This window comes from Dasypus novemcinctus, chromosome 10 (genome assembly GCF_030445035.2).
Source record: "Dasypus novemcinctus isolate mDasNov1 chromosome 10, mDasNov1.1.hap2, whole genome shotgun sequence".
Lineage (NCBI taxonomy): Eukaryota > Metazoa > Chordata > Mammalia > Cingulata > Dasypodidae > Dasypus > Dasypus novemcinctus.
Genome location: NC_080682.1, coordinates 1033916 through 1169519, shown reverse-complemented (window position 1 = coordinate 1169519; position 135604 = coordinate 1033916). Strand labels below are relative to the sequence as shown.

General features: G+C 62.1%; 3 protein-coding genes and 1 long non-coding RNA gene across 5 annotated transcripts in view; 1 reads left to right on the top strand and 3 right to left on the bottom strand.

Moving 5' to 3' along the window:
- The window catches only part of LOC101430858 (uncharacterized), a 15763-nt gene extending 743 nt beyond the window's left edge, over positions 1-15020 (bottom strand). Inside the window, exons 1-4 of the long non-coding RNA XR_001117966.3 lie at positions 13969-15020; positions 13157-13346; positions 3294-3364; positions 1-1575 (exon numbers count right to left, since the gene is read on the bottom strand). The exon at positions 1-1575 is cut by the window's left edge and continues 743 nt beyond it. This is a non-coding gene — a long non-coding RNA (uncharacterized lncRNA). The remainder of the gene's footprint in view (positions 1576-3293; positions 3365-13156; positions 13347-13968) is intronic.
- On the top strand, positions 14538-45440 carry TOLLIP (toll interacting protein). Its single transcript, XM_004482985.5, has 6 exons — positions 14538-15266; positions 26300-26449; positions 30629-30811; positions 31661-31813; positions 34265-34355; positions 41995-45440. The coding sequence occupies exons 1-6, from the start codon at positions 14820-14822 to the stop codon at positions 42207-42209; spliced, it is 1239 nt and encodes a 412-aa protein (XP_004483042.2). The 5' UTR covers positions 14538-14819; the 3' UTR covers positions 42210-45440.
- Positions 45441-60056: 14616 nt separating this feature from the next.
- Positions 60057-90243, bottom strand: MUC5B (mucin 5B, oligomeric mucus/gel-forming). 2 transcript variants are annotated; one of them, XM_071217893.1, is made up of 50 exons: positions 90177-90243; positions 88470-88541; positions 88099-88170; positions 87637-87898; positions 87317-87431; positions 87071-87161; positions 86755-86861; positions 85944-86145; positions 85672-85797; positions 85115-85232; positions 84894-85032; positions 84608-84715; positions 84289-84358; positions 83881-84018; positions 83560-83724; positions 83237-83331; positions 82600-82726; positions 82186-82441; positions 81407-81462; positions 80928-81028; positions 80481-80632; positions 80066-80204; positions 79883-79990; positions 79590-79769; positions 79039-79278; positions 77687-77843; positions 76761-76889; positions 76334-76478; positions 76165-76208; positions 75894-76091; positions 72207-75644; positions 69534-72152; positions 69057-69253; positions 68548-68719; positions 66852-67105; positions 65788-65974; positions 65253-65478; positions 64988-65166; positions 64829-64898; positions 64426-64526; positions 64107-64138; positions 63733-63910; positions 63311-63415; positions 63140-63177; positions 62487-62612; positions 61945-62031; positions 61736-61858; positions 61527-61572; positions 61234-61342; positions 60057-60673 (listed from the first exon to the last, which is right to left on the bottom strand). In XM_071217893.1, exons 1-50 carry the CDS (start codon positions 90241-90243, stop codon positions 60472-60474), a joined length of 12468 nt encoding a protein of 4155 aa, XP_071073994.1. In that variant the 3' UTR covers positions 60057-60471. The 2 variants fall into 2 exon arrangements, with proteins under 2 accessions (XP_071073994.1, XP_058160904.1); XM_058304921.2 differs by having other exon boundaries at positions 69534-75644.
- A 9227-nt stretch (positions 90244-99470) lies between these two features.
- Positions 99471-133397, bottom strand: MUC5AC (mucin 5AC, oligomeric mucus/gel-forming). The gene is made up of 51 exons (XM_071217856.1): positions 133325-133397; positions 131751-131825; positions 131207-131266; positions 130697-130958; positions 130315-130429; positions 129993-130083; positions 129112-129221; positions 128748-128961; positions 128531-128656; positions 128288-128405; positions 128020-128158; positions 127811-127921; positions 127411-127480; positions 126895-127032; positions 126657-126821; positions 125811-125905; positions 125273-125399; positions 124799-125054; positions 124655-124707; positions 124034-124134; positions 123596-123747; positions 123196-123334; positions 122991-123104; positions 122714-122893; positions 121797-122036; positions 121171-121327; positions 120051-120179; positions 119619-119781; positions 118831-118874; positions 118548-118736; positions 117020-118051; positions 114413-115588; positions 113130-113668; positions 112441-112502; positions 107876-112377; positions 107313-107524; positions 106731-106905; positions 105869-106119; positions 105551-105734; positions 104913-105105; positions 104113-104291; positions 103919-104006; positions 103329-103432; positions 102098-102202; positions 101840-101877; positions 101223-101345; positions 101033-101131; positions 100638-100751; positions 100458-100527; positions 100250-100361; positions 99471-99998 (listed from the first exon to the last, which is right to left on the bottom strand). The coding sequence occupies exons 1-51, from the start codon at positions 133395-133397 to the stop codon at positions 99752-99754; spliced, it is 13611 nt and encodes a 4536-aa protein (XP_071073957.1). The 3' UTR covers positions 99471-99751.
- Positions 133398-135604: the final 2207 nt, after the last annotated feature.

Sequence of the window (135604 nt, the reverse complement as noted above, 5' to 3'; positions counted from 1 at the left end):
GTGACAGAAGAGGCACGTGTAGGAAGGTCACATCTGAGTCCAACTCCATACGCCTCCTTTCTTTTTAAGAACATTTCTCAAAATTTTTGTGAAATGAAGATGAAGGGAATAAAGTGCTTGCTTGGAAGGGAGTGGACGGGGTCAGTGAATGGCAAGTGGCCTGGAAGGCAGGACCCGGTGGTCTCCAGCTGCAGGTCCTCGCAGCACCCGGGCGTCCCAGGGCTTGGGGAGACGTAGCGGCTCGTGGCGCTGTGTCCTCGGCTGAGACCGGCATGAGTCGCTTCCTGCACGGCCTCCCCGCTCCGTTTTAAATCTCTCAGTCATAGTAACTATATTTTGTTTTGTTTCTTTTCACAGTTGGAACTAATGGCATGCTGGTAAGTGTTTAAGAATAGCTTTTCTTATTTTTAAAAGGGCAGGCACTGTATGTTTTAATGTCACAGATATAAAGGATGCATAGTGCACAATTTACAAATAATCATAAAAGATGGAGGCCTCCTTATTGTAAATCCCTTGCACTAACTGATTCTCGCAGGATGCTTTCATGCATTCCTGCTGAACTTCTGTGAACTGGGTTCTCCCCCACCTCGGCAGCGACTGTGGAGTGTGGGTCCAGGGCTCGTGCCCGCTGATATCTCGCTTGACGTGTGTATGAGTCAGGGCTCTCTAAGGAAACAGAATCAACTAAGGATATCGGTCGATAGTAAGAGACTTATCAGAGTCCCTCACGCAGCCAAGGGGATGCACAAGTCCAGGTTCTGCAGGCAGGAGCAACCAGGGGCTCCGGTGAAAGTCCAGTGAAGGTTCTTGATGAGTTCTGGGAGACGGTGGCTGTCCAAAGACCAGCTGGAAAGTCTCAATGCTGGAATCACTTCTCCTTTTAAGGCATTCAGCTGATTGGATAAAGCCTCACTCATTGCTGATGGCGATCTCCCTGATTGGTGTGACTACAAGCAGCTATCTAGGACTTACCACGGCAGTAAAGTCAATGGTGATGAAGTCCATAAATGCCCTTGTATTACAGTTAGCCCAGTGCTTGCTTGACCAAACACCTGGGCACAGTTACCTGGCCAAGTTGTCACAGCAGCCTGACCATCACAGCGTGTGTGGGAAAGACGAACGTGAAATCCCCGGGCAGGCTCCACTCTCCATTCTTAGCTGGACTGGACGACAGTTTGCAGAAACGGGGAGCACAATTCCCACCACAGCGTCCCAGGACGCAGCCAAGGTTAAGTTAACTGTTACCACATCTGCTCCGTCACTCTCTTAAGTCTTGACAATCCACAGTCAGCCCACCAAGGCCCGGGCTGAGCCTCCTCCCCCAGACCTGATCCCGGCTGCCAGCCTGCTGTCACCCAGCGCAGCGTTTGAGTGGCCCCCTGCGCATATGCCACAGCTCACAGATGAGAGCAGACCGTGGCCACGGGGTTCTGAGTGGCGGGGTTTGAGCGCGCGTGGCCTGTGCCTCCAGGTCACGTCTTTCATCGCAGGCTTCTGCCAGCTGCTTCCGGCTGGTGTGGAGCACGGGTGGCAGCGGGGCCCTGTGAGCCCTGCTTCTCACAAGGACGTCACCCTCTAGAAGAGCATAAAAAAAATCCGTAAGTACAAATAAAAGGAAAGAGGGTGCAAGATGCTGCTGACACTTCGGGGAAACGGCCGAGGTAGAAGCAGAAACGCCACGGAAGGTTCCTAAAACAGGACAGGGGACAGCGGAGGGCACCGGGTTTACTGAGGCCCATCCCACGGGGGGTCAGCAGGAGGAACACCCCTCCAGGCCCGGGACACCCCTCCAGGCCCGGGGCTTCCGAGCGGAGGGGCGTGGACTTGGGGACTGGGCAGGGAGCCGGGCCTCGCCAGCCCCCTATGCTGGGCACAGAGGTGGCTCCCAGGAAGTGCCAACTGCAACCAACGTGGGGCCCCCACGGCCTCTCATGGGGACCTCGGCCTCCCCCTCCCCCCCCCAGGATCACCCACAGGCCCCCCATTGCCCTGGGACCCCCACCTACCCTGCTCCTCTCCCAAGTCCCTGCTCCCTGGGGCCTCCCCCTTCCCCGCCCCTCCCTCCGTCTCCCCTGCACCCCGGTCTCTCCGGTCTCTCCAGGGCAGTTCGCGCTGGCAGCTCCCCTCAGTCAGGCTGTCCCACGTTCCTCCCTGCCAGCCGGTTCCCCGCAGCCCCCTCCCACACCGCCGCCTCGCCCCCTTCTCACCCCTCGGCCCCTCCTCCCTGTCCGCTCCTGCGAGGGTCCCTTGCCGCCCCCGTGGGCCTCAGCCCCCCCCACGCAGCGGTGGGGCCCTGGTCTTCCTGAGCACAGTCCTCCGGGACCCCGGGGTGGGGCCAAGCCCCCTTCCCGTCTGCCCTGGGCCTGGAGCCCCTCACTCCCTGGTTCAAGGATCTGTGAGGCCGTCTATCCCCCACCACCCACCCGTGGCGCTCCCTGCACACACGGCTTCCTGTGCCCCTGGAAAAGGGTGTGGGATCCTAGAGGGGGGTGCAGTCTTCTGGCGGGTGCAGGGTTCTGGGGGGGCAGGGTCCCGAGGGGTGCGGCGGGAGGTGTGGGGGGGGACAGCTTGGACAGGGTTTGAGGGAATTGGGAGTGAGGTGCTCTGCAGCAGGGGTCCTGGGGGTCAGGGGAGCTCCCGGTTCTTGGAGGGGCCTCTCGGGGGCTCCCCGTCCCCCTCCGAAAGGAGCACCTTGGACACAGGCTCCGGGACTGGCCCCACCCCACCGCCACCTCAGGTCGCGCCCAGGGCCAGGTCGTGCCCAGGGCTGGGAAAGGGCAGGTACCGGCTGTACCGGCGCCCTCCCCGCTGCGCCTCGGAGCCTGGGGTAGATTGGCTGTTTAAACTGAACTTCATTTTCCCTTTAACCTTCAGTACAACGTCCGAGACGTCTTACTTGTATTTCTGAATTATTTTCTTCAGCAGGGGCTCCTGGAGCACGAGGTGGCCGCAGGAGGAGCTGTGTGGTTGCCTTTCCGGAACACGCTTTCACGTGCTTGGACAGCAGAGAAAGAATAACGACGCGGCAAAAGGCGGTGTGGCCAGTGCCCGCTAAGGAGGGCCCCGCTCCAGGATAGCTTAAACGCCCCCTGTGATCGGAGCCAGGCCTGGGAGCAAGGGGAGGGGGAGCAGTGGGCGGGGGCGGGGGGGGGGGGGCGAATGCCCTGAGCCAGGCGGAAGACAGAGGGTCGGGAGAATTGGAGGTGCAGGGAGGGCTGGGAAAGGGCTGGGGGAGGAGACCCGCCCCCTGCAGAGCTCACCTGACCCGACCTCACCTGGGCCCATCTGCTCACCTCAAGCAGCTCTGGACACTGAATTTGCAGAAAAGGCAGATGGTTCAGCTCTATCTTGAACATATTTGAACCTATATTAAAAAACAAAGACCAGGACTTCATTAAGAATGCAGTTTGGTTTCCCAGGGCTTGTGCTGTTTTTAACTGTTTGCCCTGCAAACATCTCTGACTTAACACTTGGAAAACTAACCCCCAGTGACTGGCAAGAGTGGCGGCTTGAAGGAATTCTGCTTGGCACACCCTCGTACGAACACTCACCTGGCCCTCTGGAGTAGCGGTTCATCAGCTGCCATCCCCTGGCTGGATGTCTAACTTTTTCTACTTCTCTGGGCACCCCTATAACTTGCTGATGGGCTCCAAGGGAGCACTGGGGGCTCCTCTTTAATCTCCTCGCACAGAATGGATCCCTCCTTTACAAGTTCGCTCATTCACTCATCCGTTCATCACTCACCACTGGTGTGGCCTTGGGCAAGTTGCCCAGCTTCCCTGAGCCTCAGTTTCCTCATTTGTAACGTGGGTCTACACGTTACAGAAGGGACAGCCACGAGAAATGTGGCTGAACGATCAGCACTCACTCAGCCACGTCCCCTGGGTCCACCTAGGGGCCTGACTCCCAGTTCCGTGACATTGAGATGACCAAGGACAGTGCTGAGCCATGGTCAGGGCACTGGAGCAACCACGCCTGCCCAGGAGTGTGGACAGAGCCTTAGCCTGGGAGGTGGATGGGGCTGGACCTCGATGTATGAGTGGGAGTTTGGAATCAGGAACCACCCAGGGGACAGGCAGGAGAGCTGTGGCCACTGAGAATGGACCATATGACGAAAAGTAACTCAAAGCAGATCAAAGACCTAACTTAAGAGCAAAAATGATAAAACTCTTAGAAGAACACATCAGAGTAAATCTTTGTCACCGTGGATTAGACCATGGTTTCTTAGATATAACACCAAAAGCAGAGCAACAAAAGAAAAAATAGATATTTGGGGCTTCATCAAAATTAAAAGCTTTATTATTATTGAAATAATGAAAATGCTCTTATAATGATTGAAGTGATGAACGCACAACTATGTGATTATACCAAATACCACTGATTATACACTTTGGATGAATTGTCTGCTTTATTAATATGTATCAATAAAATTGATTTGTTTAAAAAAAAACACTTTTGTGCTTCGATGGACACCATTAAGAAAGTGAAAAGATAGCCCTCAGAATTGGAGGATTTTTGTTTTTGCAAATCACATATCTAAAAAAAAAAAAGAAAAAAAGAATAAAATCATATATCTGGTCAAAGTCTAGTATACATAATATACAAAGGGAGAAAGAACATGTAAACAACTATTACAACTCAACAATGAAAAGATAACCCAATTTAAAAAAGGGTACAGCAAAAGTAGTACTTAGAGGGAAATTCATAGCTATGAATATTTATATTAAAAGGGAAGGGAGATATCAAATTAATAATTTAAATTTACATCTTGCGGAACCAGAAAAAGTAGAGCAAAGTAACCCCCAAGTTAGTGGAAGACAGGAAATAAGATTAGAGCATAGATAAATGAAAGAAAATAGAAAAATGATTGAGAGAATAAACAAAAAATGATTCTTTTAAAAAATCAATAAATTGACAAACCTTTAGCTAGACTGACACAGAAAAAAAGAGAAAAGATGTAAATAACTAAAATCAGAAAGGAAAATGGCATTACTACTGACCTTACAGAAATTAAAAGAATATAATAAGAGAATATTATGAACAATTGTACTCCAGCAAACTAGATAACTTGGAAAGAATGGAAAAATTCATAGAAGTACTTCCATTATTCAAATTGACTTAAGAAGAAATAGAAAACATCAACAAACCTATAACAAGTAAAGACGGCTTCACTGGTGAATTTTGCCAAACGTTTAAGAATCAATACCTATCCTTCTTAAACTCTTTCACATAATTCAAGAAGAGGAAACACTTCCTAATTCATTTTATGAGGCTGTCATTACTCTGATATCAAAGCCTGGTAAAGACATCACAAGAAAAGAAGATTACTAACCAACTTCCCATATCAATATAAATGTAAAAAACCTTAACAAAACTAGCAAAGTGAATCTCACAGTATATTAAAAAGATTTTACACCTTGACCAAGTGGGATGGATGTATCCAAGGAATGCAAGGGTGGTTCAACATATGAAAATTAATGAGGGAAAAAAATATGATTATCTTTATAGATGCAGAAAAGGCATTTGAAAAAATTGAGCACCTGTTCTTGACAAAAACACCCAGAAAAGTAGGAATAGAAGGGAACGTTTTCAGCATGATAAAGGCCCTCCATGAAAAGCCCACGACTAACGTCGCGCTCAATGGTGGAAGCCTGAAAGCGCTCCCCTGTGCCCAGCAAGGAGACAAGGCTGCCCCTCACCACCGCCACGCCTCTGTGCCCTTGGAACGTCCTGCCTGTAGAGCGTCTTTTCTCACCTGGGGGCCTCGGGCCTCCGGTCAGTCTAATGGTGTCATTCAGCATGGGAGCCTTATCACCAGATGGTCTGACCACGTGATTTGGGGTAGGGGCCTTGGCCGGGTGGCCTCAGCTTGACCTTGGAGTGGCTGAAGACTGAGGTCAGCGGCCTGTGGTGGAGCCCAAGCAAGGACTCTGGACTCCAGGCTCGGGCGAGCATCCCTGTGGGGACACTCCGCGTCCTGAGTCCCTGGGGTGGAAGCAGTGGCAGCTCTGTGTTGGGAACTTTCTTGGACATGCTCCACGTGCCTCTCCCTTGCCTGACACTCCTCTGTGTCCTTTAGCTGCAGTAACTGTCACTGTGAGTATAACAGGACTCCTTCTAGGGTATCACTGAGCCTAAGGGCGGTCTTGCAGACCCTGCACTTGCCATTGGGGTCAGAAGCGAGTGTGGCCCGTGGACTGGGCTCCCTCTTACCTGGTGGCACCTCAGGGCCACTTCCTGGTTGAAGAAGAGAAGCACAAGCTCAACTCTTGGCGTCAGGCTTGCCCTTTAAGGCCGTGGTCTGAGAGAAAGCTGCCCGAACAATCCTGGGCCAGAGTTACGGGCTTGCGGGTCACACTCACTTGATTCTAAGAAAAAGAGGTGTCTGCAGTGGGCTGGAGCTGGATGGACCCCTGAAAACTTGTTGCAGCTGATCCATCCCTCTGGGTGTGGACCCACTGTAATCAGGATCTTTTGGTGAGTAGGATCTTAGGGTGAGACCCCCTCATTCAGGGTGCGTCTTAGGCCTCTTAAGACTTAAGATGATACCTTGATTTGGACATTTTTCTCAGCCTCAAGACTGCAAACTAATAAATTTCCATTGTTAAAAAGCTGACCTTGTGTAGCAGTTCGATATAGTTATGAATTCCAAAAATAGATATTGGATATGTCTGTAATCTGATCTATACCTGGGCCTGACTGAGTTATGATTAGGGCTTTGATTGGACCACATCATTAGGACGTGGACTCACATATAAAAGGCATGGCAAAGGACAGAGTTGAGGGTTCTTAATGTTGGAGTTTTGATGTTTGAGCCCCGGGGAAAAAGATAGAGCCGTTCGCCTGATAGTCTACAGCTGACCCAGAGGAGCTGAGCCCAGAGGCACCCAGGAAGCCTGAACCCCCCCAGACGTCAACAGCCATCTTGCTACAACATGTGGAAATAGACTTTGGTGAGGGAAGTAACTTATGCTTTATGGCCTAGTATCTGTAAGCTACTACCCCAAATAAATACCCTTTATAAAGCCCAGATTTCTGGTATTTTGCATCAGCACCCCTTGGCTGACTAGTACACCTGGGGAGCAGATGTAGGAGCTCAAGTGGTCGAGCACCTGCTTCCCATGCACGAGGTTCTGGGTTCAGTCCCCAGGACCTCCTTAAAAAAAAGCTGACCCTTCACACGGTAGTTGCATTTCAGCAGCCCAGCGATCTAGAACAGCTGGCTTACCATTTGGGGTCGGCTGTGGGTTCTGGGCAGGGTGGGGGTGGTGGCCTCAGATGGGAGTTTGGACTCTGGGGGAGTTTATGTCCCAGGGCTGCAAAGCTGCTTCTTGCTGAGGCCCAGGGTCAGTGTTGAGGTAAGTGGCATAGCCAAAACAATTTTGATAGGACACAGGTCAAGGTGTTTGACAGTGTTATTCAAGTCTTCTAAATCCTTACTGATTTTCTGGCTACTTTTTCTATCAAATGTTGAAAGAATGGTATTGGAAGCTCCAACGATAATTGTGAAATTGTCCATTTCTCCTTTCAGGTATATCAGTTTTTACTCCTTGTAGTTTGAAGCTCTGTACCTAGACACAAAAACTTTTAGGATTATTGTCTTCTCTTGATGAACTCATCCCTTTTGTCATGAAATGCCCCTCTTCACCTCTGGTGGTACTGAGGCAAATCCCCTGCGAGTCCTATACTTGGAGCTAAATGGACTGCATGGGTTTCCACCCAGCGCCCTGTGAGCACCCAGGATTGTTTCTGTAATTCTCTCCAGTGGCTCTTTCCCCAGCCTCCCACAGCAGAGGACAAGGGGCGCTCTGTAGCTATCTGCTGCTCTTTTGCCCTGCGGACACCTGCCTTCCTTGCATCACCAGTTCCCAGGGGTGTCTCCTGCGCTCAGGGAGACCCCTGGTCCCTGCCTGGGTGACCCCTCCCTGAGTTGCAGCCTGGAGGTGCCCCGAGGCCACACACCGAGGTGGCCTGGAGTTCACCTCCTTCGCTTCCGGTCTCACAGGGACCATCGACTCTCGTTGCCTGGTATCCAATGTCTCAGAAACTTGTTTAATGTATTTTGTCTGGATTTTTAAAATTTTACAAGTTGTTCTATGAACATCTGCTTTTCTGTTTTTCCCAACTGCCTAGTATTCCATAGTGTATATCCCTCACATTTTATTTATTCATTCTTCTAATGGTGAATAATTAGGCTGCCAGCTTCTGCTAGACAAACAACTGTGCAACAAGCAGCCTGGAGTGCATCCCCTTGTGAATCTGTGAGCAGAAGTTTCCAGAATATGTTCTCAGGAGGGAGCTCCTGGGGCATACTTGGTCTCCCCGAGCAGGCCACGTGAGTCTTCAGGGACCCTCTACCAGTTAGACTCCTACCAGCAGGGCCAGCGCGTGCTCGTGGCCAGTTCCCACCGGGACTTGGCCTTCCCCACCCTCTGTGTGCTTTTCACTCTTCTGATAGATGTGAAGTGGTATTTCTCTTATTATTCTTTTTGTTCAACTTAATGAGTTCGAGAACCCCTTCATATACTTGTCAAGCATTTGGCCTTCCCTCTTTGAACTGCCAGTTTACATCTATACATTTACCTTTTCATTTCCAGGAGTCCTTTATATATTGCAGATATTTACTTGCTGGAAATAAACACTGTAGGCATTTTTATCTGGTCACTATAACTAGTGCTCTTCATTTTGATATAGCCAAACCAATCAATCTTTGCTTTACAGTCTGGCTCCTTTCTAGTTTAAAGGGTCTTTCCCCTTGTAAATATAGATGATACAGATTAGAGATAGAGATATAGACATAGAAGTATAGGTACAGAGATAGAGATATAGAGACGGAGAAACCGAGAGAAGGAGATTCAGATATATCAGGTAAGTTTCCTCAACCCTATATACTCATCCAGACTTCATTTTTACTTTGCCTTTTTTATTATATATCAAATCGCCATATAAAACATCTTCATCAATTTCCGATTTTGCATCCGTTACGCTGGTCTGTTTATTCCTGCCTTACTGTGTCTTCGTTGTTTAACTCTGGATTTGTAGTAGGTGGTAGGGTGAGCACCCTGCTTTGCTCTTCTTTTAAAAATTTGACTTAACTATTTATGGACCGTTCTTTCAAATAAATTTTAGAATAAGTTATTCAAAATTTAGCTGGGGGGAATTAGCTGTGGCTTAAGCAATTGAGCTCCCCTTTACCATATGGAGGACCCAGGTTCTATCCCTGGGACCTCCTGGTAAAAAAAGAAAGAAAAAAGGCGTCCCAGACCAGTGCAATGTCCTAATGGCACAGAGATAGGTGCAGGTACCCCACGGCAAAGCAATGCACCAAAAAAAGATAATGACACGATCAGATAGGGAAAAAAACTCAACTGGAGCTTTTGCTGAGATTGTGTTGAATTCTGGGGTTGATGTGGAGAAGCACCCCCACGACATTATGTGGGTCCATCAATCCACCCTGTGTTTCATTTCCTAGAGCTTATGGCAATTTGAGATTATTTAATAAAGCCCCCAAAAGAGAAAGATTATGTTTGTAAACGAATCTATCCTCTGGGTGTGATACCCCTTGATTATATTAAGTTCAGTTGAGGGGACCTTGACTAGATTACTTGTTAAGTTTACTTAGGGATTTTGATTGGATGTCGGTGAGGCACGATTTAGGTGAGTCCATGACCCTTGACTGGGTCTGATATAAACAGACTCACAAAGATGCAGGAAAAAAGGGAATTGCCCTGTTTGATTCTGCCGCGTGAGAGAAAAGATTCCCGTTTTGCCCACAGCTGAGTTGCAAGGAGAGAAGCCCTAAAGGATAAGCCCTATGCCAGATGAGAGAGGACTAGAGGCTTGCTTAAGCACGCCCACAGAGCAGGTCAAGAGGGATGAGCCTTCTGCTCTTAACTTGCAGCTGAAATCGGGAAGAAAGCGAGCAGCTGAGCCTGAGAGAGGAAGCCTGGAAGGGAAGGCAGAGCCCAGGCAGAGATGGAGTTGCCATTTTGCTTCAGCACGGGGCAGCTGAGTTTGGTGAGAAAGCACCTCTGATGGTGCCTTAAGTTGGACTTTTCATGGCCTTGGATCTGTAAGCATTTTCCTCTATAACACCTGTGTAGTCAGTTTGATCTTCTACATCTTTATAATTTTTTACCATAGTAGGTTTTGTATTATATCGAATTCTATTCTTATTATATATTTAATTTGTAATGGTATTTTTTTTTTCCAGTTGTGGAGGTGAAGTTTATTGTGATACATACACCATTGATTTTGCTTGGAAAATGAGTCTGGCATGTGTGACTAGATTATAGATTTTTGAACTAATATATATATATGTATAGTTATTGGTAATTTGTAACAACAAATTCACTAGTGATTTTGTAAGTTGATACTTGGGATGGTTAGTTAGGCTCATGTGTCAACTTGACCAGGTACTAGTGCCCGGTTGTTTAGTCAAGCAAGCACTGACCTACTTGTTATTTTAAGGACATTTCAGGGACTTAACTCATCAGCAATGTAATCTATGGCATCTACAATCAACTGAAGAGATTGCCTTCAGCAATGAGAGAAGTCTCATCCAATCAGATGAAGGCCTTAAAGGGAGATGTAATGATTTCAGCAGTCAGAAGAGAGAATTTCCTTCTCTACTTCAGCCAGCAGCTTCTCCTAGGGAACTGATGGAAAACCTTCATCAGAGTTCCCAACTTGCAGCCTGCCCTGTGGCATTTGGACTTGTGGAGCCACAGAGCTGTGTGAGACAATTTTATAAAATCTCCTAATACTTACAGATGTCTCTTGTTGGTTCTGTTTCCCTAGAGAACAATGACTAATATAATACATACTCTACTTAGCAATCTTATCAACTCCCTCATTATTTCTAAGAGTTTTTTCTGTTGATTTGGTTAGGCTTTTTATGTAGATGATTAGGTAATCTTCTAACAATACAGGTATGCATCTTCTCTTCCAATCCTTATATGTTGTATTTCTTTTTCTTGTCTTAAAGCATGGCCAGAGACTCCAGCAGTATGCGAACTGGTTGCAGGGGCAGTAAACATCCTCACATTATTCCAGCTCTTGATGAGGATGTGTCTAGAGTTTTTCCATTATCCTTGCAATTGGCTACAGGTAACAGAAAACCAACCCACCCACGAAGGCATAGGCAGAGGCAGATGGTCACGGGCTAGCACAATGGCTCGTTGTTCATCTGAAGGGCATTCGTGTGTGTTTGACTTTCAAAAAACCCATTTTTTTCCCCATCACTAGATGTGTGGCCTTAGGCAAGATACTTAATCTCTCTGGACATCAATTTCTCTCTGATTTTGGGGTAATAATAGCACCAGCCTCTTTGGATTGGTTAGAAGATTAAATGAGTTTGTTCATGTAATATTCTTAGAATAATCCAGGGAATACACAGAACTTGATAAATGCTAGCATTGTACCTGTTATATTTATCAGCTTTTTAAAATCAGAAAACTGCTGCATCTCCAGCATCACATCCAAGTTCAGTCCTGGAACCATAAGGAGGGAGTTGGCATTAGCCGTGACTCTGTTTTTCATGAGGAAATAGAAAACTTCCCAGAATTCCTCAGCAGACCTCTCTTTACACTGAATTGGCCAGACCTGGACCACATGACTGCCCCTAGCTGCAAGGGTAGCTGGAAAATCAAGTGTTTATCAAAGAGGACGGGATTACCGGGCTTAGTCCATCATGATTCATGGCCTGTCTGAGGCCAGGTTTATTGCCACCATAAATAAAGTTGGGATTTGATTAGCAGAGAAGAAGAAAAAGGGGTTGCTGGCTAGGAACTAGGGGTGTGTGCCATAATTTTGTACATCTAAGGGACCCAAAATTGTTTTTCCCTTTTCTTTAACTGATTTTGGAATCAAGATTTAAGTAGTATTGTAATAGGCTGAAAAACACCCTCCCCAAAAGAAATCCATCTCCTCCTCCCTGGAACCTGCAGATGGGATTTGGTTATGGATTCTGAGATGGAGATACTATCCTGGTTGCTCTAGGTGGGCCCTCAATGGCATCTCAAATGTCTTTATAAGACAGAGGCGGAAGAAGACTTGACAGACACCCAGAGGAGGAAGTGATGTGAAGTCAGAGCAGACGGAGGTTTGACATCACTGGCCTTGAAGACGGGACTGATGCGGCCACAAGCCAAGGTTTGCAGCAGCCCCAGGAGCTGGAAGAGGCAGGGTACAGAGTCTCCAGCGGGAGTGCAGCCCTGCTGACATCTTCGTTTTAGCCCAAGGATACCGATTTCGGACGTGCGGCCTCCAGGGTGTGGAAGAACACATTTCCATGGTCTTAAGCTACCAAGTTTGTGGTGAGTTTTTACAGCAGCCACAGGGAACTAATACAGATTTTGGTTCTAGGAGAAGTGGGGTGCTACTGTGACAAATACCAAAAAGCGTGGGAGAGGCTTTAGAACTGGATAATGGGTAGAGGCCGAAAGAAATTTGAAGTGATGATAGAAATAACCTAGATTGCCTCAAACAGACTGTTGGCAGAACACAGATATAAAAGTTGTCTGGTGAGACTCGGGAGGAGGAAGGATCACCAAGACGAAGCCTGGTTGTCTCAGAGAACACACGTATCATCATAAACAGAGTGCTGGTAGAAATATGAACACTAAAAGAGGAAATGAGGAGTGTTTGTTAGAAACTGAAAAGATTATCCTTATTATACAGTACGCACAATGTAGCTGAACTGTGCCCTAGAGTTGTGTGGAAAGCAGAACTTGTGAGTGGTGAACTTGGATATTCAGCTGAGATTTACAAGGAAAATGTTGAGGGTGCAACCTGGTTTCTACCTGATGCTTATAGCAAAATATGAGAGGAAAGGGATAAATTGAGGTAAGAACTGTTCAGCAAAAATATCCCGGACTTGATGATTTGGAAAATTCTCACGCTATTTAGATTGCAAAGGATGCTAAAAATAGGACATTCGTTGTTAGAAAAACATGCTCTGGAGAGAAGGCCGAGGGTAAGAGTGGACAACCTTGATCTAGTGCTGAAAAGATGAGGAATGTGACGCCTGGGTCACCCCAGCCTTCTCAGCAGAAGCCCAGGAATAGAGGTGGGTTATCCAGGAAAGACCTGGGGAAACCCCTTGTCTAATGGCAGGAATCCCCACGCATCCCCATGACATTGACAGGACACTTACCGAGTTTTTGAGAATTTTATACCAACAGAAACACTGCCTGTGCGGCATTTTCAGTATTCCTGCTCCTCGCCCAAGCGGTTGAGGGTTTCCTCTGTCCCCTTCCTCCAGCTGCAGTGGGTTTTCTCCAGGCCTCTAAGGGCAGCCGTGTTTGTTGCCCCCCGCTGCAGCCCCAGAAAGCAAAACTTTTGCTCTGTAGGGGAAAGAGAGGAGATGGGTTCAGGTTTAGTTTGATGCTTGTCGCAAAGCTGCTGCTGCTTCCCTCCTCCATGCCTCCATGATCTTTTCCAGATCATATGCAGAGGAATATCGAACATGCTGAAAGGTCCTGGTAAACTTCACTTTCTAAGTAGTTAATGAACATGTTTAATCCAAGTCTCCCTCCCAGCCCTTATTCTAAAACCTGCCCCACTCATACCCCGGCGAGGACTGGCAAACCCATATGCCATCCTGCCAGGGCTAAGCGTTTTCCCACCAGGAAGGAAACAATTAACGAGGTGCCGGGGATCCACTTCAGCTTAACCCCGTCGAGATGGTCTATGGGTAACCTTTCCTCGCCTACGACCTAGAAACCAACTTCTGGTGAAAATCTGCAAAATAAAGCCCATCAACTTTGAGAAGTTGCAGCCTTTAGGTGCCTGGCCTTTTCTATTTTTGTGGCCCAGTATCTTTTCAGTGAACCCCAATATCCTCAAAATTGTAATTAACTTTATTTCTTCCATCTCATTAGCCATACAGGGATTTCAGCCAGGTTCACCCAGGGCGCCATAGTCGTCTTCCTCCAACCATGATAGAACAGCAGGAGGGTTTTATACCTGGTCAGGTAAGGGCCACTGCCCCTAACCAGTGGGAAGCAGTTACAAGAGTGAACGGAGAGTCTCAGAATCATCAACTTCACTCCGGAATGGAGTGAATCCGAAAATTACATCTTGGCTAGGCTGTGACCCCTGAAGTACCCAATCAGTGGGGAGCAGGGGAGGGACCTGCATGTTAGGCTAAGGTATAAACTTCTTGCCGCTTGGCGCAATGGCCATGATATCCAGGTTGCGCACTCATTCTTGCAAGATCGTTAATAAAATTCTTCTCCGCAGTCGGGTGAGCTTTTGTCCTCTTACAGGTGCAGCTTTCTTTCTAACAGTGGTCCCTTCTCTTGGGAACACCTGCCATCTCTTTTCCACGTGTGCAAGTAACCCCTCTTTCAAGGCCTCCTGAAAGCACTCCAGCCCACACTCAACCTCCTTCAGCTTGACAAAACACTTTAACTTTTTAAAAAAAACTTTTTTTTTTTGGGGGGGGGCGTTAAATGGAAATGCTCCCCCAGGAAATACCAGTCTGGAGGTAAATCCAGGGCTGTGGCCCTGTGTTCTCGGCGCTGCTCTCCTCTGCGAGATGGCCTCCGCGCGTGGCCGTGGAGCTGCACGCATCAGGACCCTCCTCCTCGGCCTCGTCTCTGCTGGCTGACGTTCAAGGCGGGGAATCTTCCGCCCCAAGCGCTCGGCACTCCTCCCGGGCTGCCTCAGTCGGCTGTGGCGCCCTGGTCCAGCTTCTCCTCGAGGCCGGCAGTCTGTGAGGAGGGAAGCCGAGGCGGCGGCGCGCTGTGGCTCTTCACACCCTCAAGGCACCCACGGCCGCACTTCTGTCCTGTCCGCACGCGGGGGCGGCCTCGATGTCGAGCGCCCGGTTCCCTGCGAGCAGAGAGGACGACCGGTCGGTCTGCAGCCGGAAGAGGTTTCCCAGAAACAGCTTCATTGCTCGGGGGTGGCCGCCAGGCTTGCGCACGCCCAGACGGCAACGCCGGGAGCCATTTCACGGGCCAACGGACTTGACAGCGGGATGGCGCAGGCGCGCGCTGGGCGGGGCGGGCCCCGCCATACGGAGCAGGGCGCATGCGCCCAAGGCCGGAAGGAGGCGGGCGGCCACACGGCGCCTGCGCCTTGGGGCCGGGGGCGGGGCCGGTCGTCAGCTGACCGGGCGGCGTTCTCGAGGCGACAACCGTCGGCGTCGTGGGCTCCGGCGTTGGCGGAAGGGCTTTCTGGCGGCGCAGCTCCGGGGTCAGCAGGGCGGGGGCCCCTGCAGCAGCATGGCGACCACCGTCAGCACGCAGCGCGGGCCGGTGAGGTTCCGGGCGAGGGGCGGGCCGGGGGCCGGGGGCGGGGGGCCGTGGGCCGGGGGCGGGGGGCCGTGGGCCGGGGGCGGGGGGCCGTGGGCCGGGGGCGGGGGGCCGTGGGCGCGGGGCGGAGGACCCTGCCGCGGCCTCCGCCGGCTGCGAGGCCTGAGCCTCCTCTCCTCCCTTCCCCCGGGCGGACAGCCCCGGGGCCGGCCTCCCCCTGCCGCAGGGCCCAGCCCGTCCCCGGTGCGGGGCCTCAGTTTCTCGGCCTGCGGGCGGGACGGAGGTCGTCTCCGTGCGGGGGGGTCTAATGCATTTGCGTGGCCTCTGGGCCCCCGCAGGGCGCGGCGTGGCCTGGCCGCGAAGGAACGCCTGCCTCGGCCTCTCTTTAGCGTCTAGGCCAGGGACAGGCTGCTTCCAGCGCGGAATGGAAGCGGGCAGAGGCGGGCCCGTGGGTCCTCTGAGAAGAGAAAGGAGGGCTCTGCCGAGAGCCCCCAGCGTCCCTTGGCCGGGAAGGCCCAGAACCCAGCGGGGCTGAGAAGCCTGGGCCGGGCCTGTGGTTTCCAGGCTCGTGGCCCTGGGAACCTGGCACTGACCAGAGGCGAGCCTACTGGTCTAACACTCTGACGTGTCATTCCCAGTTTGAAACAAAGACTCAGGTTTTTGTTGGAAGCCCCGTTTGGACACAGAAGCCTTTTCAGAGCCTTTGAAGGGAACCGCCTGACTCACTTCCTAGCACACGTAGGTGTGGGAACGTTCCAGTCAACAGAGAGCCGCTCCGATTGCCTCTGGTTTTCATCGTCTCCACCTCTGTCTTCACTTCATTGCAGTGCCTTCCGGCAGATTGATGATGTTAGCGATTGATTTGCTCTTTTTTATGTAAGGGGCTGGAGAGGGAAGCAAGGGAACCGTCACTTGAAGTCACAGCTCCCACCTCGGTGTCCTGGAGAGCGCCGTGCGTGATGGCCCGTGCGTGATGGCCCGGCAGCGGCTCCCGGTCCTGTCCCTCCTCCCTGGGTGACCTGGGGACGCAGAGCAGTGGGGTCCCCCTTGGGCTGCTGCTGTGAGAACTGACTGGGTGTAAATAGAGGCCGGGCCCAGTGCAAGGGTAGATTGAGATTGAGCGCTCAGTAAGCCACATGACGCCGTCTCTGAGGTGACAGGGGCTGTAGAAAGCTGAAAGAGCGTATACTCTGTTGCGAGCAGTTGGGAGCGCCAGAGAAGAGCCAGCTGTGCATCTGTGACGCCGGAGTCCTGGCATCCCATCTGAGTTTTCCCTTGTATGGTACTTCCTGGATGTCGTTGTGGTGTAAACTGGGGGTCGTTGTGTAGGTTTCTGTCCGTGTATCCAAATAATTCTTAGAGGGGCCCTCAGTGAGTCATCAATGCACAGCAACGCCAGGGGCGTAGGAGAGCCGTGGGAGCCTCGAAGACAGTGCCTGCTTGCCTGGGTCACGGATTCAGCCAGGGTCACTGGTCATGCTGGGCCCTCAGCCAGGGCGGCCAAGTGTCCCGCCTTTGGGGATCCCATAGGGCGGCACGAGGGTGACAGTGGCCAGTCACACGTGCAGGCCTGATAAGACCTGTGGGTCTTGACCTGAACTTGAGAGTTGGGTATGTGAGTTTGCAGAGAGGGGCCTGACATGGGGTTGGAGTGTTTTTTTGAGGAGGTAACATCTCCCTTGAGACTTGAAGGAGGAGTGGGAGTTGGGGGGTGGATGGGAGAGTGGAGGGTGTGAAGGCCCAGAGGCGAGCCCAGTGGGGTCGGGGGGTGAGGAGCTTGGTGTGCGAGTGGAGATAAAGGAGTCCACGGTGGCTGAGCTGGGGGCCCTGCTTCGCTGCTGGGGGGTGTTAGGTGTGGTGGGCCTCTGGAGGGTACTCGGCCTGAGGGGAGTGGGCAGCCCCAGCGTGCAGGCCTTGTCAGGGACGGATAGGCGTGCTGGGACAGACTGGGAGCGGGGTGTCCCTAACAGACGGAAGGACCTCGGGGGAGGCTTGATCTGACCCCTGGCCGTGAGCTTCATCTGGTCCCCTGCTGTACACAAGCCTCTTCAGTTTCCGCCAAGCCCTCTTTGCTTGGGTTAACTCATGCCTGTTAGAACCTTTTTTGCCAGCCACTAGCGTCCAGGAGAACTCGTACTGTTGCAGGAATTTCTGACTTGGTATTTGTTGAATTCCTATTTCCCCATCACGTGCTTGCTACTGTGGCCCTTGCTTGGGCCAGTAGAAGGACCACCAGGAGGGACTGACTGCCCAGTCCTGGCCTTGCTGCACCTGCTAAATTTGCCAGCCCGTGGGCATGGCAGGTCCTCCACGGCAGTCAGGCAGCCACGACGCCTGGGGCCTGTGCTCACTCTTGGGAGCTGAGCCATCCGCTCAGCGCTGGCAGAGAGGAGCGACAGCCACGTCCTGGGGAATGTAAAGCGGGGAGGGAAGTCTAGCAGTGGGGATCTGGGGAGGCTTCTTTTTTTCCTGGTGTATGGGAGCTTAAGGGAGTTAGGAGAGGGAGGCAGATGTGGTTGAGGGATGTGTGTAAAAACCTGGCATTACTTGGAAAGAATATCTCTCTCCCTTCAGCTGAGCTACTGTAGCTCTTTGCTTGAATTCTCAAGCTGTAGTGTTTACATCTTCAGGATAGTTGGTTTCCCTGGATAGCCAGTAAGGATGCCACAATCCTCTGCTGTGTTCACCTCACTCTTTAAAGATGCTAGCACTTTGTTAATAGCACTCTTTTCTGTCCAGGGGTTCTGTCCAGTGTGCAGCTTATTAAAGCGTCTGGTAACTCTGTGATGACCTGAGAGACTGAAGGTCTTTGCAGCCTTCTCTCATTGTCCCTTGAAGATGGAGCTTCTTAGATACCTTACAGGCCACTCAGGACTGGCCAGGTAGACCTGAGCGATGGGCTTTCGGCAGCGGGCCCTTCCACTAGAACAAGAGGGTAAAGCAGCGCTCTCGACAGCGGGTGGCCGCCCGTCAGGGTCTAGGACTCTGGTTTGTCGCGATCCAAATTCTTCTAAATGACATGGAAAAGGCTAGAAACCATCAGTACTTCATCAGCTTCCGTGAGGGTGAGCCTTGTGTCTTGTTTTAATGCGGGATGCCTTTGGGTCTCTCTCTGGGTTCCGGGTTGCCTATGAAACGCGCTGTTCTCTAGGTTGGCATAGACCCGTGTGGAGGTCGTCTGGGGTGGAGCCGAGTTCGGCTTCCCAGTCGGTTCTGGGAAGTCCCCACAGAACGGTTTTCCAGCTCGGCGTCGTTCTCCCCTTTTCTGCCGGCTGGGGGTTCCCTGTGGCCCCCCGCTGCTTCAGTGCCTGGTGGGGGTTTGCTGAGACTGCTCTAAACCAGTGCCCGTCCCTGGGGAGGGAGCGTGGGGGAGGCCTCGCTGGAGGCAGACGCAGCCCCAGCGTCTCCGCCGTCGCCTTCCAGTGTTCAGGCCCGTCCCCTCGGCCGCGGCTGGTGAGGACCGTTCGGGCTGCTCTTGGGGGTGCTGCTTGGTCAGCAGGTCAGGTGGGTCGGCAGGCTCCCCTTTTATGGAGCCCTTTCTCCCTCGTGAGCGGCGGGTGGGCTTGCTGGGCCATCGTGGGTGACGCGCGACCGTGCAGGTCCCCCCTCCTCCCCTTTACCGAAAGCGCTGCTCCGTCGGCGACTTCACTGGGACACCACCGGGTGGTTTTGGATTTACCACCTGGGGCTCAGCCTCTCGTGCTCACCTGCGCAGTGTAGCGCGGGTTCGCGTGAGGCGGGACCAAGTTTCCAGGTGCGAGGACTCCGGGGCCTGGTGTCGGGGTCCCGTGAGAATGCGCTGGCCGTGCTCTACGGGCTGCTTTGCTATGCTCGCAGCCAGGGCTCTGCTGGCAGGTGTGGTGCCCGCTCACCGCCTCGGGCTGCTTTTTGCCTTTGGGTTCTCTCCAATGCCGGCTGACAAACGGGAGCTGTGGAGGAGGGCTGGTGTGGGGTGCTGGGGTGCCGTCAGGCCCCCAGCAAGCAGGGTGGTTATGGAGATGGCGGGAGCATGTGCCCACAGAGGGTGCCAGCTGCTCTCTTCCTGTGTCTCGAGACTCCCCCCAGCGCAGCACCCCCAGGCGGCACCCCCGGGCAGCGCTGTGGCCCGGCAGGCCCTGCCCTGTGCTGACTCGCGACCTCGGCTTCCAGGCACGTTGGTTCCCTCCCCAGGTGCATCTCCTCCGTCCCAGGCTGTTCTCTCCTCATCTCCCCAGCCCGCAGCTCTCCCCAGCAGGCCCGCCCGCTCCGCTGCACCAGCCTGTGGGGGCGGCTGAGTCAGGCCGCCGCACCCCATCCTCACCAGCCCAGCCGCCCCCTCCTTGCTCCCCTCGGAGTCGAAGCCAGAGCCCTTCCAGTGGCCCTCAAGGTACCCCGCTTCCCGCGGCCTGCCCGGCCTCCCTGGCCCTTCCCAGACGCCCCTTTGCTCGCTCCGGCCCAGCCATGCTGCCCCCTGACTTCTCCTTGACCCGCCTCTGCACAGGTGCTCTCACCAGGTTCCGGTGCCTGGCCCTGCGTGCCCGTCTGGTCTCAGCTGGTGCGAGGCCCGCCCGGCTCCCTGCCCACACCACCTTATCCGCCTAGTTGTTTGTACCACTTCCTCCCTCTGACAGAGAGCATGATTTACCAATATTCACCATTCGTTTCCTTTCACTAAAATATAAGCACCATGAGAAGAGGGATTTTCTCCCTAGCATTTTATTGTGAAACTTTTGAAGCACAGAGCAAAGTTGACATTTACAGTGGGCACCTGTGCCCACCACCAGCTTCTGCTGTTGGCGTTTTGCCGTGTTTGCTTTATCATGTATCGCCCTCCACCCCTCATTCAGCTGTAGTGAGGCCAGGGAATTCCGGTTCTGACCCACTGGCGAGCCCCGTCCCTTGGCAAGTGTGGCTTCCGGCCACGTGCTGTGGAATTCGAGGTAGAGACGCTGTTCTTTTGTCAGATGTTGTATTCTGCCCTTTGTTTTGGAAACTAGTTAACTTCACTGTTCCCTGTTTCAGGCTCTCTAAATCTATTCGACTTATAAGCATTCTTTTTAAAAAGACTTTTCTTCCCCCCGCCCCCAGATGGTTCCCTTGTCTGCTCGTTGTCTGCTCATTGTCTGCTGCTTGTGTTTTCTTGTTGTCTGCTCGTCTTCTTGGAGGCACTGGGAACCAAACCCAGGGCCAGGACCTCCCATGTGGGAGGCAGACACCCAACTACTTGAGCCACCTGCTCCCTACTCGTTGTGTCAGCTTGTTGCACCTGCTGGTCTTCTTTAGGAGGCACTGGGACCGAATCTGGGCCCTCCCATGTGGGAGGCTGGTGCCCAAATGCCTGAGTCACATCCACTTCCTGTAAGTACTCGCGTTAATGCTGTAATCCTCCAGTTTCCTAGAGTCTAGTGTACACTTTCTTAAGTGCTTCAGCAGACTTTGGGGTCACCCAAACAGTTTGGCCTGGAAATGCCTGTCCTGCTTTGTGTACCAAGAAAAAGAGGAAGGGGGTGTGTGATGGGAGCAGGAAAAAGAGAGCTGGCGTCGGAGAAGACCAGTGGTTACCGCAGGGAAGCCTGGGAGAGGCTGGAGGAGAGGGGCAGGGCTCGGAGGAGGGTCTGATGTGCGGGCGGGGGCTGGGCATGAGCGAGTGCAGGAGCGGGAGGACTCGGGCTCCGGGGCCCAGGACCAGAGGCAGGAGCCGCTGCGCAGGCTGCCGAGCCGCACGGCCCCTTGCCGGCTGAATCCCGCAGCCTCCTGCGCTGTGGCCACAGGGAGCCAGGCGGGTGCTCGGCCGCAGGAGGGGACGAATGGTGGGGGACCCTGTGGCAGTGAGTGGCGGTGAGGGGCCAGCCCATCTGTTTGTCCGGCAGGTATTTCTCAAGCGCTGACCGTGGGCCGGAGGTGGTGTGGGGCGGGAGGGCCACGGCCGGAGGGAGGCGGGGTGCAGAGGGCTGGCGGGGCCGTGGGCCACTGGGGAGATACGCAGGTGAGACGCACGGTGGTTCTGGTTTTAGTTGTTTTTCCTCACAGGAGCTTTTGCTTTTGCATTAATGCTGCCCCTTGGGAGGGAAGCGTTGGTGGTGCAGAGAGCAGGGGGCCAGTGCAGGCGCCTGGCTCTTGAGTCGTGGGCAGCGATGGACGGCAGGGCTTGGGAGGGGCTTGGCCAGCCCGTCCCCGTGCTGGGGTGGGCGATGGAGGGGCCGATCTACTGCTCTGATGGCAGAAAGCCAGATCATCCACTGAGGGGAAGGGAAGGAGGAGAGGGACTTGGCCAGGAGGCTGGGGTCGCTGGGGTCGCTCGGGTCAGGGCGGGCCGCGGAGTCTGGTGGGTAACTTAAAGGGAGACTGGGCAGTGTGGTTGTGTATTCTCTCCAGCCACGTTCAGCTGCCTGCGTGCTGGTTGGCTGTAGAGAACTGGATTTTCTTCCCACCTTTAATTAGAAAAATGTCAAAGTTGGAGAAAAATGTCAGGGAAGCATCCGGTGCACCTCGGCGTGGTCTTCGCCGCACGGGGCCCCTTCGCTCTTCGTGGCCTCTCCGGGTGTGCGGGGCCTGCTGATAAATCCACGGCAGCATGTCTGCGTGGGAGCCTTGGCGCCTTCCCAGGGTGTTCTGGGAAGCTCGGGCCACGCAGCCTCCTTCACCTGGGCCGCCAGCAAGGGCGGGCCTCAGAGCCCCTGCAGCTCCAGAGCCGCAGCCATCCATCCAGTCCGTCCAGTCCTGTCCGTGTCCCGCCCTGGGCCATCCGCAGTCCACCCCACAGTCCCTGCCCACGCCCGTCCCCAGTCTGTGATGTCAGCAGCACAGGTGGGCAGTTGTTTGGTGGTCGAGCCGTTTCTCCTGGGCTGGCTGGAGGCACTGAGCTTGTCCCCAGGCAGGTGGCCCAGCAGGCCCCGCGGGCCAGGGCCCCATGCAGGACGTCCCAGGCTCCTGGGACAGGAGCACAAGCCACTCCTTAGGCGGGAGGGTACAGGGCTCCGAGCCGGCCCTGGGCCCAGCAGCACCCCATCCCCTGAGGCACTCGGCAGGGCTGTGGCTGCCACCTGTGGTGTGGACACGGGCTTCTGTTTATTTTTGTGTTCTGTGCCTCAGATCTTTCAGGATCCTGGGGTTGGGGTGCAGTGTTTGTGTTTGCGTGTCTCCTTGGTCTGGCCTTGGGGTGCTGTGGGAGCCCTAGCACAGCAGCCTCAGCGTGGGGCATCGGATATTGGGGGGGTGAAGAGGCTTAGTGACAACATTGGTATGTGGCCCTTGAAGTCAGCTCTTCTGTGCAAAATCTCATTCCCTTAGTATTTTCTTTCTACTGTTGGGTATTCTTGGCCATCACCTGAGCCCTGACTCAAGTTGGCCAAAGACACACCACATGTGTGCCAGCCAGCACCTGTGCTCGCTCGGGTCTGCAGACCTGGGGGGAGCAGATGGCCGTGCTGGGAGAGCCGCCCCCTCCGGCAGCGCGGCCCTGCCCAATCTGACCTGACATGCCTGGGCCGCCCGGTGGAACCAGTGGCGCCTGAGCCTTCGCACTTGAAGGCGCACCTCGGACTTGGAGAGTGGAATGAAACAGTTTACGTTTTCTGCAGAAACTGCCAACTCATCAGTAATTATGTTGAGTTCTAGAAAAAATAGCAGCTAGTTAGGTTAAAAGATGCTTTCTTATCAAGCAAAAGTTAAGAGCTAAATTCACTAAAAGTGATTTTTTAAAAATTACTTTTTATAGATGTCTTACTCTTGCTGGAAAAATTACAGTTGAATGATTACATTGTTGATTACATTGCTGTTACATGTAAATTGTTAATTTCTATATATAATTTGATAAATTGTAATTTATACAGGTAAACAAATTACATGAAAATTGCTCAGCAAATAAATTATAGGTAAATTTTAATAGTTTAAAATCTTTAACTTTTAAAAACTTTGTTATTCTTAATCGTATTAAATGCAGAGCATAAGCATCGCCTTCTCTGTGTGTAAGCTCAGGTGTGCACGGGACGTGACCAGACAGCAGAGCTGTGGAGGCGAGGCTCACAGGCTGGGGCGCGCTTGGGGGAAGACGCGGAGAAGCACCGCCTGGATGGCTTGGCCCCGGCCCAGTGCTGGGACTCTGCTTGCGGAGTTTCCCGGGGTGGTGGTGGGAGAAGGGATTTGGGGGTTCCCTCTGCAAGTCCAGCTAAGGCAGTCCCCCCGGGTGTGGGGCTTCTTAGGTGGCCGGGGGTGCTGTTTTGTGGGGTCGCGAGGCTTGCGTGGCTCCCCGTGCAGGGGCAGTGCGTGGGGAAGTGCTCGGTCACTTGCACAGTACTCCAGACACAGCGCTGGCTCTTTTCTAACTAGCAGTTTCTCATTAAAGGACTATCACGGTGGGTGCTCATTTCATTTTTGTGTGCTTAACAAGAATTTAGCTTAGGTGGAGAGACTAAGCACATGAAGAGATTAGAATGATAGAATGTGAGTTTATGTCTTTGCCAAAGCTAAACGTCAGTGAGTCTTGTCAATCTTTAGTCCTTCGTGATTGGCGACGGTCCTGCTGCAGAGCTGGCCTTGGGCTCACCAGGCACGAATGCCTGCCGGGGAGGTGCTGGTGGTGGCCCCTTGGGGCATTGTGGGGCGAACACAGCGATTTTAAGAGATGCTCTTAGAGTAGTATCGTGTTTATAAGACTTTCTAATTTTAAGAGAAGTTAAAGGCTTTAGAGAACGAGTTCGTCTTTTCTTTTTTTGTAAACATTACTCGCATACGTGGTAGCAATCATTTTCTGAAACACTAGCAGGTGTAACTGTGAAGAAGTGGAACCAGGTTTCCAGCCTCCCGGCCGCCAGCACTCGCCAGGATCTGCCTGCACCTCTGCTCTGTGGCTTTGCCACTTTGCTGCAGATGGCCAGGGGCCCCGGATCGCGCAGCTGGAGGACGCCCTGCTCCTTCTGGGGCAGCCGTGAGCTTCGTAGGCAGGCGGCACGCCCGTGCGTGCTGCTGTTTCCACAGGGTCGACTCCAGGAGTGGGATCGGTGGGTCCTAACCCAGGGCTTTACAATCATGTATTAGCGTTTGACTTACTGTATTCGTCTTGTAAACTTAAGCAACATTATGCAAATAACTTGATCCATTGTGTATCTTTTATATGAGAGTAATAGTTTTCTTTGTCATATTCTCAGGTCTTTGCTCTAGGATAAAGCAGATATTAACGGTAGCAAGCGTCTCAGGTACAGGACTGTTTCCTCATTTGGGAGGGAGATGGAGAGTGAGCTTGGCTGCCTCCCCTCCGGCGTCTCGTCTCCGCGTCTCCTGCCTGTGCCTCGGTTGGCTTCGCAGCCGCTGGCCCTGCACCTGGGCCTGCAGCACCGGCTCCGGGGCCCGTTCATGGCCTGTTGGGAGCCCCTGGGACGTAGCTGGGAAAGTGCTGTCCCAAGGCGAGGCCGTGCCGCGAAGCCTCAAGGGCGGGCGCTGTTGGCCTTGCTGGTGACTCCTGGCGCCCCCGGGCTGCACAGCAGCCCTCTCCTTGCCAGCAGGCACCTCTGCGCCAGGCTAGGCACAGATGTGAGCTCAGGGCCGCAGCAGTGCAGCCCAGAGAGACCTCAGCCCGGAGCCGCCTTTCTACTAGGGCCAAGGGAGCTGCAGGCACGCCCCATTCCGAGATGGGTAAAGCAAGGAGAGCGCTGCCTTTGCTTCTTTAGGAAAGCAGCTGGAGCGGGCGTTGGTGCGGAGCTGGGAGCAGGACCCCGGGTGCGGCCTTGCCGCCTGGTGCTTTGCCCTTGCGGGTCTGCTCGGCCCCTCCCAGGCCCCTTAGTTGGCTTCTGTTGGCTCTGGCGCCCTCGGTGCTTCGTGTGTCCCCACACAGGCGGGAGGGAGACGAGGTCCTCTGGGGGGGCTCCGGAGCTGGGGGAGAAAGGCCTTCCCAGGACGGGCGCCCACAGAGGCGCCTGAGAGCAGTCGGAACGTGTCAGGCCCCTGGGGGTCCCTCCCGGGGCTCCGGCCCACCACCCAGGCAGGATTTAGTCGGTGTAGTGGCCAGAGCGCAAGCTTGTGACCTGGCTCTCCAAGCAGCGTTTCCTGAAAACAGGCCCTTAAAGCACTGGCAGCAGACCCGCTCTTCTGTGCTGGGGCGTTGGGGGTGGCGAGGTTGGCGGTGACCCCGCCACCACCCCAGGGCTGTGCGTTCCCCCCAGCACCCCTGCCTCAACCTCCGTCACTGCCACTCTGCTCTCCTCCGTGACTTTTCTGCACAGTGGGCTCCTGCAGCCGCGCGCTGCTAACACCTGGCTCTTTCTAGACCCTGTACCCGTCGTGCACAGAAAAGTGCACGTCGCCGCCGTTTCAGCCAGTGCGGCCTGGCGTCTCTGGTGCGCGGGCCCTCCACAGGCCACTGCCTCTGCTCCCCTCTGGGCTGGCAGCCCCTGCCCGGCCCCGTTGTGCAGGCCCCGCAAGCTGCTTGAAGGTCCCCCGATGTGGTGGAAGGCCGTTTCCCTGAGGGCTCATCCCTGGCCCTCACCCAGCCTCAGGCTTCGGCCCTCAGTGCTGACCACGGCCCCTCGACCCCAGGTTCCCCGGCGCCTGCAGGCCCTCCCTGCCCTCCAGGCCACGCGGCCAGACGAGGGGCAGACCGGGGAGGCCTTCGGGTTCTCTGCTGCGTCCTTCCCTTTTTCTCCCGAGGCGTTTTTAACATGAACTGCTGCCAGTGGCGGTGTTGGCAGTGCCTCCGTGCAATCTTCCCGGCACCCGAGACCAGGTTCATTCACTTGACGAGTGACGAGCTTTTGTCTGTTGTGCGAGGGCATGTTGGTCTGAGGCTCCCAGACTGGCACTTAGGCTGGGAATGCCCTGGACAGGGGCTCAGCAAGTTCCTGCTGGGTACTAGGGGCCTGTTAGTGTGCAAAGCCCTTTTAGTGGACAGCTCTTTAGGTCCTTGGGGAGCCCCCGGGCTCCTGCAGGAAACCCCAGACTTGTACCGACTGCGAGGGTGGGCGATGGCCCTGTGGCCAGCGTGGCCGCGCGGCACCCACCTTAAATGGGGCTGCAGCGGTGCGAGCGAGCCGCCGCCTTCACATCTCCGCCCTTTCTGCCTGCAGGTCTACCTCGGTGAGCTCCCACAGGACTTCCTGCGCATCGCGCCCACGCAGCAGCAGCAGCAGATCCAGCTGGACGCCCAGGCGGCCCAGCAGCTGCAGTACGGCGCCGCCGTGGGCACCGTGGGCCGCCTCAGCATCACCGTGGTGCAGGTGCGCTCTGGGGCCTGGGGTGGGGTTCCGGGTGGGGGACGGGGTGGACACATAGCAGTAGAGGTTTTTTCCAGGAGGTACTGGGGATTGGACCCAGGAAAGCTGGTGCTCAACCACCGAGCCACATCCACTCCCAGCAGTAGCTTTTACTCACTCAAGGTGTCTTTGGGAACCTTGGCTTTTGTACAACAGTTTCTGCGTGGATAAATTTGGTTTTTTTTCTGATACCAGTTTTCCCCAACATCTCTGACGTTGAAAATGATAGATGTGAAGAGTATTGACACCCAGATTTCTACCAGAAATAAAAGATCAGTAACAGACTTTACTGGTGTCCACTTTGTGCCAAGCACCGGTCCTAGTACTATGTTTATTTATTTACTCCCCCCCTCCGTCGTCTGCTCTCTTGCGTCCATTCGCTGTGTGTTCTTCTGTGTCTGCTGTCTTCTCTTCAGGCGGCACCGGGAACCGATCCTGCGACCTTCCGGAAGGGAGGGAGGTGCTCAATCTCTTATGCCACCTCAGCTCCCTGTTTGTTGCGTCTCTTATTGTCTCTCCTCCGTGTCTCTTTTTGTTGCGTTGTCTTGCTGCGCCAGCTCTCCGCACAGGCCAGCACTCGTGAGCGGGGCAGCCCTCCGTGTGGGCCAGCCCGCCTTCACCAGGAGGCCCCAGGAATCGAACCCTGGACCTTCCATGTGGTAGACGGGAGCCCAGTCACTTGAGCCGCATCTGGCTCGCACGGTCCTCGTGCTTGAGTACTTTACGGAATGGTCCTCCGGCCCTCCCACAGCCTGCGCCCTGGCCCACAGCACCGGAACGCTTCCCTCCACAGCGCGCTGCACACGGTCGGGGCCCGCCACATGGCGCTGACACTGAGCCTGCGCGTACGTGCCGGTTAGGCTGTGAGGCAGAGCATGCTGTTCACAGGAAACCTTCCAGAAAGGAGAGGCAGGGCGAACCCTGCAGTTGTGTGGAAAGGCCCAAATAGGTCCACTCACGGTAGCCCAGGACGCGCTGGTTGGACCCGGGAATCAAGCTCAGGCGAAGAGTTGGCTCACTCAGGCACGCTCTTGGTGCCGGGCGGGGTTTGCGGCCAAGTCCACCTTCCCCTGCGCTCCGGCACCTTCCCCTGCGCTCTGGCGCTCACACGCCTGTGTTCCCCAGCCAGTGCGTTGGCGTCATTCGCTCGCTGACTCAGCTTCTCTACCCCAAGAGCAGGGCCTGCCCCTCCACACACGGAAGTGCGCCCCTCTGCGCCTTCTGCAGGCCTCTGCGCCCTTGCGCTGCGTGTCACCCAGGATGTCACGTCTGTCTTGTCCTCCTTGGCCTCTGGGTGGTGTCGGCCTGTTTTCCACTTCCTTTCTGGGAACTTTCTTCCCGCGGCTTCCTGGAGGTGGCTCCTGAGGTCCCCCACCTGCCTCCCTGGCCACTGCCCAGACCTTGGCTGCTTTGCCGTGTCTCCAGCCCAGAGGAGCCTGGAGTCCAGTCCTCAGGCCGCCTCTGCTGACTGGCACCCTCGTGCAGGCTGCAGAGCCCACATTCCGAGCCCCAGCAGGTGCTGGCCCCTGCTGGTCTTTTCCCGGGTGTTGGGTAGTGTTTCAGATGTGACGTTTCCAGAGCGCATCTCCTTGAGCCCCTGCAGCTCGCTTCTCCAGCCTCCGGTCTCTGTAGGTGGCAGCTCCATCCTTTAGGAGCTCAGGCCCAGGGCCCTTCCCGACCCCACATGACCCCACATGCCTCATCCAGTCCCACGTCCCGCAGGGGCTGTGGCTCCCCTTTCAGAGCAGCTCTAGGCTCCAGGCACTCCTGCCCAGCCCTGCTGCCCCTCTGGTCCCGGTGTCAGCCCAGGCTCCAGACCAGGCCGGCTCCTTCCTCCTCTCTCTTCCATCCCCTCCGTCACTGGAGCTCAGACGCCCAGGGCTTGCTGTTTCTCCCCGTGATCGGGGCCTGCTGCTTATCTGCCTCACCTCTGCTTGCCGTTCCCTCTCCCCTCAGCCCTGTCTCTGGCCTCGTGCTCCCTGCTCCTCCTCGGGGCTTCTTGACGGCTCTTCCCCGGCCTGCTCCCCACAGCAGTGGCCTGTGTGCCGCCTCCCCTGCTCAGGAGCCACCCCGTGTTCCAGCACGCTCTGCTCCTACCCACGGCTCTGCAGCCACATCACTGTCTGACATGCTGTGTGTTTCACGAAGGCGTCTGTCTCTGGGTCTGTGGTACCTGGAACAGCGAGCGGCCTGTGGCCGTGCTCAGTGAGTACTGGGATGGACAGGATGACGTTTCCTTGAACGTGTGAGGTAGTTTCAGCGTAGGATGTTTGACGGTACAGGGTGGGCGTTAGGAGGTGTGAAGGACAAGCGTCAGTATTTCACTCACAGTGCACAAGGACAGCAGGAGGAAAAAACGAGAATGATGCTGTGACGCGTCCGGAGAGGGAGCGTGAAGGCTGAACGTGGCAGGTGGTGGTGCTCCTGAAGAAGAAGCGGGAGCAAACGGGAGCACTGGTGGCGTTGCCAGTGGGTACTCGTGGGGTGGAAGGCCAGCAGAGCTCGACGGCTTTTTGAAATGACTGTTTGAAAACCGACAGGTTGGCACTAGGCAGAAACAAAGTTACTGGGAAGCTCTCCCAGACTTCTCTGCGATGTTCCAAGAAGTACCGAGGTTTCCGAGGTGCTCTGAGTGGAGAGTCCGCGTGTTAAGAACGCCGCGGCAGCAAATCCTCAGTGACGCCCACAGAGGTTTCGTGGCCCCGCAGGCCTCCACACACCACCCAGGGCCTTTTAGGAGAAATGCCGTCTGTGGTGCCAGGGTGTGCTCTGGCCACATGAGAGGGCCGTCAGAATCGGGGCTCGGGCAGAGGTGGCCTGGGACAAAGGGGCCGTCCCAGTGTTGCGTAGAAGTGGAACAACATCCTCCTGGGTAGCCCAGCAGACAGAACAGGAAACAGGAAAAGTGAGAAGAGGACAGAAGTCGGAAGCAGCATGGGTGAGGCCCCGGGCGTGGGCAGAGCTCCTCGGCACGGGGCGGGGGTGCGCGGTGCACAGGCAGAGGGCAGTCCCGCCGGGAGGGTCAGTGACAGGGTCAGGACAGCCGCCAGCCGGCCTGGGCCGGGGAAGAGCTCAACGGGCCGGGGGCGCTCAGGGTGCAGGGCCCCTCAGCTGGGTGTCTGGAGCTGCGCCCCCCAGGTTGGAGGAGGCGCTCGGCGCATGGCGGCCGCGCTGGGGCTCAGGGACTTGCGGCCTTTCTCCAGCTGGGCTTGTGCTCTGCGCTCCTGAGTTTTGAGAGTCCTGTACGTAGTCGAGGTGCACCTTTATCATACACGGTACTTGTATTACTTTCTCCGAGGCGGGCTGGTGTCCTTGTTGGCAGAATGATGTCTCCAAAGAGCAGACGCTCCTACTTTTGATGGAGTCCTCTTCGTCAAGTTTTGCCTTTATGGATCATGCTTTTGATGTCATATATAAGAAGTCTTTGCCTAACTCAAGGTCATAAAGATTTTCTCATTTTTTTACTTCTGTAAGTTTTTTAGTGTTATACTTAAGTTTGTAATCCACATTGAGTAAGCATTTGCAACCAATAGCCTAATCTGCGATGGTCTGCCCTCGTTTGTAAATATTAACGTTTTTTCTACCTAGAAAACACTCATGTCCATCTCAAGGACTTCTCGCGTCTCGCCTACTCAGCACGTCTAGCCTGGTTAGGGGCTGGTGGTCCCTTGAGATGCGGAGGTGGCGCCTCCAGCAGAGGCCGCCGCAGCCGCTCTCTGCGCCCTTGGCTGCCGACACGCCTGCTCCAGATGCCATGGCCCTGGCGCCCGGAGACCCCCTTCTCCTGGGCACTTGGCCCTGTGCAGGGACAGCCTTCCTTTCTCATCCTCCTCGTCACTGCTAAGAGGGTGCCGGGGGCTCTGCCGTGCTCACAGGCTGAGCAGGCGGCGTTCTCGAAAGCGCCTTAGCTCTGTGCTCAGGGAGGGCACCAGCTCTCTTACACCGGAGTTGCCAGGTCCAACAGTGACTCTTTCTTGCTCTCGGAGCCTGGGATCCAATGAAAGCCGCATTCCGGTATTAGAAGGGGCAGTAGGGAGCCAGGAGCGCTGCCGTTGTGGAGCTCAGGGAGCAGGGCTCGGGGAGGTGGGCTCCGTGCGCTCCTTGAGCTCTTGCTCCGTTTTTCTGACCTGAGCTTCATTTCAGGCAAAGCTGGCAAAGAACTACGGGATGACCCGCATGGACCCCTACTGCCGCGTCCGCCTGGGCTACGCCGTGTACGAGACGCCCACGGCTCACAACGGTGCCAAGAACCCTCGCTGGAACAAGGTCATCCAGTGCACCGTGCCCCCTGGCGTGGACTCCTTCTACCTGGAGATCTTTGACGAGGTGAGGGGCGCTGGGGTCGGGCTGTTGGGCGTGTGCTGCCCGGCCACTTGGAGCGGGCTGTGTCCTCGTCGGGTTCTGGGGGTTCTGGAGCAGCCTTGCGCTTGTGCATAGAGAGGGCGAGCCTTCCGAGGGCATGGCGGTCACGCGCCCTGCTCCACCGTGGGCTCGTGGTGGCTGTCGGGGGGAGGCTGGACCCACGGTGCATTGCGAAGAGTCCAGGCGTGCCCGAGGGCAGGCCTGATGGTCTCCTTGTGGCTGTGGCTCTGCCAGGGTCCAGAGGAAGCTCGGCTGGCAAGCCAAGGACCTCCCAAACCCCCCTGTGGGACCTGCGCCTGCACCCCTGGAGCTTGCCTGTGGCCAAGGCACCGGCCCTGTTGCGTGAGGGCCGCAGCTGGGTGGGGCTGAGCCGAGAAGGGAGCCCAGGGCCCGCCCGCCCGCCTGCCTCTGCCTTATCCTTTTCCTTCTCTGGGGCCCCAGAGGAGTAAGAGGGTGTGGAAGGGAGAAGAGGAGGCACGGGGGGGCAGCGCAGCTCCACGTGCCCCGGCTCTGTGCGTACCTCACTCTGTGCTTGCGGAGGTGGCGGGCGCAGACGGGCGGCCTGCTGGCTTTCCTGGCCTCACTGCCCACCTTGGGCTGGCCCGTGGAGCTGTCCTCTCTCTGTCTTTGTGGCAGCAGCTCGCAAGGTGGTGAGGATGGAGGCAGAAGCTGCTTAGATGGGAACGGAAGGCCCTCGCCTCCGCTGCCGCAGTGGAGGTGTGGCATCCGGAAGGCCGGGCGCGGTCCAGGCCGCCGCCCTGGTGGTGCAGGTGCCTGCAACCGGCCCGGCGCTCACTGCCTCCCTGTCCTCAGCGCGCCTTCTCCATGGACGACCGCATCGCCTGGACCCACATCACCATCCCCGAGTCTCTGAGGCAGGGCCACGTGGAGGACGAGTGGTACAGCCTCAGTGGGCGGCAGGGCGACGACAAGGAGGGCATGATCAACCTGGTGCTGTCCTACACGGTGAGCGCGGGTGGCCGGCGGGGGAGGCGGGGAGCTGCGTGCGCCCCCGGCCTGGGGCTGTCCACACGCAGCGCCATGCGGCCCCTCGGGAGGCAGGATGGTGGCAGGGCCTCGGTGGTGACGGGTGGCACCCAGTGACGCAGACATGGGGTGCTAGGAGCGTGAGCCCGGTGCCGGGCGCCCCCCCCAGCCCTGACAGGACCCGGAAGTCAAATGAGGCGCAGCGCACCCCGCGAGTGGCTGAGCAGGAGGCTCTGAGGCTCCCCGGCTCCTGTGTCACGCAGGATTGTGTTGCTCAGTTTCCAAATGTCGGGGTACTCATGCTTTTGATTTCTAGTTTAATTCTTTGTGGTCAGACTCACACTTTGTGTTCAGCCTTTAGACGGGTCAAGGTTTGCACCACGTGGCCAGGGTGAGGTCTCGTGGGGTTTGGCCGGAGCACGGGCCAAGGGCCTGACCCTCTGCAGTTGTTGAGGCGTGTGGGAGGGGCCTGCACCGGGCGCTACACTATTACAGCCACTGCCGTGGGATGGAGCAGATGGGAGGACCCCTGCCCCACCCACTGACCGTGTGCACCTGCTCTGAGCAGAAACTGATCGGGAGCCGGGGGCAGGGTGGACCCAGCCCAGGCAATGGAGCTGCAGAAGCTTGACGGACGGCCAGCTCAGGCCTCTGCTGCGGCCACACACCCTTTCCAGGAGTGTCTGGCTTCTGCCTCATGCAGAGGTCACTCCAAAACGAGGAGAGGGTGGCTCCCAGAGCCCTCGTGCGCGCCTGGTGAGCGGGTCTCGTCGTGCGCAGCTTCGGTTTCATGTGAATGTTGTTCCCTAAAGACCAACCTGAGGTCAGCGCCAGCAGCCGCTGTCTTCTGTGGAACACCGTGGGGAGAGAACAAGTGTGTCCAGACGGCCTCCTCGGTCGGCCCTGCTGCTCTGTCCTCGGGCCGGCGGCTGCTCGTCCTGCGGCTGCTCGCAGCCACGCCCTCCGTGCTGGCTCGTTCAGTCTCCTTTTGCCCTACCCGGGCTTTCAGCTGCTCAGGGTCTGTCCTCGGCACCTCCCAGACCCTCATCCTGGTGGGACGAGGCCCTGGGCTGGCCTTGGTGCCTTGTTGCTGAGTGTGGATTTCTGAGGCACCCCTGAAGCGCCCTGGTTCCTCCCCTGCGCCCTGCTTCTGTGCGGCAAGGCCCAGATCCCGCGTCAGTGGGCTCTTCACTCCCGCTGGTGGAGGAGCCCCTTCTTGTCTGTGGTGTGGTGGCGTCAGGAGCCGCCAAAGGCAGGGAGCAGCCTCAGCCTTTAGCTCGGGAGAGTCATCCTTCGGTTGCCCGGTGGACGCCTTTGTCCCTGGAGAGCAAGAGCAGAGTCCAGTAGAGCTCAGAGCGCAGGGCAGGAAGCCGGAGTCGGGTGAGTCACTCCAGGTGCGAGGGGCCTAAGCCGTGAGCCTGGGGCCCCGGATCCCGACCCCGCGCTCTCCTGGGGAGAAGTGCTGTGCGTGCCGGCCGTGGGACAGCCGAGACGGACCCGTCCTTCCCGCTGTGCCCTCCAGTGGTGCCCTGCCTAGGTTCTGCCAGGCTCAACCCTGTGGTCCAGCCGCCCAGAGACGAGGCCCAGACCCAGGCCCAGTGCTGTGGCAACAGGCCGCCTGGACGCCTCGTCTCACGGGCTGGTCCTTGCAGGCGTGGTTTCTTGCCATCAAACAGTAAGGTGTCGGGGGTTGGGAGCACAGGTGGACGTAAGGGGCGGGGGGTCTCCTCTTCTCCTCTGAGATTGTGGACAGGAGGAGCCCACTGGGCACGCTGGCCCCAGGGCATCTGCAGCTCTATCAGGAACTTTCTGGAAAGTAGGGGTGGAGTGGGAGGCAGGATTAGGGACTCTGGGGTCCTCGCTTCCTGCTGTCTCGTTAGTGTCACCAGGTTTGTATTTTTTTTAAACTTTTCAATGTTGAGAATTTCAAGTGTACTAAGGAGAACGGTCTCGTGAACGCCTCTGTGCACCAGCTGCCCAGCCCAGTGACGGGTCCCCGCCATTTCCAAGGCTCGAGTATTGACAGCAGATGCTGGACCTTAAATAGCTCATCATATCTTTAGTGGATGGTTTCACCTCAGTACAAAGCCCCTGTGTGCTCCTAGGACCTGCAGATGGAAAGTTCTGGAGTGGGCTGTGGGTGCGACTGCTCGTGCCGCAGCCCTGAGGGCACGTGGCCCTCCTCCCCGGCCTCGCTCCTCTGTCCCTGTGCCAGTCCGTGCGGCCAGGTCACTCCCTTGTGCCCTTTGAGCCTCGAGTGCTGCGGTGACAGGTTGGGGGACGGCCGCCTGGGCGGGGCTCGAGCCAACGGGCAGGGCTGGCGGCCGGCTGGGCCTGGGCAGCACTGCTCCCTCGGGGTGCCGGGAGGCGGGAGCAGCAGGTTTGGGGGGGCTGTTCTCAAGGTGACCCCCGTCTTGTGCTCTGTTGCAGCCACTGCCCGCCGCCATGATGATGCCGCCGCAGCCGGTGGTCCTGATGCCCACCGTGTACCAGCAAGGCGTGGGGTACGTCCCCATCACAGGTGCGTGGGGCCCCCCCGGGTGCGACAGGAAGCCTGCGCAGGCTGGGGGGCGGAGCCGCAGAGGGCGGGTGGCGGGCTTGGAGGACGGTGTGGGCGAGCCTCGGCTCAATCGACGTAAACACGCCGACTTCGTGAGTTTTCCTGAAAGCAAGTGGGTCTGGGGTTATGGTTGAACTTTTTATGCACATAAAGGAGTTAGAGTTTGTCTTTTCCCTGATGGTTAGCAGAGGTAAGATGAATTGAAATTTTTGGAGACCTAGGAGGTTTTTTCCAAATCTTATTCTAGGAAGTACTCAGTAGAAGATCACCTTCCTGTTTAGTGAAATAAGCTGTGCTTTAACATTGCTTCTACCATGTTTATACCTTTGTAAACTAGCGACCCATGGCAGAACAGGATCCAGCTGGATCACAGCTGGCGTACCTGGGAGTTCCAAACCATAATGCTGCCTTCTTGGGCAGCCAGGACCAGTAATCGACCATTCCTCCCTCCCTAAACACCCGCAACTCTGGGCAAAATACACCAGGCACGGGGCCGTGATCTGCCAGGGAAGAGCTGGAGACGAAGCCCGCCATGGCCCCAGGGCTCTGCCTGGAGCCCCTTCTGCTGCCGTCCAGGGAGCTGGAGCTCGGCCAAGCAGCGCACCCAGCCCCATCATGTGCAGGCAGCGGAAATGGCCAGAACCTGGGAGCAGGGCATCGGCGAGGGGAGAGGTGCGGGGCTGTGGGGCCGGGCTGGAGTTCCTGAGCAGTCCCCCAGGCGGGCCCAGGGCAGAGGTGCTGCGGGCCGGGCTCTCGCCCGAGACCCAGGCCTGCTCCAGACCCGCCTGCGCAGAGCCAGGCAGCCGAGGGGGCGCGGCAGCAGGGGTTCAGAGGCGGGGCCCACCAGAGCTGGAGGGGCTTCCCCAGGAGTGCAGAGCTCCTGCCTGTAACTAAATGGCTGCTGGAACAAAAAGCAACACTCCTAGAGGAGAATAACCGAGCCGGGGTTAAGTATCATCGCAGTGTCGCAATAAAAAGTGACCAGCCAGCAAGCAGAACCGTCACCACGGAAAACACAGTTGTTGACACAAGATGGCCCAGAAACCTCAAAGCAGTTGCAAATATTTACAAGAGCGGAGAAATAGATAAGGAAAACATTCCAGGAATTAAAGGAGAATATCTTAGGTGAAAAGAAAGGGAGTCGCAGTAGAGCGCTGGAAACAATTAAGAGCCAAATAGAAATTCTCAATGAAAAGTACAATAATTGGGGTGAAAAACACTAACTTCCCATCTGACCCCCCTCTGTCCTGCTGGGCAAGACCCCGCACATCCCATGGGACTGGCCCGGCAGTGCAGGCTGGAGCGGCTGCACGTGCCCCTCACCCCAGAACCGCCAGCGCCGGCCGCCCGCGCTCCCGAGGGCACGCTCGTGCTGTGCACCTCGTCCGTTGTCCTGGGCTGGAGGTCTGAGGATGGAGAGCCAAGAGACCCGCAGGTGGCAGCTCTCGGAGAGCAAGATTCAACCTGTGGGGACCCTTAATTTCTTCTTGCAAATGCCGTTAAAATTTGTCTTAAAATGTTCGTATTAGGGAAGACTAGATTTTCCTATAAACAGGACAACAGATTTTTCTTTAAACACTTTTGTCTTGAAACAATCTCAAACCTAAAAGTTGCCAAGCAGTTTTTCACCTGAACCTTTTTGAGGCTCCGTTACCCGATCGAGGCCCAGGAGCCCAGCCCCACTTGGGGTGCATGTCCCGTGAGCACGGGTGTTCTCCCACGGGCCCCGGTCCAGCTGTCAGCACTGGGAAGTGAGCACGGGTCTGTTGGTCCCGTCCAGTCCTCAGTCGCCCACGTATTCCCTTTGCAGCAGTGGCGTCGGGCGGCGCCCGTGGTCCTCAGCTGTCGCGTGTCAGCCCAGGCCACTGCCCGGCGTGTGTGCCTTCAGCACCTTATACCTGAGCACCGGAGATGGCGCAGTGCTGTAGTGTCCTGGGCGGGAGTGTCCCGGCGGCAGGCGGGGTCTTCCTGGGGCCTGAGCTGGGGCCCACGGTTCCCATTTGTCCCTGTACTGGGGGCCCCGTGGCCGTGGGGTGTCTGCCCAGCCCCCACTGGAAGCGGCAGCTTTCCCTTGGGGTACTTGGGTGGAGGTACCCTAAGAGCAGGGAATGCCCGGTTTCTTTTCAGACCTGGCGTTTGTTCGTTGATTGACCTTTCTTGGTGTGAAATTGTGGTTTTCTGTTTTTTGTCGCCCACTTCATCCCCGGTTTGGCCAGTGGGACCCCTCAGGCAGCTCTTTGTGCTCCTGACGTGCCTGCTCCCCCCAGAGCACTTGGTGGCTTTCTGTACAAGCCGCTGCAGCCAGGAGCCTGGTTCCCTCGAGCAGAGAACGGCTTTGAGGAGCCTTTGAGCTGCTTTTTAATTTCCATGGTACTACTTGTTTGAAGTACGAAGAAAGCATTGCTTTCCTGAAATTTGATGCCATGAAAGTTTTTCCTTTGAGTAATGTAATTCCTGAATATTTATGATGGAAGTGCCACCTCCCAGTGCTTGCCGTAAGCTTCATGGGAGGGAAGGTGCAGAGACATTAGGGATCTGGCTGCTAGCACGTTCCAGAAAATTCTCTTGTGGCTGAACAGAGTGGTGGTTCTGTTCTTTAAATCAGGGATTTCTTCTTAAAAGTTGAATTTCACAATGTATATTTACCAAAGTACTTTTGCTCCTCAACTACCACCTTGAAAGGAAAGCTTTAACCTTTCATTACTTCGCTTAACTTTCTTTGTTTCTAATGTTCAAGTGCTGAAGCTCATGCTTCAAAGCCCACTTCACGGTAAAGGGTCCCCCTCGTGTCTTTGGAGGTGCTAGGAAGTGGCCGTGGTGTTGCTCAGAGATGGCTCTGGCCGGGCGGTCCTGGCCGCAGCTCTCAGGAGCCGTGGAGGAGAGGGGGCGCTGGCTCTCAGTTTCTGTTCTGGTTGCGTCAGTTGATGGCGCCTTCGGCTGGCACTTGCCGAGTCCTGCCTTGGGCCGGGCCGGGCTGCCCAGGAGGGCTGGGGCTCACGGCCGCGGGTTATGTTCTGACTGCGCTCTGGCCGAGGCAGACAGGCGTCTCTGTGCTTCGATGGGTGCAGCCCCCAAATCTCCCTTGGTGTCTGTGCTTGGTGGTCCCGATGCACGCTCGCTGCTGCCCCCTTTGTGGAGGGAGGGCCAGGGCGGGCGCCGTGGGCCCAGGTTAACGCACCTGGGAGGGCGGTGCCCCTTCCCCAGGTGTCCTCAGGGCTGCATTTCTCTTTTAAAGTCCTTGTTTTTTTCCCCGTGTTTTCTTAAGAACATTCAAAAGAGGAAAAATAGGAGGACAGCCCCAACAAGCGGCTGCCCTGGTGACACGGAAGAGGTCAGGATGGAAGGCACAGGCTCTCGCCAGAGCTTCCGGGCACTCCCCAGGGCCCACAGCTTTTGACTGTTTTATACTGCATCATTTTCAGTTACTAAATTAGTTAGAATTTATTAGATTTCAGAAAACTAGCTGGTAACCATTGTGTGGTTAGAATGGAATTTTCTTTTTTTAAAAAAATATTTTCTTTTTTCTCTCCCCCCACCAGATGTCTGCTCTCTCTGTCCATTTGCTGTGTGCTCTTCTGTGTCTGTTTGCATTCCTGTCAGTGGCACTGGGAATCTGTGTGTTGCATCATCTTGCTTGCGTCAGCTCTCTGTGTGCGACGCCATTCCTGGGCAGGCTGCACTTTTTTCTCATGGGGCTGCTCTCCATACGGGGCGCACTCTGTGTGCGTGGGGCTCCCGTACACGGGGACACCCCTGCGTGGCAGGGCACTCTTTGCGCGCATCCGTACTGCGCGTGGGCCAGCCCCACACGGGTCAAGGAGGCCCGGGGTTTGAACCCTGGGCCTCCCATGTGGTAGGTGGATGCTCTATCTGTTGAGCCACAACTGCTTCCAAGAATGGGTTTATTTTAATCTTAATTTTAAAAAGAAACCTTTATATCTGGAAAAACATGAACCTGTAGGAAGCTCTTTTTTTTTTTTTTTTTTTTTAATGGAAACTTCTGAGTGGAAAGGAGGGAAGCTGCACTCGGGCAACAGCTGCCTGCTGTCTCCTTTCTCCAAGCCTGAGGGTCCAGCCCCGGGCGCGGCCGTACCTTGGCCTGTGCTCAGGCCCCTCCTGGGCAGCTGACCTGGCCTGGCAGGGGCACCGAGGTGTGGTGCAGGCTGCCGTCTGGGCCCTTGCCCTCCTCCACAGGGCGGCCCTGCCTGGGCGTGGGACAGACGGAGCCTCACCTGGCAAGGGGAGGGCTGCCTGCATTCCAGGAGGAGAGCCAGCAGCAGGGTTAAGCCTGGGTGCCAGCCCCTCAGCACCCCCTCTTGTGCTCTGGAGGCGTACTGGGGCTAAAGCGATGCTACAGAGTCCAGCGGCCATCGAGGCAGGTTACAGAGACCAGTCCTGCCGGACTGTGGGAGCAGCATCGGGTGTAAGGCTAGCTCTGTGTGCTGTCTGCTCAGGGCTGGGGCCGCTCCTGTGTACGTCGTGTAATCCTGTGCTTCGCTGTCTGTTTCCTTTGCGCTCGCTGTGCTGCTGGAGCAAAGTGTATCTGGAAAGTTTGTTTTCAGTGACTCACAGGTGCCTCTGACAGGACGGCTGTGCCCTTGGGGCTGCCCGCGGCTGGTCGGAGAAGGGCCTGGTGGCCTGTGACTCTGGGCCTCTGGGAGTCAGCGTTGTCCCGTCCTAGTCTCTCTGTGTCCCTTTCACCCCTAGGCCTGGAGCCCTGTGCTCTGGGTCAGTGAAGGGAGCTGCTGTCCCGGCCCACGGGGTCCCCATGGACGTGACCTGGGCGTCATGTTGTGCCAAGCAGGTGCATGCAGAGAGGCTGGGGCAGGCCTGGGGAGGGGGCTGTCCTGCTCCAACGAGGCAGTGTGTGCTTTGCTGGGTGGTGGTCCCTAGGCTTCGTGGACTGCCGTGGGAAGAACAGTCTGGTTTTGTCGCTGTTGCCTGATGTGATTTGTTCCTGTTCCGTTTTCCCTGGACTTCTGTCCTCCTGGTGAAGGTGTCCCCCAGGCCTTGTGGCCCTGACAGGGACCATGATGTTGGCAATTTTGGTGAAAGTACAACAGAAAAGCTAATGTGGTGTCACCTGATGGCACCTCTCCATCGTGAAGGGTGCTTGTTCGCCCAGGCGCCGGCACAGGGCAGACGTGGAGACGAGGCCCGTGCAGGTGCCCGCGGGTGGCCTGGCCGCGGGGTGTCCCTTGTTCGTTGAGTTCATAACAAACTCTGGGTGTTTAAACACATGAGTGGTTTGACGTGTAGTGAGAATTGGGTTTTTATTTCTTTAAGTGTCACCTAGAGTTCTCTCCGTCTTTGCTTCCGAGGCTCAGAACGTACTGTTCTGCTTGCCTAGCGTTTCCTGCGCGGCATGGCCGTCGTGCTGAACGCTCACTGGCTCTCTGCGCCGCAGTGGCCCTCAGGGCCTTCAGGCTTGCTTTCCCTTGCTCACCTCCAGGGACATGGCTGTCCTGTGCCAGCCCCAGCGCCCGTGCCGCCCCCTGCCCCTGGGCCCGGCGCCCCGGGCCGGCTGGTGCCGCGAGTCTGCGCACGCTCACCCTGCAGCGTCGGCTCTCTAGGTGGAATGCCCCACGCGCTCTTCTGCGTAGCTGTCTGTCTGGTTGTGCTTGGAGAGTTGTTTTGCTGAAATTCCACGATTCGCATGGCGTGAACATTCTCGTTAAGCATCTAGACGTGGAAGACGTCCTGGCGCCGCTCCATTTGTGCCTCTCTAAGTACCCCGGCCCGAGGCGCCGGAGGTGACGGGGCTGACGTGACAGCAGCTGCGCAGCGCTGCCTGACCCCTCCACGAGCACGGTGCACCTCCCCGGTTCCACGGCCCTGAGCGGTTTGTCCACGCTTTCCCAGAAGAGCCCTCCGCAGGGCTGCCGGACCCCCGGGCTGCCCTGGCAGTGAAGGGAGGGCGGGGTCACCACGCTCGCTCTCAGCTGCGACTGGGGGTCACAGCCAGGAAGGCACCTGAGTTCTGGTGGACGCTCGGGCACATGGACCTGGGATTGGCCAAGGAGGGAGAGGCCTGGGCTGGCTCACTGCCTGCCCCCCGGGCGGCCAGCCCGTGCTGGGCGGGCACCCCTGCTCCCTGTGACTGCAGCCCACCTCTCACAGGACGTCGGTCCGTCCCCGAGCCGCGCTCCTTGGGTTGCTCCTGCGCTCTCGCACAGGCGGACGCTTTCTGTTGATGGTGGACCGGGTTTCTTACGGGATTACTCGCTGGCGTGTTTCGTTTGTCGCCGTTGGTTTTGTTGAAACATCCATGTCTTCTCTTCCCGACCTCCTTCAGGCTGGTAAAGACTCGTCGGGACGCAGCTGTGGGGGGGGACGAGTGACGTGTGGGCTAGCACGCAGCGTCCCTCCTCACGTCCCGCCGCCAGGAGGGTGTGCGAGAATGGAAAGGCTGTCGGCGGGACCCCCGCCCCGCCTGCCCCTGTGACCTGCAGCTGCTGTGGTTGTGGGGGTGCGTTCCGGGAGGGCCCTGGGCGTCAGAGCAAGGCCCGGCCATCCTCGTCCCTGGGAAGGGGTGACGCAGCCTGCAGGAAGGAATTGTTAACAAGAGGAGACGGTTAGGCACGCACAGTGTACAGAGCAGCCTGTCGCCCCACGAGGCCGTGGTTTGTTCCTTTTTTCCTAATTATCCACAGTCCGGGCAGTGCGGTGGGTGAGCACCGCGCTTGGGTGCTGTACTGCCGTCCTGGGGTCTCGGGTGCCCTTCCTCTCTGGACTCGACTTCCTCCCCTGCAGGTGGGGATGGCTGCTGCCCCAGGAGGTGGTGGCCACACAGACACGTCAGGTGGCAGGGGAAGCGCTGGCCAAGGCCTGCCCAGAAGGGCCCCGGGAACCGTGGCCTTTGTGGTGGCCGTGTCCACGGTGAGGATGCAGGAGGCAGGCCACCAGGAGCCCCGTCCCTCCCCGGGCGCGGCCATCGCAGCGCGGGCATGTGGTTCCCGCTGGCTGCCTCCGCCCAGGGCCTTTGGTCTAGGCGGGTCTTCCAGTGCCAGCCGCCTTTTGGGTCTTCTAAACTTAAGAAGGGAAAGACCTCATGCCCTAAGGTCTTCTCTCTGTCCAGTGCTCCCCCAGGAAAGATAACGGCTGCAGTTCTTTTTAGGGAGGCGTTTAAATGGGAATTCTGTTGCTTTCCAGCCTCTCGGTCTCAGGCACTCCTTCCGTCCCCTTGACTTTGCGTGTGTGCTGCTGCAGCAGTGAAGGCGAGGGGGGCCCTGGGCAGGCGTTCAGAACACATCCTCCCGGCCCTGGTGCAGGGCGGGCCTTCCTAGGCGCTTGGGACTTGTCAGCACCGGGCAGGGAGCAGAGCCTCACAGCGCCCGGGGCGGAGCAGGGCGCTCTCCGGGTCCCTGCGGTGTAAGCCTGAGTCCTCAGAGGACAGAGTATGTGGGCCTTGTTCTCCTCTCCCCGGTGACTGTCGTCGGGGCCCGTGGCCATGCGTTTGGGTGTGGAAGGCGAAGGGGTGGGGCAGGCGAGCCCCTTCCAGGGCGCTCTGGCTGTGGTGCTGTGGGAGGCGGGCGCGCTGCCCTGCCTGCGCTGTCCCCCCGGTTGCGCCTGGTGTTTGACGAGCTTGTTCTGCTTCCAGGCATGCCCGCCGTGTGCAGCCCTGGAGTGGTGCCCGTGGCCGTGGCCCCGCCGGCCGCCAGCGCCCAGCCCCGCTGCAGCGGAGAGGACCTGCGTGCCATCCAGGACATGTTCCCCAACATGGACAAGGAGGTGATCCGGTCGGTGCTGGAAGCCCAGCGCGGGGACAAGGACGCGGCCATCAACTCACTGCTGCAGATGGGCGAAGAGTCCTAGGCCTGCCCTCTGCCCCCTCGCCGTCCTTGTTGCCACCTGCTCTTCAGACTTGCCAACCCGGGGGCTCCCTCAGGAAGAGAGTCCTGACAAGTTCCTGAGAAGGAGCCCCCTGTGGACCCCCCTCGGGCGTTTGTAGGGTCCCCCGTGCACCCTGTGTAGCCCCCTCCCCACTCCGCGGACACTGTAGACCTCTGTGCACACCTGTGGTTTTCAAATGCATGTGGGTTCCTGGGTCCGGCAGCTGTCCTTAATGGGCTCTGGGGGGAGGGCGAGGGGTGGGCTTCCTTCCTTTCCTTTCTGTCGGGAGAGACCCGGGCCTGCATCGCACTGGAGTGGGCTCCTGACGCTGTCACCTGGAGACGTGCGTCTCTGCGTGCTCTGTGCTTTCCCTTTTCACCCGGTCCTGAAGATCCTGCAGGAAGCAGCCTGCACCTGCCAGGGTGTGGGCACGACCGAGCAGCCTTCTGCTTCCATCGATGGCATTAGTTATTTGACTTCATTGGGCTAGAGCTACTCAGGCAAGGCACAGAATCCGTGGACAGCTGCCTGGGGTTTCTTTTTAGAACTATCAAACTGGAAACGCGTCCTTCCCCTCACTTTCTGTTGGTGAGTCTGGGCTACGCAGAGCGTCGCCTTGTCCTTGGCGAGCAGAGCTGTGCTGTTGGCTTCGTAGCGCGTCACGTGTCTCCTGCTGCCAGCCAGCAGGGTTTGGCCTTGCCGGGCTTCCCTATTCCAGTGCAGACGCAGAGCGGATCCGCCCTGGCAGCTGGCTGGTGCGTGCCTCGCGAGCCGCAGGGAGCCTCTCGAAGCTGGTGGCCCTTAGCTTGTGGGAGAATTGCTTGTGTCTCTCCGTGTTCTGGCTCGTGGGCTTTGCAGGGTGTTAGCCCGAGGAGGGGGCTTCTCCCCTTGCAACAGAACCTAAAGTTAGGGTTAAAATACTAGATACAGTATTCTGTATTTGTCTATTGAAGGGTATTTAGGAGCTGTTGGCTTACTACTGATGTTAGTGCAAGTAAATGCGTGCACTAGTACTGTAAATTCCGTTTGGGTGATAGAAGTAGAAATCTGATGAATACTAGCATTTTTAAGATCTTCCAGAGAGGCTAGGGTTGCACGTACTCTCTACCACTTTGTTAGCGGGTCGCACTTTGGATCGCAAACTTTGGAGCCATCTTCTGGTCCTGGGCGTAAAGGTGACTCAGAGACAGGTCGGACTGCACCTAATTGTGAAAATCAGAAAGTCGAGACGTTTCTCAAAAGTGATGCACTTTAAATAATATGCATACCATTGAAAACCTAATGTGCATTGCTGCATGTTTGTGGTGGTTTTAGTTTTGCATCAAGTTGCAGTTACTTTGTTTTCTTCCAAGTGTTTGCACCCAGCCTTTGATATAAAATCTTATATGGATATAAAGATAAATCTCTAACAACTGGACTTCTGTGAAGGATTTAGAATGAGGAAGTTAGTACTTACTTGCAGTCTTTTTCCCTCTAAAAGTATGTTTTAGTGTCACCTAGAAAAAGATGCTTTCTGTCACCCTTTGGTTGTTGTTTTTCTTTTTTTCTTTTCTTTTTTTTTTTTGGTCAAGTCAAATAGTTCATAAGTATTTATCTTTGTAAACCTGAAGGGACAAGGGATGGTTGTGGTGGCGAGATGAGGGTACCACTTTAATGTTGTACCGAGTGCTTTTCTCTAGTTTTGGATTTTAAAGGTTTTTATTTCATAGTGAAGGTGTCATGGACAGAGATGACCTCTAACAAAGTGCACTTTGCTTTCTTGTAGATATCCGGCATTCTCCATTCCAGAATGTTTGCTCTTGTGCCTATGTAGCAGGTTCCTTCTAAAATGGGAGTGAAAATGTTAAGCAAGATGGTAACTTTCCAGGTTCTTTTCTTAGTGATATTAAACTTAGGGCAGGAAGAAAGTCCAAGCTCGCAACTCTGTGGCCTCCCCGTCGTGACAGCGGCCATGGCGGAGTGGGCCTCCAGGGCCGCAGGCACAGGGCCTGGCCTCTGCCTCAACGTAGGGGCGCTGCCTGGGTCCCTGCTGTGGGACCTGTAGATGCTGTGCAGTGCCCGGGACATGGTCGTGACCAAGCGAGATGGGGAAGGACTTTTGTTGGGGTAACGTTATTTTGATGGGGAGGGATAGATTTAAGACAACTCTAAACTTAAACTGTGATCTCTTATTTTCCATTTTCATGAACACTTTATTTTTTTTATAGAGCAAAGAAAGATCACGTTTTATAAGGCCTTTAGTTAAGATTCTTACCTTCGTTTTATGCCATTAGATTATCCTGTAAAGCAACTTGCTCATTACTATTTGAAATTTGATCTCTGCTCAGAGTCCTCTAAGTGATGAGTGCTGTTTGCACCATTCTCTGTTCTCACCCGTGTCCTCGTTTGGATCGTATTGTTTCCACCTTAAAGGTTTGTCACACTCACGTGGAGAGGTTTGTTGCCCGGCTCAACGCAGAGGCCACAGTGGGTATGGGGCTCTGAAGGCTCCTGCGTCTGGGGAGCTGGGCCCTTGTCAGACCCCCGCCCTGCTGCTGGCGGCGCCCGTCCTTGGACTTGCAGGTTCCCAGCAGAGCTGCGCGGCAGCACCAGGGCAGCAGCCCGCGTGGGGGGTTTGCTCCTGGGCAGCCCTGGTGCCAGGTCGGAGCCAGGAGGGTGCGGGGCCTCACGTTGGCTCACCCGGGCCTCTGTTAGTGATGAGGCTTCCCACTGAAAGTCCCTCCACGTGTCCCCGTCGTGTGCCGTGGCTCCCGTTCTCCCTCTGCAGATCCTGTTGTGTGTTGGCTGAAATGCACAGCTGTGCAGGAGGTTGGCAGTGTCGGTTCTTAGAACTTTCTGTTTCAGATTGTTTTATTGAGGTCCAGCGTCCAGATTTTTTTTTCCATGGTGAAAAATATTTTTACTTTCCAGACTTCTGATTTAATAAACAATCCCTATAAAAATAGAGAATACTTTTCAAGAACTTTACCTTGAAAGCAAAGTTTACTGTTTTTTGTTCCCAAGTATGTTTTAAAACTTAGCACATAATATGCAGAATTAATGAATCAATCACAATAAATATGTTTACTCACTAATAAATTAGTTAAGAGATTATATAAGTAAAAAACCCCAGAATGGAATGTGAAAGTAATATCTAATGGGTAGATCAGAGCATTGAACTTAAATGTTTGTATCAAGAATGAACCTTTTTCCAATTAAAATTATGGGAGAGAAGCCCCAGGTGCTCCAGTTCTTGGTGTGGATTTCAGTTAAGTTAATATGGCTTGTGAGTCACAAGTCTTCGTCTTCTCATTTTTTGTGATCATGTTTTAACTTGTACTTTCCAGACCATTTTGGCCTGGGAATAAGAACAGAACATTTGCCATGAGCACAAAATAGTGTTTTTCTTTCTAAGTAGGGACCATGTGGGAAACCACTGCATCTTCTTACAGGAAATCCATCCTGGTCTGTTTCTTGTGCCAAAGGCGGAATGAAATAATTTGCTCACGCTCGGGGAATTGAGTGAAAAGCAACATTATCTTTTTTGTTTTTGTTTTGTTTTGTTTTTTCTATTTTTAAAAAAAATGCTACATTAAAAAAATATGAGGTCCCCATATACCCCCCCAACCCCCCCACCCCACTCCTCCCACATCAACAGCCTCTTTCATCATCGTGGCACAGTCATTGCATTTGGTGAATGCATCTTGGAGCACTGCTGCACCACATGGATAGTGGTTTACATTGTAGTTCACACTCTCCCCCAGTGGAATCGTACTAGGTGTGGTCATATAATCATCATATTCAAAAACAGACCACCTAAGGAGCCCACGGATTTTCATCCCATCTCCTCCTCACACTTAATTCCCAGGCAGGTGTTGAGTCGTTGGAATGTCAGTAGACGTGTTTGGATATTCCCTCCTCCCCCCACCCCGGAGGAGCATAATGTGAATTCCCAAAGGCCTCTGGGATGAGTCCACTGTGGGTCGGAATCCAAGGCTTGGAATATTGGACTGGCTTTGAAATGTGCAAATCCAGGCATTAGTGAAGGGAGCGGGAAACTTAAACCCAAATGATAATGAAAATGTTACATATCAAAACCTGTCTGATTCAGCTAAAGGGTAGTTTATAGCCAAACATTAATGAGCCACGTATCCAACTTTAAAAGTTAGGAAAGAAACAACAGAATAAATCCAAATAAGGAAATAACTAAAAGTAAGGGCAAATTTTGACGAAATAAAAAACGTGAAATAATGAAGAAAACCTTGTACTGAGTCTTTGAAAAAATATTTTAAATAGGTGCACCTCTGGTGTAAGTGATGATGAAAGATAAAAGGGCAACAGCACAAGTACAAGGAGAGAAAGAGGAGCAATAACAGAGGCACTGGTAAGTAGACAAGGACAATACCTAAGAACGCAGTAGAAAAAACGACTAATTTCCTAGAAAATTTTTATTTGCATTAACTGACTTCTAAAAAAAAATACACAGACAATCCCAAAGCACAGAAGTGGAATCAGTAGTTAAAAATGTATGCTTTTGAGAGAGGATTGTGGGAAGATGGTAGAGTAGGAAGCTTCCGGAATCTGCCTCCACCAAATAACTGTTGAATTGACAGGAGCTGTGAGTCAACCCTGTTGGAATTCTGAGTCTAGCAAAACACTGCAGGGAGGAGCTGGAGGAGGAGGGTGGTAAACTGGTAAGCCAGTGCACAGCCCCTCCCGTGCGGCCCCTCGCCCCAGCTGCCAGGCGCACGGCGGGTATGAGCGGCCAGCAGGACTTAATCCTCCGCAGTGGGGAGGGGGTCTGACCAGAATCGCTGCTGGGGCAGGGGAGGTGGTGCTGAGGGCAACCGTTGTTCCAGCCCCGCTTGGGAACAGCAGCAAGGGAGACAAGAGGCAGGACTTTTTTTCCCTTCTCTTTCCTCTTTGTATTCCCCATTTGGGAGTAAGAAGTTAGGAAAAGTCACAAATTGATGGCTCCAGCTCTCAACAACAACAAAACCTGACAACCCCTGAGGAATGAGACATTTCCACAGTAATAACAGCACAATACTCATAATACACAGTTCTCAACAAAAAAAAAAAAAAAGGAAAAAACAGGAAGGTGTGGCCCATTCACATGAAAAAAAATATTTTCCAGGAACAATTCCTCAGGAAACTCATACATTGGGGCTATTATTCAAAGACTTTAAATGTATTCAGTGAGCTAAAGTAATCCATTTACAAAGAACTAAACAAATTAGGAAAACATTGAACAAAATAGTTTGGAACTGCAAAGGTCAGTCATTAAAACAAAAATCTCATTAGATAGAGTCAACCACAAAATATAACAGGGAAAAGAGAAGATCAGTGTACTTGAAGACCAGAGAATTGGAATGATTCAGTGAGGAGAAAAGTGAAGCGAGCTGAGGGGCCCGTGGGAAGCAGCACGCGCGCCACCACTGACGTCATCGGCTTCCCAGAGGGACAAGGACAGGGGAAGGAGCAGGGAAAGCACTTAAAGAAATAATGACCGAGAACTTCACAAATCTGATCAAAGACCTGACTGCACATCCAGGAATCCCAACAAATTCTGTGCTGTATAGATATAAGTGATCTACAAGAAAGTTTCCAATCGTGACTTGCCACGTACAAGGAATCCTCAGAAACCATGGAGGCTGGAGGACAGTGGGATGGCATATATAGAGTCCTTTAAAAACCCGTCAACCAAGATTCTATTACTGGCAAAAGTATTCCTCAAAAACGAAGGAGAAATTGGTACTTTTTTTTCTCTCTCTCTCTTCCCTCCCCTCCTCGCAGTTGTCTGCTCTGTGTCCACTTGTATTCTTGTCAGCGGCACCTGGAATCCGTGTCTCGTTTTGTTGCATCATCTTGCTGCGTCAGCTCTCTGTGTGCGTGGTGCCACCCCTGGGCAGGCTGCATTTTTTTTTGCGCTGGGCAGCTCTCCTTATGGGGTGCACTCCTTAGGTGTGGGGCTCCCCTGTGTGGGGGACATCCCTGCATGGCAGGACACCCCTGCGTGGCAGGGCACTCTTGTGCGCACCAGTACTGCGTGTGGGCCAGCTCATCACACGGGCCTGGGAGGCCCTGGATTTGAACCTTGGACCTCCCATGTGGTAGGTGGACACCTTATCTGTTGGGCCAAATCCGCTTCCCTGGTACTTTTAGAGATAAAAGCTGAAAGGGTTTATTACCAGAAGACCTGTCCTACAAGAAATGCTAAAGGGAGTCCTTCAGGCTGAAATAATAGGACACTAGAAAGTAACTTGAAGCCATAAGAAGAAATAACATTAGAAGGTAACTGTATAGGTAAATGTAACTTCCTGAATTATTGTATTTTTAGTTTGTAACTGCTTTTTTTTTCTGTGTGACTTAAAAGCCAAATGTGTAAAATCTGTGTTAATGGGATTACAATATATAAAGATGTACTATGAAACAAGAACAATATAAAGAGAGTGGGATGGAGGTATATAAAAGCAGAGGGTTTATATAGTGCTTAATCTAAGTTGGTACTAGTCAGACTAGGTTGTTGTTAGTTTACAATATTCACTGTAATTACAAAGGTAACCATTAAGAAAATAGCTAGAACATGGAGTAAAGCAAAGAAAAGGGTATCAATATTGTGTACTTGAAAAAAGCAACTAAATGCAAAAAAAAAAAAAGGCAGTAGTAGAGTAATTGAGAAAAAGCCAACGAGACATACAGAAGAACAAATATCTGAGTGACAGAAGTAAATCCTTCTTAGTTATTACCTTAAATGTCAATGGGTTAAATTCCCCTCCTAAAAGCAGCGATTGGCAAATTGGATGAAAAATCATGATAAGGATATTAAATATTGAAGGGAGAAATAGATAGATCTACAGTAATAGTTGGAAACTTCAATACTTGATAGGAAATCTAAACAGAAGATCATTAAGGAAATAGAGGGGTTTGAACCACAGTATTTCCCAGTTAGACTTAATGGACATTGTGGTTTGAAGCTGTATGCACCCTAGAAAAGTATGTTCTTAACCCATTCCTGGGGACCCATTGTGCGTAGGAGCCTTCGGTGAGTAGGCGCTTACGATGGGACGCTCCTCCTTCAGGGCAGGTCTTAATCCTCTTACCAGAGTCATTTAAGAGAATGAAATTCAGAGGAAGAGAGAGCTTCAGGAGGAGGGAGCTGAGGGCAACAAAACCCAGAGGGAAGGGAGAGGCCTTGGATGACGCCCTGTGATGGAGGAGCCCAGGTGGCTGGCCACCCGTCTGCGGGAGGGAAGCATCGTCATGATGGTACCTGAGTGGGACGCTCACAGCCTCAAAACTGTAAGCTTGTAAGCGAATAAATTGCCCCCGTTAAAAGCCAGCCCATTTTATGGCATCTGCTTTTGGCTGCTTAGCAAACTAGAATAGAATTTATTACCTGGAGTAGGGTGCTGCTGTCACGAGTACCAAAAGTATTGTTTGAAAAAAGACTGGGTAATTGGGTAATGAGTAGGTCCTGGAAGAATTGTGAGGGGCTTGGCAGAGGAGGCCTGGGGGGCTCTGGTGGTGGAAGTACCTAACGGCCCTTCTGGTGTGGCCCTGGGCAGAAGCCATCACGTGCCATTGCAATGGGAAGAAAGCCGATTCTTGTTTTAAAGTGGCAGAAAATTTGGCAAAATTGAGTCCTGATGTAGGATGGTAGGCAGAATTTGACAGTGATGAGCTTGGATATTTAGCTGAGGAGATTTCCAAATTGTGGATAGTGCAGCTTGGTTTCTCCTTGTAACTTACACTAAAATGCAAGAGGAAAGGGATAAGCTGAGAACTGAACTCCTGGGCACAAAGAAACCAAAAATTCATGGTTTGGAAAATTCTGAGCTTCTAGAAAACAAGTCCCCAGAGAGCAGTGCCCCGTGTGAGGGTTTAACGGAACATGCCCCGGGTTCCGTGCAAGTCGGGTTGGCGGTGAGGTTATGCAGGAAGGATCTGTGGAATGTTCTTTTGTTTAACGGCCGGGACCCCTGTGCACTGCATGCAGAATCAGCAAGTGCTTTGTGAGATCTGTGTCAGTGGAACCACCCAGCCTGGACTAAAAGGGACAGAGTGAAGGGGAAATGTCTTCAAAGGCAGAACCATGGAAGCTGAGGTCTGGACTGAAGACATGGTCTCAGGCCAGGAGAGCAAACCCGCTGGTGTATTGGAAAGGGTGAGAGCAAGCTGGGAGAGGGCGGGACTTCTGCCCCATTGTTCAGGAAGAGCGTGACCACCCCAGGTTCCTCAGATGCCTGGGGACCTGCGGAGAGGCTGCCCGAGACCCCCGAGCTTGAGCAGGGTGGAACCGAGAGCCTGGCCGTCACCCCAGTGCTTGAAGACGTTGTACCCTCCCCCCGAGGGTTCAGGGAGAGAGAGGAGGGAGGGGGTGGGAGCGGGGCGGGGGGGGGGGGGGGGGGGGGGTAACCATTTTGAACTATGCCCGAGTGAAAAAAGCAACTGTTTTTGAAACGTGCGTAACAAAGGCCAGCCCTCCAAGGGAAACTACCTTAACCAGAGCTTTAGACCTGGAAGAGAGGGACTCGGCCAGCCCCAGGCCCCGATAGCCTCTCTGTCTCACATAAAAGGAAAAAAACAACAAAAAGGCTAAGAAGGGCTTCTAAAGGTCACAACACAAGGACTCAGGCTCACTAAAAAACTGAGATGTAATCCTAAGATTTTCCAACTCTTCTCACACCTTCCCTCCACATCATCAGGGCTCTGTATAGGAAGACTGGGTTATACCTGAGAGCTACCAGATCCAGAAACCCAGAGAGAAGAGAGAAACAGACCAACATGGCACCTACTGCTACAGCATGCGTGAGCACAGCCCAGATCCCAGACAGATAAAACAGACCCTCACACTGAAGGCCTGTTCACCTGGGCTCCTGTTGCCTGATATGTCCAGTTTTCAGCAAAAAATTAGGCGGCACGCTATGATAAAGGAGAACAGAAGAGGCAAAGCAGGCATGAGAACCATGCTCAGATAGGGCAGAGATTTTAGAATTACCAGGTAGGAAATTTAAAATAACCAAGACTAAAGTGTTAAGGGCTCTAATGGAAAAAGTAGACAACGGTCAAGAACAGACAGGTAACATAAGCAGAGAGCTGGAAACCGAAAGCACCAAAAGGAAATGGCGGAGGTGAAAAACACGTCAGAGAAAGGAAAAGTGCCGTCAGTGGGCCGGACGTGGCCAAGGAGAGAGTCCATGGACTTGAAGAGAGGCTGATGGAAACTTTCCAAACTGAAATGAGAAAAGAACAAGAGTTAGAAAAGGTGTAACATCGGTTCAGTGGGTGTGGCAGTTTGAGACTCCCCGGGAAATCATGTCCTTGGAACTGCCTGTTGCTGGGGTTCCTGTAAGCCTGCTGCAGGCGGGAGCGTGTGATGAGCTGGCTTCGCTGAGGCGCGACCCACGGTGGGTCTTATCCTCTTACTGGAAGGGGGCCGCAGAGAAAGGGGGAAACCGCAGAGGCCTGGGGAGGCCCCGGAGGCCAGAGGCTGGGACCAGCGGGGCTCAGAGGCTGGGAGAGAGGCCCCGGGAGCGGCCCAGGAGGCTGGGTGGGAGGGGCAGCAGGCGCCTTGATTTGGCCATGGCGTCAGCAAAGCGGCTGTCAGGCGAGGAGCAAGGGAAGGCGGATCAGAAGCGTGTGTTTCTCCTGATGTCAACTGATGTGATGTGCAGCTGTTCAACATGATCACAGCCAGAACGCAGGGCATGCTGAGGAGGCACCGGTAAGTGACGCGGAGCACGCCGCCGTGGGCATCTACTCCACGTGAGCTGCTGGTGGTATTTGAAAGTGCACTTAGAGTAGTTGGAAATGTATTTTGCAAACTCTAGGGCAAAAAAAAAACATTTTTACATTTTAATTTTTAAAAAGTTGAGTTGCTATACTAAGAAAATAGAGCCATGCAAAATGCTCACTTTCAAAGATGAAGTGCAACAAAAAGAAAACAGGAATATGGTAGATTATTAATCCAGCTGTATCAGTAATCATGCTGAACAGGGTCTAAATGCACCATTAAACGAGGTGGTCAGAGTGATGTAAAATTTTTTTTAAAAAGACCCAATGTCTACAAGAAACCCATTTTAAATATAAAGAACAGGTAGGCTAAAAGTTAAAGGGATGGGTGTCTGATACGGACCTAACATCCAGAATGTATAAAGAACTTTTACAATGCAGTAACAACAATAATCCAATGAAAAAATGGGCTAAGGACTTGAATAGACATTTTTCTGAAGAGAATACAATATAAATAGCCAGTAAGTATGTGAAAAGATATTCACCATCATTAGGTATTATGGAAATAAAACCACAATAAGATTCAACTTCACACTCCCAAAAATGGTGATTATTTTAAAATTGGAAAATGTTGAGGAGGATGCAAGAAAGTGAACCCGAGTGCATTGTCGGGAGAATGCACAACGTGCAGCACCGTGGAGGGCAAAGGTGATGCCGAATTAGCCCGTGACCTGGCAATGCCGCTCCTAGTGGGCCCCGGAAAAGTGAAAACGGTCTCAGAGACACTTGGACAGCAATTTTCAGAGCAGCATATTCACAGTAGTCAAAAGGTGGAAACATCCGCCAACAAAGGAAAGGATAAGCAAAATGTGGACTGTTACTTGGCCGTAAGAAGGAATGCAGTTCTGAGACATGCTGCAACGTGCATGAACCTTGAAAACACGCTGAGTAAATAAGGCATGTAAGGACAGACACTGTAGGAGATGTTTAGAAATAGCAAAATCACAGACAGAAAGTAGATTAGAGGTTGCCAGAGTTGAGAGGTAAGTTTTTGCTTGGTTAGTAGAATTTGTAAATAAAAGTTATTTTTAAATGGGTGGAGATAGATACACCATGCTAACACTAATCAAAAAAAAAATTGAACTAGTGGTATTAATTTCAGGCAAAACAGGCTTTAGAACATGGAAAATTATCAGGAATAAAGAGAAGTATTACATCATGAGGCCAGCTCCCAAGAAGACAACAATTATGAATGTTTATGTACCTAACAAAGGAGCATCAAAATATGTGATCCAAAAATGATAGAACCTGAAGGAGAAATATACAAATCACAGTTATAGTTTCCATATAGCTATCCAGTTATCACAAAATTCTTCCTTACTGGACATAACTCAGAGTTATCCTGAGTTTCCTTATGCAATTAGATTTTCTCTCCTCTTCCGTTGGCCAATCTGTTGAATCTTGTGCCTTTATCACCTTGTTTAACTATAGGGGCTTTGTCTTCTAATCCGGTAGGACTGGCCCATGTAACTGGTGATTTTTTTTTTTTTTTTTTCAGTGTTTTTCTGGCTCCTCTTGTTTGTTTGAACTTGTAAAGCAAGTTTAGGAGCTCTCAAGTGGTTGAGTGCCTGTTTCCCAATATGAGGTCCCGGGTTCAGTCCCCAGTAGTATCTGCTTAAAAAAAAAGGAAGCGTATAATACATTTGTTTAGCTGCTAGTAGTTTTATTGAGATTATTATACCAATCAATGTGAGAGATTGATTTCTTTGCAATGTTGAGTCTTCCCTTCCAGAGAATTCCATGCCACTCCATTTATTGAAAGCTGTCTTTGGGTCTTTCAAGGATGATTCCTCCTGGAGGCTTAGGACTTTTATCACAGCGTTTATGCCCAGGGTTTGTTATTGTTTTGCTCTTTCCTGTGGGCTTCGTTCTTTTTGTTTGTTTTGTTAGAAGACGGTGTCTTCTGTTATTGTCAGGATAGAGGAAGGCTACTGACTTCTGTTTGTTGGTTTCACACCTGCTGCTGGCTGCCCCCTTCTTAATTCTCTTCTCATCTGGGGTGGGTTTTCCATGGGTTCTTCTGGCTTTTCTCTACGTGTGGTGTCATCCCAGATGGAGATGCCTTTCCCCGTTCTCCCTGGTGCTGGTAACTGACACCTCCACACGGTGGAGATGGCGGCCGGTGCTTCAGCGCCGAGGCTGGAGACCCCCAGGGGAAGGGGCCCACGCAGCGGGGCGGGGGGCCGCGGGGAGGAGGCGCACAGACGCTCGCCTCCCCCTGCCCAGGCAGCTCTGCGGCCGCCGCCCTCCCGCCTCCCAGCGCCCCCTCAAGTGGCCTCCCCGCCCCGCAGCTCCCAGCCCGCGGCCCCCTGCACCCCGCGCAGCACCCTGCCCGGGTCCGTCCCCCTCCTGCCTGGTGTCTGTTCCCAGGCGCCCACCAGAGCAGCTCAGGGGGCAGCCATCGGGGTGTCTCGTACCCCGCCTCCTCAGTGCCCGGAACAGAACAGATGCTTGAGGAATACTTGTTGAGCGAGCAAAGGGGTGGTCAGAGTCACAGGTCAGCTCACCTCTGGGAGGCTGGGGACCTCGCACCGGCCACCTCGCCTGGGGCCGCCGCGCCCACTGCCAGGAGGAAGCTAACGTGGCTTCTGGGAAAGGGCCAGCAGGGCGCACGAGGGCGCTGGGGGCTCCGGCACACCCTTCCCCAACAGCTGGGATGCCGCCCCCTCCCGGCAGGCCGGGCTCCTGCTCAGCCTGTCTCAAGACCCGGGTGCTCGGGCATGGGGCGCGGGGCGATAGCCCCGGGGCAAGGACGGGCCAGCCTACCGCGACCTTGGAAAAAATGATTGGGACTCTCCTTTTATTCCTGAAAATAGTTTTTAAAGCATTTTCTCAACTCATTGATTTCTGCAACAGTTTGCTGTTATGGCAGTGAAGAACACCACAACCAAATTTATTTATTTTTAATTTCTCTGTCTTTATTTTTTTTTAATGTTACATTCAAAGAATATGAGGTCCCCATATGCCCCCCTACCCCCCAACAACCAAATTTATATTCAAAATTTAAAGCACTCAGGTATGCAAACAAAAAATTAGTACATCAAGGAATGTAACTCTTCCCGAGTACTTGGCAAAGTTCCTCATTTCCTTTAACTTTTAGCATGGAAAAGAAAATGCTGTAAAAAAGCAGTGGGAGGATGTGTGCTAGCTTATTACAGGGCATGAAAATATGCGAGCACAATGAATTAAAGTTTGTTTGCTTTACCTCTGATAAGTGTATTGATTTTTAAACTTTTCACTTTTCCATTACAGTTTTCTTGAGTTGATAACATGAAAAACACTCCAATTCATTAATGCCTCAAACTTGCTTCAGGTCAGCTCTTGCCTAGCAGGCATTTTGTGGAAAGCATTAAATTTAACAATACAGTCTTTCATTGTTTATAGTAATTTGTAATATTGTCATTAAGAAAATTACCTTCATTGCCTGTTAACTGTAAGGTCTTGTCAAAATGAAAGCTGAGCGGCGGGCCTGGGCCCTTCACACCTGCGCGGGGCGGGGCCGGGCGGGGCCTGGCAGGTTCTCCCGGCAGGGCGCTCGTCCACGCCGGGCACCGCGGTGGGTGGGCGGGGGTTAGCGTTGCCGTCCCCGCTGCTCCCCGCAGCCTGCCCGTGAGGCCCGGCCGCCTCCAGGCCGCCGCCCGGTGCTGCTCTGCTCCTGGTCTCGGACCCCAGGACGGGACTGCAAGAGTCCATGAAACCGAAATAGCCACAGGGGCCGAGGACAGGTCCTCAGGGTCACTCCGAATCCCCAGGCAAACCCCGTGCAGCTCCGCCCAGGGCGGCGCCGGCTCACCCTCGCGGGGTGTGGCCGGGGAGGCTGAGCCTGAGCCGGCGGAAGCGCGTGCGGCCCGGGTCTCCAGCTCTGGGCCCTAATGGGGCCCTTCCCCCGGCGGTCGGCGCTGGAAGGGTGAGACCAGGCTTCAGGCAGGGCAGAGGAGGCCTGCGAGGAGCCCAGGCCTGGGGCAGGTGGCAATGGGGCAGGGGTCCACGTGGACGGGGTGAGGACAGCGGCCAGAGTCCCTGGAGGCGGGAACCACAGACAGCCCAGAGCCCTGCCTTCCGGGCCGGGCGGCGATGGTGCGGCTTAGTGAGCGACAGGGGCCGAGGGGCGCTGGGAGCTGGCGCTGCTCGGCATCGGCATCATGCACAGTGACTCGTGGGCACACAAGGTCACCAAGGTTGGGAGGCCTTGATGTGGTGGGAGGACACAGTGCCCGGGCAGAGCGCCAGCTGTGAAGAAGCGCCCTCCCTGCCCTGGTGAACCCTCGCCCAGCAGGGACGGTGGGTCTGGACACCCCAGCAGGTGCCGAGTCCAGGTGTCTCCCCTGCGGAGAGCCGCGGGGAGGTGGGCACAGATGCCCTCACTGGGGCAGACCCATGACCTCCAAGGGGCGAGCGCCCACAGCTCATGGCAAGCCCTTCGACACAGCCAGACTAGTGCGACCGACCTCCAGAGAGTGGACAGAGGGGCGGTTCCGACCAGCCCCCCAAGGCCGATGGCCCCTCTTGAGGGGACATCTACTTCCAGGAGTACTGCGAGCTAGGTTATTGAGGTCCTCCCCCTGGGAGCAACAGAATGCGGAATAACATCTTTAAAAATGAACCTCTGTTAGAACATCGTGTTTTGTTTTTAACGTGACAATTAAGAAAAAGTTCCTCCTGAAACTTCTGAAAACATGACAAGGGAAAAAGGGGTAACCCAGAGCAGGGAACCCAGCAAATTTGAGCTTCAGTTCAGACAGCCTTGTGGAGGGTGTCGTGGTAAATGGGGAGGTGTCCTGTTCGAGGACTGAGATACTCGCTGCGAAACGTGGCGCACTCTAGTTCACAGAGCCAGCGCCATCCCAGTAAAAATCCCAGCAGGTTGTGTCTGGCTTCGGTGGTGGTTTTTGTAAAACTTGCCAAGTTCATTCTCAAGGTTATATGGAAGTCCAGAAGGCTAAGAAGAGTCATGATGCTCTTGTAAAAGAAGCACAAAGTATAAAGATTTGTCCCAACAGATGTCAAGACAGTAGACTAGAGTGTCTGTGTTGAGACAGTGACAGAGTTTAGTGTGACAGAAGACACCGGAACAGAAACCCAGAGACGAGCCCTCCACTGCGAGAAGGTCACACTGCGGAGGCAGGGAGCACTTTGGTCCATCTTGCTGGGAAAATTGGCTGGATGTAGGAAATAAAATGGAATCACCCCTGCCTTATGCCACAGTCAAACCTCAATTCCAGGTGGGGTCAAAATTTAAAGGTGGAAGGTAAAATGCAGAGCTTGTAGGAAATAATCCAGAAGACTTCTTCCTTGATCCCAGGGCAGGGAAGGTCTCTTAAACAATTCCAGAAAGCATTAACCATGGAAGGAAATACTGATAAACGTGATTGTTCAAATGATAACCGTCTGTATTTGATCTATTTCTGAGAGGTGTGCTTATTTGAAAATAACATTCCGTTTTACCAATTTCTTTGCTTACCATTGTTGTTTGCATTTTACTGTAGAATTTATTTTTTTTCTTCTTGCTGGACATCATACTTCTTTAGTAGCTCTTTCAAAGAGGGTCCATGGGAGATAAACTTTCCTGTCTTTGTGCATTGAAAGTGTCCTTTTTACATTCGCCACTCTTAATGATCGTTAATTGGGTAGAGAATTCTACATATTCAAAGTTATTTTCCCTCAGCACTTTGAAAGTATTGTGCTATAATTTCCTTATATCCAATAAGAAGCCCAATGTCAATCTGATTGTTGTTTATTTGTAAGTTAACCATCTTTTCTTTCTCTTACCTTTGAGGTTTTCTTGTTTTCCTTCATATTCCAAAATCTCACTACTGAGTGTCTAGAAATGGGTTTGTTTTTTCTTGGTATGCAATGGGTACTTTGAGTTTAAGTCTTTAATTCTGTAAAAATTGTTGTTATCTATTCAAAGATTGCCTCTCTCCCACTCTCTCTATTCTTTCTTTTTGGAGCTCATATTTTACAAATGTTGAAACTTCTGAATCGTTCCTCCATACCTTAAATCTTTAAGAAAACGCCGTCATTCCTGTCAGCTTGGGTGTGTGCTCTTTTATTTATTGCGCTTTGGCTCTCTTGCGTGATGCTGGCTACTTGCACGCGTGGTGATTTGTCACTGCATGTGCATGCTCACCACTGGAAGGAAAGGCTCGGGCCTCCCAGTGTGGCCACGGCCCCCTCGGCCGGCCCTCTCAAATTACCCCCCTCCAGGGAGATTTGTCAGTTCTTGGAGATAGACGTCCTTGTTTCCAGTTCCTGCTATTTCAAGTTTTCTTTCTACCATTGTCATGGGTTTTGTGCATCTGTGGAGGAGAATGTGCCCAGTTTTCTACCTGGAAACCAGAAATCCTTTTTATGTATTTATTTTTTAAAGATTTATTTATTTCTCTCCCCTTCCCCCCCCCACCCCACCCCGGTTGTCTGTTCTCTGTGTCCATTTTGCTGTGTCGTCTTTGTCCTCTTCTGTTGTCAGCGGCATGGGAATCTGTGTTTCTTTTTGTTGTGTCATCTTGTTGTGTCAGCTCTCTGTGTGTGCAGCACCATTCCTGGGCAGGCTGCACTTTCTTTCTCGCTGGGCGGCTCTCCTTACGGGGCGCACTCCTTGCGCGTGGGGCTCCCCTACATGGGGACACCCCTATGTGGCAGGGCACTCCTTGCTGTGCATCAGCACTGCACATGGGCCAGCTCCACACGGGTCAAGGAGGCCCGGGGTTTGAACTGTGGACCTACGCTGTGGTAGGTGGACGCCCTAACCACTGGGCCAAGTCTGCCACCAGAAATGCTTTTTAAAAACATTTAAATTTAAGCAACATTTTATTTTGTAGTTTTCTTCTTCTAGGACAACAGTAGAGAAGTGGGGCCTCTGGACTTGAGCCCCAGCTTTGCTACCAACTCACTGTGTGACCCTGGAAAACTCTTTAATCTCTTTGTGCCTCAGTTTCCCCATCTGTAAATGGGGGAAAATACACATTGCACTGAGTCGCCGTCAGGATTAATGTGTATGTGAGCTGCAGTCTGTGAAGGGGGCGCTCAGACCCCACGTGTGGTAGGAATCCACGGACGTTTTCTAAGTGTTAAACGGGCTTCAGGAAATGGCTGTGCTGCCCAGCGGCTGGGCTGGGGCCCAGCTGTTCCCCGAGCAAGTTCATAAGACGCAGTCGGGGGCATGGGGACACGAGGCCCTGAGACTCGGGGTCGGCTGCGGCGGCTGAGCCCCCGTGACCTGAGCCGCCCCTGCCTCCGGGCCCCTCCGGCCCCTCAGCCCACCCACACCGTCTGCACCCAGTCCCAGGGCTGCCCGCCGGGACCAGAGCAGTGAGGGCCCAGGACGCCGGAGCCCAGGACGTGGAGCCCAGGTGCCACCCCCCCGGAGCTGGGGACCTCGGGCTGATGGCGCGGAGCAGGAGCCTGGAAGGGGAGCCTGCCGGGCTGTGGCTGCCCCTGCCTGGGTGGGTGGCACTAACCCCGCAGCTTCCTCGGCCAGGGCCCATTACTGCCCGGCCCCGCGACCCCTACCCTCGGAGGCCTTTTCTCCTCTCTGTGCCGTCAGGCCCGCGGCCAGCTACCCTCTCCCTTGGGCAGCGGATGTGCATGTACCAGGCCTGAACTGCAGGTGTGGAGCCCGGCCCCACCAGCCCTCCGCCCTTGTGCAAGGAGAGGACGCAGGGATGGGAAGAAGGACGAGAGGCCCTGCAGCTGGGCGAGCGAGCAGCGCCCAGAGGGCGCGGGGCCAGGGCGGTGCGGCTCCCGGTGCCCGCAGGCCCCCGGTAGCGCCAGCTTGTCTGTCCAGTCGCTCCACGCAGGGACCCATTTTCCTTAGAAATTAATTCCCAGCGTTGTCTCTGGTTCCTGCCTGACCCCAGCCCGAGTCCGCCCCGTGATGAGTGGTCCCCCTGCCCCAAATCTGTGTTTCCCAGGGGCTCCGCTGGCACCTCAGTCCCTGCTGGGTCCAGCACGCCCCTTCGGGTATCAGAATGCCTGGCGGGGGGTACGCAGCCTGCGGGGAGGGAGGGAAGCCTGGGGGGCCCAGTCGGTGGGAAAGACAAAGACCAGGAAGAGTCCATCGTGCTGAGATTTATTTACAAAATCTAGGCAGGTGAGGAGACCGGTGTTAGGGCTGCACCCCCCCTCCGGCCTGGCCCCCCACCATCCTGGCCCCAGGCTCCCCTGCAGCAGCCTCTGTGGGGACAGCTCCTTGCCATGGCTGTCAGCTTGGACACGGGGCAGCTGGCGGGGAAGCCCAGCTCCTCGGAGCCCCGTGGACAGCTGGGGAGCACCCGGCCCACAGCGGGTGCCGCGAGCAGGGGCGCGTGTGCAAGTGTGCCCTGAGGCAGCCGCTGGCAGCCCCTGCAGCCAAGCCTCCCAGATGCAGCTTCACCGATGTGTCCGGCAGAAGGCGAGCGGGGCAGTAGGAGCAGCAGAAAGTTGAGGGGTGCGGGAGAGGGGCAGGATGCCTTCTCCCCCACAGCGCTGGTTAGACCGGGTGCTGCAGGGCGTCTGCCAGGGCCGTGGGGGCAGGGATGCAGGAGGCTGTGCAGGCGCACGCGTCCACCTGGGTGTAAGTGTGCTGGATCTCCGCGCCGTTGGGACACCGCAGCGTCACAGCCTCCACGTGGACCCGCGTCTCCTGGCAGCAGGTGCAGCGGCGCTGCATGGCCTGGGCCTCCAGGGTGTACCTGCGGCCAGAGCGTGGCCTCAGGGCGGGACCCCGGCTGGGCCTTTGCACCCCCTGCCCCCGCCCCGTCCATCCCGCGAGCGGCCCACGGAGCCTCAGGAGCAGGCGGGCCCCTTCCCGGGCCCCCTCAGCCTCCCGGCCTGGAGCCCTCTCTCCCGGGCCGGCTCCTTCCCCACCCCCCTCCATGGGCCTCCCTGGCCCCAGGCCAGCCCTTGACCCTGCGGCTCTTGGCCTCTGGCAGCTCCTGCTCAACCCGGCAGCTCAGGCGCCTTCCGTGGCCTGTGGGTGCTGCCCCTGAGTCGGCCCCCCCACCCTGCAAAGTGGACACCACCCCTTGGGAGCTCTGGACATGGCGCCAGGCCCCTCTCACGGCTGTGGCTCAGACCAGCAGGGCCAGCTCAGACCAGCAGGGCCAGCTGGAGAGCTGCCTGGGATGGGCACCCCCGCCCCAGGAATGGGGGGCAGTGGGCGAGCAGAGCCCTGCTGGGGCCCCCGTCCCCTTCCTGCAGCAGGGACCCCCGAGCAGCCTGCAGGTGGGCACGGCGGGCAGGACCCGCTCACCTGGACTCTCCGGGACATGGGCCCTCACAGTAGGTGACGTTGACGGCGGCCGCGGTGGCGCAGTCGCGGTGGCGCAGGACGGCGGTGCTCACGCGGACTTGGCAGCCGTCTGGGGGGAGAGGAGGCCGCAGAGGTCCCTCCCGTCACTGTCGCTGAGGGCCTTCGGGCGCCCCCTCCCCACGCAGGACCTGGGGTGCCCCTGCCGCCCGGCCTGCCCTGGGGGAGACGCCTGGGCCGCCCTCCCCGGCCGCCGGCCAGAAACCCCCATGGGCTGGTGGCGGGCCTCGCCTTACCGGCTTCCTCACAGGAGAAGCAGCAGCCGGTTTTCCTGAGGATGCCCTGGGCGGACAGACAGACGGAGGCTGGGTAGGGTCAGGGGGCGGGGCCTGGGGCGGGGCCTCCCAGGGAGGGCTGGGAAGCGGGGCTGGGAAGCGGGGCTGGGGCAGGGCGCGCGGTCTCCCCGGCCTGGGAGGAGTGGCCAGGCGCCGCGCAGGGCACGCACCCTGCAGCCGGTCACGTCGGGGCAGGGCGTGGGGTGCGGGAGCAGCACGGGGATGCCATCGGCGACCTCACAGCGGTACTGGGTGCAGTTGTCCCCGTGGCTGTCCACCCAGGTGTCGTGGGGCTGAAATGGGAAGTCGAGGCCGGGATGAGGGCGCCTTGCGGCCGGAGGGGCTCTGGGGTGGGGGTCGCCCCGCCGCGCCCGCTCACCTGGACGCGCCCGCCGTCGGGCGCCAGGCAGGAGGTCTGCACGCACTCCCCGCAGCAGCGCCCGGGTGCCGGCGTGTACTCGGAGCCCTGCGGGGACAGATGGGAGGCCCTCGGCCTCGCGCTGGCCTCGCCACCCCTACCCCCGGCGCTCCCCCCTGCCCCTCCTCCGCCCCGGCCCCGCCCAGCGGCCGGCAGTCCCCTCCCGGGCTGGCTTCCAGGCCTCTGGGTCCGCGGCACCGCCGCCCCGGGCGCCTCAGCCTCGCCACCTGCGCGCTGAGGGCCAGCGGGGCTCCAGGCCTTGCCCTTGGAGACCCACCTGCCGCCTGTCCCTGCACCTCCCCTCGCCCACCAAGCTCTGTGCGGGGCCCAGAGCGGAGCACCCAGCAGGCATTTCATAAATACCGCGGGCTGGGGCCTGCCCACCCCTCACGTGCGCAGTCTGAACCCCCTCCCCAAGTTCCTCGCTTGGGGACTCCATCTGCTTGGGAGAACGAGGCTCCACCAAAGCTCCCGGCTGTCGTGGGCAGGGCCCAGGGACCCACCTCGGGGCAGGTGGTGGTGCACACGTCCTTCTTGCACCGCACGCGTGGGTGCTGGGCGTCGGGGCTGACGGCGGGCAGGCAGGCGCAGGTGTGGCAGGGGACAGCCGACGGGAAGGTGGCGCCCACCTGGGGGGGCAGGTGCACTGAGGGGCGGGGCCGGGCGGGCCTAGAGGGGGCCCACGGGGGCAGCGGCTGTCTTCCTCCAGGAGGACGTGGGAATGCGCCCAGCTGACCACAATTGGCCAGAGGAGGGTCCCGGCAGGCGCGAGGCGGCGCAGGTGGGTGCTCCTGCTGGCAGAGCCTGAGCCCGCACCACACAGCACACAGCCCTGCACGGCTCGGGAGGGAGACCAGCACCCCTGTTCCCACCCGTGCCCAGGCCCCCACCCACCTGCACGTCCCCCCTGGTCGCACCCCAGTGTTCCACTGCATGTTCCCACCTGTGCCCCAGCCCTGTGTCCTTTCCACGTGTCCCACCCGGGCCCCGCGTGGGGTTGAGGGCCAGGGCAGGGGCTGTGTCCAGGTGAGGCTGGAGGCCCAGAAGGTCTGTGCCCCTGTCCGCCCCAGGACCTAACTCCGGCGCTGGCCGCCCGCAGCCTGCGAGTGGGGCCCGGGTTCGCAGAGGCCCTACGCTCCCTGGGGGGCGTCCTTACCCCATAGACGGTCCCGTTGTACGAGCACAGCTTAGGTCCTGCAAGGGACGGGACACCTGAGCGCGGGGCCGGCCCACGAGGAAAAGCCCAGGCGACCCCCAGCCCGCCCCCCGCCCCAGCAGGCCCCCAAGCGGGGAGGCCGAGCCCCAGGGCGCCCCCAGCCCCACTCACTGCAGCCGAAGGTGGGGCAGCAGGCGCCCTCCTCCAGGGTGCTGGTCAGCTCCTGCCCAGGCCCACACTCGGGCGGGGCCTGCGGGCAGGTGGTCACGTTGCAGACTGCAGGCAGAGGCGGGGTTAGGTCCCACCCGCCCCCTGCCCCGGCCCCCGGACCCCGCAGTCGCAGGCCCCTTTTTCCAGGGTGTTTGGGGGAGGGGCGTTTCGGCAGGGCTGCCCCACCCCGTAACCGCCCCTTCCTGGATCTGCTCCTGTCCTCCCCAAGTCCCCGTTTGTACCTGGGCAGGCCACACCCAACCTCACAAGCCAGGGGACACTGGGCGCACGGGGAGGTCCCACCCCCCCCAGGCCCCCCCCCCCCCCCCCCCCCGCACGCCCTGGCCCCGCCCTCGCCCCGCCTGCCTGGGCGCGGGGCTCACCGCACAGGGTCTCCGCGCAGCAGGGGCTGTCGGCGTGGGGCCTGGTGATGCTCACGAAGCCCGGGCCGCCGCACTCGGGCGCGGGGTCCTGGGAGCAGCGCACGGGCTCGCACCGCACCGTCACCATGCGCGCGTCGCAGACGCAGGCCTGGCAGTCGCTGACCCAGCGCTCCCCGGGCTGCAACGCAAGGTCAGGTCCAGGATCCGGCGCGGCCCCGCGCCCCCGCGCCTGCCGCCCCCGCTCCGGGAGGACGGGCCAGGTCCCCTCCGCGCGCCTCCCCGCCAGCTCCCACCGTGCGGGGGCCCCGTCCCTTCTGGAAATCCCAGGGCGCTGGCGTCGAGCCGCCCCCCAGGTAGAAGGCGGAAGCACTCACGAGTTTGGGAAACCCATCTGGTCCCACGCACGCTGCAAGGGAAGAAGAAAGGTGGTGCTGGGCGTTGGGGGGCGTGGTGCTGGCGGCCCCAGCCGGAGCCCCGTCCCGGCCACCTGCGGCCCCCAACCCCGCCAAGCCGTCGAGGAGGGGTCCTGTGTGGGCAGCACACCACGCCCAGAACCAAGAATGCATGGGGACGTGCGGCCTTGGGGCCACTGCTGGGGTCTGGGCCGTGTGCTGGGGAGATGGGGCAGCTCGAGCGTTTGCCCCTGCCCCCTGCCCCGGGTGCGAGGTGCCGCGCAGGGCTGGCAGTGCTTACGGCACTCGGGCACGCAGACGTCCGTGTAGGAGTTGAAGAGGATGGTGTCGTCGGGGCAGAAGCAGCCTTCCGCCAGCCCCCCCAGCACGGGGCCCTGAGTCCTGCAAGGCCAGAAGGGCAGTCCTGGGAGCCCCAGCGGCGCTGCCCACGTGAGCCCTGCCAGAAGGGCCTCTGGAGTCCCTGGGGGGTCCTTCCCAAGAGCTGCTCCGACGGGAGGCATCAGGGAGCCCCTTGGCACAGGGACCCCTGGGATTGGGAGACGGTGCCCCAGAGGGGCCGGGGGGGGGCCCAGCCTCCTGGTTCTGGGGCACAGAGCTTCCCCTGAGGCCCCTCAGGCAGGACTCGGGCACCCGAGAGCACCTGCGACCCTGCCGTCCCCACCTGCTGTCCCTCTGGCACTCACCTGAAGTCGCAGGTCTCGGGCTGCATGGGGCCACACGGCTTGTACACCTTGGTGGCCGGGCAGGAGAGGTCTGGGTACAGGGGGCGGGGCTCAGACGGGCTCAGGCTCCTCCCCCGCCCCCCACACACACACAGCCCCCCACTCTGTGCCCCCACTCACCACACAGCCCGCCCGTGGCGTTCCTCCAGGCGCTGCAAACGCCCCGGGCGCGGCAGAGCGCGGCGTAGGCCTCCAGGCTCTGGCAGGGGGCCCTGGAGGCGCTGTCTCCACAGCTGTCACTGACACAGGCGCTGAGGAACTGACCCGGCGGGACGAGGGCGTGGCACTCAGCGAAGACCCTGGGGCGCGAGGATGGTCGGGGTGGGTGTGGGGCTGGAGCTCAGGCCGCAAGGCGCCCCCGCCAGGCCCACGGCGAGGCACTTACGGGCTCAGAAGCAGCTGGCAGAGGGGTGCTGGGGTGCACGCGGTGGAGGCTGGCGAGGTGGGCACTGGGGGCTCGGGGCTGGCTGTTGGGGGCGGGCCGGTGGGCGCCGAGCAGCCCTCCTGGCTGCTTTCAGGGACCAGCCAGGCCATGGCCATGCTCTGGCAGGTGGGGGCCATGGTGCCGTCAGGCAGGCGGCAGTCGTCCGTCCGGCTGTTGGTGCAGGTGCCTGGGGCAGAGCCGGAGTCACTGCCCAGGCCGGCTCAGGCCGCCCCAGGATGCCCTTCTCCAGGCGAAGGCCCAGCAGCCCTTCACACCCCACCCCCTTGCTCCCCCCTTCCCTCTCCCTCCCCCCCATGCCTGCTGCGGCCCCTGATTACAGGGCACCACTTCCTGAGGCCAAAGCTGGGCCAGGACCACGCCCACCCCTCAGGGGCTTCAGGCAGGACAAGGAGGGTGTCCCCGAAGGCTGGTCGGCCGCCCGCGTCCAGCGGCTGCTCTGCGCCCGGCACCTGCGGCCGAGGAGCACCCCACTCACCGCACTGGCCCTCGGTGTTGTGGCTGAACTGGCTGTAGGCCAGCCGGGCCTGGAAGATGTGCCCGTCGAAGGCCACGTGGACACCGATGGCGGGCATGGCCACGGCCATGGTCGTGGCTGTCGGCATGGACACGCTCACGCCGTCCTTGCTGAAGCCTGGGTACACTCGCTCACGGTCAAACAGGACCTGGGGCGCATCGTCGGGGGGACCTTCAGCGGTGGCGGCACAGCCCCAAGCTGGCCAGGGGGCCCTGGGCCTCCGCTGGGCTGGCCTGCGTGGGGCTGCCCGGGGGCTCCCTGGAGGGTCTGCTGCCAGAAGCCCCCACTGGGCCGCCATGCCCCCTGGTGCCGCCCGTGCGGCCCCTCGGGCATCTCTGCCACCCTCGGGGCGGGGCGTGGCGCCTGGGGCCTGGGTCGCAGGGCAGGGGGTGTGTACAGAGGCCCTACCCCCTCCCCTGCCCGTGCCGGGCAGCCTCTCCTGGAACATTCTGGGCGCGTGTTCCTGAGTTGGCCAAGCTGGGGTGCGGCGGGGCAGGGGGCGCTGTGCCAGGCTGCTGGCGGGCCCCCCACCCTCCCCCCGATGGCCTGGGCTTGGGGTCCCCAGACCAGAGCCGGCACCAGGCCTTCGCAGCATCCCCGGTGAGGGAGGATGGGGGGCGGTGCGGTCAGCGTGGCCCCAGGAGCGTGGCGCTGCTGGGCCCTGCCGGAAGCAGCTGCTTTCCCGCTGGCTAGTGCGCTTCCTGATCGGCACTTGGCTGGGGCAGGGGTCTCCCTGCAGCTGGAGGTCCCTGTTCTGGGGCTCCCAGGCCTCTCCTGTCTCCCCTTCTGTCCTCTCTCCTGTCCTGTCTCCTTGGCCCCGTGGCCTGTGCTGTCTGCCCCCGGCCGGGTCTCCCTGCACACACGTCCTGCAGGGGCCCCACATCCCGGCCCCAGCCTTGGCTTCCAGGGCCAAGCCGCCCGTCCCCTGCCCCCGCCCTCCTCCTGCTCCCCCACGGGCGGCCCCTACCCCTCTCCCCACACCGGTCTCCCCCTCCTGCGCCCCCGGCCCCCCCACTAGGACCCACCAGGCTCTCCCGCGTCCCGCCTGTGTGGGTGGTGGTGAGGACGACCTCCATGGCCTTGTAGTAGATGCGGAGGGCGCGGGGGCAGTGGGCGGAGCCTGCGGCGGCCGCGCAGTACCGGTTGCTCAGGAGGAGGCTCAGGTTTCCGTGGCGCGGGCGGATCTCCCTCATCAGCACCGACGTGCAGTTGTCGGCGAAGGCGTAGGAGGTGCCGTCGAACGTGGAGTAGTGGGAGTTGCCCCAGATGCTGCAGGAGCCTGCGGGGAGGGGGAGGCGGCCGTGGGCTCTGGCAGCGTCCGGGGGCTCGGCTGTCCCGGGCTCACAGGCTCTCCTCTGCTCGGGGCCCCGGCCTTCAGCCCCTGCACCCCGCGGCCAGTGCGTTCGTTCTGCAGCCAGGTACAGTCAAGGGCCCTGGCCCCCCGGCCGTGCCTTCCCCGCGCCTGCATTCCAGGCCCAGGCCCTCCACCTTGAGCCCCCGCAGGGCCTGAACCAGCCTTCGCAAGGCCCCCGCCGAGACCACACCGCGGAGGTGCGGGGCCGACGCAGCGCTCGGCGCTTTCCCGCTCCCAGCCTCTGCCCGAGCCGCCCCCAGGTCTGGTGATCCACCTGAGCCTCTCTCAGCAGCGCTGCTCTGGGGGGGACTATGGGACAGCACAGGAGCTGGCATGTTCTTTGGTTTAGCCTCTTGCTTGTACCATTGCAGTAAGTGCTTGAAGGCTTAACTGTTACTTTCATTGCAGCTTGTTGTCTTAATCAGCTGCTTTTGGTAACTGGCAACTCAGCCCAGCCCAGCTCTTTTCAGTGCCCTCCTTCATAAAGTGGGTGAGTGTCCCCCAGAAGTTACGTCTAACAGGACTGTGGGTGTGTGACCTGATTTGGAAAATGGGTCTTTGCAGATGTGATTAATTTAAGAGCCTTGAGACAAGGCCACCCGGGTTGAAGGGAGCCATAGATCTAATGGCAAGCGCCAGCGAAGGAAAGAGAAGACACAGGCACGCGAAGGAGAAGGCCACGACGGACGGCTGAACTGGAGTGAGGCTGCCCCAGGCAGGGCCGCCGGGGGCCACCAGGAAGGGCTCGCCTGGACACTCCGGGGGTCCCTGCCAACAATCTGATTCCAGAACTGTGAAAGAATAAATTTTTGTCTCTTCAAGCCATCCAGTTTGTGGTAATTACTTAAAGTAATATATTGGATAATTGTAGTAACACCCACCTCCTTGGGCAGAGGCAAGCAACACACAGGGAGAACATCCCCTGTAAAGTGGACACTCAGAAAGGGGACGCTGCTATTGTTAGTAATTGTTGGATGGCACAACACAGGTCCCGTAGAACCCCCAGGGAACTGGCACATCTAACCTCCCATTTCCATCCTCACTGTCTCAAAACTCCCTGGTTTTCCTTTCTAACCACTGAGTCTAAAGCACAGGCTTGGTCAGCAAATCCCGGTTGTTACGGGACCTTCCTGTAGAGGAGCATCAACGTTTCTAGGAGAGGGTAGGAACCACGGACACGCTTCCGCAGACCCTGGGTGTCTCAGGGGTTCTGCTCCCTCACGTGACATGCCACGCCATGCCACCAGGCTCCTGTCACATGGGCCCTCCACCAGCGCCAGCCACTCTGGCTCCGACCTCCTGGGAGGTGAGCGTGCTGGCACTGGTGGCACAGCCCACCCCTGCGGCCGCGACGCCTGTTCTCTCACATTCGCACTCGTAGCGGTAGTCACAAGGCTCGCTTGAGTTCCACACTCTGACGGGAAGGTGCTCGTTCACACAGGTGACGTTGGCCACGGGCTTCGGCTCCAGCAGGGTGATGCGGTCGCCCCCTTCGCACCTGGCCACTGTGCAGTTCTCCAGGGTCCAGGACTCGTTCACCTGGCAGCAGAGGACGGGCTCGTGGTGGCCCATTTCCACTGTCATCTGCCCGTCTACCCCCAGCCCCCTCGCTCCTGCTGGCAGCCTCAGGTCCCTGACGGTGCCCGAGCCTCGGGGGCCCAGCTCGTGGGGGGGCAGACCGCCCACACTGGGGCTGAACCCCAGCAGGGCAGGAGGTGCTGACCAGGCTTCTAGACCCGAGCACCCTTCCCCAGAGCCAGCCCCAGGGATCCTGGAGGAGGAGCTGGCGATTTGCCACAACAGGGGCATCAGCATCCCCGTGTCGGACCCAGGACACCAGTCAGGGAGCTGGAGGGGGGGATGTGGACAGACACACCTTTCGTGGAGGCATGATGTTCGAGCACCCCGGAGGAGGGGAGGGTGAGGCTGCAGTGGCAGAGGATGGGGTCGCAGAGGAGACGTGTGAGGCAGTGGTGGGGCAGGGGCCCTGGAAGCGGTCCACGTCACAGTGCTCGTTGCAAGTAGCGTAGAACTGGCAGCCGGCTCTGTCGGTTTGATTGTACACAATGTCTCCTGGAAGCGAGAAGAGACGTGAAGGTGGGGAGGCCACACCTGGGGTGACAAAGCAGTCAGAGCAATAGGGAGGTGCAGGGGAGAGCTGGAGCAGGGGGAGATACCCACCACGAGGCAAGAGGGCAGGGCCCACGAGTGGCCACAGGATGCACGCAGGTCACGGAAATCCAGTGTGGGAAAGCCATGGGTTAAAAAGCCTGGAGAGCTTCCCCCATTGATAGATGACCCCGGGGAGCTTGGCATGTGGGCAAGAGTGAAGTGGGGAGCTCAATTTACTCACCTGGAGAGAACAGTTTTCCAAATGCCCGGCAAAAACAAGGCGTGGAAGAGAAGGCTGAGCTGGGAAGGGAGGTGGGCTGGGGAGTCGTGAAGGGAGATGGGAACGAGGGGGACATGCTGAAGCTCGGCCGGTGGGTAGGGGTCACTGTCCGTGTGTGTGGGCTCTGAGAGGCAGGAAGAGAAGGAGGCCAGACAGTGCTGACGGGGGTACGAGGGGGACTGACGCAGTGGCTGTAGTCATCACAGCAGAGCACGCGCACGTGGTAGTTGTGGCAGTACTTGAAGGGCCCGGGCTGCTCCTGGTTCTGGCACACCAGCCCGAAGCTCAGGTTGCAGTGCACCACCTGGCCCAGGTCGGCCAGGGACTGGTCCGGCTCCTTCTCGGAGCGGCACTGGATGTCCACGGGGCTCGCACAGAAGACGTGGCCGGCTGAGCGCAGGACCGCGTAGGTCTCAAAGTCTCCGCCGTCGGGCCCAGGGATGGGGTAGTTCTCGTCAAACCAATCTGACCACATGCAGCGTGGTTCACAGCCCGTGGCAGACGATGTGACTGTGATAGTTGGGATAGTTCCAGACTTTGGGGCAGTGGAGGAGAGAGTGGTCCCAGAGATGGGCTGGGTGCCCCCAGATGGTGGATATGTGATTATGGGTGAGGTGGCCAGGGAAGACGTGGAGGGCAGAGGTGACATGGTAATTGATGAGGTCACAGGAGTGGGCTGAGGAGACGTGTGAGGGACGGTGACCCCTTTGGTGGTCCTGGGTGGTGTGCGTGCCTCTGTGGTGGCCGTGGTTGAGGGCCACGAGAACCATGTTGTCCATGACTGAGTGGTGGCTGGCGTGGAAGGTGCCGTGGCCCCGCAGTGGCTGTAGTCGTCACAGCAGAGCACGCGCACGTGGTAGTTGTGGCAGTACTTGAAGGGCCTGGGCTGCTCCTGGTTCCGGCACACCAGCCCGAAGCTCAGGTTGCAGTGCACCACCTGGCCCAGGTCGGCCAGGGACTGGTCCGGCTCCTTCTCGGAGCGGCACTGGATGTCCACGGGGCTTGCACAGAAGACGTGGCCGGCTGAGCGCAGGACCGTGTAGGTCTCAAAGTCTCCGCCGTCTGGCCCAGGGATGGGGTAGTTCTCGTCAAACCAATCTGACCACACGCAGCGTGGTTCACAGCCCGTGGCAGGCACAATGGCTGATGTGGTCGTGACGGTGCTGGGCTTTGGGGGGCTAGACAAGAGTGTGGTCCCAAAAGTGGGCTTTGTGCCCCCAGATCCTGGAGCTGTGGTAATGGGTGAGGTGGCCAGGGAAGACGTGGGGGGTACACTCGGTGGAGGTAACGCGGTAGTTGATGAGGTTGCAGGGGTGGGCAGAGGAGACGTGTGGGGGATGGTGACACCCTTGGTGGTCCTGGTTGACATGGGCTGTGTCTCTGTGGTGGCTGTAGTTGACGATGAGAACTCCAAGGTCCACGGCTGAGTGGTGGTGGTCATGGAGGGCGTGGGGCTTGCCGTGGCCCCGCAGTGGCTGTAGTCATCACAGCAGAGCACGCGTACTTGGTAGTTGTGGCAGTACCTGAAGAACCTGGGCTGATCCAGGTTCTGGCACACCAGCCCAAAGCTCACGTTGCAGTGCACCACCTGGCCCAGGTCGGCCAGGGACTTGTCCGGCTCCTCCTCGGAACGGCACTGGATGTCCACGGGGCTTGCACAGAAGATGTGGCCAGCCGAGCGCAGGACCGCGTAGGTCTCAAAGTCTCCACTGCCAGGCTCATAAGTAGGGTAGTCCTCATCAAACCAGCCTGTCCACGTGCAGCGTGGTTCACAGCTTGTGACAGGTGACGTGACTGATGTGGTCGGGACAGTGCCAGGCTTTGTGGGTCTGGAGGAGGGCATGGTCCTTAAGGTGGGTCTTGTGCTCCCAGACCCATGAGTTGTAATCATGAGTGAGGTGGTCAGGGAGGGTGCAGGCAGAGTTGTGGACAAGGCTGACTGTCCAGTAGTTGTTGGGGTCCCGGGAGTGGACTGAGGAGAAGTGTGAAGAAGCTGGGTGTGGGAGGATGGGTGTGTAGAGGTACTGGAGGTGGAGACACTCTCTGTGGGCCCAGGTGACATGGCATGGGTCTGCATGGTGGGGGTGGAACCCCCTTCCGTGGCCCCAGGTGACGTGGCATGGGTCTGCGTGGTGGGGATGGAGCCTTCCGTGGTCCCAGGTGATGCAGCATGTGTCTGTGTGGGGGGAATGGAGCCCCCTTCTGTGGTCCCAGGTGACGTGGCATGGGTCTGCGTGGTGGGGATGGAGCCTTCCGTGGTCCCAGGTGATGTGGCATGGGTCTGCGTGGTGGGGGTGGAGCCTTCTGTGGTCCCAGGTGATGGAGCATGTGTCTGTGTGGGGGGAATGGAGCCCCCTTCCGTGGTCCCAGGTGACGTGGCATGGGCCTGCGTGGTGGGGATGGAGCCTTCTGTGGCCCCAGGTGATGTGGCATGGGTCTGTGTGGTGGGGGTGGAGCCCCATTCCGTGGTTCCAGGTGACATTGCATGGGTCTGCGTGGTGGGAGTGGCGCCCCCTTCCGTGGCCCCAGGTGATGTGGCATGGGTCTGCGTGGTGGGGATGGAGCCTTCTGTGGCCCCAGGTGATGTGGCATGGGTCTGTGTGGTGGGGGTGGAGCCCCATTCCGTGGTCCCAGGTGACGTGGCATGGGTCTGTGTGGTGGGGGTAGCACCCCCTTCCGTGGCTCCAGGTGACGTGGCATGGGTCTGTGTGGTGGGGATGGAGCCTTCCATGGCCCCAGGTGATGTGGTATGGGCCTGTGTGGTGGGGGTGGAGCCTCCTTCTGTGGTCCCAGGTGACGTGGCATGGGTCTGCGTGGTGGCTGTGGTCAAGGGTCTTTGGACCTCTGAGGACTGGGGCCTGGTGGGTGTGGACACTGTGGTGGTGGCCGTGGCCATGCAGTGGCTGTAGTCATCACAGCAGAGCACACGCACGTGGTAGTTGTGGCAGGTCTGGCCCTGCCTCTGCCACTGGTTCCTGCAGATGAGCCCATAGTCCACGTCACATTGTACCACCTGTCCTAGCTGTGCCACAGGCACGCCCGGGAAGAGAGTGGCTGCGCACTCGATGGCCGCAGGCTCCGCACACAGCTGTCCACCTGCATCTGCAATGTTGTAGTAGGTCTCGATGTCACCCCCATAGCGGCCAGGCTGGGGCCGGTCGCTGTCGAGCCAGTCGGTCCAGTGGCAGGCGGGACGGCAGCCGGAGGGGACCGTGGTGGGTCCTGTGGCGGGGGCAGAAGGGCTGTGGGTGGGGGTGCGGAGGGCCGTGGTGCCGGTGGCCAGCGTGGTGCTCCATTCTGGGCTCGTCCCCGTTGGGGACACCGTGGTGGTGGCTGGGGTCGGCGGGCAGTGGCTGTAGCTGCAGCAGAACACACGGATGTGGTAGTTGATGCACATCTTGAAGGCCCCCGCCTGGTCCCGGTTCCTGCACACCAGGCCCTCGTCCAGGCTGCAGCGCACCACCTGCCCCAGCTGCTGGAGCGGCGTGTGGGGCCAGAGCTCAGCCCGGCACTCCAGGTCCAGGGGCCGCCTGCAGATGGCCTGCCCAGCCGCCCGAAGGTTGGCGTAGGTCTCGAAGTCTCCCCCGGAGGACCCTGGCAGGGGGTAGCTCTCGTCCAGCCAGTCCGTCCAGGCACACAGGGGCTGGCAGGCAGTGGACGCCGCTGAGGGCAGCCCCGGGGGTGGCGAGAGGCTAGAGGTGAGCAGGGATGAGGTCGACGTCCTGCTGGGAGGTGATGTGGCCGTGGGGGGGGCCGAGCTGAGGCCGGGGGTGGTGCCCAGGGCAGAGGTGGTGGTCCCGGGAGTGGGGGCTGATGGGGTGGCCCAGCCCGTGGGCGGGGCAGAGCTGGTGCCAGCCCTTGAGGGGGGCATGGGTGTGTGGGCGGATGTCCGGGTTGTGGTCTCCCAGATCCAGGGAGTCCCCGAGGAGGGCGTGGAGGGCGAGGCCGGGTGCCCTGTGGCAGGCGACGTGGCCAAAGTGGCCGGGACGGTGCTAGGCTTCAGGGGGCTAGAGAAGGAAGTGGTCCCGAAGGTGGGCTTTGTGCCCCCAGATCCTGGAGCTGTGGTCATGGGTGAGATGGCCAGGGAGGACGTGGGGGGCACCGTGGACAAGGCCAACTGGGGGGTCATTGTAGGGGTCCCAGTGGTGGGCTGAGGAGATGTGGGAAGGAGCTGAGTGTGGGAGCCTGGGGGTGCAGAGGCACTGGAGACGGACAGCTTCTCAGTGGTACTGGGTGACAAGGGACTGGTCTCCGTGTTGGGGCTGGAGACCCCCTTGGTGGTGCTGGGTGGTGTGGGGTGCCTCTGTGTGACGGTCAGTGTCGAGGGCCCTGGGGCTCCAGATGAATTAAGTGTGTCCGTGGCCTGTGTGGACAGGGCAGTGGTGGCCGTGGACAGGGCAGTGGTGACCGTGGGCGAGGTGGAGGCGGCTGTGGGCAGGGTGGTGGTGGCCATGGGCGGGGCGGAGGTGGCCGTGGGCAAGACGGTGGTGGCTGTGGATGGGGTGGTGGTGGCCGTGGGCAGGGCAGAGGTGGTCATGGGTGGGGAGGTGGTGGCCGTGGATGGGGCGGAGGTGGCCGTGGGCGGGGCGGAGGTGGCCGTGGGTGGGACGGAGGTGGCTGTGGGCGGGGCAGTGGTGGCCGTGGGCAGGGCGGAGGTGGCTGTGGGTGGGGCGGTGGTGGCCGCCGTGGTCCCGCAGTGGCCATAGTCGTCGCAGCAGAGCACGCGCACGTTGTAGTTGAAGCACATGTTGAAGCGGCCCCTCTGCTCCTCGTTCCTGCAGACCAGCCCCTCCTGCAGGCTGCAGTGCACCGCCTGCCCGATCTGGTCAAGGCTGACCTCGGGGTAGTTCTCCGCCCTGCACTCGATCCGCTCAGGTGCGCGGCACAGTCTCCCGCCAGCGGCCCGGATGTTCTCGTACGTCTCCATGTCCCCGCCCTTGACGCCTGAGGTGGGGAAGTCCACGTCAAACCACTCCGTCCACTCGCACCTGGGCTGGCAGCCGGCCGTCCCCGGGCCCGTGGAGCTGGGTGGCGTGGGCCAGGGCGTCGACACCGTCGAGAAAGAGGGCGTCGCTGTCGTGCTGACGGGGGGTGTCGGGCTCGCCTCGGGGGTGCTCCCGGGCGCTGTGGTCGGGGGCTGGCTGCTCTGCGATACTGTCCCCGGGCTGGTGGCTGGCAGGAGGGTGGTGGCCTTCCCCCTGCAGTGACTGTCGCTGCAGCACAGGACACGGATCCGGTAGTTGTAGCACATCTTGAACGTGCCCTCCTGCTCATCGTTCCGGCACACCAGGCCGAAGCTGGCGTCGCAGTGCACCCTCTGGCCGATCTCGGCCAGGGTCCGGTTGGGGAACAGCAGGGCCTGGCACTCGACGGCCTGGGGCTGCTCACACAGGTCCCCCCCGGCGCGCCTGATCTTGTCGTAGGACTCGATGTCACCCCCCGCCTCCTCCGACTTGGGGTAATCCTCGTCGAACCACTGCGTCCACAGGCAGGTGGGCTGGCAGAGGCTGGTGCCCGGGGCCACGGGGCTGCTGACCGCCCAGGTGGTGGGCACCGGGGTGGAGGTGGGCCGCGTTTGCAGGGTCAAGGCCGCAGTGGCCGTGGAGCCTGGTGTCGACCACAGGGTCGTTCCTCTCGTCTGTGTGGGCAGGGATCTGGGGGTCTCCGTGGTGGCCCCAGGCAGGGCAGTGACGCTGGCGGGGGGCCTGGGACTGGTGCTGGGTGCCGGGGAGGAGCTGCAGGGCACGTGGGCGCAGCACAGCACCCGCAGCTCGTAGTTGTGGCAGAGGGGGGGACTCTGCTCCCGGTTGGCGCACGCCAGCCCCCACGCCCGGTCGCAGTCCACCCTCTGGCCCAGCTCCTCCAGGGGCACGTCGGGGAACTGCCGTGCTCGGCACTGGATGTCCGCCGGCGTGCGGCAGATCTGGAAGCCCCTCTGCCTCAGGCTGGCAAATGTCTCCACGTCCCCGCCGCCCGCGCCAGGCTCCGGAAGGCTGCCGTCCAGCCAGTCGGACCACTCGCAGGCTTCCTGCACACACGTGGTGGAGGCCGCCGGGAGGGTCGGAGGGGAGCCTGCACGGGAGGACGGGCGTGAGGGGAGACCCACGGCCTCCTCGATGCCTCTGCGCACCCCGATGGGAGGGGCCGCCAGAGGAGACCCCAGGCTTGGAGGGGCCACGGGCCTGGGGCCATGAAGGGGCGGGCCACGGTCTGCGAGGGTTTAGGGGAGATGGGAACACGCTCCAGGACGAGCAGAGGCTTCTGCGAGACCCCAAGAGGGCATGGCCGCCGTGAGACCCGGCCTGGCCGCCCAGGGCCTACCTGCCGTGGAGGGCGGGGCCGTGGTGCTGGTGAAGGTGAAGGGCGTGGTGGGCGGGGTCCCCGGGCACTCCACGGCCGTCCGGCTGATGGCGCCGTTGTCCCTGCAGATGGCCAGCAGGCAGGCGCCGAGCCCGTCGGTGGTGTTGTAGATGACCTCCCCGTAGCCGAAGGTCCTGCCCTCGTAGGAGCACCTGCAGGCTGGGAGGGGCGCCGGGCTCACCGCCAGCCCCCGTGGGCCCCTGGGCCCCACCCCCCGCCCCGGCCTCCTTACCTTCGAGGCTGTGCGCGCACTGGATGCCGCTGGCCGTGCAGTTACTGCGTGGAGGAGAGAGCAGCTAGGGCCCAGCGGGACCCCTGCCCCGCCCAAGCCCCCAACCCCCCTCCTGGCCCCCTGCCCGCACCCCCTGCTCCCCCATGCCTCCACCACCCCCGTGGCTCACCAGCTCTGGCAGTTCTCCACAGTGGGGACCCCCGTGCCGATGTCGTAGTAGTTCTCTTCCTGGTCGTAGCAGCCACACTGTGCCACGCACTGCATGTGATCCTCACTGAAGAAGGGCTTGTCGGGCGGACACTGCGGGTAGCAGCCTGCAGGGCAGAGTGGGGAGGAGACTTACTCAGGGCCCTTTGGCCCTTGCAGGGCGGGCTCTGGCCGCAGTGTCTGCTGCAGCGGCTGCAAGGCCCGACCAGCCCCATCCCCACCTCCCCGCACCCAGGGGCCTGCGCAGGAGCAGATGCTCCCCCGACACTGCCTTAAGGAGCTAGGGGTGTGTGTGTGTGCCCTGAGGAGGTAGGTGTGTGTGTCCATGTGTGTGTGTCTCTCTCCCCCCTCCCCGCAGGCCTGAGAATCCCCGCCAGTTTGCCCCTCACCTTCCAGGCCAGGCAGGTCAACGAGGCAGCGTCCACTCGGGTTCCGGCAGGTTCTCAGGCAGGGGGCCCCGCAAGGCTGGTAGTGCCACTCGCACCCCCCACGTGGGTTGTAGTAGTCGCAGAACAGGGCTGGGGCACAGAGAGCAGAGGCTCAGGGTGGGCGTCTCGGCACCCCGGGATCTCCAGGGCCCCGCCTGGCTCCTGCCAGTGGGGTCTTGGGCTGGGCATTCCTGTCGGGTGGAGGGAGCCTCCTTCTGGAGCTGTGCACCCTTCTACATCTGTACACACGTGGGACGTGCGCACACACCTAAGTGTGCACCATGTGGGGCGACTGCGTGTACACATGTGTGGTCAGGCCTCGAGCCTCTGGGCAGCTGTAGGGACAGTTCTAGGGCGAGGAGAGGCTGCGGCCCCGCCCCCGAGGCCCGGCTCCTGCGACGCCCGCCCTCGAGACCCCGCCCACCAAATGGCCGAGGCCCCGCCCCGCCTTCAGCACCACGGACAGAGCCCCGCTCACAGCTGACATCGGGGTTGCACCAGGACACGCACACCCGCGGCCCCGCCCCCAAGGCCGGGCCAACCAATGACGCCCGTCCCTCCGAGGCCCCGCCCTCGAGGCCCCGCCCCACCGTCAGCACCACGGACAGAGCCCCGCTCACGGCAGACGTTGGGGCTGCGCCAGGCCACGCAGACCCGCGGCCCCGCCCCAAGGCCGGGCCCACCAATGACGCCCGCCCTCGAGGCCCCGCCCTCGAGGCCCCGCCCCGCTGTCAGCTCCGCGGACAGAGCCCCGCTCACAGCTGACGTCGGGGTTGCACCAGGACACGCACACCCGCGGCCCCGCCCTCGAGGCCCCGCCCACCAATGGTGCCCGCCCCTCCGAGGCCCCGCCCCACCGTCAGCACCGCGGACAGAGCCCCACTCACGGCAGACATCCGGGCTGCGCCAGGCCACGCACACGCCCACGTCGTGGCACGCCTGCGCGTAGGCGGCCACGGCCGTGCAGAAGCACTCGCAGTCACCCCCTGCGTCGCACGCACATGCATCGCTCACGCAGGCCTCGTAGTACTTGGTGGAGTCGACCTGGGAGTAGGGGCGAGGGGCCTTTGAGGGGGCAGCGCGGGCCGCCCCTCCCCGCTCGTGACGCAGTGCCCCTGCCGATGCCCCTGTGTCGTGGCCCCAGCAGCCGTCCCCTCCCTGCCCCGGCCCTCCCCAGTGCCCTGGCCCCTGCTGGCTCCCACTCCCGCGCAGCCGCCTCAAGCCTTCCCTTGGTGGCTTCTTTCCCCGGGATGCTGCACCCCCAAGCCTCCTGGCTGCTCCCTGGGACATCTGGGCTCTGTGCAAGAGCCCCTTCCTCAGTGAGGTCCTCCCTGACCCCCATGGCTCCTGCGTGCTGCCCAAAGTGTCTGTCCCCCGCTCACTGCTGCAAGCTGGCACCAGGGGGGTGGGGCTGCCCCATGGAACCCACCACGGCCTGCACTGAAAGAGCACATGCGTGGCTCCGAGGGGTCTCGGCTCCCGGGCCCTGCGCAGCCCACTGCAGGGGAAGCTGCCCCCAGCTGTGAATGGGCTGAGGCTCTGGCCGGCGCCCCCCAGGCAGCGTCGTCTGCAGCTGGAGCTAGCCTGGTCGTGCTAGTGAAGGGTTTCCTGAGCCCGCCAGCCGTAACCAGAGGGGACGTTAGTTACCGAGGGACAGGCGAGCCCCTGAGAGCTCTTAGGGCAGACGTGGGCTAGTGGCAGACTTCCTTTCTTGAGCCTCCCTCCTGTCACCATCGAGGCCCTGAATTACGGCGTTGTGTTTGCAGGTCTATTTTGTTAAAATGCAATGGGGCCTTTCTAGAGTTTCTGCTTGTCCCTGATTCCTCCCCACTGAGCTGACAGAGCCCTCCCAGACCCCTGGTCAGCAGCAGGGCCAGGGCAGGCCAGGGCGTGTGGAAGGTGCACGCTGCACAGAGGCCCCCCCCCCCCCCAGGCACTCTGTACGTGTGAGTGGGTCGGTATCCTGCCTTCCAGTGACAAGATGGAAACTGGTCGAGGACGTGTCTGGAAAGCACTTGGCCCACGATGGATTAGGGACAAGGATGCCGCAGGTGGCAGGTTCAAACCCATGGCTCATAAGCCCATGCTGGTGTCAGCAGTCAGGGTCAAGGCCTATTTCATGGCTGCCCGCGCTCAGCGGCGCTGATCCAGCTCCCGTCTGCAGGCTCCTCCCCTGGCCACCGCCCGCCAGGCCCAGCACCCGCAGCCGCCGGCCGCCCCTGCTGCTCCAAAGTCCCACCTGGGCACGGCAGGCGGCGAAGGTCGCACTGTTGATGATGCTGCACTGCTTCTGGGCCCAGGATCTGCGGTAGGGGTTGGCGGTGCAGGGGTCCTTGGGGGCGAGCGCGTCTGGGCAGGACGGGGAGAACTTCCAGCTGTTGCCGAACTCCAGCACGTCCCCCACCACGGACCGGCTGCGTGTGGTGAAGTCGTTGGCGGCGCTGTCGTCGAAGTTCCCACACAGCCCGCAGACCTTGCCCTGCACGCACACACGGCATCAGATGGAGCAGGTGGAGTCCACCTGGGCAGCAGGGCCCTCGGGAACCGCAGGGCACCTGCGGGGGCACGAGGTGCACGACGAGTGCTGTGGGGGCTGGTGGGCAGACACCGGTGTCCAGCAGCCGTGGCACTGCCACGCCGGGAGGCCAGGGGGCACAGGGCAGCGTTCCACCAGGCCCTTGTTGGAACCCCGACTTCGCGCACAGCCCCAGCCCCGCCCCAGGGCTTCCGCTTTTGTCGGGTTTGGTCTCGCTACCGCCGGCATGCGTAGGGCGGTGGGCCGGCGCCTACCTTGTGATGCTGGCGCAGCCTGATGATCAGGGTTGTCTTTCGGTCCCACAACAGGACCAGCCCGCTGCGGGCTTCGATGGCCAGGTAGATGCCCATGTAGCGGATCCTGTAGGGCAGGTCTCCTCCGGGGCCCCTTGCCACCACCTTGATGTGCCCCTCACTGAGGATCAGCTCATACGCCTGGCAAGGGGGTTGCAGGGAGCCAAGGGGTGAGCTCTGCGGTCCCCCTGGCTGCAGAGGGGAGGGAGGAGGGCCTCCGGCAGCGCCCACGCCCTTGACGGCCCCGCCCTCACCCCTAGGAAGACTTTGATGGCCTTGGAGCAGGTGACACCGGTGGTCCCGCAGGGGACGTTCTCGGTGACGATGCGGAAGGTGCCGTTGGCGCCAGCGCCACAGTAGTCCTGGGACAGGAAGAAGGTGCTGGTTGGCGGGGCCCGGGGGGCCGGCCCGCAGGAGGGGGCGTGGGGCAGGCCTACCTGTGCCAGGGTGTACTCGCAGCTGCCTTCGAAGCTGTAGCGCTCGCCGTCGAAGGTGATGAAGTGCCCGTCCCCGTAGGCCACGCACGTGCCCATGCAGGGCTGGCTGGTGCACTCCCACCGGCGGCTCCTGCATGTGCTGCGGGCAGGGCGGCTGCTCACCGAGGGAGCCCCCGAGGCCCGGCCACCCCGAACCTCCAGGCTGCCCTCAGCCACCCCCCTCCACAGAACGGCCGAGAGCTGGGAGGGCCGGGGGCTACGCCGCTGCCCTCCGTGAACGCGGAGCTCACAACCGTCGCGCTCCCCCCCACCAGGCCTGGCTACGCCGGCTGTTCTAGGAGCGGCCTCCACTCCCCGCCCAGGCCAGGCCGCCCCCCACAGGGCCCTGCGCCCCCGCCCCCCGGGCCCTGCCCACCAGGTGTTGCAGTCGACCTGGACGGTCTCCCCGGGCCTATACGTGGCCTCATTGTGCACGCAGGGACAGTCCTCCTGGGCGATGCAGCCCCCGCTGCCGTCGGCCACCAGTCCCGGCGGGCAGACGCAGCCGGAGACGCACTGGGTGCTGTACTGGGGGGTGCAGCGCCAGTCAGGGGGCCAGGGGGGCGGCCTCACAGGTCTCGGTGTGCACGCCCCCCAGGCTGGGGACACTGAGGCGAGTGGGGGCCTGACAAATCCTGGGGGTGACCCGGGTTAGGGACAGGCACCCACCGGTTGCTGTGTGCCCGGGACGGGTGGGCCAGTGCGAGGAGCCCAGGACCTAGAGCAGAGGCCTCGGGGCTCCCCTCTCCATGCTCAGCCCCCAAGGGGCAGGGACAATGGGGGGCACGTGACTGCACCCTCGGAAGACCCCCCAGCAACTCACGCAGTCCACGTCCAGCGTGTGGCAGCTCCGCAGGCACTCGGCCCCGCGGGCGCTGGCCCTGGCGTCACTGCAGTTCAGGTACTCCATGGGGGGCACACACCCTGGGGAGGGAGGGCTCGCTGGGAGGGCCTGGGGCAGCACCCCTAGAGGCCCAGCTTGGGGCACGCACCCGGGGGAGGGAGGGCCCCGTTCTGCCCACCAAGATCTGCCCAGCGAGCTCCCCCCATTGCTGGGGGCAGGTGCAGGGAGGGCTCCAACTCAGCAGGCCCCGCCCAGGGCCTCAGAGGCAACAGGTCTGGGGGACCAATCAGGGCTGAGCAGGGTGGGGGGGGCCGAGTGGGGCGGGGCCAGGGCAGGGCTGAGACGGGGCGGGGCCGGGCTGGGTGGGGCCGAGACGGGGCGGGGCCAGGGCGGGGCTGAGATGGGGTGGGGCCAAGACGGGGCGGGGCCAGGCCTCGTGGGGCCGGGCGGGGCCTTACCTGGTCTCCTCTGCTCCACGGCTCCCAGGCAGCTCAGCTTCCCACGCACACACGAGCTACGAGACAGGGGTAGCTTGGTCTGGACCTGCTCCTTGAGCTCCTCCCTGACCTCATCCCTGGCCACGGGACTGCGGTGGTCATGTGTGGACAGTGCCCACCCCCAAGGGCCGGGAAGACCCGAGACCCTGAGCTGCACTGGCTCCAAGGATAGGGGGAGGGGGGGCGTGGCGCAGACCCCAGCTGCGTGGACCTCCGGGCCAGGGGAGTATGCCCTTCTGTAGAAGGTCTGACGGGGCTGGGCAAGCCCCTTGAGCCTCTGCCCCTCCGGGGAGGCTCTTTAGGCTTAGGAACCTGGGGGAGGGTGGGAATCTCTGGGCGTGGAGCAGGCATGCCACCCTGAGTGGGTGGGCGGGGAGGCGGCTCCCCCATGCTCCCAGTGGTGCCCGAGCCCGCGGTGAGGGCCTCCCCCTCGCAGCCGCGGCCCCCGAGTGGAAGGAGCCCAGATGCTGCCTGGGTGCCCCGCCCGCTGCTGGCCGTCTCTCGCCACACTGCGTCGCTCTTGCAGAAATATCGGACCCCGGCTCCAGGCAAGGCCTCGGGTTGTTGGCGAGGGCATGGTCTGTCCTGGCACCGGTGATATGACTCTCCCCTTTCCCACCTCAGGGCGGGGTCTCCAGGGCCCAGAGGCAGCCAGTAATGCCTCCTTGGACCCCTGCTCCCTGCACGCCCCCCAGCTCCCTGCTGATGCCCCCCGGCGCCCCCTGCCCGCTGCCCCTCACCACACCACGCCGTGGTCGTGCACAGCCTCCCCAGGGGCCACCGCGGAGCCGTGGAGGTAGCAGGGACACTCCTCTGCGGGCACGCAGGCACCGGCCTCGTCCAGGAAGGTGCCCACGGGGCAGGTGCAGCCGTCCACGGGCACGAAGGAGACTCTGCAGGTGACGTCGGCCTCGCTGAGGCCGCGGCAGGTGGGCGGGCAGGTGTCGATCAGGTACGCGTAGCTCTGGGACTTGGGGCAGTTGTTCATGTACTTGACTGGGGGCAGGAACAGGGCGGGGCGGGCTTAGCCTTGCCTTCACCACTTTCCGAGCCTCAGTTTCCCCGTCAGTGGAAGGTTCTCGCCAGCCCCTGGCAGGGAGCTGGACGGGGTCAGGGCCACTGCCGCCTCCCCAGGCCCCTGGCCGCGCACTCACGGCAGGCGCCGTCCCTCCAGCCGCTGAGCAGGACGCCCTTGGCGGCGCAGGCACGGACGTAGGCGGACAGCGCGGCGCACAGGCAGTCCTCGCTCCGCTCGCAGTTGCAGGTGTCGAACAGGCAGTTCTGGGGGTGCGGGGCCGTCAGGGACCCCAGCCCGGCGGGTGCCCCCTCCCCCCCCACAGGGCCATGAGCCCTGCCCAGATGGGGTGACACGCAAAGACCCTGGGGGGGGCCTGGGCAGTGGTGTGAGGAGTGGGGCGGGGCCACAGCGGGCAGGCCACGAAGCCGGCCATGGGTGGAGGGCGCGGGAGGGGCGTTTTCGGTCGTGCCACATCTGAGGGGTGTGGATGGCGAGGGGGCGAGCAGCTGGAGGCAGGAGTCTGGCTGGGGTGGGGGGTGGCATGGGTGGGTGCCGGTGGGAGGGGCTGGGCCAGCTCGGGTTCGGACAAGGGGCCTCCCTGGTGGACTTGCTCTGGGGCTGGGAGGGGCCCCTTTAAGGCTTCAGGCTCCCAGGGAAGGCGGCCTTGGGGGAGGGGGCTGCGGGAGGGAGGTCAGAGGTGGGGGGCCTGGGGGCGACAACTCCAGGACGACCGTGCTGCTTCCTGCCCCCAGGTGCGGGGACCCCGTGCTCACCGCGTGGAAGGATGCGGGGTTGACGATGGAGTGGCAGGGCGCGAAGGCACCCGCGGGGTCCGTCAGCTGCGAGCACCAGTGCTGCGCGTAGTTCTCTGGGAGGGGGTTTGCGGCAAGTGGGTCTCAGGGGCCGGCGGCTTCCTACGGCCTCGCTTCCCCCTCCCCACCCCACCTGGACGGGCGGCGCACCTCGGACGCGGCCTCTGGGGGCCCTCAACCCGCTCAGGGCCCCCCCCCCGCCTGGAGTCCACGAGAGACGGGAGGGCGGGGCGCGAGGGGGTGGGCCTGGAGTCTGGGGGGTGCTGAGGGGCAAGGGGCGGTACCATTGTCCACGCTGAGCGAGCAGGGGTCCTCGAAGTGGTTCTTGATGTCAGGGCAGGAGGCCTGGGTCTTCCAGGTGTTGGCGAAGGCGGCGCCCGTGCCCTCCACCAGCCCGCCCAGCGTGCGGAAGTCGTCCGCCTGGTTCTGGTTGAAGTTCCCGCAGAGGCCTGGGGGCGGGCGGGGGTCAGCGGGGCTGGTGGGGCCGGCACCCGAAGCGGCCGGCGCCGGACGCCCGGCCCCCTCCCCGCGGCGCCCGGGCCCGCCGCCCCGCCACACTGTGCGGCCGCTGCGCGCCCCGCCCCGCCGCCCCCGCCCGCGCTCACCGCACATCTGGCCGTGGTAGGCGGCGTCCAGCCTCAGCAGCACCTGCATGAGTGGGACCAGCTGCACCTGCAGCTGCACGCCGGGGGCCGCGTGCACCACGATGAAGTGCGACGACGGCTGGAAGACCACGACGCTGGCTGCGGGGCGGAGGGCGGTCAGAGGCGGCTCCGCGAAGGCCTGGCCCGCGTGCTGCCGGGAGGACCCCGCGGCGGACACGGCCCCCTTCGCCGCCCAGCCCCGCAGTCTCGGGGGGCCGCCCCCACGTGTGGACAGGTCTCTGCAGACGAGGACCGGGCTCTCGGGGCAGCCGCAGAGCGCTGGCTGACGCTGGGCCTGACACCGGCCGGGACTTGGGGGCCGACGCACCCTGTGGGCACCGCCGCGGGCGGGAGCGTGGAGCTGCGTACCTGCCGCCACGGGCAGCTGAGTGAGGATGGAGTTCATGAACACGCGGCCGCCGGCCTGGATGCGGATGGCCTGGCAAGGGGCGCGGGACAGCGTGAGGCCTGGAGAAGCCCAGGCCGGGGTGACAGGTGGTCCCCAGGGTCCCCCAGGGAGCAGGCCGGGGTCCTAGGGCTGCGCAGGGCGCACATCACCACGGGGCGGGGGCTGAGGAGGGAGGGCCACGCCGGCTTCCTCCCCTCCCCCTCCCTCTCCCCCCCCCCGGGGGTCTGTCTGTCTCCCACCCCACTACCCTCCCAGTCGGGGGCCGGGTCGGGTGGTCACCAAGTCTCCGCCGAGGCTGAGCGTGACCGCCTTGAGGCAGTTCTCAGTGTCCGTCAGGCCACACTTGCGCAGCTCCACGAGCACCGTCAGGGAGTCGTCGGCGCATTTCTGGGGAGAAGTCCACGGGCGTGTTGGGGCGGCGGGCCGGGGAGGCCTGGGGCTGCCCGCACGCAGGCCGGGAGCAGGGCGCCCCGGGCGGCTCCCCAGGGCCAGGCCCCCAGGCAGGGGTGCCGGCCAGCCGGGCTTCCTTCCGCTCAGGGCGCCCCGGCCCGGGGCGGCGCCGCACCTTGGCCAGCACGTAGCTGCAGTCCCCATGCACGTCGTAGAGCCGCTGGTCGAAGGTGGCGACGTGGGCCCCGCCGTTCAGGGAGCAGGTGCCCGGGCACGGGAGGTCCTGGCACTGCCACAGGCCCCCGGAGCAGATGCTGCGGGAGGGGCCGTGGTTGGGGGGCGGGTGGGGGAGGGTCCCGTGCCCCCCCCCGGGGAAGGGGCCGCGGGGGCGGCTACCAGGAGCTGCAGCTGGTGGCAAAGGAGGCTCCTGGGGCAAAGGTGCGGCCGCCGTGCGAGCAGGGGCAGTGCTCCCGGGGCACGCAGCCCGTGTGCGTGAGGTCGTCCAGCACCGTGCCTGGGGGTGGACAGTGGGGGCAGCTGGCGCGGGGCAGCGGGTGTGGGGGCAGCAGGCGCAGGGGAGTGGGCGTGGGGCAGGGGGTGTGGGGGCAGTGGGCACGGGGGCAGGCCATGGACCGGAGGGGGCCGTGGGGGCGGGGGGCGCGTGTGCAGTGAGGGGCTCCTGGGTGGACTCACGGGGTTCGGAGGGCGAAACCGGCCCCGGTGGTCCGAGGCAGTGTCCAGTGTTGGGGGGAAAGGGGTTCACCTGGCCCTGGGGATCCCCATCTGGACCCCCTGCTACCTGCCAGTCTAGGAAGGCTGGAGGGGGCCCAGGAGGAGCTGCCCCCCCAGGTGGGCCCCTCCCCGCCCCTCTGGGGCAGCCCCGCCGTGGGGGTGTCGGGGACCGACAGGCCGGGCTTCGGCCCCCAGGGTCTCGGGGGTCCCGGGAGGCCTGCCTGGGGGGCAGAAGCAGCCGTCCTCGCAGTGGTCCTCGCAGAGCTGGGCGCGCTCGGGGTTGGAGCAGGTGTCGGCGCAGGGCGAGCCGCACTCCTGGTGCTGCATGCCCGGGGGGCACGTCTGGACTGTGGGGAGGGGCAGCGCTGGGCCTCCGTCCCCCGCCCCCGCCCCTCCTCCCTCGCCGCACCCCCTCGCTCTCGCCCTGCCCCATCCCCCACCTGGGCACCACCTGCCATCCCTGGGCCGCGGCCCGGGGCTCTCGGACACTCACGGCAGAGGTCGGGGCCCCTCCAGTTCCGCGGCTGCCCCCCGGCGTGGGCACACTGGCGGGAGTACTCAGCGAAGGTGGCGCATGGGCAGGTGGGGCAGCGGCAGAGGTCCTGGGCGCAGGCGTCCACGTACGCGCCGGCGTCCACCAGCTCGTTGCACTGCGCGAAGGCCGGGCCAAGCAGGGTGCGGCGGCAGATGTCCTCCTGGGGGCACAGCAAGGCTGGCGCCGGGCACCCAGGGCGGCTCGCCGCCCGCCCCGTCCACCTCGAGAGGTGGCCAAGGCACCTGGGCCAGGCCACCGGCCACCTGTCTTCACCCAGCACAGGAGCCCCCTTTCTCCCCGAGGCTCCCTGCCTCCCCTCTCCCCCCTCCCCTCCCCCTCCCTTTCTCACCCCCCCCAGCTGTGAGCCTGCGCTGTGTGTGCAGAGCCCTGCTCAGCTCTGGGCGGTGCCTGCGGCCCCCGCACCCCCACCCCGCTCCAGGACGCACCCTCCCACCTTCTGAGCAAAGTGTGGCGTGAGCCCGGGAGAGCTGTGACCCTGCCCCGGCAGGTGGCCCAGAGCTTCGGGGATGGGGAAAGGTGGGTGCTGGGTGAGGGCTGGGTGGTGCGGCTGGCTTGGCGGGTCTTGCCCTGGGCCCCTCCGGGTGGGCCCGCCGCTCGTGGCCAGAGACGCACACACAGCCCAGCACGCAGAGCTGAGGCCACCCCCTCGGTGCCACCCACAGGCTCACAGCATGCAGTTGGGACACAGGTGGGGCCGCCGCGCTCGCGCCCTGCCCGCCCTGAGCCCAGGACCCGCGCCCGCGCCCACCTCATCTGTGCAGTTGCCGGCCGGCGTGGGCAATGGGTCCTGGCACTGCTCCGTGGGCCCGTCCAGCTTCTGCAGGTTCCCGAACTGCTGCATGGTCAGCCTGGCGTCTGCGGGGACAGCGGCTCGGAGCCCTGGGCCGCGGGAGGACTTGGGGGGCTCCGGGACGGTGTGGGGTGCTCCTGCACCCTGCAGCTGATTGAGCGGGCCCCGGGGCCCCGGCCGGAGCGGCCCTCCCCCCCGCTGGCCTGGGGTCCCTCAGACCTGTCTCGCGCCACCCCCCCGGGACTGCCCGGCCCCCCAAGCCCGCGGCCCTCACCGTTGGCGAAGAGCTCGTTGGCGGCCGGGAGGCCATTGAAGTCCCCGCACAGGCCACACGTCTGGTTGGCGTACTTGGGGTCCAGCTCCAGCTGGGGCAGGAGGGGGCAGCTCAGCCTCTGCCCACCTGCTCCACAGCCCCACCCGGCAGGGCCCCCACCGCCCCGGGACTCGGGCCCCCGATTCCACCTGTCACCCTGGGGGCCCGACAGGGGGTCCTTGGGGGCCCGGGAGGGCGGGGCCTCACCAGGGCACTGTCCTCGCCGTTCCAGGTGAAGGTCAGGACGAGCCGGACGCTGACCCTGATGTAGGAGCCGCTGCGCTCCACCAGGAGGCCAGCACGGTTGTAAGGCAGCTCCTCCCTGTGGGACACAGGCGGCCAGGGCGGTGGCGGTGGGCGGACCCGGGCTCCCCAGCCGGCCCACCCCCGCGGCCCCACCTGCCCGGCCCGACCCGGTCCACCCCCGCGGCCCTGCCCCCCACCGGTTGGGCCCTCCCCTGCGGCCCGTGCCCCCACCCACCGGGCCCCCTGCTCACTGCCGCCCGCGCCCCCGCCCACCCGCTCACCTCCGCCCGTTGACGTGCACCGCGCCGGGCGCGAGCTCCAGCACCAGCCCGTCCACCTTGAGCAGCACGCGCTGGATGGTGGGCCGGGACCCCGCCAGGCCGCGGCGGATCTGCACGTTGAAGTCCTCGTAGGCGGCGCGGCAGTGCGCCGAGAAGACGTAGTTGCAGAGACCGGGGAAGCGGAACAGGGCGCCGTCGAAGGTCTTGTAGTGGAAGTCGCCCCACGCGCTGCAGACCCGGCCGTTGTGCGCAGCGTTCAGGGCTGCGGGGGCGGCGCCGCGGGGTCCTGAGGGCGGGCACCAGCCGCCGCCTCCCTCCAGCCTCCAGCTGAGCCGCCCCCTTCAGAGACCCCCGCCGCACTCGAGAGGACCCCGGAGGCTCCCAGGTCCCCCCCGTGTGGCCCCGTTGCCCGGTTGCCCCACGCCCAGGGCTGAGATGCCCCCCCACCCCCCGTCCACTTACAGCCCACACTGGGGACGAGGGCGACGGGCGGGATGAAGGTCAACTGCTGGGCGGGCCAGGGCGCGGGGCGGGCTGCGGGCGAGGGGCGCGTCACGCTGGCGGCCGCTGCTCGGGGGCTGCCCCATCCCCCCGGGCCCACCTCTGCCGGGCGTGGGCCCGAGGGCCGGCCCCGGGGATCCGCCTGCCCCTCCGGGGTCAGCACTGGGCGGCCATAGGGCCAGGAGGGCGTCCGCATGGCGGGCGGCTCTGGGAAGGGTCACTCGACGCTCCCAACCCAGGCCCCACCCCCAGGCCGCGCCTGCCCAATGCCCCGGCTCGCTCACCGCCCCTCCTGCCCGACTGGAACGCCCCCTCGGGCCCTGGCCACCTACCGCCCTCCAGCCCTGTCTGGTCCACGGCGGCCGCCGTGCTCGCCCCACTGGCCTCTGTGCCGTTCTGGGCCTCTGCGGGGAAAGGGATAGGAGCTGGTGAGAGGCCGCTCAACCGCGCCTGCCCACGACCCTTGTCTGTGTACCCTGTACTCGACCCCTGCCACGGCCCCTGCCCGTGCCCCCTGCCCACAACCCCTGCCCACCGCCCCTGCCCAGGACCCTTGCCCAGGACCTCTGCCCATGACCTGTCCACAACCCTTGCCTGTGAACCCTGCACTCCACCCCTGCCTGCATCCCCTACGCGTGCCCCCTGCCCAGGACCCTTGCCCACAGCCCCTGCCTGTGACCCCTGCCCAGGACCCCTGCCCGTGAACCTGACCTCAACCCTTGCCTATGCCCCCTCCCCTCAATCCCTGCCCGTGCCCCCTGCCCACGACCCCTGCCCTTGGCCCCTGCCCTCAGCGGCCTTGCTGGAGGCCTGAGTGTGGCTGCCCCTGCGGCCAGCTCCGAGGTGGCAGGCTCCCGGGGCTGCTCTGGGGGCCTGAGCGGATTTGATGGAATAGCCCCAACCCCACCCATGGCAGACACCTCCCCGTCACTCAGCCTGATAGCGAGCAAGGCCTCCGCCAGGACGGAAAGTTCCAGAAAGGCAGAGAGCACCACGCGGCGGCCAGAGCCCTGCTGCCCGCTGCTCCTCGCGCTGGCCCTCCCTCCCTTCTGCAGTGGGAGGGGCTCGTCCAGGGCTGGGGGGACGAGGACGCAGGCAGGTGTGGGCCCCGGCACGTGCTGCCTGTCCCCCGGGAAGGACAAAGCACGGCTTTGTTGGGGAGCAGGACGCCACGGGAGGCCCCAGCCGTGACTCGGCGGAGCCGGGGCCGGAGCTGGCCGCGCGTGAGCGCCTGGGCCATGGCCAGGGTCTCTGCCTGGCCCGTGCCCGGGTCCCCCGGCCTGTCCCCACGCGTCTGCTTTCCAGGCCCCTCCCGCCCCGTGAGGGCTTTGCCCACCGCGTAACAAGAGCTGGGGGAGGCAGGGGCGGGCGCCCGGGCGGGAAGCTTCCTGCACCTCTCGGCCGGCCCCCAGCTGGGCGCTGCGGGAATCTACCCCTCCTCCAGCCTGCGCACCCCTGGGGGGAATTGGGCTTGGGCAGGGGCTCTGGGCACAAGCCCTCCCTTTGCTCCCCCTGTGGGAGAGCTTTGCCGAACCCGGCAGGCAGCACGGGGAGGGCGCAGAGCGCAGGGGCGCATCCCCCAGGACTCCTTGTTTCTGTGGCAGGGCCGCGACCTTCTCTGCTGACAGCGTCAGACTGAGGCTCGTCCCGCGGCTGCTGCTCGTGGCCCAGGGAGGACGGGGGGCTTGGTGGGGGCGGGGGGCAGCACCGAGGGGAAGCAGCACCCAGCTCCTCGAGCAGCACCGGCTGCCACCGCGATCGCCCTGGGCTGGGGCAGGGGTCCCGTGGGGGGCTGTCCCTGCTGGGACAGGTGGGGGCCTGATGGGGGCCCAGAGAGGCCCCTCGCCTGTGGCCGGGGTCCTTTGGTGCCCTGACACCCCCCTCCAGCCCCCAGTGGCCCTGGAACACAGACGCTGGTCCCTGACCAGGTGGAGCCCGGCCCAACGCCCGGGGGGCTATGGGGCATCCCAGGGGCTGCACTGGGGGTGCAGGAGAGGGTCTGCAAAGACGAGGCCAGGGGGCCGGGGGCGTCGGCTTACCCGACTGCGCCACGAGCAGGGCCGCGAGGGCCCACGCCAGGGCCCGGCTCCTGCTCCTGGCACCCATCCTGCAGCGGGCGCGGCGGGCAGTGGGCGCCGCTCCCAGGGGGCTCGGGCTTATGTAGCGGCGGCCTTGGCCCCGCGCCTGCCCGGCTCCGCCAGCGCCTTCCTCTCCCCCACCGGCCACGTGTGTTTGCTCTTGGGGAGGAGCCGCGGACAGGAAAGAGCCCAGCAGGGAGGATTGGGCCCAACGGGACCCCCACACCACCCCCAGCAGCTTCTGAGAACCACGAGAGAGAGGGGCTGCGGGTGGCCCCCCAGCACGGCCCTGGAAGACCCCCGGACCCTCCTCTGCAGCCTCTGCCCTGGGCTGGGGGGTGGTCCTCTGGGCTGCCCCCCCGGGGCCCCGTGTCGAGCCCCCCCTGGCCCAGCTGCGGAGTGGGGCCGAGGGTCCCCCAGCAGCGTGGATGGGGAGCTGAGTGGCAGGACCCTCACCCGGCCAGGTAAGCGGGCGTGGGAAACTGAGGCCCTGAGGCGGGTGCCCTGCTGCCCGCACGGCCCCCCTGCACCCCGGGGCTCCGTGCACCCGTCCCTGCTAAGCCAGCTCTGCAGCTGGGCCCTTTAGCCTGGTGGGGGCACGGCGGGGCTGCAGGGGGAGCCAGGCCATGTGTCCCCCGACCCGCAGGGTCCTGCTGGCTGGGGGGCTCCGGCCGGTGCTGGCTGGGGGTGCTCCGTGGTGCTGTTCTCCCACCAAAGCGAGGGGTGGATGCCCGTTTCCTTGCTGTAGCCACCCTGCCCCAAGTCCCCACACAGGCCCCGAGCATGGCCTAGGACGTTCCGTGGCCCCGCCGGCGGGCACTGGGGGACGGGGGCACGTCCAGCCTTGTCTGTCATCGGTCTGGGTCGGGCTCCTCCTGCAGCCGCCCCGTACCCTCCGCTGGGTGTTGCACCCGCAGGCCTGGGGCCCCAGGCTGCTGTCAGGGTGCGGGAGCTGGTGGCAAGCCCCGGGCACGCCGTGTCCAGGGACGGGGGCCCAGTGGTGGCCTGGGGGCGCCTGCGTGTCTGGGCACAGCCTCGGGCACCTGCCCTCTGCGCGCCTCCGGGGCCCCAGGGACGGGGAGCTCAGCCTGCCTCCCCCTCACCCCCGAAGGTTCTCCAGGCCTCGGGATTTGGAGTTCCCAAAGTTCTCTTTCAACCCAGGCCAGGGGTCCCCACTGCCCCGTGGGCCTGGCCTGGGGGTGGGCCGGGGTCCCTGCCTGCGAGCTGGGGCCCTGCTGGTCCCATCTCTCCCTGAGCTTGCTCCAGGCTGGGCCAGGGGTGCGCGAACCTGGCGGCCCCTTAGGCCCCCGGTCCCGGGGTCAGCGGAGGGGGCAGTGGCCCAGGCCCCTCACCTGCCGCCCCCTCCCCCCGGCGCCTCCTCCCGCTTGCCCCCCGCCTTGGGTCTGGGCCTGGCGTCCTCCCTGTCTCCACCCCCCAAGCACGGCCAGCCCATCTCGGCCTTCAGGGGTCCCGGGAGTGCCTGCCGGGTGGGCTTTCCCTGTGCCCGCTCTTGCGGACGCTGTCGCCTTTGGCCCCAGGGCCCGCGGTTGCCCCTCCCCTGCCCACCCGGGCAGGCCCCTGCCCACGCGCTCGCGGCGGGTTCTTGGTGGGCACTCGTGCTCACGTGCGGTGGACGCAGGAGCGGCCCGGCTGCAGCCAGGGCGTGGCGTGGCTCCAGGCCGGGGTCCGTGGCAGGGGCAGCCACCGGGCCGTCCCCCCGTGGCCACCGGGGGCTGTTGTGACATCCCGGATGTGGCCGCGGAGCCCGGCCTGTTTGCTCAGCCGCGTTTACCTCTTCACAGTTGAAGGAGCTGAGAACAGAAGGCGAAGGAAGGGAGGGGGCCACTTCCTGCTCGGCGGGGGCGGGGGCCGGCCAGCGCCAGGAGCCTGCCCCAGCCTCGGCCGGGCCCGAGCTGGCTGGCCTCGGTCCTCGCTTGACCGACGAGTTGCAGGGGTGGCCGGGCCCAGAGGGAAGGGGGCCAGACCTCCCAGGCCGGGGGTCCCAACCCCCCTGGGCGAGGGTCCTGGCTCTCAGGGTCGCGCGGCCCGGGAGGCCAGGGTGGGGCTGGGAGCCTGCAGGGGCCATCCCCCAAGGCCAGGCCCCCCCGCCCCGCAGCCCCGCAGCCACCCCCTCCCACCCCACGGAGCCCGGGACACGGCACGGGGTCACCAGCTCACGGGCATTTATTGAGTGCTGGCTGTTTGCCCAGGGCCGTCGTCGGCTCCGCGGAGGGCCCTGGCTGCCGGCCGCGGCCGGGTGGGGGCCGCAGCTGCCGGGCACCCCGGGCTGTCCTTGAGGGGGGACGGTACCAAGCCCTCCACGCCCGCCCCCCACAATCCTCAGAGGGGATGTGGGCTGCAATGGGTGGCCCCCTCTCTGCGGGTGGGGGTCCCAGCAGCCCCGTGCCCACAGTGACCGGGCCCGGGGCAGGTGAAGACCCCAGCCCCACACCTGGTGACCGGCTCGGCGTTCTGGGCTTTGGGGTGCAGACCCCGTCCCCAGCCCACACTCAGGCCAGTTTCCTGCCGGGCTCTGGGGACCCTGCTGCTGCCCGAAGAAAGGGGATGGGCCCCCAGCTGTGGCCCGCATCGGGCGTGTGGGGTGCAGAGGGGGCGTCGAGGGAACATAGAGGGGGGCATTGAGGGGGGCCGTCGAGGGGACTGTTGAGGGGGTGTTGAGGGGGGCCATCCAGGGGGATTGTCAAGGGGGCCGTTGAAGGGGTTCGTTGAAGGGGGCTTCGAGGAGAGCCGTTGGGGGGGGCCGTCAAGGAAGGCATCAAGGTGGGCCATCGAGGGGGGCCGTCGAGGGGGGCCATTGAGGGGGGACTGTCGAGGGGCCGTCGAGGGGCCGTCGAGGGGGGCCATTGAGGGGGACTGTCGAGGGGCCGTCGAGGGGCCGTCGAGGGGGGCCATTGAGGGGGACTGTCGAGGGGCCGTCGAGGGGGGCCGTCAAGGCTGCGACAGTCCTGCAGGGGGTGGGTCGAGCTGCCCGGGCAGGACTGGGCCTGTCCTGAGCAGGCCGCCGTCCACCTGGGCGCTGATCCTGGGGGCCCAGGGCCCAGGAAGGGCGGCCCGTGGGGAGCTGCAGGACGGGGGCGCCTCCCCAGGGTGCCCGGCCCCCCACATCCTCTCCTCCTGTTCCCCATTCTTCTCAAAGAGCTTCGCGTCTTCCCTCCCTCTCCCTCTCCCTCTCCCTCTCCTCTCCCTCTCTCCCCTCTTCCTTCCAGCACATTCTGAGGAGCCACGGGCTGGTGCTGCTCGGACCCGGGCACTTGGTGTGGACGAGCTGAACGAAGGCCCCTCTGGGCTCCGGGGCATAACCGTCTGGGGACCGTGAGGGCCCTGGAAGACCCCAGCGCGAGAGCCGCGCATGTGTCTGTGGACGGTGGGGGGCAGGGAGCCGCGGGGGGTGGGGCTTCTGCAAACCGGGGACACAGCTCTGCGGTGGGGAGCAGCAGATGCACAGGCCCGGGCTGGGGGCTCGGCCCCTTGGAGGGCCCAGGGCTCCTGGTGGGGGAGGCCCGGGGGTGCTGGACATGGGGCATTGGCAGGCGCAGGCCAGGGGCGTATTGGGGCACCCCGCCCACACCCGACCTGGGACTGGGAGGCCCGAGCCCCCCGAGCCCCCGAGCCCATGCTGCTGCTGGGAGTCAGGCGCGAGCCGCGGCAGCCCTGGGGGAGGAGAGCTCCCCCACGACACAGGCCCCAGCCACGGGGGCAGGGGATGGGGCGCAGCTCGGTCGCCTGCTCTGGGGCGGCAGCCCCCGCACCTCCTGGGGGCCCCAGATCCGGGCGGGAGGGGCAGGGGCAGCAGGGGAGGTGGGGCTCGAGCAGGACAGCGGGGGTGGACACCTGCCCTGTGGAGACGCACCCTCTGTGGGGCACCCACCCGCACTTCGGGTGGAGGGGCAGGCGCTGCAGGTGAAAGCCGGGTGGTTCAGAAAAGGACGTCGAGGCAGGGATGGGGTGGGGACAGAGCGATGAGGGGGGAGAGAGACGGGGGGGGAGGAGACGCTGACCAGTGCAGGTCAAGGGGCGGGGGCTCTTTGCCCTGTTTTTTCCAACTTGTCCATAAATTTGAAATTGTGTGAAAAGATGCAGTTCTCCCGAAAGCTGCTGGCCGTGATTTGGAGAACGGGCAGGAGGCCGGGGTCCCCTCCCACAGCCCCGCTGGACACGGAGGGCCGGAGGCGAGCCGCGAGGGTCCTGCCCAGGTCCTCCAGCCTGTCCCCCGCCCCGGGCCCTGAGGGGCTGGAGGGCAGCGGGGGCTGGGGCACGCAGGGCGGGCCTCGGGGTGCCGCGTGGGGCCCCTGGCAAGGGGCGGGAGGAGGATGCGGGCAGGGTGTGGGCCGCGGAGGCCCGGGCAGCCCCTGGCCACGTTTGCTCAGGATTAGGGCGACTCCGTGGAGCGGGGTCCCGGCTGCCAGCAAACAGGCGCGGCGGCTCCGGGTCACCGGTGAGGCCTCCCGCGTCCGCGGGCAAACAGGCGGGGATCCGCCGGCCGAGGGGCCTCCGGGGGCCGTGGGGGCGCCCCACGCCCGCCTGCCCCGCCCGCGTGTGCTCGCGAAGCGCCTGCGCTCGCTCTTTGGGGCTGAGCTGCTGCCTCTCCTGCAGCCCCAGGCGGGACCCCGAGGCGGCGTCTGCGCGGTGGCGAGGCCGACGATGGGCGTCCACACCCCGGGCGGGCCCTGCTCAGGCGTCCAGAGCCATAACCCTGCCTGTGCGGGAGGGGCGAGGCCGGAGCCGCTGGGGGGGCACCCACACCCCTTCCCCACCAAGCCCCTTGACCCCGGACGGGGCAGTGGCTCAGCCAACGTGGCCCATCCCTGATGAGGCAGCTCCTGTGGGAAGAGGGAGGGGACCCCCTGGGACCCCTTGTCCAGCGTCTGCCCGTGGAGCCAGAGGCCGCGCTGCGTGGCCATGCACTCACGGCTGTGCACACGTGGCGTTGCACACGTGCACACACAGACACGAGAGCAGCAGTCCACACTCTCCAGAAGCGGTTTGCTAAACCGGCCCAGCCATTGGCGAGCCAGACTCGGTTTCCCCACTCCCAGAGTTGGGGCGTGGACGCTGCTCGAGGACGAGGCCTGTGACGGCCGCCTGTGCTGGCCGCCGCCCAGTTAGGAGCTCCGCCACCGCGCTCCCCGCCCCGCGACCCCCATGTCCAGGTGGCCTGCGCACGCAGGACGGAGGATTTAGTTTTGTGCCGAATGCTGGACGGTCCTCCCATGAAACTGTCCCCTGAGGGTGGGCGGGAGACCCCTCCCCAGTGGTGCAACTCTGCCCTGCTTCTGGGTGGGGGCCCCAGGGGGTGGGGGGATGGGCTCCTGCCGAGGGGGAGGTGAGAGTAGCCCCAGGGCACAGCGCATGAGCAGGGCGGGGCCAGACCTAGGACAGAGAGGGTGTGCTAGGCACCCCCACCTCTGGGGGTCCAGGACTCAGGGGCGGAGCAGGGGCCCTGGGGGGCGGGTCTAGACCTGCCCTCCCAGGGGGGAGGGCTCAGCCACCGCCCCTGCGCCCCACTCTCCCTGTCTGCCCCCCAGGAGCCCTCCCCTCAGCTGGATAGCAACAGTGGGGGCCGGGGACTGACTTTCCAAGGCGCAAGTCACGGCGAGGTAAACTGAGTCATTCCTGGGTAGTGAGAGGCAGGTGTGTTTGCACGTGTGTGAGTGTGAGAAAGAACTGAAGGTGGGGCGGGGGGGGGGAGAGGAGGGGAGGGGCACAGCGAGGTCCCAGCTTGAAGGGGCCCCATGCCAGGGGTCTCTTCAGACCCTGCTCGCAGCCCAGCGCCCACTGCCCCACCTTGCTCCCCCTCCCCCACCCAACACAGCTCAGGGGTCCTGGGCAGGACCCCCGGGGCCTCCCCCGGGCTGCACTGGCCCTCCCGCCCCCCTTGGCCCAGGCCGCGCCTCACTCACTTGAGTCTGGGGTCTGCAGGAGCCCCTGGTTCTGACGCCCTTGACCTTGAGGGCGCTCCCCACTTGTGGCTCAGACACAGCCCCATGGTCCCCTCAAGGTCACACAAGGTCATTGGCTGCCAGGAGTCATGTCACACGGTGCAAGGCCGGGCCACATGCAGGACCCCCCTTCTACCCCCACCTCCCCTTTCTCTCTCCCCTGCCCTCTCTCCTCTTCTCCCCCTCCTCTCCTCCCCCATCTCCCCCCCTTGCTGCCCACACCCACTCCCCCGAGCAGAAGGCTGAACCTCATCCTGCCCCCCCATCTCCCCCGGACATCTGAGGGTCACTCATGGTGTGACCAAAACGAACTTCCGACGCTGCCCCAGCGCCCCCCGCCACCCCAGCTCAGGGAGGGCAGCCCTGTCCTTGGCTGGGCAGCCCCCCCGAGCACCCACCCCGCTCTGCTCGCGCACCCACCCAGCAGCCGGCCCTGTCCCTGCCCCTGACCACTCCGCACCGCCCCACCCGGCCCAGTCCAAGCCCCCAGCTGGCGGCCTGCTTCTCCCACCTCCCCCGCCCCCTCTGCGAGGGGCAGACCCCACCCCCTGTCCCACGGACGGAGCCTGGAGCCCGGCCCCGCGCGCTCTTGCTGGCGCACCTGCTCAGCCCTCTGAGCTGACTGCTGGGCTATGGGGTCCCCTCCCAGCCCCCAGCCCTGGCCCTCGGGCCAGTCCCCACCCCGCCCCTCCAGGCCACTCAGCTCGTTCCGCGGCTCGAGCTCAGCATCTCCCGCCTGGGGGGTCGTGCTGGTGCCCTCTCCAGAGGCCGCTGCCCTGGCTACCCCCTGCCCTGGGGCCGGGACCCCCAGCCGGCGGCCGTGCCCCTGCTCTTGGCCACTGCCCTGCGCCGGGTCCCTTTGGGGTTCGCCCCACTCCCCCAGCCTCGCCGGCTGTAGGTCAGTTCGTGGCGAACTGACCACAGCTGACTCAGGACACGTGGGGCAAAGCCCCCATTGAGGGTGGGATTCCCTGCAGGGCCGTTCACCCCGAACCGTCAGTGGGCATGTGTCCCAGGTGTGACTCGATTTCCCAGCACTGGGGGGCTGCGCGTTCCACCACCCCGTCTACCAGTCCCAGGGGTCCTGGGCTGTGCCGTGTCCAGGCCCCACAGTGGCCTTGGCCTGTGCCCCCCCAAGGCCCAGGCTGTGCCTCCAGCGTCCACACCCGCCCACCTCCCCTCTGCCTGGCCCGAGCCCAGTGGCCCTGTGCCGTCCCCAGGTTCAGCCGGACATGCAGCTTTTATCATTGTCCTGCCCCTGTCTCCACTCCCAGCACGGGAGCCCGAGGCCCCGGAGGACGCCGTGTCCAGCCCTCGGCCTCTGGGCAGTGCTCTTGGAGCCCCCGAGCGCTCAGAGCTGGGGCCACAGGCTCCGGGACCCCCTGGCCACTGGGCGTCTCCTGGGCTGGAGCTGGGCAGCCCGGGTTCCAAGCGAGCCTGGCTGGGTGGGCATGCCAGGGGGCCGGCGGGGTGGTGGCCCTGAGCTGTCCACCAAGGCCACATGCTCTCTCTACTGTGCTCCCCGTCTCTGGAGCCCCCCGTGGTCTTCGGGTCTGTGGGCCCCGGGCTGGAGGCTGGACACCCCTCCCGAGCCAGGCCAGCGCACATCTGCGCCCCCCGCAGGGCCCGTGACCGTCCAGCCCCAGAACGAGGCCTTGGCCCAGGCCAGCCACCGGCCCCTGGGCTCTTCCCAGCCGGTAGCCTTGCGTCAGCGCCTTCAGGGTGGGGGCAGCGAGGCCAGAGGGCCGCGCCCAGCTCTGCAGCTCTTGCCGGAAACCACGGCTTGCGTAACTCGGCCAGGGGCCGCTGGGGGTGGGCAGCGGCCTCCTCAGGACCCCAATCGGTCATTTCCTGCTCTGTGCCCCGATTCCAGGCAGGGACGTGGACGTCGAGCCCCTCCCTGCCCCCCGTGAGCCCGTCCTCTCTGCGGGGGGTGGGGATTAGTCACCAGAGGAAGAGGCGGCTGCTGGACACCCGATCCTCCAGGGGGGCCGGAGTGCTGCCCGCTCGGGGTCAGCTGCACCTGGGGAGCGGCGGCCAGCAGGGGCGGGACGGGGCCTGCCCACCGGCCGCACTTCCTGCTCTCCAGGGGGCAGGGGCTCCCTGCCCACCCCACCTGCCCTTGAGTGCCAAGGCTGTGCCTGTGGCTGCCCCTGCCCACCCCCACAGCTCCGCCGGCCCTGGGGCAGCTCCTCCCAGCACCCCCAGACCCCGCCGGCCGGCGCACGGCCCCTGCCCTTGGGCCTTCGGGGTGCAAGCTGCGATGCAGCCGCTGGGGCCTCCCCGGCAACCATGGCCCACTCAGGCAGGGAGGGACACAGGGTGGCAGGCTGGGGACCCACACAGCCTCAACCTGGAGGACGGAGGCAGGGGCTGAGGTCCAAGGGCCCAGCCACCCCCCCCACCCCGACATCTAGGGGGTCCAGGCAGACGTGCTTTGTCACTGGGCAGCAGTTCTCCCCCTCCCTGGGGCCTCGTGTCCCCGAGACCCTGCTCACTGTGGCTGCAGCTCTCCTGTGCCCAGGACCTGGCCTGGAGGGGCCTCATGGGCACCGGATGGTGCTGCCGCGCTGCCCCCAGTGGGCAGTCCTGGGCACGGATGTGGGTGCCCCCTGCCCCACTGCCTTGCCTCCAGGTCCACCCTGCACCCCTGGTCCTCGCACAGGGGCAGCGCAGGGTCTAAGCAGTGGGCACTCTACTCCCAGAGCCGGGGTGGGGACAACTGCCCACCCAGCCCCGGGGACGGGAAACAGGCCTCCTGTGTCTGCCCTGCCGTCCACCCTGGGCCTCAGTTTCCCCTGGTGAGATGAGGGACTTGGCATGAGGACCCTGAGTCCTGTCCCTTTGGGCATGTGAGCAGCCACCTGCCACTCCAGCCAGCCAGACACCCTGGCCAGGGTCCAGCTGGCCAGCACCTCGCCTGCTGGCTTGGCCGCTCTGGGGCGCCTTCCCCGCCAGCCCTGCCCACGCTCCAGCCCCCCGCCCCGGGCTTCACAGGTGGACGCAGGGCCTGCCTGAGCTGACCGCAGGCTTGGCCGCCCCTGGCTCTCCGCCTGCCCGTGGCCGGGCAGTGCGGCCTCCTCTCCTCGAGACCCCCTGCCAGCCCCGACGGGCATGGGGACAGTGCCGCCGTAATGGGTGGAGTCGAAAGCTTTGTGGAGGGGCCCGGGGGTCCCTACAGCTGTGTGCGGATCCCCCGGCTGACCTGGGGAGGGACACTGGCCGAGGCCTGCCCCACCCCTGCCATTTCTGGGTGTCGCCGATAAGCCCCAAAACGCAGAGTCCACGGGTTGCAAAACGCTCCACGTTTATTTATGAAACCAGATGACACCGGCCGGACCGGCGCAGGGCCCCCCACTGGCGGCGTGAGCGGCCACGATGAGGCCGCGGAAGACCCAGGCCCGCGCGGGGCCCCTGGGGCGCAGCTGGTGCCTCGCCCGCGCAGGGGGCAGGGTGTGCGGAGGGACCCGCAGCCCCCACCCGAGGGGGCAGCGGCGGGCGGGAGGTCCTGGGAGCTGACGTTGGGAGAAGCGTTTGGAGCGCGGCCGGCGTCAGGGGCAGGCCCGGGCGCGCCGCTCAGTTGCTGCCGGGCCCGGCCGCCTGGCCTCGCGCTGCTTCCCCGCCCTCGGGCCCCGCCGCCGAGAGCGCGGCGCTGGCCGGCGAGCCGCACTGCAGGCCCATGCAGCCGCACTTCTCCACCTGCAGGTAGCTGAAGGCGCGGCGGGAGCCGTCGGCGCAGCGCAGCGTCACGGTCCGGGGCGAGGTGCGCAGCTCCTGGCAGCACTGGCACTTGCGCTGCATCACGCCGTCCTCGAAGGAGAACCTGCGGGCGGAGGCCGCTCAGCGCCGGGCCGCCCCGGGGAACGCCACGCGCCGAGCCGAGCCGCTGCCAGCGCGGGGTGCGCCCCCCGGGCGGGACGCGGGATGCGCCGCTGCGCGCACGGTGAGCACACCCGCGGGGCTCATCTCGGGCGCCACGCCCCTCCCGGGGCCCCTCCCGCCCCGCCCGCCTGCACCCGCGGCCAAGTGCGTCTGGGCACAGCCGCGGGAGGCCCGGGGCGGGGGCTCACGCACTTGGAGTACGTGTCTCCGCAGTTGCCCCCGCAGTAGGCGACGCTCACGGGCTCCTCGGAGCTGCAGTTCCACTGCTGGATCACCACGTTCGTTTTGGTCAAGGCACACGAGTCTGGCAGGGCGCAGGGGGCAGGTGAGGTCTGGCCAGCGCCCTGCTGGCCTCCCCGGGCAGGGGTCCGGCCCCGCCTGGCATTCGCGCCCCACTTACGGATTGGTTGTGGTGTAGTTGTAAGAGGACAGTGCTTGCAGCAGCCGTCCGCGCTCAGCAGGGCCGCCTCCTGTGCCAACAAAGAGGGGCGGCGTCGGGGCCGGGGGTCCCCTCGGCAGCCCCTGGAAACAGGGGTGCCCGGTCCCCGCCCTGCCCCTCAGCCAGCGCTGGCCCACTCACCGGAGAGCACTGGAGCGGAGGGCACGCCTTCTTGATGGTCACCACCGAGAGCCCGTCCTTGGTCACCTCGCACTCGTGCATCACACAGGAGTCCCTTGACCAGATCTCGCCGGGCTGCAGGGGGCCCACGGCAGGGTGAGGCCCTCCCACCCGGGCAGGCTGCCGCGTTCGCCCAGGACACGGGGCGGGGGCGACACGGGTGGGACTGGGCCCCGGCCTCGGTTCTGTCTTCTGCCTCCGGGCTGCCGAGTTGGGGGCTCGGCTTTGGGGACGGAGCCTTGCCTGGGTCCCCTGACCCCACTTGCTGCCCCGGTGCCCCTTGTGCGTCCTCCATGCTCCCTGGGAATGCCCCCACCAGATCCCCCACCCTGGCCCCGCGGTGGCCGGCAACTCACGTAGAGGAGGCGGGTGGCGCCATCACTGGTCTCGAGGACGCAGGCCACCTGCTCGCAGCTGCCGCAGCACTGCCCACTCTGCTCCTGGTACTCGAAGCCCTGAGGGGGCGAGCCACGGGCGCATGAGCCTGCGGCCGGGGCGGCCGGGGCCGCGGGGGCCGGGGCGGGGCTGGGGGTGGCTGGCACTCACCTTGGGGCACTGGCGGTCGCAGATCTGCATCTCGCACTTGACCACGTACAAGTCCATCTCGGGGCCGCTGTCGGTCTCACACCAGCACTTCCCGCACAGGTCCGAGGAGACCACGGCGCCAGGCTGGGGAGGGGCCGGGCCACCCCCGTCGTGAGTGCGGCTGTGCAGGGGGTGGGGACAGCCCCGCCCTCCTGCCCTGAGCGCTGCCTTCCCGATGTCTCCACCCGGATGCCACCAGGCAGACCCCCGTGTGGCCGTCCCAGTGAGGACACCCTCCTGAGGGCCTGGGAGAGTTTGGGGCTGGGGTCTCGTCACTGAGGGCTGATCCGGGGGGCTCTGCTGGCCCTGCTGGTGGCAGGGGAGGGGCGAGCCCATCGGCCGGAGCCTCGGCCACACCAGAGGCTCAGCTCCCTGCCCCGGCCGGAGGCCAGTGCAGGGGTTCGGGGGCAGGGGCAGTGCCCCCCAGGTGCTCAGAGGATCCCTCGGTCGCAGGACAAGCCCGCCAGGACCTGGCACTGCGGGGACCCCGAGTCTCGCCTCAGGGGGCAGGGAAGGAAGGCAGGGGCGCAGCTGCCTCCTGCGGGGCGGCTGGGGTCCCGGGCCCGGCTGCGTCTTACCTGGTAGAAGGTGCCGTTGACACTGCAGCCACTGGGGACTGTTCAGAGGGAATAAGCAGGTGTCCAGGCCCGGCCTCCGGGGACCCCGCCCCGGCCCCCCGAGCCCCCGCCCCCTCCACTCTGCCCCCTGCAGCTCCAGAACTCCTCGGCATGTCCCGGCGCTCGCCGGCTTTGTCCACCCAGAGGGACAGGCTGGGCAGGACACGCCGTGGGCTCCCGTTACGGACCCCGGGGTGGCTGAGCCCGCGGGACACTCACTGCACGTGTAGCCGGGGCAGCAGCCGCCCTCCTCGTGGGTCAGGACCAGCCGGGTGCCGGGGGGACAGGCGTTCTCCAGGTTGGGGCAGTAGCTCCTGTTGCAGGCTGCGGGCGGAAGGGGCGCTCAGGCCGGGCCTCCGGGAGTGCTGCCCCTGCACGCCCAGACGCCCAGGCACCCGGCTGGGGTCGCTGGGTAGGGCCTCGGGGAGAGGGGGTTGGGGCCCCTCCCAGGCGGGCACCCCGTGCCGCCGGCCCAAGGCACAGGCTGGGGAGGGGGGGGGTCTGGGTCCCTGGAGGGGCCGCGTCTGCCCAGCGGAGCCTTGCTCACCGCAGCTGTACTGGGCACAGCACTCGCCCAGCTGCGGGGGCGTGGACACGGGCACAAGGCCGTGGCCCGAGCAGGCTGGGGGCGGCGGGCAGGCCAGCGCCCGGCAGCTCATCGTCCGGGTGGCCCCGTCGCAGGTGCACTCCTGGCAGTTGGCGCTGACCGTGTGTCCCGGCTGCACGGGAGGAGCAGGGGCCCCCGGCCGTCAGTGTGGCGGCTGGCGGTGGGAACCGGGCCGCCCTGACCGCCGGGAGGGGCGTCTTGGGGCTCAGAGCAGAGGGGCGCATGGAGGAAATGGGGGAGCAGCCCTCAGGAGTGCAGGTGGCTCCCGGAGGTGCCTGGCCAGTGAAGGGAGGTGGCGCAGCGCAGCCCTGACTGCAGGCCCACCAGCCCTCTCCCCGTGACACTGGCACTGGCCGAGCAGAGCAGAAGGGTCCCTGCCGGGTGGGCCCCGCAAGCCCAGGGACCGAGGACTCATCCTCGGAGCCGCCCTGCAGCCCCCGAGGCGAGAGGGGTGGGCTTGGGCATGGAAGACACGCTCAGCCTTCTGGGGGATACCTGCCCCCCCCCCCCGAGCCCCAGCCCCTGAGCCCGCACTGGCCGTCTCCAGAACCATCTCCTCAGGGGCCCCCGGCCCCACTCACCTCTACCAGCTCTCCATTGGGGCCCAGGCAGCCTGGAAGGAGAGGAGAGTGAGGGTCCCCACCGGGTGGCCACAGCCCCCAGACTTTCCTGGGCAGGACCCCAGCCCCAGCAGAAAACCCAGGGGTCTGCAGGGCAGTCCCAGGCCCCAGGTAGGGAAGCCCAGGTAGAAGACGTGACCCGGCCAGAGTGTAAGGCACCCAGCCCCACGCCCCCACCTGCCCAGCCCTGCCCGCCAACCCCCAGCCCCACGCCCCCACACACTCGGGCACTGGGTGGGCACGCAGGTGTCCAGGCTGGAGCTGAAGAGCATCATCCCGTCTGGGCAGAAGCAGCCTTCTGTGATGGGGCCGGCATCCTGGAGGACCCTGGGGGAGGCGGGGGGTCAGGCAGGGCCCTGCCTCCAGAGCAGGAGGAGCCCCCTTCCAGGCAACCCCGATAATGGGGCCTGGGCCTGAGGCGAGTGGAGGCAGCAGCCCACCGATGAGGCAGGGGAGGCTGGGGCACTTACAGGGCTGGGGGCATTACAGGGGGTGGGGCACTTACAGGGCTGGGGCACTTACAGGGCTGGGGGCATTACAGGATGGGGGCACTTATGGGGCTGGGGGCACTTATGGGGCTGGGGCACTAGAGGGGTGGGGGCACTTACAGGGTTTGGGGCATTACAGGGCTGGGGGCATTACAAGGCTAGGGGCATTACAGGATGGGGGCACTTACGGGGTTGGGGGCATTACAGGGCTAGGGGCATTACCGGGCTGGGAGCACTGCAGGGCGGGGGGCATTTACGGGGCTGGGGGCATTACAGGGTGGGGACATTACCGGGCTGGGGGCACTGCAGGGCGGGGGGCACTTACTCGAGGCTGGTGCTGTCGTTCCCGTAGCAGTAGGTGAGGTTGGTGGGGCCGCAGGGCAGGTACTGCTTGCCGGGAGGGCAGGTGAAGGCTGTGAGGGGGAGACGTAGCCTGAGCGCCTGCTCAGGAATGGGCTGAGTGCAGGACAGCGAGGCCGGGCCCCAGGACACACGGGCGGCCAGGCTGGGGACACTCACGGCAGGTGTTGTTGGTCCGGCCCCTCCAGTCGATGCAGACGCCGCTGGACGCGCAGAGCGACGCGTACAGCTCCAGCCCAGAGCACGTCACGTTCCAGTCGGGCATGTGGCACTGGTCGAAGACGCAGCCCTCGTAGTACGGCTGGGGGGGGATCACCGCGTGGCACGGCACAAAGACCCTGCAGCACAGGGGCAGGTGGATGTGGCCACTCACCTCCAGGCAACCGGTCAGCTCCGCAGCGGGGGGCAGCCAGGGGTGGGGGTCTAACTCCGGGGTCCCTCTTTTTGTGAAGGCTACTGAGCCCCGGGGGGAGGGTCGTTGTCCGCCTGTGGGCCAAGCCACCCTGTCCTCCCAGGACGGGGGTCCTGCAGATTCAGCAGGCACAGGGCAGCTGCCTGGCCGTGGCACAGTCCGTCTCCTCCCTCAAACCCACCTCCCCCGGGCCTCTCCCTTGGCCCTGCCAACCTGCCTGTGTGGGCTTTGGGGCTTTGGGGCCAGGTCTTAGGCCCAGTGTGGGAGCCCATGAGCGGGCAGAGCCCCGGCCCAAGCCCTGCGTGGTGTCCCGGCAGCTCGCACCGCCCACTCCGCTTGGAGCCACTGGGAGGCCAGTGGTCGCTCACACCCACATTGCAGCCCACGCGGGGCATGCCCATCTCCTCCCGTCCAGGACTTGCCCCCCCATGCTCTGGTGCCCTCTCCCCTCAGAGGCTGCCTGAAGGCCCAGTCCCTCCCCAGCGGCCCTTCGGGCAGTGGGCGCGGCAGGGCTGCCCGCCCCCCTTCCTCATGCTTGGCATCTTACTCGCTCAGAATCAGCTGGCAGATTGGCGAGGGTGGGCAGGTTGTAGGTGAGGTGGGGGGCCCGGGTGTTGGGACATGGTCGCAGTGTGACTGATTGTTGTGCACCCTCCAGTGGCCAGACATCTCAGAGCAGGAGGTGGCCACTGCCCCCCCTGGCAGGCGGCACTCGTCCTTCCGGTCATTGGTGCAGGTGCCTGGAGGTGGGCGTGGTGGGAGTCAAGGCCAGCTGGGTACAGCAGAGCTGCCCACCCACCTGTAAGGTTCAGTGTCCCCACCTGGGGTCTGGGCCCTAATGCAGCGCCCAGGTCCTAAACCTCTCTGCTTTATTCTGCACTAAGAAGCAGGACCGTGGGCCAGTTCCCGTCCTACAGTGATGCCACGAGTACAGACAGGTGTGTGCTCCTCGGGTGCAAGGCACCTGGCTGTAAAGCTGGTGCCCATGTGAGCTGGGCACATTGTTTGTGTCACAGAGCTGTTCTCTCCCACACCTGAAAATACCAGCCCCAGGCAGGGGCCTCCCCAAAGCATGGCCCTTTTCTAATGCTGGGACAAGTTGGACAATATTTTAATGCCCAGGGAAAGAGCCTGCTCTCCAGAAAGCAGGGTGGAGTTGGGGGCCAGGGCCGGGTATGGACTCACCGCACTGCCCCTCGGTGTTGTTACTGAACTTGCTGAAAGGCACCTCTACTGAGAAGATGAGGCCACTGAACATGACCTGGACGCCGATCTTGGGGATGGTCACGTACATCTTGATGCCAAGTTGGGAGACGATGATGCCGTCTTTCCTGAAGCCAGGTCTGACCACCTTGTTGTTGAAGATGATCTGGACACAGCACCACGGCCAGCGGGAAGCGGAAAAGCAGGCAGATCAGCTTCACACACAGCCCACCGACTCCCCTCCATGCTCCCCACCTGCCTCGGCACACAAGGGCGCCCAAGCTCAGGCAGCTTCCCCACCTCGTTGGTCATCACGCCATTAACCGGCTTGCGTGTCAGCACCACCCGATCCTTCTGGTACTCGACGATGATGGACTGCGGGCACGATAGCCCATCCTCGGCATCACAGAAGTAATTGTCAATGAGTACACGAAAATGTCCGTACACAGGGACAATCTGCTGCACCAGCACGTAAGTGCAGTTGTCCAGGAAAGTGTAGTAGGTGCCGTCGAAGGTGATGTAGTGGGGGTCACCCCAACCACTGCAGACACCTGCCGGGCATGAGGGGCACCCTTACAAGGGGTAGGGTCAGCACCAGAGGCTACAGAGCCCTCCCTCCACTCTTAACCCGAGGGCTCTCCCCAACAGGTGAGGTTGGGAGGCAGCCTGGTCCTCCCTGACCACCTCGCCAGGTGGGGAGCAGGTGCAGCCCAAGGGGGCTGGCCCTCCACTTCCTTTGCGCACACACACCCAGTACCTGCACAAAACCCTGCCCATAGGTGCTCAGTGAGGCCTCAGAGGAGAGGAACAGACCGCCCCCCACCTTCTTCCACCCAGCAGGGCTTGGCCTCTTCCCACACCCAGGAAGGGTCCTGCTGTACGTGACAGTCATGAGTGGACGCTCTGCACCAGCCTGGGGGGGCCTCCATCACCTGCCCTGGCCCTGCTGTTGGGGACTCATCCCTGACATCTAAACCCATTTTTTTCCTGCTTCCGTGGGTCCCCTACCTCTGCTGGGCTCCCTGATTTCCCAGCAGAGGAAGCAATGGCTGCTCATGGCCAACTTGAGCTCTCTTGGGCAGGGCAGCCCCTGCACACATCTCACCCTCCTCTCTCCAGACAGAGTGCCCCCCCACTGCCCCAGTCTGCCGCAGTCGCTCACACTGGCACTTGTACTGGGAGCAGCAGCCATCCTCGTCGACCACCTTCAGGGCCGGGTAGCCGTTAGCGCAGGTTGGCTTCTTCTTTTGTGGGCACGTCCGTGGACCCAGGGTGATGATGTTGTCACCCTTACAGGTGGCCTGCGTGCAGTTGGGCATGGTCCAGGTTTCACCTTTCTGTGGAAGCAAAGACAGGATCTCACTACCACCCAGGCAGGCAATCTCTCGGCCTCGGAGGGGTCTCCACAGGACACGCTCCTGTGCCCCTGCCCCAAGTCCCCAAAGGTCCTACCTGGCTACAGCCAGAGCCTCAGGTACCTCCTCTGGCTCCCTGTCATCCAGTTCCCAGCAGGGTCTCAACCTCTGGCCCCACCCTCTCCAATGCCTGACAGGCTCTCTCAGAACCCTCTGTGTCTACAACAGGACCATCTTCTGGTCAGTCTGCATTGCACACCTGCCACTGGCTTTTGTGCTAACTGGGAGCCTCAGCCTAAGCAGAAAGATCCTAGGGGGTTCTGCATTAAGGTACTGCAGCGACATGGGCTGCTGCTCCCCGAGGAGAAACAAGGGGAGTCGGAGGTTACCTTTCTGGGGGGAACTGCATCTGGACATCCACTGGGCACTGTGGTTTGAGATGAGGACACATGGGTGGATGATGGAGGGGGTGTAGCTGGGGTGGCCGGTGTCGTGGTGGCCGGGCAGTCCTGGGCAGCGTGTCGGATCACGTGACAGTCTTGACTGCAGTGGGCATAGTAGCAGTGGCCGGTGAGGTCTGTCTTGCGGTATATTATGGAGCCTGCAGGGAAAAGGAGCATGGGGCTGGTTAGTGGAGCCATGGCCGAGACGCCCGTCCCAAAGGAAGGAACTGTCAACCATGCTTCAGCAGCAGGTTAATCCCAAATCCGAGGACAATCTAGCTGTTGGGTGGGGGTCTACTACTTTCTGAAGATGGTAGGGAGGGACCACCGAGGAGGGAAGCAGGCCAAGGAGAGTGTATTGGTACTGCCCATGAAGAATAAAACAGTGCCAGCCATCGGAGGAGTGAGGGAGTCCTCACCTTGCTTTGGAATTCGCTCTTCGTGAGTGGGGAACGTACACCTGAGAACACTCAACACAACCCAAGACAACTGGAGGTAACAGTACATACCGGACGGGTACAGCTGGTCAAACACGTGGCAGTAGCAGACAGAAGTGGATGAGACGGTGGAGACGGAGGTGGATAAGACAGTGGAGACGGAGGTGGAGACCGGAGGGAGCGTGGAGGTGGGAAGGGTGGTCGGAGTAGACACAGTACTCGGGTAGCAGCCTTCATGGGGCTCACAGCACAGCACACGGATCTCATAGTTGAGGCACATCTTGAGTCTCCCCACCTGGTCCTGGTTCCGACACACGAGACCCACGTCGGGGTTGCACTCCACCACCTGGCCCAGCTTGTCGATGCTGACCTCTGGGTGGTTCTCCGCCCTGCACTCGAGCCGGGTGATCGCGTTGGGGTGGTGGCAGATCTTCTCCCCTCTCCTGATGATGTTGTTGTAGGTTTCCACGTCTCCATCATGGGGCCCAGGAGATGGGAAGTCCACATCGAACCACTTGGTCCATGAACACTGCATCTGGCAGTTGGTTGTCCCAGTTGTGGAGTGAGTCGTCCCAGGTTCAGGAACAGAGGTGCTGCTTGCAGGGACTGGAGTTGGTGAGGTTGAAGGACTTGTGGTTGGAGGCACGGGAATGGTGGTGGTTGAACGAACTGGGATAGTGGTTGTGGGGACCGTCGTGGTGGTTACAGGGACAGGAGCTGTAGTTGTAGAGACTGTAGTTGTGGTTCCAGGCACAGGAGTTGTAGTAGTTGAAGGGCTCGAGGAGGGGACTGAGGGACCAGAGGTGGAGGCTGAAGAGGTAGACACAGGCTCGGTGTATGTAACCAGGCCGGTGACAGTCTTAGTTCCAGTGATTGGAGTTATCGTGGGTGGACAGCCTTCCTTGGGCTCGCAGCACAGCACACGGATCTCATAGTTGAGGCACATCTTGAGTCTCCCCCCCTGGTCCTGGTTGCGGCACACCAGACCCACGTCGGGGTTGCACTCCACCACCTGGCCCAGCTTGTCGATGCTGATCTCCGGGTGGTTCTCCGCCCTGCACTCGAGCCGGGAGATCATCTCGCGGTGGTGGTGGCAGATCTTCTCCCCTCTCCTGATGATGTTCTTGTAGGTTTCCATATCTCCACCGTGGGGCCCAGGGGATGGGAAGTCCACATCGAACCACTTGGTCCATGAACACTGCATCTGGCAGTTGGTTGTCCTGGTTGTGGAGGGCGTTGTCCCAGTTCCAGGAACAGAGGTGGTGCTTAGAGAGAATGGAGGTAACGAGGTTGAAGGACCCGTGCTTGTGGTCGGAGGCACAAAAATGGTTGTGGGTGAAGGAACAGGCATAGTAGTTGTGGGGACCGTGGTGGTGGTTACACGGACAGGAGCTGTGGTTGTAGAAACTTTAGTTGTGGTTTCAGGCACAGGGGTTGTAGCAGTTGAAGGGCTTGAGGAGGGGATTGAGGGACCAGAGGTGGAGGCTGAAGAGGTCAAGGGTGTTGTTGTAGACACAGGCTCGGTGGTCGTAACCAGGCCGGTGACAGTCTTAGTTCCGGTGGTTGGAGTTGTCGTGGTTCGACAGCCTTCCTTGGGCTCGCAGCACAGCACGCGGATCTCATAGTTGAGGCACATCTTGAGTCTCCCCACCTGGTCCTGGTTGCGGCACACCAGACCCACGTCAGGGTTGCACTCCACCACCTGACCCAGCTTGTCGATGCTGACCTCTGGGTGTTTCTCCGCCCTGCACTCGAGCCGGGTGATCATCTCACGGTGGTGGTGGCAGATCTTCTCCCCTCTCCTGATGATGTTGTTGTAGGTTTCCACATCTCCACTGTGCGGCCCGGGGGATGGGAAGTCCACATCGAACCACTTGGTCCATGAACACTGCAGGTGGCACATGGTTGTCCCGGGTGTGGTGGTTGAGGTTTCAGGCACAGGAAAGGTGGTGGTAAAAGGAACAGGCATAGTGGTTGTGGGGACTGTGGTGGTAGCTGTCGGGACAGGAGCTGTAGTTGTAGACACTGGTTTTGAGGTTCTGGGCACATGGGTTGTTGCAGGTGAACGGCTTGTGGGGGTGATTGAGGTACCAGAGGTGGAGGCTGAAGAGGTCAAGGGTGTTGTAGGCACAGGCTCAGTGGACGTAGCCGGGCTGGTGACACTCTCAGTGGGGAAGGGTGTAGTTGTCGTGGGTCCACAGTCTCCCTTGTGCTCGCAGCACAGCACACGGATCTCATAGTTGAGGCACATCTTGAGTCTCCCCACCTGGTCCTGGTTGCGGCACACCAGACCCACATCCGGGTTGCACTCCACCACCTGGCCCAGCTTGTCGATGCTGACCTCTGGGTGTTTCTCCGCCCTGCACTCGAGCCGGGTGATCATCTCACGGTGGTGGTGGCAGATCTTCTCCCCTCTCCTGATGATGTTGTTGTAGGTTTCCACATCTCCACTGTGGGGCCCGGGGGATGGGAAGTCCACATCGAACCACTTGGTCCATGAACACTGCAGGTGGCACGTGGTTGTCCCTGGTGTGGTGGTTGTAGTTTCAGGCACAGGAAAGGTGGTGGTAAAAGGAACAGGCATAGTGGTTGTGGGGACCGTGGAGGTAGTTGTAGGGACAGGAGCTGTAGTTGTAGACACTGGTTTTGAGGTTCTGGGCACATGGGTTGTTGCAGGTGAACGGCTTGTGGGGGTGATTGAGGTACCAGAGGTGGACGCTGCAGAAGTAAAGGATGTCGTATGCACAGGCTCAGTGGATGTAGCCGGGCTGGTGACACTCTCAGTGGGGAAGGGTGTAGTTGTCATGGGTGGACAGCCTTTCTTGTGCTCACAGCACAGCACACGGATCTCATAGTTGAGGCACATCTTGAGTCTCCCCCCCTGGTCCTGGTTGCGGCACACCAGACCCACGTCGGGGTTGCACTCCACCACCTGGCCCAGCTTGTCGATGCTGACCTCTGGGTGTTTCTCTGCCCTGCACTCGAGCCGGGAGATCATCTCGCGGTGGTGGTGGCAGATCTTCTCCCCTCTCCTGATGATGTTCTTGTAGGTTTCCATATCTCCACCGTGGGGCCCAGGGGATGGGAAGTCCACATCGAACCACTTGGTCCATGAACACTGCATCTGGCAGTTGGTTGTCCTGGTTGTGGAGGGCGTCGTCCCAGTTCCAGGAACAGAGGTGGTGCTTAGAGAGAATGGAGGTAATGAGGTTGAAGGACCCGTGCTTGTGGTCAGAGGCACAAAAATGGTTGTGGGTGAAGGAACAGGCATAGTAGTTGTGGGGACCGTGGTGGTGGTTACACCGACAGGAGCTGTGGTTGTAGAAACTGTAGTTGTGGTTTCAGGCACAGGGGTTGTAGCAGTTGAAGGGCTTGAGGAGGGGATTGAGGGACCAGAGGTGGAGGCTGAAGAGGTCAAGGGTGTTGTTGTAGACACAGGCTCGGTGGTCGTAACCAGGCCGGTGACAGTCTTAGTTCCGGTGGTTGGAGTTGTCGTGGTTCGACAGCCTTCCTTGGGCTCGCAGCACAGCACACGGATCTCATAGTTGAGGCACATCTTGAGTCTCCCCACCTGGTCCTGGTTGCGGCACACCAGACCCACGTCAGGGTTGCACTCCACCACCTGACCCAGCTTGTCGATGCTGACCTCTGGGTGTTTCTCCGCCCTGCACTCGAGCCGGGTGATCATCTCGCGGTGGCGGTGGCAGATCTTCTCCCCTCTCCTAATGATGTTGTTGTAGGTTTCCACATCTCCACCGTGGGGCCCGGGGGATGGGAAGTCCACATCGAACCACTTGGTCCATGAACACTGCAGGTGGCACTTGGTTGTCCCAGGTGTGGCGGTTGAGGTTTCAGGCACAGGAAAGGTGGTGGTAAAAGGAACAGGCATAGTGGTTGTAGGGACTGTGGTGGTAGCTGTCGGGACAGGAGCTGTAGTTGTAGACACTGGTTTTGAGGTTCTGGGCACATGGGTTGTTGCAGGTGAACGGCTTGTGGGGGTGATTGAGGTACCAGAGGTGGAGGCTGAAGAGGTCAAGGGTGTTGTAGGCACAGGCTCAGTGGACGTAGCCGGGCTGGTGACACTCTCAGTGGGGAAGGGTGTAGTTGTCGTGGGTCCACAGTCTCCCTTGTGCTCGCAGCACAGCACACGGATCTCATAGTTGAGGCACATCTTGAGTCTCCCCACCTGGTCCTGGTTGCGGCACACCAGACCCACATCCGGGTTGCACTCCACCACCTGGCCCAGCTTGTCGATGCTGACCTCTGGGTGTTTCTCCGCCCTGCACTCGAGCCGGGTGATCATCTCACGGTGGTGGTGGCAGATCTTCTCCCCTCTCCTGATGATGTTGTTGTAGGTTTCCACATCTCCACCGTGGGGCCCAGGGGATGGGAAGTCCACATCGAACCACTTGGTCCATGAACACTGCAGGTGGCACGTGGTTGTCCCGGGTGTGGTGGTTGTAGTTTCAGGCACAGGAAAGGTGGTGGTAAAAGGAACAGGCATAGTGGTTGTGGGGACCGTGGAGGTAGTTGTAGGGACAGGAGCTGTAGTTGTAGACACTGGTTTTGAGGTTCTGGGCACATGGGTTGTTGCAGGTGAACGGCTTGTGGGGGTGATTGAGGTACCAGAGGTGGACGCTGCAGAAGTAAAGGATGTCGTATGCACAGGCTCAGTGGATGTAGCCGGGCTGGTGACACTCTCAGTGGGGAAGGGTGTAGTTGTCATGGGTGGACAGCCTTTCTTGTGCTCACAGCACAGCACACGGATCTCATAGTTGAGGCACATCTTGAGTCTCCCCCCCTGGTCCTGGTTGCGGCACACCAGACCCACGTCGGGGTTGCACTCCACCACCTGGCCCAGCTTGTCGATGCTGATCTCCGGGTGTTTCTCTGCCCTGCACTCGAGCCGGGAGATCATCTCGCGGTGGTGGTGGCAGATCTTCTCCCCTCTCCTGATGATGTTCTTGTAGGTTTCCATATCTCCACCGTGGGGCCCAGGGGATGGGAAGTCCACATCGAACCACTTGGTCCATGAACACTGCATCTGGCAGTTGGTTGTCCTGGTTGTGGAGGGCGTCGTCCCAGTTCCAGGAACAGAGGTGGTGCTTAGAGAGAATGGAGGTAACGAGGTTGAAGGACCCGTGCTTGTGGTCGGAGGCACAAAAATGGTTGTGGGTGAAGGAACAGGCATAGTAGTTGTGGGGACCGTGGTGGTGGTTAAACCGACAGGAGCTGTGGTTGTAGAAACTTTAGTTGTGGTTTCAGGCACAGGGGTTGTAGCAGTTGAAGGGCTTGAGGAGGGGATTGAGGGACCAGAGGTGGAGGCTGAAGAGGTCAAGGGTGTTGTTGTAGACACAGGCTCGGTGGTCGTAACCAGGCCGGTGACAGTCTTAGTTCCGGTGGTTGGAGTTGTCGTGGTTCGACAGCCTTCCTTGGGCTCGCAGCACAGCACACGGATCTCATAGTTGAGGCACATCTTGAGTCTCCCCACCTGGTCCTGGTTGCGGCACACCAGACCCACGTCAGGGTTGCACTCCACCACCTGACCCAGCTTGTCGATGCTGACCTCTGGGTGTTTCTCCGCCCTGCACTCGAGCCGGGTGATCATCTCGCGGTGGCGGTGGCAGATCTTCTCCCCTCTCCTAATGATGTTGTTGTAGGTTTCCACATCTCCACCGTGGGGCCCGGGGGATGGGAAGTCCACATCGAACCACTTGGTCCATGAACACTGCAGGTGGCACTTGGTTGTCCCAGGTGTGGTGGTTGTGGTTTCAGGCACAGGAAAGGTGGTGGTAAAAGGAACAGGCATAGTGGTTGTAGGGACTGTGGTGGTAGCTGTCGGGACAGGAGCTGTAGTTGTAGACACTGGTTTTGAGGTTCTGGGCACATGGGTTGTTGCAGGTGAACGGCTTGTGGGGGTGATTGAGGTACCAGAGGTGGAGGCTGAAGAGGTCAAGGGTGTTGTAGGCACAGGCTCAGTGGACGTAGCCGGGCTGGTGACACTCTCAGTGGGGAAGGGTGTAGTTGTCGTGGGTCCACAGTCTCCCTTGTGCTCGCAGCACAGCACACGGATCTCATAGTTGAGGCACATCTTGAGTCTCCCCACCTGGTCCTGGTTGCGGCACACCAGACCCACATCCGGGTTGCACTCCACCACCTGGCCCAGCTTGTCGATGCTGACCTCTGGGTGTTTCTCCGCCCTGCACTCGAGCCGGGTGATCATCTCACGGTGGTGGTGGCAGATCTTCTCCCCTCTCCTGATGATGTTGTTGTAGGTTTCCACATCTCCACCGTGGGACCCAGGGGATGGGAAGTCCACATCGAACCACTTGGTCCATGAACACTGCAGGTGGCACGTGGTTGTCCCGGGTGTGGTGGTTGTAGTTTCAGGCACAGGAAAGGTGGTGGTAAAAGGAACAGGCATAGTGGTTGTGGGGACCGTGGAGGTAGTTGTAGGGACAGGAGCTGTAGTTGTAGACACTGGTTTTGAGGTTCTGGGCACATGGGTTGTTGCAGGTGAACGGCTTGTGGGGGTGATTGAAGTACCAGAGGTGGACGCTGCAGAAGTAAAGGATGTCGTAGGCACAGGCTCAGTGGATGTAGCCGGGCTGGTGACACTCTCAGTGGGGAAGGGTGTAGTTGTCATGGGTGGACAGCCTTTCTTGTGCTTGCAGCACAGCACACGGATCTCATAGTTGAGGCACATCTTGAGTCTCCCCCCCTGGTCCTGGTTGCGGCACACCAGACCCACGTCGGGGTTGCACTCCACCACCTGGCCCAGCTTGTCGATGCTGATCTCCGGGTGGTTCTCTGCCCTGCACTCGAGCCGGGAGATCATCTCGCGGTGGTGGTGGCAGATCTTCTCCCCTCTCCTGATGATGTTCTTGTAGGTTTCCATATCTCCACCGTGGGGCCCAGGGGATGGGAAGTCCACATCGAACCACTTGGTCCATGAACACTGCATCTGGCAGTTGGTTGTCCTGGTTGTGGAGGGCGTCGTCCCAGTTCCAGGAACAGAGGTGGTGCTTAGAGAGAATGGAGGTAACGAGGTTGAAGGACCCGTGCTTGTGGTCGGAGGCACAAAAATGGTTGTGGGTGAAGGAACAGGCATAGTAGTTGTGGGGACCGTGGTGGTGGTTAAACCGACAGGAACTGTGGTTGTAGAAACTGTAGTTGTGGTTTCAGGCACAGGGGTTGTAGCAGTTGAAGGGCTTGAGGAGGGGATTGAGGGACCAGAGGTGGAGGCTGAAGAGGTCAAGGGTGTTGTTGTAGACACAGGCTCGGTGGTCGTAACCAGGCCGGTGACAGTCTTAGTTCCGGTGGTTGGAGTTGTCGTGGTTCGACAGCCTTCCTTGGGCTCGCAGCACAGCACGCGGATCTCATAGTTGAGGCACATCTTGAGTCTCCCCACCTGGTCCTGGTTGCGGCACACCAGACCCACGTCAGGGTTGCACTCCACCACCTGGCCCAGCTTGTCGATGCTGACCTCTGGGTGTTTCTCCGCCCTGCACTCGAGCCGGGTGATCATCTCGCGGTGGTGGTGGCAGATCTTCTCCCCTCTCCTGATGATGTTGTTGTAGGTTTCCACGTCTCCACCATGGGGCCCGGGGGATGGGAAGTCCACATCGAACCACTTGGTCCATGAACACTGCAGGTGGCACGTGGTTGTCCCGGGTGTGGTGGTTGTAGTTTCAGGCACAGGAAAGGTGGTGGTAAAAGGAACAGGCATAGTGGTTGTAGGGACCGTGGTGGTAGTTGTCGGGACAGGAGCTGTAGTTGTAGACACTGGTTTTGAGGTTCTGGGCACATGGGTTGTAGCAGGTGAACGGCTTGTGGGGGTGATTGAGGTACCAGAGGTGGACGCTGAAGAAGTCAAGGGTGTTGTAGGCACAGGCTCTGTGGACGTAGCCGGGCTGGTGACACTCTCAGTGGGGAAGGGTGTAGTTGTCATGGGTCCACAGTCTCCCTTGTGCTCGCAGCACAGCACACGGATCTCATAGTTGAGGCACATCTTGAGTCTCCCCCCCTGGTCCTGGTTGCGGCACACTAGACCCACGTCGGGGTTGCACTCCACCACCTGGTCCAGCTTGTCGATGCTGACCTCAGGGTGTTTCTCCGCCCTGCACTCGAGCCGGGTGATCATCTCATGGTGGTGGTGGCAGATCTTCTCCCCTCTCCTGACGATGTTGTTGTAGGTTTCCACATCTCCACCCTGGGGTCCAGGGGATGGGAAGTCCACATCGAACCACTTGGTCCATGAACACTGCAGGTGGCACTTGGTTGTCCTGGGTGTGGTGGTTGTAGTTTCAGGCACAGGAAAGGTGGTGGTAAAAGGAACAGGCATAGTGGTTGTGGGGACCGTGGTGGTAGTTGTCGGGACAGGAGCTGTAGTTGTAGACACTGGTTTTGAGGTTCTGGGCACATGGGTTGTTGCCGGTGAACGGCTTATGGGGGTGATTGAGGTACCAGAGGTGGACGCTGAAGAGGTCAAGGGTGTTGTAGGCACAGGCTCAGTGGACGTAGCTGGGCTGGTGACACTCTCAGTGGTGAAGGGTGTAGTTGTCGTGGGTGGACAGCCTTCCTTGGGCTCGCAGCACAGCACACGGATCTCATAGTTGAGGCACATCTTGAGTCTCCCCACCTGGTCCTGGTTTCGACACACCAGACCCACGTCGGGGTTGCACTCCACCACCTGACCCAGCTTGTCGATGCTGATCTCCGGGTGGTTCTCCGCCCTGCACTCGAGCCGGGTGATCATCTCGCGGTGGCGGTGGCAGATCTTCTCCCCTCTCCTGATGATGTTCTTGAAGGTTTCCACGTCTCCACCGTGGGGCCCGGGGGATGGGAAGTCCACATCAAACCACTTGGTCCATGAACACTGCATCTGGCAGTTGGTTGTCCCGGTTGTGGACTGGGTCGTCCCAGGTTCAGGAACAGAGGTGTTGCTTGCAGGGACTGGCGTTGGTGAGGTCAAAGGACTCGTGGTTGTGGTTGGAGGCACAGGAACGGTGGTGGGTGCAGTAACAGGGAGAGTGGTTGTGGGGACCGTGGTGGTCGTTGTCGGGACAGGAGCTGTGGTTGTGGAGACTGTACTTGTCGTTCCAGGCACTGGGGTTGTAGTAGGCGAAGGGTGGGAGGAGGGGACTGAGGTACCAGAGGTGGAGGCTGAAGAGGTCAAGGGAGTTGTCGACACAGGCTTGGTGGACGTAGCCAGGCTGGTCCGTGTCGTGGGCTCAGGTGTGTGTTTGGTTGAGTGCTTTGTCTTGGTGGTGGCCGGCGCTGTGGTCCGCTGCCTGCACACATCTACCACCTCGCAGCACTGGATGCGGATCTCATAGTTATAGCAGATGGGGGGCAGCTGGTCCTTGTTCAAGCACAGCAGCCCCTCAGTTTTGCTGCAAATTACGTTTTGCTCCAGCTCTGGCAAGGGTGTATTTGGGAAGCGCTCTGCTCTGCACTCCACATTTTTAGGCTTGTCACAGAATTTATACCCTTTGGATCTCAAATTATGGAAAGTGTCGAAATCCCCTCCGTCTATCCCGGAAGCAGGGTAGCTGCCATCAATCCACTCTGTCCAGCTGCACACATCTTGTAAGCAAGAAATCGGGCTGGTTCCAGGTTGTGTTGTTGTGCTAGACACCGAATGCGTCGTTCCTGTTGGGCTGGGGGTTGAGGGAGTTGTTCTGACAGGTGTTGAGGGGCCTGGGACAGGTGTCGAGGTCACCGTGTGAGTTCTAGGTGAGGTGCTCGTTTCCACATGCCTGGAGGTTGTGGAAGGTGTGGTTTGGGTTGTGCTGGTGGAAGTGAAACAGGACTCCGGGGTGCAGCACAGGACCCGGATTTGGTAGTTGTCACACTGCCCGGACACCTGGTCCCTGTTGTAGCAGATGAGCCCCACGGCTGCACTGCACTCGACCCGCTGCCCCAAGGCTTGGAGGGGCACGTCGGGGGCCTCCTCGGCCCGACACTGCACCGCCCTGGGGGCTCTGCAAACCCGGTATCCGTGAGCTCGCAGGTTCTCCAGCGTGTCAAAGTCCCCGCTGTCCAGTCCCCGTCCTGGGTGACTGACATCCAGCCATGGCGACCACTGGCATGTGCAGGTCGGGCTGGGTGCGGTGGACGGAGAGGAGGCCGGCGGCCCGGAGGGTGTGCGCGGGCTGACTGAGGGGGTGCTGCTGGAAAGGCTCATGGGCGATGTGCTCGTCACGGGGCTGGAGCTTGTGACAGGCGGGCTCGTCGTGCTCAGGACTGCGGGCAGGAGGAGGGGAGGCTGAGCACCGGGGGCCACCACGGGGGCCGCCTCGCGGGCTCCCGCATCCCTGCGATCCCAGCCAGATGCCCTCTTACGGCCTTTGCTGCCCCCACGGCAGAGCCTGAACCCTGGGCTCACGCGGCGCCTGTGTCCAGCCTTGCAGCTTGGGAGGGGGACGCCGCACAACCATGCACTTGCCGGCGTGGGCAGGCGCGAAGTGCCAGTGGTCGGAACAACTGGGGGAATCGTTCTCCCTTAGGAAAGGCACTTCTGAGGGGCCCCTGGGGGTGGAGCCTGCACGTGCGCCCCCAGAAACAAGAGCTTCATGGAGGACGCTCTGATAAGTCTCGGGGGGTCCCAGGACAGCCCTAGCCTGGATCTCAGGGACCCCAGGGCAGACCTTGGTCTAAATCATGGGGGTCCAGGGTCGACCCCAGCCTGGGTTGTCCAGCGGGGTGACCCGCTTGTGCCAGGCCACGCGTTCTGCCTTACCAACTGGAGGTGTGGAGAAGGAGAAGGTGGTTGGGGGTGTGGAGGTGGTGTGGCCACAGTCAGAGACCCTCCTTTCAATGGTGCCGTTGGCCCCACAGTGGGCGGAGAGGCAGCCGCCCGTGCCGTCTGTGGTGTGGTAGATGACCTCCCCAGGGTGGAACTGCTGCCCGTCGTAGGTGCAGGTGCAGGCTGCCGGGGAGAGTGGATGGGGCAGGGGTTAGAATCCAGGGCATGTGGTGGGACCCAGGCCCCAAATCCGGAGGCCAGCCCCCACCCCGCTTACCCTCAGCATCGTAGACGCACCGCACACCACTCTCAGTGCAAACGCTGTGAAGAGGGGGAGAGCAGGTGAGGACTCGTGGAGACCACAGGTGCCTGCTAGGACGGGCTGAGAGGGGCCCTCAGGGCCCTGCGGGGCGTCTAGGCCCGACTGGTGCACATGGGCCCACCACACCCAGCTGCTGCGATGGCTTCCAGCGGCAGAGCCCCTACCAAAGAGCACAGCTCTCCCAGCGAGCCCCCACTTCCAAGTGCCAGACCAAAGCCAGGAATGAAGCACAGCCAGTTGGCTCCATGTGGACAACTCTGCTGGCCATTTCTGCTCCAGACTGTCCCCTGGGGTCCTTGGGAAGGCACTGCAGCTCGCTTTCCTCCTCTGCTCTTCACCCAATCACTACCCCCAGCCCCCGGTGACCGTCCTGCATGGACATACAAGTGCTGTGAATTGAGAATGTGTCACCTTTGCCTCAGGGTCCACAGACAGACCCCAGTGTTGATTCTAGCCAAACTGGCTCTGACTTGCTCAGCTCCCAATCCCACCACAAAGAAGTGGCGGGAACCTCCTGCTCCCACTGCACACTGGGCTGTGGGGAGCCCCTCCTGCTCCCCTGCTGTGGGGAGCCCCTCCAGGGAATGAGGCCAGAGGGGAGGGGGGAGGCCCAGTGGAAGGCCAGGGCTGGAGGAGGGTGGGCAGGCCGGGAGTCTGTCCTACTGAGAGGGGCCCTGGCCAGGGCGCCCCACACTCTCCACACGCTCCGGGCACATGCCCAGTGCTGGGCCCACGTGACTCACCAGGACTGGCAGTTTTGGACAGAGGGCACTGGGGCCCCTGGCCGGTAGTGCTTCCCCTGGACATGGCAGGGTGGTGGGGGCGGTGGGGGTGGGCATTTAGCCACACACTGCATCTGGTCCTCATCAAAGATGGGGGCTTCAGGTGGGCACTTGGGGTAGCAGCCTGTGGGATGAAAGAGGCCTGAGTCTGATGGGCTGCCTGGCTGACCTCACCCCACAAGGGCCCTCATTTTGTTCCCCCCGCCCCGGGCCTGGGCTGTGTTGCAAAGCCTGTGGGAGTGAGAGCCTGGACTTGGGTGAGGATGGCGCAGCCCAGCCAAGGGCCCGAGAGACCCTGGACGCTGGAGACCAGGGACCCCAAGGAATACCCCAGCCCAGATGACAAGGACCCTCCCAGGCCCCACCCAGACCCCACGGGGACCCAAGACAGACCTTCCAGGCCGCACACATCATGGAAACACTTCCCGCTGGGGTTCCGGCAGGTTCTGAGGCAGGGGGCCCCGCAGGGCTGGTAGTGCCACTCGCACCTCCCCTCAGGGTTGTAGAAGTCGCAGAACAGGGCTGGGGTGGGAGGGGCACGCTCAGCAGGCCGCCCGCTGTCGGGGCTCAGCCTGAGCATCCCGGGAGAGGGGCTGTGTGTGCTGGGGGGCCCTGGGGAGGAGGGCCACAGGGGCCCGTGCGTGGAGCCTGGGGCTGCCGCGAGCTCCTTCGCCAGGTCGTGGAGAAAGTGGCAGAGGCCATGCTGAAGTTCCTTCTCGCCCCTGTGCCCTTGGGTGTGGCCTCTGGAGCTTGGGCCTCAGATACTAGCCATGAAATGGGGGCTCAGGGTCTCCTTCCTGGCTTGCCAGGGGCCACCATCAAAGTGGAGGTCCTGTCCAAGCAGCTTCCAGCTGCACCCCACTCTGTAAGGTTCCCTTGGCATGGGTGGGGTCTCTGCTGAGACCTCCAGCTCCAGAGTGTTCTACGGTGCTGGCAACCCCCTCTCCCCTCCATCCCCTTCCTCGGCCACTCCAGCCCCCCCAATAGCTGGGCCCTGCACTGTGCCGGCACCTTCCTGCTCACCCCGACTGCCTTTGCCCCAAAGGACATGTGTGGGCGCTCACGGCAGATGTCGGGAGTCCACCAGGCCACGCACACCCGAAGCCCCGCCCCCCGACGATGCCTGCCCCTCTGAGGCCCCGCCCCACCTTCAGCACCGCGGACAGAGCCCGGTTCGCAGCAGACTTCGGGGCTGCGCCAGGACGCGCCCCGAAGCCCCGCCCCCAAGGCCCCGCCCACCAATGACGCCCGCCCCGCCTTCAGCACCGCGGACAGAGCCCCGCTCGCAGCAGACGTGGGGGGGGCTGCGCAAGGACGCGCCCTGAAGCCCCGCCCCCAAGGCCCCGCCCACCAATGACGCCCGCCCCGCCTTCAGCACCGCGGACAGAGCCCGGCTCACAGCAGAGCAGACGTCGGGGCTGCGCCGGGACGCGCCCCGAAGCCCCGCCCCCAAGGCCCCGCCCACCAATGACGCCCGCCCCGCCTTCAGCACCGCGGACAGAGCCCCACTCACGGCAGACGTCGGGGGTCCGCCAGGCCACGCACACGCCCACTTCATGGCACGCCTGCGCGTAGGCGGCCACGGCCGTGCAGAAGCACTCGCAGTCGCCGCCAGAGTCGCACGCGCACGCGTCGCTCACGCAGGCCTCGTAGTACTTGGTGGGCTCCACCTGCGGGAGGGCGACGCCAGGGTCCTGGGCTTGGTGTGGGGTGCAAGCGGGGGCCTCCACCTTCCCGAGGGCTCTGACGGCCAGAGCTGTTCTGGGGGGCTCCCGTGGAGCTCAGGGGAGCTAGTCGGGATCCCAACCGTCCCAGGGACCCCGGCCTGCGCACACCAGGCCTAACGGGTGCTGTCAGACGGAGAGACCGAGCCAAGCAGGACCCCACCCACACCCAGCGCTGCGACGCGGTCCGGCAGGGCTCCCCGGCTGCTTGGGGCCCTCTGGGAGGCAGCGGTCCTCAGAACGCACGGTCCCTCCTGCAGCCCCGAACCGATGGCACAAGCCCCGTTTCCCCGGCCCGGGGGCCGTTCTGCGACATGTCACCTGCTGACCCCTTGAGCCCCGTCTCACGCCCCCACCCTGCTGGACCCTCCTGGAGCCCAGAGCGCCGCCCCCCGCCAGGGCCCAGCTCTCGTACGTGGGCACGGCAGGCGGCGAAGGTCGCGCTGTTGATGATGCTGCACTGCTTCTGGGCCCAGGACCTGCGGTAGGGGTTGGCGGTGCAGGGGTCCTTGGGGGCGAGCGCGTCTGGGCAGGACGGGGAGAACTTCCAGCTGTTGCCGAACTCCAGCACGTCCCCCACCACGGACCGGCTGCGCGTGGTGAAGTCGTTGGCGGCGCTGTCGTCGAAGTTCCCGCACAGCCCGCAGACCTTGCCCTGCACGCACAGGGTGGGCCGTGGGCGGGGGCCGGAGAGCTGGACTCGCGCTCCCTGGTGAGTGGGGTCCTGCCTAGGTGGCCCCGGGAAGCGCCGGGACCCACGGCCACAACGGAGGCCCTGCCCAGCACGGCCCGGCCCGCTGCTGCCCCCCAAGCCGGGCAGGGGTCCTGGGCTCCGGCCTGCACCCCCGTCCCCGAGGAAACCACATGCTCCCGGCTGAGGACAAGCTTTGGTTGCTTCTCTGCTCCCGCCCCCGAGCTGGGATCGTGCTTGCAGACGCCTGCAGCCTTCCTTTCCTTCCACTAGGCCTGGACGGGAGACCCCGTCACTCTGAGCAAGTGGGGGGCACGTCTGGAGTGGATGTGTCGGGGGGGAGGAAGGCCAGCAGGGCCTGGCCAGCGGGGTCCTGCCCGGCCGTCCGGGGGGCGAGCTCCCTCCCTCCCTTCCCCCCTCCCTTCCCCCTCCCTCCCTTCCCCCCACCTTCTACCTCCCTCACTCTTTCTCTCTCTCCTCCTCCCTCCCCCTCCTTTCCCCTCCCTTCCTCCCTCTCCCCACCCTCCACCTCTTCTCTTCCCCCTCCCCTCTCTGACCCCGTCACTGCCAGTGTCTCCCTCTGCTCAGGGCAGGTGCGTCCCCGATGGACGTGGAGACGCAGCGGCCGCCCTTGGGCTCACCTTGAACTCGGGGCTGAGCCTGATGAAGATGCTCGTCCTCTTGTCCCACAGGAGCACCAGGCCCGCGTCGGTGTCCACCACCAGGTAGATGCCCATCTGGCGGATGGAGTAGGGTGCCTCCTGCCCGGCCCCCTTCTCAATCACCTCCACCTTCCCGTCACTCAGCTTCAGCTCGTAGCTCTGCTCGGGCCAGGAGGGGCCAGTGGCTCAGCCGGGCCCCCCGGCCGCCCCCAGCCAGCCGCCTGCCCCGGGAGCCGCAAGCCCCCCCCCCACTCACCCCCAGGAAGATCTTGATGGCCTTGGAGCAGGTGGTCCCGGTGGTCCCACAGGGAACGTTCTCCGTGACGACGCGGAAGGCGTCCTGGGGGTTGCCTCTGCCGCTGCAGTGGTCCTGGGGGAGCAGGGGGGCTGTGCCAGGGCGAGGCCGGACCCGTGCCCTCCCCGGAGGAGCCCGCAGCCCGGGGGTGGCGGGGGGCGCGCACCTGCACCAGGGTGTACTCGCAGTCCCCGCTGAAGCTGTAGCGCTGCCCGTCGAAGGTGAGGTAGTGGCCGTCCCCGTACACGGCACAGGTGCCCAGGCAGGGCTCGTCCGTGCAGTGCCACATCCGGCTCTTACAGGTGCTGGGCGGGGAGCAGGTCACAGTCAGGCGGGCGCGGCGGGGGGCCAAGCGCACCCTCCCTGGCGCCCGTCTGGGTGCGGCCCGCAGACCCGGGGGGGCGGCTGAGCGGGTCTCACCCGTGGGCCGGGCTGACGAGCTCACCCCAGCACGTTCTCGGGCCCCTCGGTGGAGGCTCCTGCCTGCAGACCCCGCCCAGCCCCTGCGGCAGCCTGGACAGCTGCCCACCGCCCCCCAGGACGAGGCTCGGGGCCCCCGCACCTACCAGGTGTTACAGCCGACCCGGATGGTCTGGCCGGCCTCGTAGCTGGCCTCGTTGTGCACGCAGGGACAGTCGGCCGCCGCGACGCAGCCACCCTGGCCGTCGGCCACCAGCCCGTCAGGACACACGCAGCCAGGGACGCACTGGGGGCTGTACTGTGGGGGGGGGGGCGCAGGCCTCAGTGACGCGGCCCCCGACCCCAAGGTGCAGGCCCCAGTGAGCAAGAAGCAGGGCGGCCCCGGGGTCCCCCTGGGACCCTCCCCGCCCGGAGGAGCATTTGCACCACACGCCCCGGCGGGCAGGCGAGGCTGCAGCCGCGTTGGCCGCTCCCCTGGCCGCAGCCCTGCCTCTGCCCTGGGGGCCCTCCGCGGGGGCCTGTGAGGGCCGAGCAGGCGAGGGCAGGCGGGCAGGGGCTCCGGGGCGCTCGGCGCGGGCACTTACACAGGCCATGTCCAGGGTGTGGCAGCTCTTCTGGCACCCAGCCCCCGCGTCCCCAGACGTGGCGTTTTGGCAGTCGACGTAGACCATGGGGGCCGTGCAGACTGTGGACAGGCAGGCCGTTAGGGACCCCTGCTGCTCGCCCTGCCTCTGCCAGGCCGTTAGGGACTCCCGCCGCCCACCCCGCCCCTACCAGCAGAGCCTGCCCGCCCTGCGCAGCCCCTGAGGTCACTGCCCCGACACCCAGCCCGCAGTGGCTTGGGTCAAGAGGCCCCAGCAGGGGAGGGGTGGGGTGCCATCGCTCGCCCCGGCCAGGGCGGACACCGGGGGCCGCCGGGGGGTCTGGCTGCGCCCTGAGACAGAGGCTGGACCCCAAGAAGCCAGAGCATGCCGCCTCCCCGCCCGGGCCCCTCGACCAGGCCCGCCAGGTGCTGCGCTGAGTCCACCAGCACCCTCGCATGTGCGGCTGCATGTGTCACGCGCGCTCTCCCACCCCCTCGCTGAGCCTCAGAGGGCCTGCCGCACAGCAGCTGACCTGGGCCAGGGCGGCTTTGGGGTGCTCTTAGCTCTGCGCCAATCTGTGTGGAAATAAAGGAACCCCCCCCCAGCAGCGACGTGGCTCACCTGGTGTGGGGGCGTGGCCTCCGATGCAGGTCAGTGCGCCGTGTGTGCAGGTGCTGCAGGAGAGGAGCTGGGGGTCAGGGGCCGGTCCGGCGCCCACGAGCAGAGCGGGGCTGGGGCCCCCCCCGGCCGGGCAGAGCCTCTCACCAGATGGTCCCGCTGTCGTGCAGTGTCTCTCCGTTGGGGACCACTGAGCCCCGGTAGTAGCAGGGGCAGCTGGAGGCGGGCACGCACTTGCCCCCCTCGTCCAGGAAGGTGCCCGGGGCGCAAGCGCAGCCGTCCACGGGGACAAAGCTGACGTGGCAGGTGACGTCCTCCTCGCTCAGCGAGCGGCAGGTGGGCTGGCAGGTGTGGATGTGCTCGTGGTAGGTCATGGACTTGGGGCAGCTCGTGGTGGGCTTCACTGCGGCCAAGACCGAGACGAGACGTGGGGTCGGCAGGGGGACCCGCCAGGGGCACCCCAGCAGCAGGGGTCCGGGGGCCCCACTCTGCCCATCGCCGGGAGTGGGAGCCGGCAGCCTGGGGGGGCCCCAGCCCTCTCTGGCTCCCCCGCCGGCCACCCCCGCCTCCTCGCCAGGGCCCCTGGGGACACGGGGCCCGCCCACCCGGCCGTGCACTCACAGCAGGCGCCGTCCCTCCAGCCGCTGAGCAGGACGCCCTTGGCGGCGCAGGCACGGACGTAGGCGGACAGCGCAGCGCACAGGCAGTCCTCGCTCCGCTCGCAGTTGCAGGTGTCGAACAGGCAGTTCTGGGGGCGTGGGGCCGTCAGGGACCCCAGCCCGGTGGGTGCCCCCACCCCCGGCGGCCCACCCCATGCCTGGAAGCCGCCCCCTCTGCCTGGCCCTTCCGTCCCAGCACCTTCCTTTCGGACCCGCCAGGCTCCCGCCGCAAGGCCGGGCTGGGCTGGGGGCCTGGGGGTCCCAAGGGGGCCAGCGCCGCCTGGGCCCGCCTCAGACACGCGCCACCAGTCTCTCGTGTGGCCTCCGTGGCTCTCGCCCCCGTGGCCGGCGGCCGAGGCGGCTCAGTGGACAGAGCACGAGCGGACGAACGAGCATGCAGGGGTGCGGCCGAGGGCGGAGGGCAGGTGAGGAGGGGCCCCTGGCGGCCTGCCCAGCCCCCCACCCCCCAGCACCTCCCCGGGGCGGCCGTGGGCACGTACCGAGTAGTAGGTGACAGGATTCACGGCGGTGTGGCAGGGAGCAAAGGGGCCCCTGGGGTCGGCCAGCCGGGAGCACCAGTGCTGGGCGTACTTCTCTGTGGAGGGAGAGGAGCTGGTGTTGGGGCTGCCTGGGCCCACGGCCATGCCTGCTGCCCAGGCGGGGTTTGGAGCCCCCCACCCGCTTTGCCCGCCGCCCCCAGCCGCAGGACATTCGAGTCCCTCCTCTGGACGCCACGAGGGCCGTGGGGGGAGGGCAGGGAGCCCAGGACGGCTGCACCCTGAGTCCAGGGGACGGAGGGGCCGCGTCAAGGCTAAGTTGCCCTGGAGCAGCAGGGCCCCCGCCCCGTCTCGTGGCGGCACGTAAGACGGACCCCGTCCCGGCGGCGCTCTTCTGCTCTTTGGGGTGACCTGTGTCCCCCCAAAAACATGTCCAAGTCCTGACCTCGTTCATGTCCGTGACCTTATCTGGAAACAGGGCCTTTGACCCCTGGGGCCGGGGGGGCCTGACCAAGGTAACAGGGTCCCTTCAAGAAGGGGGGCATGTGGGGACAGACGGGGGACATCACGTGACGACAGAGGGAGGGGCGGCTGCAAGGCGAGGGGCGCCGAGGCCCCCGCCAGGACGAGCCCCCTGGAGGTTTTGGGACCCCGAGAATGGATTGCTGGGGCTCCGAGCCCCCCACATGGAGGCTCACAGAGGGTGGGTCTCGGCAGACCCCCGACCCTGCTCGTTTCCTCCCAGAACGTGCAGTGAGTCAGCGCCCGGGGTCAGGGGGCAGCCGGGCCCTGGGCTGGGGCTCGGGGGTCTGGGTGCTGAGCAGACGGGCTGGGGCGGGGGGGGCATACCGTTCTCCACACTGAGCGAGCAGGGGTCCTCGAAGTGGTTCTTGATGTTGGGGCAGGAGGCCTGGGTCTTCCAGGTGTTGGCAAAGGCGGCGCCCGTGCCCTCCACCAGCCCGCCCAGCGTGCGGAAGTCGTCCGCCTGGTTCTGGTTGAAGTTCCCGCAGAGGCCTGGGGGCGGGCGGGGGCGTGAGGCGGGGGCCGCCGCGGCGGGGGCCGGGCCGGGGCGGGGGGCACCACCTACCGCAGGTCAGCCCCCGGAGCGCGGGGTCCAGCCGCACGAAGACCTGCATGGCGGGCACCAGCTGCACGTCCAGCTGCAGGCCCAGGTGGGTCTGGGCGATGATGAAGAAGGTCGACGGCCGGAAGACGGTCACGTTGGCTGCAGGGGGGACGGGGCCTCGCTGGGCACGAGCAGGGGCCACAGGCCGCCGGGGGGGCCCGGGGGTCATGGGGTCCTGGGGGTCCTGAGACTTTCTGAGGGTCCTGGGGGTCCTTAGAGGTCCTGGGGGGTCCTGGGGAGTTCCTGGGATTTTCTGGGGTCCCTGGGGGTCCTTAGGGGTCCAGGGGTCTCCTGGGAGTTTCTGGGGGTTCTGGGGGTTCCTGGGGGTCCTGGGGGGTCCTGGGGGTTCCTGCGGGTCCTGGGGGTCCTGAGACTTTCTGGGGTTCCTGGGGATTCCTGGGGTCCTTAGGGGTCCTGGGGGACCCTGAGGTTCCCAGGGGTCCTTAGGGGCCTGGGGCCGAGGTCTGGGGTCTTCACCTGCTGAGATGGGCAGCTGGGTGTAGATCTGGTTCAGGAACACTTCGCCGCTGGCCTTGATCACGATGACCTGGAGCCACAGGGAAGGGAGGTGGTGAGATGCAGGCCCCAAAGGAGCCGGACGGGGCCGAGGGCGGGGTGCCTGCGGTCTGAGGGGTGGGGGCGCTGGGCCCGGCTTTCTGCAGGGGGTTGCGCAAACCACGCCCCCCTCCGCTGCCTGCTGCCTCCCTGCCCCTGTGGGTTTCTTAGGAATTAGAACCCAGCATCTGTCGTGGCCTGGAGGGCCCAGGCGAGGGGGCAATGCTGGGCAGCCCGCTGGTCACTGCAGGGCCACCGGGGTCACAGGCTGGCTCCCACCCGCCTGCCCCCCGTTCTACTCCCCGAGGGCCCTGGCACTCACGGTCTGGCCCCCGCCGAGGCTGAGGGTCACGCTCTTGAGGCACGTCTCGCTGTCGGTCAGCCCGCACTTGCGCAGCTCGCCCAGCACGGTGAAGGCATTGCTGTCACAGGGCTGCAGGCACAGGTGCTCACGCCCCGCTCGGTGGCCCCCGGCCCCCCGGCTCCCCGGCCCTGCCCGCCTCCCACACACGGCGCGCGCCCCGGCCGCACCTTGGCCAGCACGTAGCTGCAGTCCCCGTGCACCGTGAACTGCTTCTCGTCGAAGGTGGAGAAGTGGGAGCCGCCCAGCACCGCGCAGGTGCCGGGACACGGGGCCTCGCGGCAGCTCCAGCGGCCTCCGGAGCAGGTGCTGAGGGGAGGGGAGGGCGCTCGCGTGGGCTCGGGCCCTGGACGCCCCGGACGCCCCGCCCGCCGTCGGCTGGGGCCCGAGGGGGAGCGGGGTCCGCGCCTGTGCCCGCGGCCCGGGGGCAGCTCCTACCAGCTGGTGCAGTCGGTGGTGTACACGGCCCCGGGGGCATAGGATGCACCGTTGTATGTGCATGGACACTGGGACACGGGCACGCAGCCGCTCCGGCCGACATCGTCCAGCACCATCCCTGCGGGGAGCCAGCGGGCGTGAGCGCGGGCTCACACAGCACCCTCGGGGCCCAGCCCTGCCCAACGCAGCCTTGCGGGGGCCCTGGTGCCGGGCCGGCATCTGTGCGCGGGGCGGGGTCCTCACCCTGTGGGCAGAAGCAGCCGGCCACGCAGTGGTCCTCGCAGAGCTGGGAGTGCTCCAGGTTGGAGCAGGTGTCGGCGCAGGGTGAGCCGCACTCGCGGTACTCCATGTTGAGCGGGCACGTCTGGGCTGCGGGGGCCAGGAGACAGGGCCGTGTCACACCCTGCGCCCACCTCGGCTTGGGGCCACGGGGGCTGCCGAGGGGAGGGGGCGGACTCACGGCACAGCTCGGGGCTCCTCCAGTCCGGGGGCAGCCCCCCGGCGTGGGCACACTGCCGGGAGTACTCGGCCAGGGTGTGGCAGAGGCAGCTGACCGGGTCGGTGCTCTCACAGAGGCAGAGGTCCTGCCTGCAGGCGTCCAGGTAGCGGCCGGCGTCCACCAGGGCGCCGCAGCCGGAGAAGAGCGGGCTGCCCAGGAGCTCCTCACACAGCAGCTGCGGCGAGGCCGGGCCCACGTGAGCCCGGGGCCCCCGGGGACCACCGCCCGGCGTCCTGGCTTGGCGGAGACCCCTGCCCGCCGCCTCAGCCCCAGGTGTGCGGGAGCGCGAGCCCCCGGGGGCCCCAGGGATCGTTCCGGGACTTACGGAATCAGACGAGCAGTTGCCGAGGGGCGCGGGGACGGGGTCGGGGCACTGCTCCGTGGGTCCGTCCAGCTTCTGCAGGTTCCCAAACTCAGTGGCGGTCAGCTTGGTGCCTGCAGGGGTCGCAGCCAGTCAGCCGGCACCCCGTGCCGAGACCCCGGGCGGGCACGGCCGTTGGTACTCTGCCCTCCGCGGCAGCCGCCTGCACCCCCACATCCACGGGCAAGCAGCGTCCACGCGGATTTTCGTGGACATTCTGCCAAGAGCCAGCTCCAGAGAGGCCTCCCACCCAGGCCACGGCGGGCTGCAGGCGGCGCCGTCCCCGGGCTCCTCTGGGCACCAGCCAGGGCACAGCCCAGCGGGGATGCGGGTGACCGCGAGCGCCTGCCCGGCCCTTGGAGGCTGCCCTGAGTCCCCCGGCCAGTGGCCTGGGCGGGCCGGGCCCTCGCACTTCTGAGAGGCCCTGCCTGGGGTGGGCGTCGAGTGGTTGAACGTGCCTGGTGGACGGCAGCAGGGGGGGCTGCGCTCAGGGGGCCACCGCTGGGCGGCAGTCGCTCAGGATCCCCAAACAGTGAGAGTCCAGCTGGAGGTGGGGCCCCCACAGCCTGCTGGCACCCCCCACCCAAAGGTGCCAGGGGTCCGAACAGACAGCGTCCTTCCACCTGCAGCCCAGGGCGGGTCTGAGTGCCGTGGTGCATGCAAGTGTGTCTGTGCGCACATGTCCTGGGGTTGTGTGCACATGTGTACACGTGTGTGCGCTGGGTGGTGTGCAGGCATGTTCGTGTGTGCGGGGTGCGTGTGTGTGCACGTGCACATGCCTGGGGTCTCGCGTGGGCGTGCACACCCCTGAGGGCCCCCAGGCTCCACCGGCCGAGGGGCCTTACCGTCGATGAGGAACTCGTCCACGCCCGGGAGGCCGTTGAAGTCCCCGCAGAGCCCGCAGGTCAGGTTGGCGTACTTGTCGTCCAGCTCCAGCTGCGACGGAGGAGGCGTGAGGCGCCCGTCCCCCCGGGGTCACCCAGGACTGAGGGGGCCCCCCACCCGGGCTCCTGCCAGCCGCCCTGGGGGATGCCCCCACCGGCAGGGTCGCCGTCTGTGCGGAGCGTCCCCGGGGCCCCGTCAGCGTCTGGCCCCGTCTCCCCGTCTGGACACGGCTTTACGCGCCGCCCGCCCCCCCGCCGCCCCCCGCCCCAGCCCCCGCCTCACCAGGAGGCTGCCGTCCAGGTTCCACATGAGCACCAGGCCCAGCTTGGCCACGACCTTGAGGTAGACGCTGCTCTGCTCGATGAGGACGCCCGACTGGCTGAAGGGCAGCTGGATCCTGCGGGGGGGGCGGCTGAGCGGGCAGGCCCAGGCAGGGGCGCAGGCGTCCCCGAGGCCCCCTGAGAGCCGCCCGAGGCCCGGCCCCCGAGGAAGGACAGGGGTCCCCGTGGGTGGATGGTGGGTGGGCCGAGCAGGGGCTGGCCAGAGCGGCCTGGTCCTGGAGGCCGGCCCGCGGGCCCTTGGGCGCAGGCTCGCACGTGCGTGTGCGCGGCCCCCCCCCCCCCCCCCCCGGCGCCCCTCGCCCCGCCCGGGGGCCCGGGCTCACCGGCGGCCGTCGACCAGGACCAAGCTCCTGGTCAGCTCGACCACCAGGCCGTCGAGCTTCATGGTGACGTGGCTGAGCGCGGTGGCGTTGGGCGCGGGCCCGCGGCGGATCTGCACGTTGAAGTCCTCGTAGGCGGCGCGGCAGTGCGCCGAGAAGACGTAGTTGCAGAGGCCGGGGAAGCGGAACAGGGCGCCGTCGAAGGTCTTGTAGTGGAAGTTGCCCCACGTGCTGCAGACCCGGCTGTTGTGCGCGGCGTTCAGGGCTGCGGGGGCGGCGAGGGTCCTGAGGGCGGCACCGGCCTCCACCCGCCCACCCCGTGCCCCCTGCGGCTCTGCAGGCCCCAGGGGCTCATGGAGTCTACGTGGCCGTGGCACTTCCTCGTGGAAGATTGGGGGCCCTCCCCGTCCTCATTCAGCCTCCGCCCAGAACCCGGGACCCCCCACTGGCGCCCCCGGGACTGACGGACGTGGACGCTCGGTAGACGAGCCCCTTCCGTGCGGCTCCACTCACCTCGGACCACGGGAACGGTCTTCATGGGCGGGAGGATGGTCACGCCCCGGAGAGGGCCACCTGCGGACACAGGGCGGGGGTGAGGGGCCGCGCGGGGGCCAGGCAGGACCCCCGTGAGGGCCCACACTCGCCCCAGCAGAGCCGCATTGCGGGGACCATGGCTGCTTGAGGAGGGGACCCGTTTCCTGTCCTTCGTCCACTAACAGGGGCCAAGGAGAGTGCCCGCACGCTGGGCTCTCACGCTGGGGTCAGGAAGGGGGTGGACAGAGACCTGCCGTGTGGACGGGGCCTGCTGTGTGGACAGAGACCTGCCGTGTGGACGGGGCCTGCTGTGTGGACAGAGACCTGCCATGTGGACGGGGCCTGCCGTGTGGACGGGGCCTGCTGTGTGGACAGACCCAGGCCCTGTGGGCTCCCCTGCTCCCCTTTAGGCCCCTTGGGTGGCGGCAGGCTGGGGTGCCCAAGACAAGCGACCGGGCCGCCACGTGGCACAGGGCTGTGGTCGGGCAGGGCAGGCAGGACAGGATGCGGGCTCAGGACCCACCTGGGTGCTGCTGGCCGGGGGACAAGTCCGGGTGGGCCTCGTCGCTGTGCTCCGGGGGGGCGTCACGGGCCCAGCCTGCAAGAGGACATGGCTGAGCCAGGCGGGCAGGGGGCCTGCCGGGGACACTGGGGGCCTGCTGGGGACACTGCCGGGGCTAGGGGCACTGGGGCCACTGCTGGGGGCCTGCTGGGGCTGGGGATCTGCTGCGGGCCAGCTGCGGGCACTGGAGGCCAGCTGGGGCTGGGGGCACTGGGGGCCTGCTGGGGGCCTGCTGGGGGCCTGCTGGGGCTGGGGATCTGCTGGGGGCTGGCTGGGGGCACTGCTGGGGGCCTGCTGGGGCTGGGGGCACTGGACACCTGCTGGGGGCCCGCTGGGGGCCTGCTGGGGCTGGGGATCTGCTGCGGGCCAGCTGCGGGCACTGGAGGCCAGCTGGGGTAGGGGGCACTGGGGGCCTGCTGGGGGCCTGCTGGGGGCCTGCTGGGGGCCTGCTGGGGCTGGGGATCTGCTGGGGGCCGGCTGGGGGCACTGCTGGGGGCCTGCTGGGGCTGGAGGCACTGGGGACCTGCTGGGGGCCCACTGGGTGCCTGCTGGGGCTGGGGGCACTGCTGGGGCTGGGGGCACTGGGGGCACTGCCGAGGGCACTAGGGGCCGGCTGGGGGCCTGCTGGACTGGGGGCACTGCTGGGGCTGGGGGCATTGGGGTCACTGCCGGGGGCACTGGGGGCCTGCTGGGCTGGGGGCACTGCTGGGGCTGAGGGCACTGGGGACCTGCTGGGGGCCCTCTGGGGGCCTGCTGGGCTGGGGGCACTGGGGGCACTGCCGGGGGCCTGCTGGGGACCCGTTCCAGCCACTCATCGCCGGAAGGAGGGTGGACAGGAGGGGGACAGAAAGGCCCACACATGGGAGGCCGCGGCGAGGGAGGGTCTCCCAGGCAGGGTGGAGGGTCCCAGGTAGGGGCCCTCCACGGACACCAATACCTGCAGCCCCTGGGCCGAGTGCCGGCCGAGACCCCTCATCTCGGCCTGCTGGGCACTCGGCATTTGGGGGGTCCCCTCCACACTGACTGGGTGTCTCCAGAGGGCAGGGCTCAGGGGGGGCATCATTCATTCATGCATTTGCTTGTTCATTCATTCATTCACTGCCGTGCCAGGTTCCCTTCTCTACACTTGGGAAATGTGGGTGCCAGACTGGCTGCCCTGTTGGAAGCGACCAGGCTCTCCAGGGGGGTCCCAGCAGGCTGGGGACCCTGGCACAGGAGTGGGGACAGGGGCCCAGAGTGAAAGGGGTGCCCAGGGTCAGTCCAGGCAGGTGCGGCAGGACACCACGAAGGCCAGCTGGGGGACAGCCAAGCTGGGCCCCGGGCCCCAAGAAGGGGCTTCCCCAAGGCCAGGCCTCTGTCCTGTCACCTGCGGACCCCCGAGCTGGCTGAGCCAAGCCACCGGGGGCCACTCGGAGGCGCTGAGCCTGCGGGACCCTGGGGCCTCCTGGGGACAAGGCCTGGTCCTGGACTTGGGGCGCGGCTGGGAGCTGGGGGCCTTGTCCCGGCTGGGCTGGAGGGCCGGGTGCGGCACTCACCTGTGTGCTGGGCGCAGGCCAGGGCCAGCGCCAGGGCCCAGAGTGGAGCCAGCTCCCTCAGGCGGGCACCCATCGTGCGGTGCGAGGGGGGTCCCCGAGGCCGGCCTCTGAGGAGGGACCAGACTCGGCAGGGGCCTTTTGTAGCTCCGGAGCTGGCACGGGCCCCGGTGACGTCACGTGGGTGGGGCGGGTGGGGCCGCGTCTCCCCTCGCCCAGGTAAACAGTGGTACGCTGAGGGCTGGCCGGCGGGAGCAGCGCAGGTGTGCCGGCTGGGCGGCCCAGTTTTCCACGGGCTCCCCGATTCCTGGCCCTGCCCTGGGCTGTCCCCCTGCTGACAGCCTGACCCCATGCCAGGAGCTGTGCTCAGCATCCTTGCCCCCTAGAAGCACTGCCCCAGGTGGCCGGAGAGGGGTCGATGGGCAGCAGGATGCCCCTCGGTGTAGCACCCAGCTGGGGGCTCTGGCACGGGCAGGCAGGTTCAGGGAACCCGTGGCTGCCAGGAGCCAGGGTTTCTCAGGGGTTTGGTGCCCACATGGCCAGGTGTCACCCCCAGGCTCCCCTAAGGGTTTGGTCTGAAGATGCCGTAGAGTGACCAGGGGCCCTGAGGACGTGTGGGGCTGAGCTGGGGGACCTGGGTGGGCTCGGGCTCACCTTCTGGGCAGCCACATGCCCCGCCGAGGGGGGCAGCTCTGGGGACAAAAGCAGGGAAGCAAGGGGTGCCCTTCAGTGCAGCCGAGGGAGCTGGGCTGCACCAGGGGGTCGTCGGGGAGGCAGTGGCACTGCCTCTGGGGCCATCCCAAACCCTTGGTCATCAGTTGTCCATCCCTTGCTCTGCTTCCTCCTTGTGCCCCATCTTGGCACAGAGCTCGGGAGAGAGGTGACTCACCCAGTACAACTGCTCAGGCCCTGTGCAGACCGATGGGGAGGGAGGGGAGACGAATGAGTGAATGAGTGAGTGAGAGAATGGATGAATGAGTAAATGAGTGAATGAATGAGTGAGAGAATGGATGAGTGAATGAATGACTGGTGTGAATGAGTGAGTGGATGAGTGATGAGTGAATGAATGATAGTGAATGAATGAATGAGTGAATGAATGAATGATGAGTGAATGAGTGAGTGAATGAAGGAAGAAAGAATGAGTGAATGGATGAGTAATGAGTGAATGAATGATAGTGAATGAATGAATGAATGAGTGAATGAATGAGGGAAGAAAGAATGAGTGAGTGGATGAGTGATGAGTGAATGAATGATAGTGAGTCAATGAGTGAATGAAGGAAGGAATGAGTGATGAGTGAATGATAGCGAGTTAATCAATGAGTGAGTGAACGAAGGAAGGAATGACTGAGTGATGCGTGAATGATGATAGTGAGTGACCTTACAGGCGAGTGGGTAAACGCATGTGTTGGGGAGTTGGGGGGAAGCCCGAGGCCGTGCTTGGACAGGGCTCCGGGGTGGGCATTGGTAGTGGCCCGGCCAGTCCTTCTCAGGCCCCAGGAAAGGCCGGGCGGCCATGGCAGGGCGGTCAGTCTGTCTCCGGAGCGCAAGGGCGCAGCGAGTCACGGCCCTGCCACGACGCCCGGCGCTCAAGCCCCTCCGTGGCGAACCCCGCCATGGCGAGGTGCTGTCGGCTGCCAGGGCTGCGCGGGCCCCTCCCAGCGACGCGCACTCCTGGCCAGGGGGCCTGGGAGACGCCACCCAGCCGCGGCTGGGTCCTGGGGCTGGGACTGGCCTGCAGCCACTCGGGGCCCCCAACTTCCACGCCTGGCTGCACACGGCCCCCCGGGCCGGCCACCTGGTCCCACCAAAGTCCAGCCCCCGGCCTGGCCCCGCTCCCCTCTGGCTTCCGAAGGCCCTTGGCCCCCGGTCAGCGGCCGGGTAAAGGGGCACCATCCGCAGAGCCCGCCCGGCCCCGACGTGGCCTGCAGTGGCTCTGCCTGTCCAGGGCCCCAGGCCCCTATGGGCCTCTCAGGTGGGCACCCGAGGCGGTCGCCATGGGTCACCCAGGCCTTGGGGTGCAGAGAGGGCCTTGCGCAGCCGGCACTGAGCCCCAACACCCGGGTCCTGAGGACCCCCAGGGAGGCCCACCCACCCTGAAGGGGTCCAGGCAGCCATGACCCCTCGACCCGCACCCCCACTCCCAACCCCAGCCCCCTGCACACAACCCCTCTGTGCTTCCCAGGTGGGCCCGGAGTCAGGGTCTAAGGTTGGTCAGGACAGGTGGGACAGGTGGCGGACAAGTGTAGGGCCTGGTTCAGGGTCTGAGACCATTCAGGACAGGTG

Bases quoted from the DNA above. Each gene is read 5' to 3' on its own strand.
- MUC5AC (XM_071217856.1), bottom strand. From the start codon at position 133,397: ATGGGTGCCCGCCTGAGGGAGCTGGCTCCACTCTGGGCCCTGGCGCTG. The intron at 126,822-126,894 runs GTAGGTGGTGCC...GCCCGCCCCCAG, and splicing joins GCTCCGGGGGCTGACCTGCG to GCCTCTGCGGGAACTTCAAC. The intron at 99,999-100,249 runs GTGCGTGAGCCC...CTCCGCCCGCAG, and splicing joins TGCGGAGACACGTACTCCAA to GTTCTCCTTCGAGGACGGCG.
- TOLLIP (XM_004482985.5), top strand. From the start codon at position 14,820: ATGTCGAGCGCCCGGTTCCCTGCGAGCAGAGAGGACGACCGGTCGGTC. The intron at 31,814-34,264 runs GTGAGCGCGGGT...GCTCTGTTGCAG, and splicing joins ACCTGGTGCTGTCCTACACG to CCACTGCCCGCCGCCATGAT. The intron at 34,356-41,994 runs GTGCGTGGGGCC...TTCTGCTTCCAG, and splicing joins GGGGTACGTCCCCATCACAG to GCATGCCCGCCGTGTGCAGC.
- MUC5B (XM_058304921.2), bottom strand. From the start codon at position 90,243: ATGGGTGCCAGGAGCAGGAGCCGGGCCCTGGCGTGGGCCCTCGCGGCC. The intron at 62,032-62,486 runs GTGGGTCCCTGG...CTGTCCCCGCAG, and splicing joins GCACCACCACCTGCCCCGAG to GGCTCCGAGTACACGCCGGC. The intron at 61,343-61,526 runs GTAAGGCGAGGC...CTCTCCCCCCAG, and splicing joins CTTCTCCTGTGAGGAAGCCG to ACGGCTGCCAAGTCCGCGTG.